Source organism: Cyprinus carpio, chromosome B7 (assembly GCF_018340385.1).
Source record: "Cyprinus carpio isolate SPL01 chromosome B7, ASM1834038v1, whole genome shotgun sequence".
NCBI lineage: Eukaryota > Metazoa > Chordata > Actinopteri > Cypriniformes > Cyprinidae > Cyprinus > Cyprinus carpio.
Genome location: NC_056603.1, coordinates 19,184,633 through 19,303,309, shown reverse-complemented (window position 1 = coordinate 19,303,309; position 118,677 = coordinate 19,184,633). Strand labels below are relative to the sequence as shown.

General features: G+C 37.2%; 2 protein-coding genes across 3 annotated transcripts; both read right to left on the bottom strand.

Moving 5' to 3' along the window:
* Positions 1 to 49,218: 49,218 nt before the first annotated feature.
* On the bottom strand, positions 49,219 to 56,848 carry LOC109092648 (membrane progestin receptor gamma-B). Of its 2 annotated transcripts, XM_042727726.1 has the most exons (8): positions 56,485 to 56,847; positions 56,063 to 56,190; positions 54,409 to 54,614; positions 52,908 to 53,034; positions 51,819 to 51,863; positions 51,450 to 51,546; positions 51,031 to 51,175; positions 49,219 to 50,727 (listed from the first exon to the last, which is right to left on the bottom strand). In XM_042727726.1, exons 1-8 carry the CDS (start codon positions 56,590 to 56,592, stop codon positions 50,468 to 50,470), a joined length of 1,116 nt encoding a protein of 371 aa, XP_042583660.1. In that variant the 5' UTR covers positions 56,593 to 56,847; the 3' UTR covers positions 49,219 to 50,467. The 2 variants fall into 2 exon arrangements, with proteins under 2 accessions (XP_042583660.1, XP_042583661.1); XM_042727727.1 differs by lacking the exon at positions 51,819 to 51,863 and having other exon boundaries at positions 56,485 to 56,848.
* Positions 56,849 to 61,079: 4,231 nt separating this feature from the next.
* Positions 61,080 to 109,983, bottom strand: LOC109093126 (D-glucuronyl C5-epimerase B-like). The gene is made up of 5 exons (XM_042727725.1): positions 109,828 to 109,983; positions 83,662 to 83,776; positions 72,368 to 72,873; positions 67,978 to 68,217; positions 61,080 to 64,913 (listed from the first exon to the last, which is right to left on the bottom strand). The coding sequence occupies exons 3-5, from the start codon at positions 72,861 to 72,863 to the stop codon at positions 63,889 to 63,891; spliced, it is 1,761 nt and encodes a 586-aa protein (XP_042583659.1). The 5' UTR covers positions 72,864 to 72,873; positions 83,662 to 83,776; positions 109,828 to 109,983; the 3' UTR covers positions 61,080 to 63,888.
* Positions 109,984 to 118,677: the final 8,694 nt, after the last annotated feature.

The window sequence follows — 118,677 nt, the reverse complement described above, 5'->3', positions numbered from 1 at the left end:
CGCACACTAGTCGAAATAAACTCCTCATTCACACCCTCCCTGCACCTCTCCCTGCGCCACTTTATGAAATGGTGGGTAATGTGTTTTTCTATTGTGGTTGCTATATTAGGTGGTGTGTAATGAAAGTGAATTGCATTATGTAGTAGAACATTGTCTGATTTTCAGACATGCATCATTCTGAAGGATCGTATTTTTGATTTTATTTTTGACTTTTTTCGCACTCACCCTCGATCTTTATTGGCTCTAGAATACCGGCATCTATCAAGGCAATCCTTTATTACACCACTAAATTGTAATCCTTCAGTTTGGGTGTCTACAGAGAGGACTAGTGAGATGTACAGTAGTCTTTCAAAAGCACTGCGAGTGAGATATATAATTAGAAATGGCATATTGTCTGAGAGGACCGAGGTAGAGCGGCAGAGTGAAAGGAAAAAAGGGCATACAATGAAGAGGAAACAAAGATAAAAAGAAAGGAATGAATAAACTGGTCAGTTCAAATAGTTTTTGACATTTGTCCATAAATCTAGTTTAAGACCTGCAGTTAAGTAACCTGATATCCTGATGTCAGTCCTATTTGATTTAGATTTAAGTAAAATAGTTCATACATGAGATGATTTGTTGTTGTTATTATTATCTATTTTATTTTATTATCCGTTTTGATCAATATTGGATATATTAGCAGATATTGTATATTTAACTGTGCATGCTCATTTCCCCATTTTGTAAACTTTTAGATTACCTGTATTATCTAATGCTCAGTTTAAATTAATCTTTAAAAACACTTAATATTTAATAACACTGTTAAATGTAAGCTTTAGTAAATATCAAAATGACTGTGCATGTAATGTTGTGATGCCTAAATCCACTTAAAATGCATTTAAAATGATTTCAGTGTTTTATTTTGAATTTATTTACAATTTATTTTAATAGCAATAGTCTTGTATGTATTTTTTGATGTAATAAAAATAATAACCATTTATCTGTGATGGATAGCATGACAATAATTATTGACCAGATCTTTAATAGTAATACTGGTGCAAACACACATGTAATTTAAAAAAATGTTTAAAATTATTATCTCATTAAAAAAATAAAATTAAAAATATTAACAAACAAAAAATGTCATCTAGTATACGGATGTTTCTAATGATTTCATGCCTGTTGCACAATGTCACAGTGTCATTTCTCTCTCACTCCCTCTGGCTCTAGGCCTTTTTACCCAGGTCGACATCACAGTAGGAATCTGTGCTGCTGCCTGGCGACCAGTCCAGTTTCTAAGGAAACGGTTGTCATGGCAGTGATTATGGTCTGGAGAAAGCCCATACTACTCTAATGAGACCATTTACCATCCCCTCTCAGTTGAGACGGAGGGCTGTTTCAGGCCTAATTTGGCAAATGAAATGTATTTTTTCAGCCAGCCTGTCATAACGCTGTGCAGACTTCTACTGCAATGATGAGCTGGAGTGAACCTTATTAGCAATAACAGGCTGATACCGGCAACAGTAGCACGTAATAGAAGCCAATATGTATGAAAACTGTTAATACGACTTTTTCCGTCACAGAGGTGTCGTCGCGGAGGCTGACGATGTTTCATACATCACAAGCGTCATTAGCTACACGGAGAGCCGGAATGACTGCACGCACAGCTGAGACCTGAACTGCCTCAATCAATGATCATGGCAGGCTGTTAATCAATGAACCTGTTTGAAAGAGACGGCCCTCAGGGACGCCCGAGCCAAAGCCGCAGAGAGACGGATGGAGCGACACCGAGAGAGAGCTATACTGGGACGGGAGTGATCGAGAGAGGGACAGACAGGAATGTTGGGGGAGAACGGGGAAAGAGAGATGGATGGCGAGGGCCGTGTTAGTGAGAGGGGGCATAGCTGAGGGCAGATGTATTTATCTGGGTAATGATAGTCATCTGGCGCTCTGCGGCCGAGCTCTGCATGCCGGTGACAGTGATGTAGAGCATTGTGTGTGTGTGTGTTAGTGAGCGGGCGAGGGAGAGAGAGAGAGAGAGAGAGAGAGAGAGAGAGAGAGAGACGTCCCCATGGTGCTCATTAAGCTGCCAACGACTGCCTGCTCCCCTCCACAGCCTCCCTGCGCTCCCCCCGCCCCGGGCCTCTAAAGTGCCGTTTATTAATTCATAAAAACACATTGCACAAGTGACAGAGTCTGATGAGCACTAGAGCAGCAAAAACAGGAGTCGAGGGTGGAGGGTGATGGGGGGAGCGCGGCACACGGCGGATCGTTCCCACCTCCCCCTCTCAACATCGCTGGCAAACTGGCCTTGAAAAAAAAGAGGCATGAAAAAAAGAAGAGGGCGCAGACACAGATGTGTTGTGAAACTTTTATAGCTGCTACTGCAGTTTCCCTCCGGCTGACAGAGGAAGGACAGCCAACACGACTGCTGCTGCTCTTGTTTTCTCTCTCTCTTTTGCTCCTTCTAGTTATACTCACTTCTTTTTCCTTTTGCTTTCTCTCACTGTCTGCCTGACATTTCATTGGTTTGCAGATTAGGCTTCGTACACTTGTCACTACTGGCTGTCTGAGAGTCTGTGATTGAATGTGTGTGTGTTGCTCTGGCGAGTGGGTGGTTGCATGGTTATTCTTATCGAGACTCGACAGGCCTGCCCCTGAAGATCAGTGGGGAGAGTGTGTGCGTGTGTGCGTGTAGAGGGGTCAGGTTGTTTATTTGCCCATTCACCTATCTCTCTCTCTCTTTCCGTCTCTCCCTTCATCTCTTTCTTCCCCCTCCAGAGAGGCTGAAAGGAACAAGGCCCTGGTATGGATTGCTGTGATTGAATTAAATACATTAGCTCCAGGGCAAAGGGATGAATCCTCATGTGGGATCCAGGGCGAGAGAGGAGAAAATGTGTTTAGCTGCAGGAGCCCTGAAAACCAAGGCTAATGGATCAGAGAACTCATAGAGTGCTGATGGAGGGGGAGCAAATAGCCTAATATTAAACACCATTACAGGCTGCTCTGTAAAGATGTGACCCATAGGGTTAAAAAAGAGCTGGTCTGAGCGAGAGAGAGAGAGAGTACAGAGAGAACAGTGGAGAATATAGTTGTTTCAGGATCATTCAGGTTCAGCTGTGATGACAAAGGCAGTTGGAACAAGCTTCACTGAGCAACCTACAAAAATGTATTTTGTGCAAATAAATTGTTTGCTTGCATGTTCTTTCATATGTTTGTCTTTGTCTTTCATTGTGTTAAAATATGCATGCATTCATTCATTCATTTTGTTCATCCATTCGTTTTTACTTATTCAAATGTTCATAGACCTGTGTTCATTCATATGTCCCTTGTTTATTTGTTTACTCACCTGTTCATTGATTCATTCATTGTGAGTTATGTACTTACATTGTTAATTTGGTTATTCAATTGGTTATTCATTCATTCAGTCAGTCAGACACTCGTACATTCATTCTTCCATTGTGTAAACATATTTATTCAATCATTCAATCAATTTTTCATGCATTGCCACATTTGCAAATTCAATTATTCATTTATTGTTTTAAAATATTCATTCAATCGTTTTTTGACTGACTAAACTAATTTAATCATTCATTCAATTTTTGGTTTTGTTCACTTGTTCATTGATTGGTCATAGCCTTATTTACTCATTCAAACGTTCATTTGTTTGCTTGTTCATTCATTGATTATTAACTTATTTTACGCATTCATTCAATAGTTCGCTTTCTTCATTCATCGATCAGCTATTAACTTATTTACTCATTCCTTCAAATCATATGTTTGCTCACTTGTTCATTCATTCACTGTGTTATTTACTTATTTATACATTCATAAATCATTCAGTCATTTAATTTGTGGCTGTATGTGTTTGTTTCTCTTTGTGTGTGCATGTATTTCCTATTTTTAATGCATGTTTATCTTTGATTGTGGTCTGGCTAGCATGGCTGCCCAAGCATTGAAAATGGAGGACAGTAGCAGCCAGACGTAATTGGACACAGATGCATGGTGTGTTATTGCTGTTTCCTAATGTTTGTCTATGATTAGAATGACTTATTATAATTACTCTATTTATCTACATAATACATTATTGAATGTACCCAGAGCAATTCCATCTATCCCCTAATTAATAAACGAGTTCAACAGTATGTAATTATACAGACACGCTCGCTAACTTTTTGTTTGAAGATTTTTAAATTCATTGTTTTTGGATATTTTAAGACTATCTTGTGTGTCTCCTCACTAACAAATAATTGCTAAATGCATGTGTAAAAAAAAAAGTCAGAGACAAACAAAGATAGTGAGAAAGGTAAAGAGAGAGGAGACGGGTGATGTGTGGGTGGCTGGCAACAGTAAACAATTTGTGTTCTGCCACCTTTTCTCTCTCTCTTTCTTTCTCTCTCTTTCTCATTAGCAGTTTTCACACATTGGCAGTGGATGGCAATCAAAGCAGCTCTGCATGTAGAAATTTATAAAATAGGCTGTTCACTGATGCTTGCTCACGTAAACACACTCTCGCACACCAACAACAAAGAGCATTGGGTACACACTGTCACACACACTGCAACTATACACACCACACTGTGACAAAAGACTTGAGACCTGCGTGTGAGAGTCTCTGTGCATGTCCTCTTTGTGCGCAAAGTGATAGTGACGGGGTCAGCGCTGGTTGTGACCTCCTGTCGGCAGGTTGGCCCGAGCGGCAGACTGAGTGACATCTGTGAGGTCATCACTGCCGAAATAACAGACGTAAGGGCATAAGAGGTCAAATCAGTCTGCTGTCCCCAAGAGACTGTTCTGGAAAGAAAGAAACACTGTTTGTGTGTAAGAGTGAGTGCCCTCTGCTGGGTACTCCAGAATATTTTCTAACAAAGTGGCTGGATTGAGGATTGCAGGAATAGTTCACTCCTAAAAAGAAGCTCAATGAAGGGAAAGACTATCAGTTCATAACAGCTTAAATTAAATTTTGGTCTGATCATCAAACAAAGTTATTGTACGATAAAGTGTGCAATTTGTGGCTGTGGATTAATGCAAGTGGATTAATGCTGGATACTTTTAAGATGAATTTATGGTCCCTTGTAAGCTTCAGTCCTCATTCATTGTAATTGCTTTGGAAAGAGTGACAAATTATTTTTTTTTTTTTAAAGTTTCCTTAGGTTCTCATTCACAGAAGGACAAAAGACATACAAGTCTTAACTACCTGAATAATAATTTTGGCCTGAACTAATATTAATATTTTCTCTAATATATTCACTGATTTGTTTAATCTTGAGCAATAAAAATGATCAAACAAACCTGGTTTCCCAGAGTCTTGGCAAGTGTTTTATGAGGTAGCCTTATTTTAAAAGTGTGATTTATAGACCTGGAAAAGTCATGTGCTAATAAATAATAATAATAATAATAATAATAACAACAATAATAATAATAATAATAATAATAATAATAATAATAATAATAAATTTAAAAATAACACTGTGTGCATTTTTATAAAGAATATACATTGCTCTAATTATTGGGCAGAAACTGTGAGTAAAAAAAAATAATAATAATTTTTTCTTAATCCTTATCAGAAATGACTGGAAAAGTAATGTAAATTCAGGGTCCTTGGAAAATATCTAGCTCTTAGGATTTCTGGAATCTTGAAATTATTTACATTTTTATTCTAATTAGTTGTGTAAGTATATTTAGTGACTTAATTTAATTTACAGAAACCGTAAATTGCCCATAGAGTGTGTCTCGGGGACATTTGGCTTCAGTGTCAGAAGGAGTCATACTGTATATACAACTTTCTGTCACCTTTCCTGAAGAGACACACAACCCTTGCCTGACTTCTCCACCACTCTTAATGTTCCCAGTATGTGTGTGTGTGTGTATGGAGTCAAAGTGTGTGTGAGCAAATAAATGCTCAGACACACACACACATAGAAAGGACAGTTGTGACAGATAGCAACTCTAGGGCATCTTGATCAGAGGGGAAGACAAACACACCCTGACACTGGCTGACATTTACTGCAGCCTTGAGTGGAGTTATGTGGGATCTCATCTTTCTCTTTCCTGGGACAAAGATTCTCTCGTCTTCTCTTTGTCATCAGCAATAATTGATGTGTCACACCTGCGTAATGAGTGGTTGTTGAGTGCTAATGATGCAGTGAGCATAACTAATGGGGACTAATGCAGGGTGGCAGGGTCGTTCGTTCTTCCTGCTGATTACAGCCAGCAGAAGATCTGCTCAGTAAGGGCATGTTCTGAGGTGAAGAATGGGCAGAAGGTCAAAAATGTGATTATCTGTGGATCGACTTGCTCATGTGTGTGTGTGTGTGTGTGTGTGTGTGTGTGTGTGTGTGTGTGTGTGTGTGTGTGTGTGTGTGTGTGTGTGTGTGTGTGTGTGTGTGTGTGTGTGTGTGTGTGTGTGTGTGTGTGTGAAAACATGTTTTAGCATTAATGTGTCTGTTTCCAACGTGTGACGTGTAAAGAATGTGTCACGTATCTAGGCAGATGTTTGATTTTTTTAAAGTGAAGTGGAGTGTTCTTACAGTTAGTGAAAGTGACAAATGTTTCTATGGAACAGGCAGTGCTGCTTTACTGGAGCAGCTGTCAACCCATACATCTTACTAGACCAATTTTGATGGGGCCCCCCAAATAAAATCTGTAATGTGCACCCTTCAGAAGTTACATTATATTTGCTGAAAGCAGCAGCTGCAGTTTGCTATTTGAGGTTATTTCCTTCTAAATTCTACCTTACCAGTCAAAGTTACATTAATAATTACCCTTAGACATGAGCTTCATTTCTCTGTTTCTCATTCATACACTCTCCATTCCATTCCAAATCACAAAATAAAGGGCATCCACATTGTAGCTAATAAAGATCTGCTGACAAACAGATAGAATTTCACTTTTTGATGCTCCAGAATCTTCCAGAAACTATCCCCTTGTGAGGGACCCTTATTCTAAAATATAAAAGCCAGTATGTTTTTCATGTATAATTTTTTTTTAATATTATATATTTAATATTTAATATTTAATAATATTTAAATTTTTTTTTTTTGCTATATTTTGCTATATCTTTTTTCCTTCCCACCATAAAAGTATAAAAATGTAAGTTTTGTTTGGCGACCATTTCTCACTATTAACTATTAGCATGTTACATGCATATTGGCTGGTTATTAGCACAAATTAATGCCTTATTCTGCATGACCATATTTTAGATCCCTTAATCCAACTCCATACCTAATCTTAACAACTACCTTACTAGCTATTAATAAGTTGCAAATTAGTAATTTAGAGCAAAAGTTAAAGTAAATAGTTAATAGTGAGAATTATTAAATTCTAAAACTTTTCTTAAACTTTTCTGAGGAGTACCCCCTTGAGACCCCCTGCTGGTAACTGGACAGGGGTTTAAAACCCTCTGTTTAAACTAGTCAGTGGGCAAAATTTAAAATGAACAAACAAAAAGAAAATCAACAGTATTATTTGGACCCACATACCCTGTGCCCTGTGCTCACAGATACTGATAGATGTTATGACAATAATTTCCAATTTTTTTTCCAATCCAATTATATTGATCATACTATCCTGAAATGATTCCATGAAAAATACTGATTATTTATTGTAGCCTTGAGCAAATGTGTACCAAAATCAAATATATGCAGGACTTGATTCCTTTGCAATCAGTGTTTTTTTTTTTTTTTATGATTTGCTGGCAGAAGTGAACCGGAAATGCAGCCAAGGAAGTTTAAGAAGAAACTGCAATGATGAATGAAAAGGATCTGTACTGGCTTTGTGGTGATTTCTGAGAGGTCATCAGGCAGTCATTGAAAACAGACAAGACTATAAACAAGATACAAGTATTTTACAACAAACAACAATTGTAACAGTTGTTTTCTCTCTCTCCCAATCTATATATTTATACATTTCTCTCTTCTCTTCATTTATAATGCGTACATTTTCCCAGTACTACTTTTGCTAATTTGAAAAGTCAAAAAGGAAAAAAGTCAGCGTTAGTGTTGTGTTTCTACTGTGGCTTCACTGCATGCATACTATTTGTTCATCTCCCCTTCATTCTTTAATCTCTCTCTCTCTCTTGTATTGGGACAAAAGAACAGGGCAGAGCAAAGTGTGAGAGGATGGAGTGATCTGGAGATAGACTGGAATTCATTAACAGTAAATGATTGCTAGACGATGACTTATTTAAATGAGCAGAAATGAGCACTTTGGGCCCGGAGTAGTGAAGCAAGAGGAGAGGGAATGTGGGAGAGATAAAGGGTAGAAGCGTTAAATCTCTGAGTCTTTTATAGTATTCTGATTTTCATCTCAATTCACCTCATTGAGCTGGTGTTAGCATTTGAACTTTGCTAAGACACGTTTGAGTGTTTTAGAATTTGTCAGCCAATCAGACCCTTTTTAAATATTTTAGAGCCCTCTGCATGTAATAATGATACTTTAGTGTCTCCATTGCCTTTTGTATAAATAATTATGCAGCAGGTCCAACTGGCAGAGTGAAATATCTCTCCTCTGGGATGTTCTTGTGGCCTCCCCTGGTTTCCTGCTCTGGAAGAAATGTTTTCTCTGTTTACTGGGATATCTGAAGATGCTCTCAGTCTCTTCCACAGGGCCCCTCTTCTCTCTCTTACTTTATGTGTTTGGCAGAAAGATTCAGGGGAGCTGGCACCAATCAGGCCAGGACCTGAGGATGCGGGAGAGAGGATGCCAGGGCGTCTGGGCCAAGCCACTCACTAGGGCATTGTTTTGCTCTGACAGAGGATTATTGTGTGTTTGTGTATGCGTGCGTTTGTACGTCAGTGTGTATCTGTGCTATCAACAGACCTCCTCCTTAACCCTAAAACACCACCGTTGTGTCTGAAAGCATCCTGACATATGGATAAAGAGATGCAGGAGGAAGGGCAATCACAAAAGGCTGACTCCCTTGCCAAACCCTAGTGTATGTGTGTGCAAATAGCTTCTTCTTATCTTTCTTTACAACTTTTTGCATCTCCAATAAGATCCTGTGTAGAAGAAACACTTCAGCTTATAAGTGTTTTTATCTTTCCTGTTTTTCACAGGATTGCTTCACAAATTTTCTTAAAACTGTTAATTGGTTAACTTTCAGATGTTTTTTTGCAAACAAAAAGTAGAATTTGTATACAGTCATGGCCAAAGTTTTGTCATTGACATAAATTTTATGTTTTGCAAAGTTTGCTGCTTAAGCTGTTGTGGTATTCATTCACATTGTTTCTAGATTGATCTAGTCAATGTTCTAGATAGAGTGACCAGATGTATTTTAAATAATTGCTAAAAACTTCATTAGCCAAAAAATGAACTTTTCCCCCACAAAAAATCAAACAAACAAATTTCACTGTTTTTGATCCTGACACAAAATGTTCAGCTAACATTTATTGACTAATTATATCAGCAGCACATGTGAATGAGTACTAGTCAGCTCAAATCACTGTAATGCTAATTAGATTGTAAGAGCAGACTGATTGCTATAAAAGGAGGGAAGAAGCGCTTCCAATCATTGTGTTCTTGTTAGCAATCGTTACCTCCAAAGATACATGTGAAGCCATCATCTGCATCAAAATGGCCTCACATGCAAGGAAATTGCTACAAAGAATATTGCACCTGAAATAAACATTTACCGGATCATCAAGAACTTCAAGGAGAGAGGTTCGACTGCAGTAAAGTCTTTAGGACGTCCCAGAGTGTCAGCTACAGAATTGTGTCACCAGCAGTGCAGAGCTTGCTCAGGAATAGCAGCAGGTTGGTGTGAGAGCATCCGCACGCACAGTGAGGCCAAGACTTTTGGACAACGGCCTGGTGTCAAGAAGGGCAGCAAAGAAGCCACTTCTCTCCAAAAAAAAACAAACAAAAAAAAACCGTCAAGGACAGACTGAAATTCTGCAGGAAGTACAAGGATTGGACAGCAGAAGACTGGTGTGAAGTTTTTTTCTCTGATGAAGCTCCCTTCCGACTGTTTGGGACATCTGGAAAATCTATTGTTTAGAGAAGAAAAGGTGAACGCTTCCATGAGTCCTGTGACGTGCCAACAGTAAAGCATCCTGAGACCATCCATGTGTGGGGCTTCTGCCCAAAAACAATGCCATGAATAAAGAATGTTATCAAGAGCGACTTCTTCCAGTGATCAATGAGCAATTTGGTGACAATTCCTGCATTGTCCAGCATGATGTATTACCATGTCACTAGGCAATAGTGATAAAGAAGTGGTTCAAAGATCATTACATTGAAATTTTGCATCCGTGGCCAGGCAACTCCCCGGATTTCAATCCCATAGGGAACCCGTGGTCAGTCCTCAAAAGGCAAGTGGACAAGCAGAAGCCCATGAATTGTGATCAACTCCGAGAACTAATAAGGCAAGATTGGATCGCCATCAGTCAGGACTTGGCACCAGAAGTTAATATCCATCATGCCAAAGCAAATCGCAGAGGTTATGAAGAACAAGGGTCAACACTGTAAATATTGACTCATTTTTTTGCAGTAAAAGCCTTTAAAACTAATGATAAGCTTTTCATTGTTTTTCCATTATACCACAGACACATGTGGAAAAATAATCTACAAATACTGAAGCAGCAAACTTTGCAAAACACAAAATTTATGTCACTGCCAAAACTTTTGGCCATGACTGTAAACACTGCCATTCAAAAGTTTGGAATAAGTAAGATTTTTAATGTTTTTGGAGAAGTTTCTTATGCTCATCAAGGCTGCAAATCAAAACTACAGGAAAAATAGCAATATTGTGAAATATAGCAATTTTTCACACTACAAGCGACAAAGCGACACAATCGGGATCCCATTCATTTCAATGGGGAGCTGGCGATTTTCCGGTGACAAGTACGACAGCGGCCGTTGGCGACGGATGGGGCATGTCCAGCGACACAACAAAGTTCAGAATCCTTCAACTTTATGCAAATGAAGAGCGACTTTCGGAAGCAGCAGCCAGTAGGAAAGAAGATGGCACAGCTCATGTAATTATTCTCCTCTCACCCGTATAGTACGCAATGGGAAAAAAAATGAGTAGAAGAAACTTCTTTAAAAAACATAAAAAATCTTACTGATCCTAAACTTTTGAACAGCAGTGTATAAACCAACAAGAGGAATGAATGTCTTACTCTTCAGATTTATAAATTGTATGTCAGCATATGTTGTCCTGTTTAGCTGAGTGGACCACAAGCATAGGTTGTGAAATAATAGAGGACATTTAGTAAAAATATGATCCTCATACAGTGATGTATGTGATGTTAGTGAGGACATGCATTAGATGGAGAGGTGTAATATAACTGAAATGTATGTTTCTGCATGTCATGTGTGGATTGTGTGCGTGTGTGGGGGTGGGGGGGGGGTGAGGTGGTGGTTTAGGTTTCTGAGCTGATGAGTGGCTGGGTGAATGAAACTGAATGAGTGGCTTTAAAAGGATCAGACACAGCATGTCTGACACTCTCTCATCAGTCGTGTGACTCTGGACTGAGATCTCTTCTCCTCTTACACACACACACTTTGATCCAGACACACTTAAGCACATTCATGCAACACAACAGTATACATTTACACATCTCGCACAACCCCTTATCTCTCTTTCTGAATTTCAAAGTACTGATTAATACATACAATATCATTATAGAGATACTGTACATTATAGATCATACATACAATATATAAAGCAGTGATATTCTAAAACAATAATAATAATATGCATGCAATTAGTTTTTATTAAGTTAAACTAAACTGAAGTGAGAAATGTTGCTTTGGCAACTAGCTGTTTTTTTGTTTTTTATATTGTATTTTATTTCAGTTGACTACTATACTTTAAGCAATGTTTTTATGTTTTTAATTTTACTATTGGTTTTAGTTAACTATAATAGCCTTGAGGCACGTATACTGAAATAAAAAAGTAATGTGCGGACAGTTGTCTACATTTAATACACACAAGAAGCAAACAAAGTGGTCTGAAGAGGTGACCCAACTAGGATTTGGCGAGGTGGTAGCCTACTAAGTGTAAATCTAGCTGGTGTTAAACTGGGCTGCAAATATGAGGTCCCCTGTTGCTAATGAGGGGGTTTAGGCTGAGAGGTCCTGGCATAGCTGGAAAGCTTTAAACTGCCCTGCTGCTAAAAGGCATTTACCAAGGCAAGGGATCTTATTTTCACACCCGAGACAAACATGACCCTCAGTGTGAGAGAGAGAGTGTGTGTGTGTGCGTGCCAGATGCTTTTTCGTGAGGGGCTAAAACGTAAGCACATTTCTGGGAACTATGATTGCCGCTGGCGGAGTCCCAGCATGCTACTGGCTGCTCTGATGGAGAGGGGAAGGACGCGGTCTCCAACACCAGTTACACACTGTGCGCTCAGGATACTAGCCAGGAGAGTGATTTTCACTATGTTTGCTTATGACTCCGTCTGCGTGTGTGTGTGTGAGAGACTGTGTGGTGGGGGTACACAGAGAACATTTGGGCAGGGTACTTACACAGGGTCATAATTAACAGTACATTAGCATTCCTCCGCTCTCATGGTAATGTGGTCATTGTCCCAAAAGGGTAACGCTATCCTGAGCGGCGTGACACTTTATTACAGAGGAGACGCTCCAACCTCATGAGATGAATTTATTTGTATGTCTAATGGAAAGTTATTGCTTTCAGCACATCATTTTAGTATTTTCATATTTAATCATGTATCTGATAATAGCCATATAAACACAAAAAAGCCCTATTCGGACAGTAATTGTTTTGTAGCATTTAGGCCAATCAGACACACAATTGTTCATTAGATTTAACAAATCAATTATTATTCATTAGATTAACAAACAATCACAGACCCCTCACCCAACACCAGACTCAGTGCCTTTATGTCTGTGAACGACCTAAGTATGTAGAGAGAATCTTCCTCCCTACTTAATTCTCTCTAAAACAGACACATACTGCTATAGGAAATTACTTCAAATTTTTAATTGAAACCTCACTACACATTAATTCCAGGGACATGATTACATACAACGTCAACAGACAACATAGTAGTATGTCATCAATGGAATTAAAAAACAACAGGCAGGACCATCTAATTTTTTAATTACTTTTCTCTTTAAACACATCGTTCTGTTGTATGTTCTTACAACATTTCAGCCAAATATTAATTATAAATGTTAATTAGATGTGTTCATTACCTGTCTAGCAATTTGTATTTATGTTGAAATATACTAAAAAAACGGTCTGTCATTTTAAATTTTCTATTGTGTGTCATTATATTTATCGAGTTGGCTCATGTGGTTTATGTTTCACGCTTCAGAAATGTGACGTTGTTTCCAGCAAGGGAGCATAGTGAGCACCGATGCTCCCTAGTTTTTGTGGTGCATTGTGGGATTTTTCAGGAAGCGAACGTTCCAGTGCACTGGAAGAATTTTGCGACTGAGACAGCCCTTAAAATGGCCGACTCCCTGATCAGTGCCCTGACTACTGAAGAAGGGAGCTGATTGAAACACACCCAAAGAATCATAAACTTTCCCTCCAAAAGTGCAAGTCACCATTGGCTCTTTGACCCCAGAGAGGTATGACCTCCATAGAACTTAAAAGGCCTCACTTCAGTGACCTGCCTCGCTTTTTTTAGTCTCTTTACTTGTCTCTCATCACCTTACCATCTTTTGGTTGCTAAGTCCCAGAGCTGGCACAGCCGCACATGGCAGACCTTGACACAGCCAGTCTGCAGTTCTGTTAGATTCAGAGAAGATGAGGATGTGAGCTAGAACTCTTCTGGAACCCTTAAGTTTGTGCCAGGCTTCGGCCTTGACTTTCCATTTAACAAAGATCCTAGGATCTCAGCTGATGTCTCTCTTAGCTCTTCTTCTCTTTCCACCTGTGAAGGAACTACCAATCACCATCGAGTCAGAACATCTTTGGAGTTCATCACTCTTCAAACCTAGAAGAATATGATCATAAGTCCAAACCTTGAAACCATCAAGACTTTCAGCCGAGACTGCATCCGGACACTCGTCAATGACCAAGGCGATGCAAATATCCTACATTTTGCTAAACAAAACAGAGGTTTAGTATAAGCTATAGACCCTGTTGTAAAACAGCGCTGAGGTTTCAATTAAAGGTTAACTGACTCCTTTTCCATAGCTGCATTTTCTTGTTTCTCTAATGGTTCATCCTCTAATCTTCATCTCACTTGCCCTTCCCCCATGTATGAGTGATTGTACAGTATGTTTGTTTGTTTAGATTAGTTATGTGTGTTAGTGCTAAGTTAATAAACTTTTGTGCACAGATTACATGAGTTTCTGATTCTGTCACTGCTTGTGAATGATGTCCCTTTACAATTCTGATCGAGCAACATGCTCTAATGCATTAATACTGTAGGAAAGATATTTTCTGTGGCCACGAAAATATCCTTTCTTATAGTTGATATGAACTTACACTGAATGTTCACTGGACGAAGAGAGTAGCTGATGGCAATTTAATTCTGCTACAGTTACTACTGGTGTCTGATATAAATAATTGTAATTAATCATAATTAATTGTAATTATTTATATACATTTCCCTTTTGAGCTAATTTGCTACAGTTTTATGTTGAGAATTGGTGTCAGAATCGGAAATGTCAGAATATCCTGGCTGAATTTCCCTATTGTTTTTTGTTTGGTTGTTTTTACAGGCAAACACCAAGATCATGCTGTAATTTAATTTCTGTCTGAAAAAAAAAAAAAAAAAAAATTGAAATAATTGCAGCAACAAGCATATAAAAATATTATAATTTATATTTTAGGGTTCAGTGTTATTTTAGTATTACATACTGTATATACTATTATATAGACTATTACTAGTATTTATATTTGTATTACTATCACCATTATTATTACGGTTTAATATTATATTGTATTTTCATTTTAGTCATAGTAAGTTTGTGTGCTTTTTGTCATTTGTATTTATTTATTTATTTATTTATTTATTTATTTATTTTCAGTACTTATTTTAAACTTTTTTGGTTTGTTTTTGTTTTTTCAAATTTCAGTTTTCAGTTTGTTTTTTTCAAATTTCAAATTTCAGTCAAATTTCAGGGCAACAATTAAAATTTTCTTTGTTTTCTCCTAATATTTACGCTTTTTTTATTTCAGTTTCATTTCAATAAACTAAAATATTTTCTGATAGTTTTAGTTGTCAATAACAACATGACTAGGGTTATATGATCATCATATTTACAATGTGTCATGTTTACAATGTGAGAAGCGCATATGTAACCTTGAGACGCAAATACATCTGAATAGTGTTAAATGCATTATACAACTGTTTTTCCAGTCTGATTTGATAGGCAGCGCAGTGTCCCAAGTGCTCTAGCAGCACAGGTACTTTTCACTGTTTGTATCATTATCATGTTGTTTCGAAATGTTGTAATCGAATGTAATTAAATCTCTTAAGCAGTTATTTAAAGTCAAACTGCAAATCTCAGATGAGCAATTCCCAGATAAGCAGTCTTTCTATAGCTTTTCTACACATAAACTCATTCAGTGCATATTCAGTGAGTGGCACTTGCCCTTCTATAACTGTTACTTGGAAGCGAGTGCAGCAGTTAATGTGGCACATTGTTTGGGCATGGCACACACATTTGACGGCTCATGTCTGTGTGAGCTAGTGGAACCAGCAGGAATAGCATGGCATTCTGGGTAGCATGGAGAAGAGGAAAGGGCGGTGGAGGACAGACAGAAAAAAGGATAGGGTAGAGAATGTGGACATTAGCGTATGGACAAACAGACAGATGGACTGACAGATGGATCAGAGGTCGGTGGTGGTATTTGTATTGCTGTGGTATATCCTCATATCTCACCGCACTCAACTGTTTCTTTCTCTTTCTGTCTGCTTATCTCTGTTTCCATCGTTCTTTCCCTCAGTCTCTGACAGCAGAGTAGCAGAAGCAGCTGAGGCCAGTGACACATGTCAGCACAGAGATAGTGTATCCTCTCTGTCTGCCTCTTCCCCCACCGCTCTCCTTCCTCCACCTCCCGCCCAGTGGATAATGAGCACAGTGGTGCTATGCCATCTAGGGACATACTCACACACAAACACACTCTCCGACACGTTCGGATTGCCTTTAACAGCATAGGTTTAGTATGCAAAGACACACCAACAACCGCAGAAGCAACTGTAATGTGACATTATGAGTATTATTGAAGCTAATAGCTTACCAGCGACATTAAATACGTGCTGATCTTACTAGGTTTCATTTAGGCTGAGTATTCCTGGCTGCTGTAGATATAGTTGAGCCAAGTGAGCATTAGAAGTGTGGAAATGGCAGTTCAGGGTCTTGACATATACAGCTGGGCCTTCCCAACTATCCAATTTAGCCTAAGTGTATTTTGAGAGAGCTGGTTGGCGCTGACACCCAATACCCTGACTGGACCAAGCTGGCCTCGGGAGACTGGGGTCAGGTGACATGCTGACTTAAAGCAATGTCAACACAATCATTCTGACAGCCTTTTATTTCAGCAGCTCCAACACCAGCAGCTCAACAAACACACACACACACCTTTATCTGAAACTGTGTTTACGGGATAATGTGTTGTGATGCTGTGGAGAGTAATAGCACAAGAGATACTCATGACCTCAACTCTTAAATTCTCTCTCAGCTATAAAACACACATGCACTTTAAAGATTTAATTTCATTTGAAATAAAACAATTAAAGGGGTCCTATTATGCTCTTTTACAAAGTCTTGATTTTGTTTTGGGGGTGTACTAGAACAGGCTCTCATACTAGGTTGTTAGAAAAACACAGTATTTTTCACATATTTAACATTATTACAACACCTCCCTCCCCGGTCTGGCATGAACAGCTCGACTAGTTCCTGTATCAAATGAAGGCCCGCCTTCTGAAATACGAAATGTGCTGTGATTGGTTAGCTGGGCCAGTGTGTGTCTAGTCCAGCTCAACCAGGTCTCGTCCCATTCATCGATATTTGTGATATCACAAATCTTGGAAAAGATGCATTGTAGTCTTTTGAATTGATCTTTGAGCTTTGTAACTTTGCAGATCTTTTTTATGCTCAAACAGCAATATTACAGACTTACTAAAGTTGAAAAAGTGAAAAAGCATAATAGCACCACTTTAAATCGCCATTTAAAATATCATGTAATGCTGTAGACAAGGCGAATGGTAGGAAAACTGTAAAAAAAATTACACCTGTTTCAACTTAAAAACTTAAGTTTAATCGCTGCCTTAAAATTTTAAGTTAAATCAACTTAAAAGTCCAAGTCATTTTAACTCACTTTATTGTATTTTTAAGTTGTTTTTTTTGTGAGGTTAATTTTTTTTTTTTTTTTTTTTTTTTAACAGAGTATGTAATTATTTTTTGGTGGATATTGCAAGATTTTAAATCATTTGAGTATATTTCAGTTATTTCATTTGAGTATATTTCAGTTATTTATTTGTTTATATAGGTTTTCCACTGCTAATGTGGCGACTATTTTTGTTTAAATTAAATATGTTTTATATAATATAATTTTATAAAATTAAATATAAAATTATTCAGTTGTATTATGAAAATATTTATTTAATATAAACACAACCACTCAAAAGTTTGGGGTAAGATTTTTTTTTTTATATATATATTTTTGAAAGAAGTATCTTATGCTCACAGAGGCTGCACTTATTTGATTAGAAATACAGTAGAAAACAGAGAGGAAAAACAGTTATATTCTGAAATTTTATTATAAATTAAAATAATTATTTTCTATAGTAATATATCTTTAAAGTGTTTTTTATCCCTGTGATGGCAAAGCTGAATTTTCAGCAGCCATTACTCCAGTCTTCAATGTCACATGATTCTTCAGAAATCATTCTAATATACAGATTTAATGCTCAAAAAACATTTCTTATTATTATTGGACATGTATGCTGATGTTTTTGAACTAGTTCAAAGGGGAAATTTGTTTGTGAATTGGGGTGTACTACTTATGCTGTATGTATTGTGCGCGGCCTGCAAGAACATCTCTATAGAGGGAAAGGATATTTTCTTGCTGTTATTTTGTGGTAAACAGCTTTTATATTGTATCAGGAACAGCAAAATGTTACAAACACTTGATTCTGAGCATACTCACAGACACAGACAGTAGCCAAGCCCCCCAGTCCAGTGGTCCAGACAGGACACATCATTCAGTGGCTCTCTGCTAATTGCCTGATCGTTAAAGTGATGCTATTCCTGGAAACAGAGGAGCTCTGGGAGCTGCGGTTTTGTTTTAATTAGTGAGCAGCACAAGCAGTCAGGCAGGTGAAATTGAGAACTGTGCTCGTTTTCCCTCTTCTCTCTGTTTGTTCATTTAACTGCCGGCAGCGCTTGTTTTTTCCCCTCCTCTGTCTCTTTATATATCTTTCCATCTCTCCTTTTTTCTTTCATTTTTTTCGCTTGGTGTTCCTTGAAAGCACTTTGCGGCTTGTTAGTGCACAGGAGGGTTGGTGCAGTGCCCTCAGGACTACAGTAGCAAGGTGACATCTATCAATTTAATGCGTTGCATGCTATAAATACACCTGTCAGCCCTCCCTGCACTCCACCCTCCTTTACTCTCCCTCTCATGCTCGCACATACGCAGAGCAGCTTGTGACAGCACAGGGAGGAAACAGCTGAGCTCAGAGGGAGGGGGGTGAGCAAGAGAGAGTTTTATGTCTTCAGTTCATGCTGTCACTTCCAGAGAGGTCTTAATTACACCGCTACAGCTGTAAGGAAAGGAACACAGACTGCCAGAATCGGCAGCCCCCCGCTATGATACAGTGCTACTGCAGGGCCGCACACATGTAGTCTTGCAACACTGAAATGCTTTGGTAACTTTTTGCAGTAAGGTTCGGTTGTTAACATTAGCTGTTGCACATGGTATCATGAAATGAATGAACAGTGCTTTAGAACATTAATTTTTCTTGAATTATAGTTTATTCATAAATACATGGAGACAGTTGTTCAAAAAGTTTAATCTGGATCGGAATGATCTGGGTTTGGAAATCTCATGTTTTGCTATCCAGGATCAGGTAACCTTTTGTGCCGGTTTTTCAAAGCAAAATTGGATTGGATCAACCTGATCCAGATACACACTTTTTCAGACTTCCAAATCTGGAATCCTTGTGCTCTATTGAGCCCCTAAAGGGATATGGTGGTAGAAAAAAATGTTTTGCATTCTACCTTTGCATTGCATTTACACAAATAACTACTTCTGACAGGTCCACCTCTGATGATTGTGCCAATGCAGTTTAAGCAGTGATATAAAAAAAAAAAAAAAAAAATTAAATAGAATATTTTTGTTTGATATTGACAGCTGTTTGGGGATATTTAACATTACAAATGTTTTATTTTTGGGGCCAGTTTTATAAAATTTTTGTTGCTGAAATCCACCCTTCTCCTTGGATCAGAATAATCCAATTTTTTTTGGATCAAAAGTACACTGAAAAAAAAAAGGATTCATTGAATTTACTAAAATTGTTTTAAGGTAAATGGTTGCAATCAATTTATTATTATATTAATATTATTATTTATTTTAGCTACATTTAAATAAACTAATTTAGTTGACTAACTTTCAAAATGTTTTTATTTTTTAAATGTAGCTAAAATAAATTGTTTGCAACCACTTACCTTAAAATGAACATTTAATGATGAAAACTAACTAAAGTTAACTAAACAGTATTATTTTATGTTATATTTCTAACTAAAGTTGCTAAATTAATTATTCTGGCATTACCAGTACTTCCTGCAAAACATTTTTGAAATACATTTTTAAACTTTGTACATCTTAAATTTAAAGAGATATATACAGTATTATGAGCTTTTAGTTGTTTTGTAAATATGAAGGAATTCATATTAATTCACCCTATATACAAGCATGTTGTTAGTCGAGTCACTCCTGCATGTTAACTTATTTTTTTTACATTGTAACATTTAATAAAAATATCATTGCTGTCTGGTCATGCATGATGTATTTCTCCAGTTGATTAATCTGCTTATACCCTGCCCCTTTCTTACAATTGGCTGCAAGCACACATTTAGCCAATATGCCTTAATTCAATCAACAATGATGGGTAATCCATTTCACTTGGATGTATATCACCTCACTTTAATATTAAAGACAATATTTAGATTTCATTTATGCTTTTGCAAGGATTCTTCGAAAGAAAAGAATAATTAATGCAACCAGTAAGGAACTGGGATTAATCAGTTCAACCAATCAATACATTTTTTAAATATAGGAAAATAGTAGATTAGAAATTTCTTTGAGATATTTCCCAATCCTATCTCTACACTATATTATTTTAATCACAAAGTAGTCACAAATACTTGAAGTACGTGTCATTCTCAAACTGGTGCCCATGACCTGGCATCCCATGCACTTTTAAGCTTGTGACTCTTAAACTAGAATGATGCCCGTTAGCATGTAGTAAATGGTTATTGGAAACCCGCAGTGCCTGATCTCACTGCAAGGTGTGAGCAGCACATTTGACCCACTCCTCTTTAATGCTTTCTGGGAGAGAAGGGCATTCTGACACGCAGGGTCTGCCGAGCTGTGACGTCAGCTGACATTCTGATGACACTCAGAGGGTATTAACAGATGTGTCTTTGTCATAGTCACTGGCATGGTAATAGCTTAGCAGCTGATTGGGTTGCAGGGCTAGTGTTACGGTTGCCCTGAGCACCTGTCTGTTTAATGAAGGGAGGGAAAGAGCTGAATGAGCTGCTTTTGGCTGCTCTCTTAGGTACTTATGCATTAATGCGCTTCTTTCATTGAGGAGATGAACTCTACAGAAGGCCATCTTAGCTGATGTTATTCAATAAAGTTCATTTCCCATCATGTCTATGTAGAATTTAGTAACAGATGCTTTTTAGTGTAATGGTTAAAGGTGGTTGTGTAAAAGGTTCCAGGTTTGATCTCTGGCACAGGAGTGTTTTCATTTGTTTGTTATTTAATCATTTAAGGGCCGTTCACATAAAATAAAACTATAAAAAAAACTATAACAATAACTAAACCTTTTAATTCACACAAGTAGAATATGTTTGTGGATCAACAACCTTTGTTGTTCCTGGAAGCATCAAAACATAGCCCTCCTAACGCTAACCTTAAAATGATTGGCTGATGGGAATGTTATTCCAGAAACATAAAGGGATGCTAATCTAGGAAAATGTTCTATTTGTGTACATCATGTTAAGTGTTCTTAACCTCAAACTGCTCCAGGTGGGCTAATCCTGCAATTAACTCCTTTTTTCTGTAAGCATGGTCCCTGGACAATGGACACACGCCTCTTATGATTCCCTCTTTATAAGAGTGTTTTGTGTTCATGTGGTTTCATGAGCTGTTGTCAAAATTGCTATCTAGTTTAAAATTGCATTGCTCATTATTCTATGTGAAGTGATGAACTGAAGCGGGCTGGAGGAGGGATTCAAAGCGCACTCCCCTCATACCTGATTCCGGACAAGCAGCTTTTTACCACAGTCATCTCTTTTCTCCCATAATTAGACGTGGTGAAATGTTTACACCATTCTTAAAGCAAAATGATGGTAATTACAAACCAGTTTTTCCTCACTCAGTGAATCATGAGATGTCATCCAAGTGTGGCTGTTCTTTGGTTTTCAAAGCAAGCATGCACCACAGATATGTAGTTTACTATATCCCTGTGCTTTAGTTTGTTTTTCATGTATATTGGTATTTTCAGAAAAAAGTATGTTATATATGTTAATATATATAGGTGGTCGTTTTAATAATTGTGCTGACTGAACACTTTGATTTTCAGTAAACAGGACAGGCAGTGTGTGTGTGTGTGTGTGTGTGTGTGTGTAACAGCAATTATTATAATATATACACTATTATGTGTCAGTTTTACTCTGCAGAACAAAGCTCTTTTGGCTCAGACTAGGAGTTGGCTCAGAGTATGCATAATAATTCAGTGAAGTGAGAGAGTAAAAGAAAAAGAGACGTGAGAGTGACTGAGAATGTTAAAATGTGGTTAGGTGCTGAGGTTTGGGGATTCCTGCCAGGAGCTGTCAGAAAAAAAACACCCAGCAGAATAGGGGGGGAAAAATCCCAGTCTTAACGTCAGAAAAGAGGAAAGCTCTATATTTATGTTCTCCTGTCTATATCCCAGGGTGTGTTGTTGTTGTTTGGTTTTAGATAACAGATCCAAACTTTACTCAGTGAAGGCATTTCTGGAAGCCCCCAGCAGTATTTGCAGAAATACTCTAAACGTTGCAGTTACCACACACTGCTCGTCTCTGGGTTGATGTTTTGCTTGTTTATTGTATTGTCATGAAAATGCAAATAGTGTCCACAGGCATGTAGTGTGGAGAGATTCTTGGAAATGGAAATATCCCCATTTAAACACTTACTGTAGACATGACTCTTTTTTTAAGCAAATAAGTAACTCATTCTTGAAAACAAGATTCTGTCTGAATAAAATGTAGTAAACACAATAAAAATCTCTGTATGGATGAACCAGTGGGGTTGGTCAAGGCTGCATTTATTTGATCTAGATAATACTGCAGAACATTATTATAATTTAAAATAGATGTTTACATTTTGAAATTAAAAACTGTTTATTGTATTTTAACATTCTTCTAATAAACAAACTCCTTAATTTCACCTCATCTAAACACAGCCAGAGGTTTAAGGGTTTACTCTTTTTGACTGCTGCTACTCATTTTCTGATTTGCTAAAAAAGCACAGTCCACTCTTCTGACTATTTTACAGTGGATGTCAATGCTACTGCCAAGACCTCCCTTTTGCATATCTTGGCACCCTTTAATGCCTGCCGAGTCGCCAGATTTTGCTCAACATCCATTGAGATGGCCACACCTGCTCGTACAGGTACAGATAAATGGTCACAGCCAATGAGAAAATAGATAAAGCAAAATGCTCTGCAGTGATTAATCACCACACATTTTATTATTGTGTTATGCAGGCAGATTTAATCTTTGTTTGTATACATTGTGTGATATAAGACAACGTAATCATTGTGAACCGTTTTTATATAAACTGGCTAGAAATGTTGGATGTTAACATTTGGTTGAGAGCTGTGGCGACTTACTGCTAGCTGAGTTTGTTAATAAGCTAGTGGTATGTGGCTTGCTGTCACTCTGCTTGTGGTGGGACAGATTGGGCAGGCCACAGTGAGGTATGATTGCTGAGGAGACCAAGCGTCACCTGGCAGATGGGCCAACTGTGTGTGTGTGTGTAATGATAGCTCTCTGCTTCAGAGCACTAAGAAACACAGCATTGTATCTCTCCTTGACAGAAATTATTTAGATAGTTTCATACTCCAATAGTGAGAGTCAAGTGAAAATTACATAACTAGCTGAGACTGTTACTGTTAACAAACTAAAAATGCTGTTTAAAAATAAGTTAATAAATTAAAGCTAAATAGAAATATATATAAAAAAACTAACAAAACTTACAAAAGAAAAGCAAAGAGACTAAAACTTAAAAACTTAAATTGAAAATTTTACATAAATAATAATTCAAAACATGAATAAATACTATAATATTTTTTTTTCAATATTCAAACATGCACCATTGGGCTTTAGTAATGTTTTATGAGTGCCACCTACTCAGCTAGTGTGCCTGGTGCCAGTATGAAGTAAACAGAGGAGTGATATTTTACCCGGGCCCCAGCTAGCAGCCTACAAAGAGACACTCAGTGTCCGAGAGCATGAAAAGACCATTAAGAAACCTAGGCAGCTGCTGCTGTGGGATATGAAAGACAACTGCTGTGAACATCACTTCATTTCCCTCTCATGCCCAAACATTTGCTGCCCTTTCCTCTCAGTCTGGTCAGCCTGTTTCTACATTGTGCACATCACTTTCTGTTGAGAAGCTTTATATCTATATGTTTGTAATCAGAGTGAGAAGCAGGTGAAAATTAAGGTGGTCCAGTAGTGCACAACACATGAAATTGCCACAAAACAATGCATAGGACTAAATTCATTGTGTTGTGCTAATTTCCCTATATTGTGGCTTGTTTCCATTGTGTTGCGATTTGTTTTCATTCTGTTGTGGCTTGTTTCCATTGTGTTTTGCTAATTTCATTGTGTTGTGGCTTGTTTTCGTTGTGTTGTGCACTACTGGGCCACTGTAGAAAACAAACTATAAAAGGAAAGAACAAATAGAAAGAACAGAAGACAAATATTGGATGTATGTAAGGGCAATGTATGATAGAGCCAGCAGAAGAATAAGTGGAAATGAAAAATAGAAAGATGGAGGCTTCATTATGTGCATATACTGTGAGTGGTTGACACAAAACATAAAAATAACTTTCATTGCTCATTTTATGCCTACATTTCTATTTAATGGAATGTATCAATATGTAGGTGTGGTGTATGTTACTTACAGTGTGAACACAAACATTTGTGTTCTAAGACTTGTTCCTTCTGCTACAAAAGTATACAGTGACCAGCTATAGCCATTCAATACACAATTTGGGGATATTATGTTTTTTTTTTTTTTTTTAACATAATTATGTAAAATGTTCTCCTGTTGTTCTGAGTAATCTGTCCAATGTTAGTATCTGCTAGACATGTAAATCATATCAATATACTAGATAATACACTAGATAATAGTCTTTTTAGTCTCAACCTGGCAATTCTGATAAGAGCTCTCTGTTATGTATCATTGTTGATGTTTTTAAATGTATTTTGCCACTGTCCTAATTCTGGATGTAACACATGTGTGCTTGAATTCTGAAACCAACAAGCTAAAATGAATACAGACATGTATTCATCATCCACACTGCCTACACACATGCACCCCCTGCCGCCATAAATAGCGTTCTTTGAATGGCAGGTAATGAAAAGTGTTGGCTGGCTAATCCGTGACGGAAGGCAGTTTCATGCTAGTTTAGCAGTGATGAGGGTCCGTGTCTTTTCTTGCTCTCCAGTCTTGTTGACAGCCATGCCTCTCGCTCTGTCTGATGAAGGAGAGAGAGACGTCCCTGATTACACGCAGAGGCCTGTAACATATGCTGGTAAAGCTGATAAGACATGTCAGCGGCCTGGTGTGTCATTAGTGAGCATTGTTGCGATGGATGACAAGCAGACCGTGGAAGTGATTTGAAGACAGGACAAGCGGTAATGATAGAGAAACATGGGTTGGAGTTTGTTGCTACGTCTTTGTTTGTCTTTGCTTAAGTTTGTTCTTCTTGTGCCTCAAAAAACTCTACATTTTGTGTACTGTACATGTACTGTTTGTGTCAGATGAGTACATTACATTTGATAGGTTGTGCACAAATAATTTCTCTGGGAAACTGTTAGAATTGTTATAATTTCACAACATTATTGCTTTTACTATGTTTGATCAAATAAATCCAGAGTTAGCAAGCAGATGAGATCCTTTCAAAAACATTTAAAAATCTTATGACCGCAAACCTTTGAATGGTATAAATCAACTATATATATATATATATATATATATATATATATATATATATATATATATATATATATATATATATATATATATATATATATATATATATATATGTATATATATATATATATAAACCTCAAGTAGCCAATCAAAAACAAAAGTTTGTGCACTTATTTTGTCCTTTGTTATAAACAGCTGTTGTATTGAGAACTTCACTTTGATGAAGTGTCAGCGCTGCTATTCTGACTTCAGTACTCACCTGTTGGAATATTTATAGCTTTATAAGACAGGCGATGTTATTGCCTTTATGGATTTTTTTATATATGAAGCCCATCACAGTCCTCATCTTTTCTCTGGGAATTTTGGAGTATATCTTGTGTGTATGGTGCTTGTTTTTCAGACTGTATTAAAGAACCGACCCGTGTGTCTTGATGGAAGCCAGCTTGCATGTAGCTTGGCAGCCCTTCCAACAGAATAAGTAATACTGAGGGAGACTTGGCTCAAAAGAGTGAGAGCACATTAGCAATTCAAACACAGAAGAGGTGTCTGGAGAGCTAAAAGACTGCAGGATGAAAGTGCTTACATTGTTTTTGCTGGGGATTTGACAGCCGATGGTCACTGCGTTATACAGCAGTGTGTTGTTAAGTCATACACACTGACATGCATTTCATCCTCTTCTCTGTCAGTTCTTTCTCTAATGCATTAGCAGCTAAATAACACAGGCTGCCCTTTAACTATTCAAGATTCAAAGGATGGAGAGCATTAGATATGTGATCACAGAGAGAGGATGTTTGTGATAAACTACAATGACAATTTCATCAAAGTGTACAAAGCTGTCATAAGCAGAAGAAATGATAGTGTAGTGATTTTTGTATGTGTGTGTGTTTGGCATTGCGGTTAAAGCTAAGGGCCAGACAGTGGAAAGTTGGATGGTTTAACATAGAATTTTACAGCAACGTTATTCAGGAATCTGATTAGGACTGTAATATGTTTAATGAAATACAGAACATGTGTACTGCATGTAAACAATTCTCTTTGTGTCTCAGTATATCTACTACACATATTACGGTAGTTTGGCAGCTTGCTGTAAATAACAGGCTCTCCATTCCAATCAGCAAGTGTCAGCACTACCCACAAAGATATTAATGAGAAACACACAGGCCGTTTCATACTCACACACTAGAAAACATTCACACTTACACTGCAGATTTTACTCACGCACACATACTGCTCCGGGGCTGGAGGAAACGGGTTTATGAACTTTTGGTTTCCAGGTGTCTATGCTTTACATCTCTGTCTGTCAGGGGGACAATACTCTGAATGTTATGATAAACGACCGAAAGACAAGCTTCAAATATCCCTATGGTCATAAAACAGAACAGTTTGTTTACTCTTTCAATTTATTATCATTTGTTTAGAATTTATTTTTTTTAAGTATAAAAGTATAAAAATATACTATAGTTTTTTTGTTTTTGTTTTGTTTTAGCTTGATTAATATTGTTGGCTTTATGTATGTTGTTCATGACAATTTTATAACTCCTTTACTTTTAAATTTTTATACTAGACTGATTTATATTAAATATAGTGTTTTTATTTATAATATTCAATTTAATTTGCATTTAATTATATACATTTTATAAATTTGTTTTGTTTGTATTTTGTTACTATCAGATATGATGATAACACTTTACAATAGGGTGTCAATTGTTAACAAATGTAGTTAACTAATGTTAACTAATGAACCTTATTGTAATGTGTAACCAAAATTATTTTAGTGTCATTAGTATTACTCTGCATGTATTATTCCTGTTTTTCTAAATCTAATTTTGAATAGTTCCCATAGTTATCATATCACTCACAATGTGATCCTGTTTTTTAACTGTGAACTTTAATTGTGTCTTTATAAAACAAAATGAGTTTCCCTTCAGATTCCAATTCATCTTTGTTTTTATTTTTTTTAAATAACTCTGTGTAATAGACTAACAGAGTGAATGCATTTCATGTAAAAATGGAGAAAGCCATCATATCAAAGGCTAGGCCTTCAGTCTTTTTTAAAGAACGATATTTTGGCAGTTAATTTCATCGGTCTGCTTCTTGTTCTCGCACTCTCTGCTTTTGCCTGGAATCCAAACAGATGCTTCACCTTCTCAGAGGACAACCATATCTGTCTCAGCTCAAGTGTTTGCAACATCACTGCAGGTGCATTATCTTAGCAAGGTTAAGAGAGCTCACGGATGAAAAGAAACAATCACGCTCACAGTCTGTGGAATGTGAGGGTTGGTGCGGGCTGCCCGTACAGTCTTTGTCAATAGGAGGTAAATGAGGCTGGCAGTCAAGACATTTTTGTGCTTACAGAGCGTCCCTAGCGTTTCTCTGATCAGAGAAGATTAGATCTGAGCAAACAGCACAAACGTTGCCAACAAACTGAGCAATCCACTTTCACATTTCTCCTTCATTCACATCATGTTTGTACTCCTCAATGCATCCGTGTAATCTTAACATTCCAAATCTGCACAGGAATGATTTTTTTGTCAACACGGTTCTCTGAAAATTACTCACTTCCTAGTAAGCGCCTCCTGTAACGTGGTATGTTTGTTGTACGAAACTTGTGGTTACCCCCATACCCCCTCGCCAGCCCAGACTGCTTTCTGATTGGCACTCAGATAAAGCTGTAGTGTTTTATCAGCCATGTCCGACCCACACAAAAGACACTCTAATTTAACCACCGTAATCAAAAAAACTCTGAAGGGAAGGAAAGGGTTGGAGATGGTTATCTCATCTTTCATGATAAAGGTCAGTCTGCTTTGGAAAGTCTCACACCCCCATGTACACAGTCTTGAAAAGGTTCACTTCAAATCAAAACTCCTGTCAGTTACCACAGAGCTGCTTTCTGACAGATTTTACGTGTGATTTACACAGGAGTTCTGAGAAAACACACACACACACAGACACATGCTGCGAACCATGTAGTCATTGACCTGTGTACCTTTGTGTAACTGTTAACTTGCCGTTTATTCTCATCGTGTGGGAGCGTTTTCTGTTGACGCTGGGCTTCCTCTCACTCATCTCAGAGTTTTAGCCCTCATAACCTTCAGCACCTGCTCCTGCTTCCTTACTGCTGTTTGTTTTTGGAGCAGCTGCAGACCTGCTAAAGAGCTAGAAGGAGCATTTGAGCCTCTCACTGGCCGAGAGGAAGTCAGTTAAAAGCACAAAGGTCATTTGGGGGTCGAGAGAGAAGAACAGGTGTGGGATGATGCAGTAATCACACATCAAAATACCTCATACCTCCACACAAAACAAACAAAGCTGTGTGTCCTAAAGCAGGAGGAACAAGCTAGAAAAGTGAGAACAATCATCTTGATTTAATAATGTTATAGTTTAAGAGCAGCTTGACAGTGGTAGTTTCAGGGTATTGAATTTTATCCTTTGTCAATCTTGTAAATGGCAACTAACACAGTGTCAAATTACGTGTATGTTTTGCTATTTATTCTCCCACCAGCTAAATTCATAGGAGCACGTTATAGGAGCCACCTATCACATTATGTCATTCAAGAGGTGTTGGAAAGACATTTGGCAACTCAGGAATTCTACGTACTGATTTAGTGGCATGTGGACTGTGCCAGACTTAATTTAGTGTGACACCAATCTAACTTGGCTGAAACAAGAAACTGTCACCCTTACCCTGTGAAACCATCCACCTTCTGAGGTTGTGTCAGCTCAGTTGTCTTGACAGACATATCCTCAGACACACTCCAGTGTTTGTGTGCTCTTATCGTATGCTCTGGAACACATGATCACCAAATTGCTGTCTCAGGTTCACCTTGAAACTTAGCAAAGAATACATCCGCTGAGGTGTCGATCTGGAGAGCAAGATGTGATCTGTGTGTGTGGGTTTGCTTAGGTATAGTTCAGGGACAAAATTGTCTACAGAAATTTGCTACATCTCAGAAATCTGTTTAAAGTTTGTCCGATCCAAGTTGGACAAAGTATGAACATTTCGAAATGTATTTGGGTGTTCCAAAGAGACATTTTTTTTATGTGTGTGTGTGTGTGTGTGTGTGTGTGTGTGTGTGTGTGTGTATGTATGTGTGTGTATATATATTTTTTTTTTTTTTTTTTTTTTTTTTTTTTGTGTTATATATATATATATATATATATATATATATATATATATATTATGTTGGGGTAATTGTTTTGTATGAGTGGATGAATGAATATAAATTAAATGAGCGTGACAGATTTAAACCTATTGAATAGATGAAATATGCCAATCATCCACACTCCCACACCCTCGTTTGAAAACACACACAAATGTTATTAATGTTTCATCGCACTACTTTTCTCTCTTTCTCTCTTCAGCCTCACACCTTTTTGTCCTTTCTGCTTGTGCAACATTCCATGAATTACATGCTGAGAGTTGCTCTTTAATTTGTAGAAAGTATGCTTCACTGCCTCTGGCTCTCTCTCACACATATACACACACACTAGTATGCTGTCATAATAAGGTCAATATATATTCGTAATAGCTTTGCAGATGCAGTAGATAGTTCTGGAATATGTAGCTCCTATAATTCCTGCAGGCTGTCAGGGAGCTTTGATTGACAGTTTGGCTGAAGGGATGTGAGGTCTGTGAGGCCTATGGTCTCATCACTAATGCGTGGTCTGGGCCAGCAGCGTGCTTTAACTAAACACACACACTCTCTCATCCTGTGTGTGGTGTCAGGCTGCCAGTGCACTACTTTGCACAGTACTTTCATTGCATGTCAGTGTTACATAATTAATGGTCACAGTGTCCATTTGGGGTTAATTTATATATATATATATATATATATATATATATATATATATATATATATATATATATATATATATATATATATATATTTATATTTATATATACATATACATACATACATGTATATATACATACATATATATACATGGACAATAATTGTTTTGTCATTTATGCCTATGTCTCATTATCCTTCATTAATGATTTTTTTTTCAAGCTTTTTTGATAAATAGACAGTTTTATAAAACAGCACTTATTTGAAATAGATTTCTATTTGTAAAAATGTAAAAAACTTTGTCACATTTTATCAATTACATGTGTTCTTTTGAAATAAAAGTATTAATTTCTTTCAAAACAAAAATATATATTACATTACAGACCCTAAACATTTGAACAGTAGTTTATATATGTGTCATCAAATGCAGACATGAAACAGAAACCTGAACCAGGTTTTATTACCCATAATGCATGTAGCAGGAAGTAACAAATTCCTCTTATAAGAAATATAAGTTCCTATACCGAATATGTTTTTTTTTCTTCCCCTTATAATTACATGAACAGGGAAATGTTTCATGTAATTATTTTCAACAATAAACTAGGTGTGACTATCCATGCAAATCCTATGTATTTGCAAACATTTTGGCGTGTACCCAAATGAGTTCTCAGGGCAAAACTGCTGCTGTTATTCCCAAAAGACACAATGGATAGATAGTTGAGCCAAAAACAAAAATTCTGCAACCATTTCCCCATTCAAAACCTGTCAAAAGTTATTTTGAGAAATATATTTCTGTTTTTTTCTCCCATACAGTGGGGGTCAATGCATGGTCACCAAAACTGTTTGAACATTCTTCAAAATATCTCTTTTTGTGTTCTGCAGAAGAAAGTAAGCCATACAGGTTTTGAACAAAATGAGGGGCAATAAATGATAACTGAATTTTCAAACAACCAGAGACCTTAAAACGACCAGGGAGGACATGGAAAATTTACAGAGCAGTTTTCTTTGGCGGTTTGTGTCTGTGGACTGAGAGTTATTAGGGGGAATGGAAATTAATTTACAATTTTCTTCCTTAAAAAGCTGTCCATGATTAATGAGGGGTAATTTCACGCTCAGAGCTTCAATTTCCCCCTCAAATTATATAAATTCCCGTATGATTCATCATCAGAACTGATCAGTGCTAGCCAACTCTTACCAAGCTGACAGGCATGTTCCCTCTCACCTGACTTTAAGCGTTACTATTAGAGCTTGGTGGCATGAAAAATGCCAGAACTGGTCAGAACGTTCCAGAAGGGAATTAAGCGAACAGGCCAGTGGAAGCTAGAGTATTATTATATGGCCTATGAAGAGATCTTCGCTAGGCCACTGATGCTGTCAACGGCATGTCAAAAATCTGGTTGGGTCTTCATTAATCAAGCAAAACCACTGACATTTTCATGACTTCCTCTGCTCACTGGAGGAGGAAATGTGGATAGCTGGTGTATAAATGCAGAGAGATCCTGAATGAGGCCAACAAAAACAGCGGCTTCTTTTAGAACTGTGCTCGCTGTTCTGAAAGGTGCCACACACACACAAACCTCATGTTTCTACTGATATCTGGGGACTGGGGATATCAAATGTAAAATAAATAAATGATAGAAAACCCTATTGAATGATCATAAAAGTGATCCATATAGCTCCTTTGCTGTGTAATTTTTTTTTTTTCTTTTGAACCAAATCAACTGATCTGACTCAAAAGAAATATTAATTTATGAATGGGACATCAGTAATTCTCATGTTGAATTTCAGTGAATAAGGCCTTCAAATATGTCCAGTACCTCACAAAACAATAGAGTACTGAGAATATAATAGTGTCATACGGACGGAACACTTTTATGATAAATTTATGATGCATTTTGTCCTCATTCACTTTTATCATATTGAAAATATTGTTCATAAAACATCTTTTGTGTTCCATGATTGCAAAAAGGGCTAACGGGTTAGCTGGATTACAGTTTAATTCTGTAGGCCTGAAGGTCAGGCTTTGCTTTCAAATTGCAACATGTTTAAAAAACAGCTTTTGTTATTTTTTTTTTAATTGCTAATTTAGTATCCGTGTCATTAATTTAAGGTTGTATGAATCCTTTTTGAGGCTACAGCGTACCACCCAGCAGTGAGAACACAGTGTGTCTGTTGTGGTGTGTTTATTTATGTGCTGTCAATTCACAGCAAGGTAAAAACTCTAGGCCATAACTCTGCTTGCTAAGCACAAATATCCTTCACATTAATATTGAAATACATAGATTCCCTCCCTCCCTCTCTTTCTCTCTCTCTCTCTATCTTTTTCTAAAAGTCTAAATTCACAACAGCTGCAGCTGAGGCTTAGATAAACATTGTCACTGAAGAGTCAGTTAACCAAAGGGTTAAACACACTGTCTGTCTTCTCTATGTTTTTTACGCCATAGACAAGAGGAGATTAACATCTCCACAAACATTTCACAACTGCTATCTTTTCTTACGGTCATCTTTTCATTACTCAGACTGGACCAAAGTCTAGTTTAGTCCAAATATATATATATATTTTTTTCTTCAGTTTCTTCACGGCTCTTGTTGTCCTTCTAATCAAACAGTTACAAAGAATAGACAATTCTTAGAATTTTAGGTTAATATAAGGATGCACAATGACATGTCCTTAGTTGTGCATTGACTTCTCCAAATATGTTTGTGTATAAATAAAACACACTTACTGCACAAAGCCAAAGACCCCAAAAGCCAGGAAGCTCTACTGAAGTTTGTCTGAACATGAGCTGGGACATGTTGACACAACAAAGATAATGGCAGGAATGTAAAGCTAACAATAACCAAAGCACACAAACGATAGTTGTGGAAAAGAGGGAATGTCTTTCTTTGTTCTTTGTCAAACAAGGAATAACATCATGAAGCAAGCAAGCAGAATATTTGAGCTCCTTCCCTTTTTTTAATACCCGTCTTTGTTGTTGTTGCTGGGTTTGCGAGGAGAGTACACTTAACACACAGTAACACACATAGCAACTCCTCTCTGTCTGTATGCGCAGCCAATATTTACTCTGCTGCCAAACACTGCCACTATTGAGTTTGGCCATTTAAAATACTATTTGATGAGCATTAGATCTACAGTGGAATAACAGCCCTGCTTGGGGCTGAACAGAACAGGAAGTGATGTCACAGTGGGCAGGTGTTGCTGTATGACGCTAGCATTTGAATCTTAACTGATTCCGAACTGATTTTGTGACATTTTGTGTTATATATCTTTATGGCTGCTATCGGAACTGCTATGTTAGTGTAATGACCCAGGAAGTCTCAGGTTATCACTTTATATTGTGAATGTCTTGAAGGGGGATGGGGAATAACCTTGTGAGTGTTTGGATATGATTTTCCACAGACTTGATAACAGTTTATGGCCTTAATGCTTAACAAGAGGAACTGTACAACCCTGTATTGTTCTTTTTGAAACTGCCATAAATTTGCACAAACACTGTAATCAGTCTTTTATCAGCTACTGGCCAGGATAGTTGGCTAGCTGAGATGTTTCTTAGTGTTAATAAAGCTATAACTGCTTTATCTAATCAGGATAAATACTGGGATTGAGACCAGTAGATGGTGGTGTGTGTGTGTGTGTGTGTGAGAGAGAGATAGAGATATAGAGAGAGAGAGAGAGAGAGAGAGAGAGACTCATCTCTGATAGACAGTACTGCCATCTCCTGGAGAGAGTGCATTTAATGGCATTTATCTTAACTGATTGTATAACAAAAATCATGATTCTTTCCATTCACCTTGTTATTTCAGAATTGTTTACATAAAAGCACATTTATTATCTGAATGAACCAATTGTGAGATACAACCAGTCAGTCATACAGGTCAAACTCTTCTTTTGCCATCCCTACAAGAGTATATGAAAAATTGAAAGAATAATATACAGTAAACCATTATGCACCAGCACTTTTCTCCAAGTCCACTACAGTAATTATCCAATTCGTCCGCAGTTGGTGGGAACAAATGGACAGTCTTCATTGTGTCCTTATTGAAAAACTCAGCATGTCTTTTCAGTGTTTCCAACAAGCTTCTGCCATTAAAATTCTAGATAAATATTAGAGTTGGCAGGATGCAGCATACGCAGATCACATCAGGTTGGCACAATAAGAGGCCTCATTGATTGGTTTATGGATTCTTGGGGGGGAGGGGATTACGGAGGGAAAAACAGAGAGCTAAAAGTGAAGTCTGCTCTCCATTAGAATCTACTAGGTGTTTTGGCAAACATGAGGAGCTCTGTGCAAACAGGGTTACTGGAGGAGTCTTCTCAGCCCGCCCTTAGATCTGCAAACCCAGCGCTGTGCAAACAACTTCAAAGAATGTGGCCACCTCCTCCTGGCCCTTTGATGTAGGTATTGATTGAGGTGAGGTAGGTAGTAGAATATGGGAGAACGGGAGAGAGAGATTCTGAGGGGTCTGGCGAGCCAGCGTGAGGGTCTTCCCTTCTCAATTTGGAAACAGCAGCTGGCTGTACTGCTGGTGATCAAACAGACCCTGAGCTCCCTCTGCCAAGTGCACCCCATCCTCAAACACACATACACACACACACACACACACACACACACACACACACACACACACACACACACACACACACACACACACACACACACACACACACACCTCATCTGTTTAGCACTATGTAGTGCATGAATTTATTACAGTATGCTGTAGAATTACGGAATTACATGTTGCTGGTAAAGTTTTTTCTAAACTAATAGTAGCGTGTTGGAAAGCTGGGAATTTCCTGAAAGCCCAAACTGTTGAAGGCAGTTCTGTAGCCACTTTTTTTAGTTTATTTTATGTGTTAAATGTAGTGCTGTAGCGCTTCGGGCATCCCGAGTTCGAGTCCCGGCTTGCGGACCTTTCCCAATCCTACCCCCCTCTCTAGATAAACGTAAAAACTGCCAAAAATAAATCTTAAAAAAAGAGATGACTTCAGTATAATAATAAATATATATATTTTCTGTTATAAGTGCTGCCGTAGAAACAAATTATTCTTACAAGAATTTGAATAGTGCATTGAAGAAATTAACACTCATCCAAAAGCTTGTAATTGCTAGGATTTTTAATGTTTTTAAAGAAGACAGTTAATCTCACCAAGACTGCAATTATTTGTTTTCTATTTTAATATATTCTAAAATGTAATTTATTCCTGTGATGGCAAAGCTGAATTTTTAGCATCATTACTCCAGTTGTTAGTATCGCATGATCCTTCAGAAATCATTTTAAAGGGGACCTATTATGCAAAAATCACTTTTGTATGGTGTTTGAACACAGCTGTGTGGCCACAGTGTGTGAAAACAACCAGCCTATAATAATAAAAATCCACCCACTCATTTTTTTTTTTTAAATGGAAATAAATCATAAACAGTTACCAGGGTTACCAGATTTCTCCCTACCTTGATGTCAAATCCCCGCCCATTTGTGACGTTCTCTGCCCTATTAGCATAAACACAGCCCTGAGTGAGAAGCAGCAGTCTGCCATTACTGTTTTAATGCTGTGACATACAATGTCAGTACCAAAGAGGCATTACATTGTGGCATTGTTATGTTTTGGGGTGCACCAATGAACATAGGATTCTCTATAGACTCGCTCCATCTGAGCCGCTGAGGACACTGTGGTTAAGTTTTATTTTCAAAGGAAATGTCATGGAAACAATTGGTAAAGTCTCCTATATGTTTGTGCCAATCATTTTATGTCGGACTGCCTCATAAAGCAGGGTCATTTCAACGCTGGATTTTCGCAAAGTTTAATTCTGAAAGAGGGATCGGTACTAATGCTTTGCACGCGAGCGTCAGCTCCAGACAAAGTAAAGTATCGCGTGTCATATTTTGTTTTCAAAAGTATCTTTCTGAAAGAGCTTATTGCCACTCTGTAAGGCTACCGTTGCTAAAGCTACCATCGTCTCTGTCTGTTTTCACTGATGCTGCCTTTACATGCTACCAGAATGACTGTGAAAGTGCTAGTTAAAAATTGCATATGAAAGCAATATGAGGTCGAGCGCTTGAGAGTTTCTGACATTTTCAGTGCGTGAGATTGTCCTGTAGTGTTTTGTTGTTGTCGGTATGCCAGAGCATGAGCTCTTGAAGCTCCGCCCTCTTCTGAAAGGGTACCAAGAGCACCATTATACATATTTTCTTGAGGATCCTTTGATGAATGGAAAGTTCAAACAAACAGCTTTTGATAATAATAATAATAATAATAATAATTGTAATGTAATGTCTTTACTCTGTCATTTTTGATAACATTCTTGTATAAGTTATTAAATAAATACACACACATGTATGCACACACACGTTAATTGAAAAAGCTAAGTTATTAAGTACAAGCTGAGGTTTATGATGAGGTTTGAATACTGTTGGTTAAACATTAATGTTTGTACAAAAATATATATATACTGTATATACTTACAGGAAATGGTTTCATCCAGTTTGGATGCTGTCTGTCTGTGATATTATTTAGAATTAACGTCACTTTTTTGTCTTGAACAGGTTTTTTTCCTCCAGTTATTTGCAAGCCTCTCTATACATTCATGAAGTAATGTAATGAGAAGAACACATTTATACATTTGTTCTGAATGTTTTTTTTAATCGCACGATAAGCCATAAACATTTATTGTATGACGAGCAATAAACATATCTTGTACAAGCTCAGTATCGGCTATTAAACTTATCATTCAGAGGAAAGTAGGCACTAAAGCTCACTTGGATTGAACTGCTATTTGTGTCATGTGCATGTTCACTCTCTCTCTTCCTCCCCGTCACACACATATTCTTATCTCACTTACACACTCAATCAGTCCAGTTGTACAGCAGCTGTAAAATTAGTCATTTAAGCTGACTTAAGTTTCTTTGTTTGCAAAAGCTTTTTATCTTCCTTTCATACCACAGCAACTACGGAAATGTGATGATTTGCTCTTTTCACAGATAAATGAGTCACCTATTCAGTTATTAAAGTCCAAACATACTCCAAACACAATCAGCAGGGGATTTCTAGGAACGCTCTAATCCACTGCACAGGCTGCTCTGTGAGCTCCCACCGCAGGCGCTTGAGCCAAACACATTCCCCAAATACTCCAAGACCGCTTGAGTTACACTGCCCAAATTTTCTGCTAGACTATAATAGTTATTTGTGAAATGCTAGAAGGGCCAATAACAGGATTTAACGAAATAAAGCCTAGCAGTGCACAACTGCAACTGCTTTGGGTAAACTATCTCTTTGAGAACCTCTCATAGGCTAGGAGAGGCCACAGCAGTTCTTGAAGCTCGGTTAGGTGCTAAACTAGAATCCAAAACAACATTCCAGAAAGGATTTTACTGTGTGTGATTTAGATGTGTGAAAGATATGGGGAGAAAAAGGAAAGAAAAATAGGGGGCAATCACTTTTATATGATGGGAATGTGAGAGAAAAAAAGAGAATGCGCTGTAATGATTATCCTTTCAACAATATGCAGTGAAAACTGCCCTTAATTTCTATTGTTTTTGGCAGATCTGCCATCCTCGACAAAAAGGAACTCACAAAAAAAAAAAAAAAAAAAAAAAATCTGCCTAAATGTTTTTTTTTCTTTCACAATTCATTACCACAATGGAGTTACCTCACTCTTTGTGTCAGGAAGTCTGACGTCATTTGTCTGAAGTGCAGGGAATTACTACAAGCCCTCAACTATAGGATTGTTTATCCACTGAAATCAGCTAAAGCTTGATGCCAGAAAAAAAAACACAATCGTTTGTTTCATGGCTGTGTGGGTATTAATGTAAGCTGAACACTCTTTGGCATAGAGCGGGGTGCACGGCGGGACAGCTTAGCAAACAAAGACAGATTAACACATTTTGAAGCTGTACATGGGCAGCGCTTTGTGCGAAAGATGGATAGCAGCTCTAATCTATTTGCTGTGAATTGTTGTGCTCTGTCTGCCACTGAAAACAGGTTAATGCGATTCCCAGGACTACCACACCAAACATCTAATGCTGGCAAAAGACAGGTAACACCACTAACGTGGATGTCTGCTTAACCAGCCAGAGTGTTATTGTCAAATCATGCACGCAAACACCTTAGCACCATTTATACACTGCCTCTAGATGCTTTGTTTTGTTTTGTTTTCCCATCCAAAATAACTCTTTTGCATGAGCTCCTTCTAATGGAAAATGAAAGTTAATTTTTGTGATGTTTATATACTGTACTTTCATCTGTGAAGAGACCATTTGAAGTTCAACTCGATGTTGTATCATAAGACACTAGCCAGCATCCAGGCCTCATGAAATTCTGAAGCGAGCTGTTTTTGATTACACACTGTTAGATGCCAGGAGATATTTTAGTAGATGTTTTCCATTTCTCCAAATTAGGAAATGTTGAACTCTGGTATGTTGAATTCTGAGGTGATATAAAAATTGCAGCGTGAGATTTCATTGTTAGTTTCATTCAGATTAATTTTTACCTTCATAAAGCACTAAATCCATTCATGAATGGCTGTGATATCTGGACTGGTTGGGTGTTTTGTTTTACTCACTGCTTTATTCTAAATGGAAAAGTTGCCAGACATTTAATTTGCAACTGGTAGTCATCAGAAAATGTTACCCAGTGCAGTTATAATTTATTAGATGTTTCATTGGTTGCTGTTTATTTTAACAGAACATTTAGCATAATGATGTTAAATTCTTGGGCTGTGTGATATTATATTAATCTGTAATGAAAGTTGCAATAATAAAAGTTATTATGGAGGCAGAGTACTGACAAACCACCAGGCAAAATACACTGAATGATATTAAAATCAGCAGAGCATTTTATTTAGTGTTGTGAAATTCAACAGGAAAACGTTTACTGGGTTTTAAATTTGTGGAATGATTCAGAAATGACTTGTGAAATCAGAAATGATTTGTGGAATGAGGTTGATATATACAGTATGAGTGTATGTATGTGCCTTACACAGATAAATGATAAAATAAATATATTCTACATAAATGTTGTCATTTTAAACAAATGGATATTCATCAAAGAATACTGGCAAGGCAAAAATAAGAAGAAATTTTACCTAAGCATCAAAAGTAAAGGGTGCAAATAGTTTATACAAACCCATGCTTAGCCTAATCTTGGTGATGTTGATTAAAACTTGTGTTAATGTTAGTGTAATGATGCATATGATATAAGATTACAAGGCCAAAAGCATGAGCCTGAGAGTGTGTTGATTCGTTTAATTTCTCCTGAGAAAACTGACGAGAGGGTGTGTTCGCTCTTCGCTAAATGAGAAGCATCTAATTGAGAGAGCTCACTGGTGTCTCAGTACCTACTGTCTTTTCTTTACAAACGCTCATATACTCACTCACACATATGCAAATACACTGGCTTTGGGAGAGATTTTGACATATTGAGATGTAAGACTGTGGGCATTGAGCGTGTGGGTAATGCACTTTCCTGCTGCATTATTTAGTGCGTGGGACCCTAATTGAGTTTTAATGTCAGCGACTGCTCTCCTGTGAGTGTTTTAGTCCACAGTGAGAGTTAAGATCCCGATAGATGATAGCTGGTCATTCGAAAGGTCAGACCTGACTGCGGGTGACCTGCTGCGAACCTCCCTGATGCACAAGAACCCACAAGCTCTCACGCAACCTCAGATATACAGCCACACTTCTGCACACAGGTCTCTACAAATGCCATACTTTTGTCATTGTTTATTTCAAGTTACAAAATGTTTCAGCTTGGTTTTAATTTTAGGATTTTATTTGTTCACAACAGCAGGATGTTGACTTCTTGAACCTGTGTCACTTCACTTCTAGTCTATTTTCATGTATAATGGTTGGATATCGTGTGCAATTTTATTAGAAACTACAGTGTCAGTTTTTCTCAAACTAAATCCAGTCCCCTCATATTGTGCAAACCATCCCATAATACTCACTCATCCACATCTTAGATAAAGCACGGCAAAATAATTCATTTTTAAAAATCCAGGCACTAGCTAATTAACATTGTGAATTCAAGCAGAAAGGTGATGTTTCGCCAGCGAGTTCAATTGTATTGCGCACACTGTAATTTAATGGCTTCAGATGAAACGTGGTTTAACTCCAATAATTGCCAGAATTTGTCTGCTACAAAAGACATGTGCTCATGTATTTAGTTCTGAGGAAACAAGTTGAGCTTTACCTGAGTTCATTTAATCACTTAATAAGCTCGAATAGCTTTTGCTCCCAAGGCTAATTATGCTGCACAGAAGGCAATTATCTTATGTGATGATTGCTTACTGTTCAAAATGTTAAAATGTCTGCATGTCCAGTTTAAGGGACCTAAATTGTGTCACACCCCAGGGGTCAGACTGGTTAGCATAGACCCTACTGCTGTAACTATACTACTATGCAAGCAAAAAGTGTCTTTTTCAATTGAAGACCATTCAAAAGTAACTGCTTATTCTGACGAAAAACATTTTTTTTTTTTTTTTTCATATGTCCATACTGGACATATGAAAAAAATGTCCAGTATGGACATCACTACACCAGGAGGTTTATTATGTGAGTGTTAAATGACGTTTAAATATGCTGTATTCATGAAGCAAAATAAATGTATGTAACCTACAGTCATGTGAGCTTGTTCTACAGATTTGTGCTCAGTGATCTGAGAAAACTTAATGAGCCAAATGAATTTTACCTGCAGTCACAAGCACACTTCAGCATGCATGGGCACATCCACACATTTAAATGAAGATCACAAGGAATAAATGCAGCTAAAGACATTCATCTAGTTAGCAAGAAAACAGACAACAGCAAGAGAGACAAAGAGGGCTTGAAAGTGTTTCATTTGGTGGCTTTTTTGATAAATATCCAATTATGAAACAATGGACGTTATTACTTAGGCTATTGAAAATGTGGCAATGGTTAAAAAAAAAGTTATGAGCGATAGAAAGATCAAATTAGTGCTTAAACTTATAGGATGTTTAAGAGAAATATCCAAACATCAGTAATTTTCCAATCTACAGCATGAGGGGACATGTCATGTCTCACACTATCTATTTAAACACTGACATTTATGTCATGTGTGAATGTGTCTATTTAAGAAATGTAATTTTAAGTTAAATATGATATGAGGGATGAAAGTTCTCTGAAGTGAGAAAGCCTTTGTTTTAATTGATTTGGCCAAATGGCTTTAAGTATTAATGTTTTCTGTAAAAATGAGTTAAATATTCACTATGAATTTGATGCTTTACATACAAAACGAGAAGAGAAACCAACAGAGATTTTCAGATTTTCTGATGACTGGCCTTCCCTTCATTCTTTCTCTCTCTGCCTCGCATCCACGTGTTTGTGAGTTTCAGTAACTGCGGTTGGTCCATGAGTCAGGTGATCTCTCTCTCTCTCTCTCTCCCACATAGTGTGTGGTCTGCTTAACTGCCAGCTCAAAACCAGTGATGTGAATAACTGGATTCTGAGAGGGACTTCACTAGAACACTACAGCCTCACTCAGAGCTTGTGAAATAGACTCATATCTGACCTACAGTTGTTTTTTTAAGAATTAATTTTTTGGTATCTGATAACTATTGTGCAGAATTCCAGATTAAAAAACACAAAGATAAAGAGTCCCATCTCAAATGTCCAACAAAGTGTTTCTTCTCTGATACGTTCTGTCCAGAGAGGAATCCATGTGTTTCTCACACTACAGCAGGTCTGACATAGATGTTAGGATGCTGTGCTGGGACATGCTTGCAGCCTGTTTGAATAGAAAACAGATGTATATTCTATAGAATACTTGAACCTGGCAGTACAACAAGGTTGTTGTGGTTTTCAATGTAAGATGTGATATCCACCTGCTTTAGGAATCGTTGTGTGTTTTGGGACACATCTGTATGATTCTTAACATGCTTTTTGAAGGAAAACAGGCCTGAATACGCTGCTGTTTCTCGTCAAATAAACTACACCTCAGGCAGAGGGGGTTTATTTTCCCTGTGGTATTAGAGGTGAGCTCCTTGATACCGAGGTAAATTCTGCTTGCCGACAAGGAAAAATAATGTATAAATATTTTGAAGGAAGCTGGCCCCTGGCTGAAAAAAATGTGTTGGCTCTCTTTTCCCCCACACCACCCTCATACATGAAGCACAGGTCCTCTGCTGCCGAACAGACCGACATGATTGTTTATTTTTCCCATGCCTACCACAAATTCCGACATTTCCCCTCTCTGAAAGGATCCATGTGTTCCTAGGCCAAGAAATAGAGAGAGAGGAGGAAGAAAACAGGGGGAGGCCGAGAGGTTGGGCAGGAAAATATCAACAAGTCGTCATTTACATCAGAACAAAAACAAATAACGCATGAAGAAAAGAGTTGCTAAGGAGTTCAGGCTTTTTTACAAACAGAATCCATCTCATGTGGTTTATGCAGCCTGCCAGAGAAATCTAATATGGATTTATATACAAAGAAAGTGCCTGGTTTAACATAATGAATATTCAATCATGCATGCACCCTATAAAACAATTTCACAGGAGTAACTGAAAGCCGACTTTGTTTATAACAAGATGGTGGGGGGGGGATAAAGAGCTAAACTGTTGACCCATTGGGGCCTGGAAATCTCACGCTGGATTAAGTGTTTATACTGCTGGCATACTCTTGGCTAAATGAGGCTGAATTCCAGCTCTGGAGCAGTGAGTTCTGTCCCCAGTGATTGTGTCACTGTGGGCTCCCACAACCCAAACTCACTCTTTCCAGCAGGACCATCCATCCTGACTCGGGCCACAGGCCCTGTGCGGGATCATTCACATCCAGAAGCACAATTTGGATTCCCCCTTTCATTCTGTATACCTAATAATATTACAATCATCTGAAAGATTCTATCAGATTTAGAGTGCATTTCATGAAACATCTGGCACATGGGTCAATGACAAATAAAAGTATACATGATATTAAAATATATATATGTATGTATGTATGTGTATATATATATATATATATATATATATATATTAAAACTCTAGTTGAAAACACGTGGCAAAATGCACTATTGTATTATTGGTTTAATATGGTTCTTAAGAAACATTTTCAATAAAAGCTTAAACAAGTCATTACTTCTTGTTCAGTGTCATGTTTTGTAATCATCAATATAACTATCAATATGATCATATGTTATAGTTTATGGAGTAGGTAGCAAGACCTACTGGTGATCGATAACAGAAAATAATAATATTGTGTCTATGATACCTTAATTAATATAGATTAGTTTTAGGGTTGAGTGATATGGGGATGTATATAACGATGATCTAAATGATCTTACCGGATTTAGCTATATTGTATTAATTACTTAATTAAATACTGATGCAACACAGCATTTATTAATCTAGGTTATGTTCATTTCTCTACAGTACTGTAAATACTAATACATTTTTAACATGCAAAGTTGCATAAATGAACAGTAATGTATTATGGATGAACATGAATTAGCAATAATTGTACTGTATGTACATGTATGAATTAACATTAACCTAAATTAATAAATGCTGTAAAAGACTGTTCACTTAGTTTAGAGTTTATATGTTTAGAAAAATGTTAAACAAACTTAGTCTTACCATGTAGTCTTTTAAAAATAAATTGAAATGAACTAAATAAAGTTTTATTAATCTCCTTATTTCGAATGGCTCATTCATCCACTTGACTGAATGTCATTTGTTTTAGATCGTTCTATTCTGACAAAATGTCTCATTACTTTAAATTTAGAATAAATATGTTAATTACTTTCCGCAAGGTTAGGTTAGCTTTCACTGCCGGATGGATTAAGACTTCATTAAGAGTTTACACTGACAGAGACTATTTTTGCTGGCTTGTTTAAAATATGAAAACAAAAAGGAGTCATATAAATAAATGTTCGCTTTCATTCTGTAACATAAAAACTATTTGTAAGGTTTATTTTGAAATTCTAGGTGACCTTAATAAATCGGCTTAGCAACAGCCTAACAGCTCCATTCACTGCAAATCTGTCTTCCACAATAGCATGCACCACTAATCAAAGATTCATTTAATATCTCTTTAATATTCTCCACAGAGAAGAGAATTCTATTTGGTTAATAGGATACTACAGTGACTACACATTAAAAATGACATAAACACACCATGTGCTCTGTTCAAGGTTTCCAGCACTGAGTTGGGCCACAAAATCCTTCTTCTGTCACTGAGGTGACTGTTAAACATTTCTACGGTGTCATCGTGATTGAGTATGTGCAGTCATGCAGTATTGTGTTTCCTGTGCTATATTAACCTCTCACGTTCATTTGTCTTAAACTGTCAAGCTAGGCAGCTCTGATATGTGCCTTATGTTTCAAACATATTTCAGGTTAATGTTTTTCATCTAATTTGCGCTTTCCTGTGAATGTCCCACAGCACTTTGCTTCTCTGTGTGGTCTGTGTCTGGTTTCTGTGTCGGTCTCAGCTCTGTCCCCATGTCACTCTGACAGTAGCATTGCTGGCTAATTGGTATATTTGGTGGTTTGTCATATTATGGTTAGCCTCAAAAACCCCAAAGTTTTCTTGTTTTTCCTTTTTCCTTTTTTTACGAGCCACTTAAAGCAAGCCCTTTCAGAGGTGGTTAAAATAAGACTTGTGGTTTGCCTCACTAGATAAATGACTATGGAAAGAAAGCGAGGCCTGGCAGATATTACCTCAAGGATATTCAATATCCAGCAATCAACACAGAGGACAGCACACAACGGCCTTTGGTCAACACATGCCAGCTAATGGAACAGCCAGCATTGGCTCACTCAACAAGAAAATAAACAGAGTGAACCAGAAGTTATAAAAGGAGAATTATCTGCTTTCGGTGGTTTCCTGCCCACTAAATAGTCACAGCTGCTTGTGATTGGGGTAAAGATATACAGTGGAGTTCAGAACAGCAAGCCAGTCGGATATCTGTAGCCCAGAGATTAAAAAGAGTTTGGGGTTTGCCTAAAATTCATTATAATATTTGGTAACACTGCCAAGGGAATATCCTCAATACAAACACACACAGCCTCTATCACTAACACAGTAATTCACGCATACTGTTCTTTGTTATATCTCACACATTTTTGTCATTCAAAATTCTTCTTACATGTAGACAGTTCTAAAAAGAGTATGCACTGACATATTATATTCATTAAATTATATTATATTAATTCATTATAATAATAATTATATTATTTTATTATAATCATTTTATTTCTGATAACCAATAGACAACAGATATTACAATTCTATACTATTTTATATAAATAATTAAAAAATACATCTAAAATCAATAATTTGCTAAAGGCATTATAATGTAGGCTACAGTATGAAAATTGATGTTCATTGTGACATTTCCTAAAGATAGCATTTAATAGTTTCTTTTGGATTTCCAAAATGCAATACCAATTAAAAAATAAAAAAAAAAATAAAAAGTAATAATCAGTATGGTACTGATATATTGTGTATTTGTGTGTTGCAATTAAAGTTTGTTTGCAAGATTATTTAAAATAAGACAAAACAAACATTACTAATTGACCCCTTTTTTCTTTGAAGAAATGGGATTAACAGGGTGAAAAATTTTGATATTATAAATGTGTGGTTTATAGACTTAGAAAGGTTAATGAGATACATAAAAAAAATGTTTAAAGCTCTACTATAACGTATTGGGTAAAAATCATGTATGACTGGAAAAGTCATGCTGCATTTGAATATTGTTGTGAACAATGGGAGTCAAAAGGTGGAGAACCACAGCTCTTCACTGAATAAGCTACATTGCTGTAATTTTCATAACTGTTGTTCCACACATACACACACCTGTTCTCTTTCTCATGCTGACCCACAGCTGTGACAGTTATCCTGACGGAGCCTGTGTGTGAATCATTGCACCAATCACTCATGGGATGTGTTCCATTTAACAGGTGAAAGCAGCCTCTGAATAAAGAGACAGGAAACAAGTCAGGCCAACAAAAGCTTCAAAACCTGCTTGTCTACTTTGAAAACATCATGCCGGCTGTACAAACACACTCTGTGTAATTAGGAGAAACAGAAAGAGGTGAGGGAAGGGATGGAGATATATTTTCTATCACTGCTGAGTCGTAGGCTTTCATATGAGTAGCGAGCTAAGGGCTAAACAAACACAGCCAAACTGAATCTATCAACATGCACAAACACAGAGCGTCAGGACCAGCAGTGCGGCATGCTGGAGCCAATCCAGTTTATAGTCTGCTGGAATGCAAATGACCTGATTGCCACCGATCAAATGGTCACTTGAAATAACTCATCTCAAATTAAACCATAGAGTAAGCGATAAAATATGCTAACTTGTCTTAAGCACTTTGCAATGGGTGAGGCAGGGCTGTAGGCATATTATTAGCCGTTTAATTACCGATGTTGTTTTGAAATTTCGTCCACCACATTATTTGTCTGCCACCTCTGAATTCAGTTCCTAAATCCCTCAGATATGTGAGAAATTAAACACCCAGCTGGCAGACACAGAAGAGTCAATCAGTCATATTTATCACAATGCTTCAGTGGATGTTTAAGTGGCCAAATGTGTGTGCTGTGTGCTAACACAAACAGGCAGCACAGAGAGATAAGAGGGCATTTAGGCAGTAATTAGCGAGTGTGAGAGTGAAATGGTGCAGCAGACAGCGGCAGCCCTGTGTGATATTTGTTGGTGCTGTGTTTAAAGGCAGCCTGAGTAAACAGTATAGGGAAGGTCAATATTATTACAAGGAGGTCTTGGAACAGTGGGACTATGGAGCAAAGGAAGAACTGACAGCTGTTTCCCTGTTCCCTGATCAAACATGACAGGATGTCAGTTCCTACCTGTCATGAAGAAGGACTTTGAAGATGAATTAGGATGTTTAGCACCTATTAAAACTAAATAAAGTACACACGCTATATATTTATCATTAATATGTCTATTGTTGATTCTCTTACATTAAAAATACTTTGATGTGCCTCATTGATATTTAGGGATGCAAGAAAATTTGCAAAAATGTTAGAACTTATTAATGATAAAGTAATTACTTCAATTCACCAAAATGATTTTTGTTGTCTGCGTATAAAACAAGAGAACATGTCCTATGCTGCCCCCTGCTGATGGTATTGTTAATTACAAAGCCCCTGAATTCAGATTGATTATGGATTCTAAAGTAAATTGGGTTTTTTTTGTTAGTTTATGAAATATCAATATTCGCTGTCAAGAAAAGTTTTAACCTACTCTAATATCGATAATAATGTCTTTTCAAATGGGAATCAACTGTGATGGATTTCCTACAATTTTACCAACAAACCATTCATTCACATCGTTTTGCGCCAGAGCAAAACAAACAGACACAAATGCTGCTATGAAAAGATCTCAAGCTCTCTTTTCATCGAGTCTCTTTGAATGTGAGAGTGTGAGAAGAGCAGTTAAATCTCCACCAACAAGGCGAACTTAGCGAGGCTCTAAAATATACTGTCAGCTCTGTGTGTATGTGTGCTTTTGTCAGCCTGTATGTTTGCTTTTCACAATTTGCTTTGACATTTTTCATCTTCTGCCAACATAACAGAGAATGGTGAGCAAACAGCATCAGTCAGAATGTGTGCACAGTAAACCATGTGATGAAAAAACGAGGGTGGGGGAGGAAGTGAGGCACAAAGGAGAGGACCACCTCACAAACCCACCAACACCTAACGGACTCTTGAAGTAGCTATATCGGTTGTGTAGATGTGCATAAAAGTGTATGGTTTTGGTAAACCGTGTATTAAATACACAGTATCTCCACAAGGTTTTTTTTTTTTTTTTTTTTTGAAGGATATGGGTTGTTGAGATTCTAAAATGCTAAGTACCATTTTTTTTCTTCAGGCTTTTTCAGGTAAATTGGGACACTGAATCTGGTAAAGTGGGACACATTTTTTTTTCAGCTCATCAAGTTTGTGCTTCCAAAATACAAAATTTCCTACAGCAGGACACTGTACAAATAATCTTTTTCAATAGAAAATCTTCGGAATTCAAAAAAATTAATTTAAAAATACATTTATAAAAATAGGCTACTAGTGGATAGTGTTTTTGATTGTGAATTCATCAACACTTATCATTTGTTGAATTAAAACATTTCACCCAAAATCATATATTTAAAGAATTATTAATGCAGTCCAACAGAAGTTCAAATATAAACAATTAAAACACCCCAACAGAAGGACAAAACATATACTTTCATATTTGTGTTTATGTTTTATGTGTGTAACATATGCTTTTATATTTGTTTTTATGTTGTATGTGTGTAAGTGTGGGTGAGAGCAGGTTTACCTGCACTTTTTACACACAAAAACGTATTCATATATTCACAAATTTCTGTTCTTTTTTCCCTTTCCCTGTCTTCTGCCTACAGTGATTTTTTTCTTCTTTTTTTTTTTCTGTAAACCAAACAATTTCTCACATAAGCAATCTTTTAATTTATAGGGTGTCCGAAATTAAGTAGAATGCTAAAAAAAACGTATACTTTTAAAAAAGAAAATAAAGAAACTTGCACATCATTTCATAAAATTAAATGATCACATGAACACGTCCTAATACACATATTTAATGTAGATTGAAACACTGTTTGTATTAGAAATCAAACCTCAACAATTTTTATAGACTTAAACTATATACAGGCACTTATCATGAACTTTCTCAGACCTTCCAGCACTTGAGTGGTCACCACGCCCATTAATTTTCATTTGACTAATCAAATTTTGATATTCAAATTAAGTACTGTTATTATAACATTTCAAGACCACCCATTATTACCAGTATTTTTTTAAGGAGCACTACACCAAAACTGATGTCCCACTTTTACTGGCTTCACCCTGTTTACAATATCAGTAAAACCTTCTCTTGGCATCATGCTGATAAAGGTAACTATAGGTCTCAATAAGAAATAAAAAAACAGGTCTAGGTTGATTAGAAATAAATATTTTATTCTAAAGAATCCTGCAAACAATAAATAGATTCATTTTGGTTACATGAACAAGGTGTGACCTGCTGTTATGAAAATATGTAATACCTCCCACACTCTTTGTTTGACACAGAAAAGAAATAAGTAGAATATACAACAGCTGTCACTGTGGACTTTGGCAGACTGTTGTTCATATGTTTATTTAACAGTGCTAGTTCATTTGTTGAGGTGTTTGTCTGTACATAAAAGAAATATGACCATGAATGAAATAGTGGAGCGCGTTTTCATTTAATTTGAAGACATTTGATCTCAATCTAGCGACATATATTAAAGAGATAAACTCCCAAAAATTTGCTGTTAATTTATTCAACTTTAGACCATCCATGATATGGGTGATTTTATTTTTCTTCAGTAGAACAGTAAACAAGGTTTTTAGCTAAAACTATGGCTCTTGGTGATTCATAAAAAGCAACGCCTACCATCACTTCAGAGTCAAAAAAATAAAAATAAAATAAATACAGGCATCACAAAATATGATATACTGAGATCTTATAAAGCAAAACAAAGTCAGCTTGTGCAAGAATGTCCTTAGGCAAAATGGGTTTGTTTCTATGAGTTTCAAATAACCGATTCACCAGTTTGTTTACAGTATTAATTTTGTGTTGCATATTCCTATTTTTCTCTCTCTCTCTCGCTTAAGTGATGGTAGCCATTTACTTGCAAATTTTCATTTTTGAGTTAAGTATCGTTTTTGAGTATTATGTCCTGAGATTATGACCAAATGTCTTAAAATTGAAATTGATATTGTAGGATAGTCAGATTCATTCTAGTGAATTGGTTTATCCTTTATAGTCCTCTCATACAGTATGTAGTGTAGGAAAGTGTGCTTTATTCAAGAGAATCAATTCGTCCCAAACGGTCTCCTCTCTCATTTGTAGCATAGAAAAGTCTGATTCATTCAACTGAATTAGTGAAATCCAAATGCATGCTCTAATATTTTGAGTAGAAAAACTGGATGGATCATGTTGGACTGATGAAATAATCACCAATTTGAGTCTATGTATTAAAGTGTGATGGGTATGTAAATATAATAATAATTTAATAAATGGGTTTCAATACACCATACAAAAAGACCACTTTGACAAACCCTCACACTGTCTTAAATTGTCCTAAATTCAGTGCCTTTTTTTTTTTAAATTGCTCTTCCCTGAGAAGCAGAATTCTTGCAGCAACGCATTCATTACTCTTTGCTTTTTCAGGTTGCATAGCTTCAGTAAACATACAACCCCACTTGGGGATTTTTTATAACGTAATATCCGGTAATAACGTCCTAGATATATTTTCATAATAACTGTGGTAACTTGTGCAAGACTGCAATTAATCTTTCAGAGACCCCCTGTCTCAAGTAGCTTTTAGTGCTTGCATTTCTTTCCTTCAGTCCTCATTGTGTGTGTTTCTGAGGAGCCGTACAGCAGAGGTAGACTATAAAGACATATGATCCCCAGACTGATGCAGACACAGACCAGAGCTGATCCAAATGTGTTATTAAATGTGATAGGAGGAGCAGTGACCAGCAGCTGTGACTGTCTCAGCACCATGTCAGCTTCGATAGCCTTCATCTGAAAGTGTGTCCCAATTATTGCACACACGTGAAACAGTTGGTGGCTGTGGCCTGTAGGGGTCAGAAGAGAGCCATTCATATGAACCAAGAAATACTTCCTGAAGAAATGCCTGTAGTCATGTAATTCTTGAGTGTGCTTTCTGAATTTTCTAGAAATGTTGGAAACTGGACTTTTTCATTTAAACACCTATTATAATTCAGATACTAACCCTCGGTAATGAACTAGTTCACACCTGTAGAGTATTCTTAGAAGAGATTGTGAAAAATACAAAAAATGCAGCCGCTAGAAACATACACTATAAAATATCTAATATTTATAATTATTTAATATCTACGTGAGCGGTCATTAATTACCTATGTAATCAAAGCATCCAGGAGCCAGTCTCTCAGGCAAGTGTGTAGCAAACAGGAAGCCGGTGAGAAAAGCAAGCAATGTATGATGAACATGAATGGAGTTTGCTTCATTATCAGTGCAGCCGTCACCTACACACAGAACCAACTAGAAAGAGGCAACAGAAAAAATAACCGGTCACGCCCTGCATTGTATTCAGTAACATGCATTTCTAGAAACTTTTTTTAACAACGCAATGAAGTGTGTATAAAATGTAGCCCCAGTGATAAACAATTACAACATGATACATAGATAAAACTGTAATTTCCAATACAAATCACAGAATTACCAGCTTCATTCTTTTGGATATCAGGTTATTTAACCGGACTGAACTTTGACAGAACAGCCTGTGTACCGTAGAGTAGCCTATGCTGAAACTTACCCTGAAGAAGAGAGGAATGTTGTCAAACAGGTAAGGGTAGGCAAAGGCAAGAATTCGCAACACTTTACTCAGCCGTGGGCTCTGTCTCTCCGAGAATCTGACAGGGAGAGAGAGAAAGACATTTTTATGTTCATTAATGATAACATCAGTTTCAGTGCCGGTGGTGAGGTTATGTAATTGTTAGGAGCAGTTAAGAGATGTTGACGGTTCATAATCCCAGAAACACATAACCACCTCATTAACAAAATTAGGTGGAAGTGTTTTGTGTTAATAATATTATAAAGCATTTTAATGGGTTAAAAGGCAGATAAAGAAAGCATATAAGTGAGTGCCAGAGGATTCTGACACATTCTGTGTTTAAACTGTTACCTTTCATCGATGTCATGGTTATAGTGAAGGAATGGTATGCCAAGCCTTAACAAAAAAGTGGAAAATGAAAATAATACTGAACTATGAAACTGCCATGTCATGTTTATATAACAAGCCTTGTATTTCACACACTTACTTTAGCACAGACTGAATTTATAACCTATAATAATGTCTTTATTTAAAATGTAGCATACAGCATTTTCTTTCTTGATGCTGGTTGCGTCAGTGTTGAGGAGTTAGTGGGAACGCTAACTTAACTACATTTTTCAGTAGCATAAGCTATTTTTTTTATAGTAGTTTACTTTTTCCAGTAACACTCATCCAATGAGCAGCAATGGAGCAAATTATATATTGTTAATATCTGATAAGATAGAATTGTGTAACACTCTCGCCTAAAAGGTCATCTGTCTCAGACTGATTTATTCTAGTAAATCAGTTCATCCCAAATGGTCCTCTCTCTTTAATATGTATGCATACTTCCCTACCTCACAGTATTTATAAACTGTAGGGAAAACATACCTGGTTGACTTATTATGAGATTCTGAAGTGTGTCTGATGGACGCTTTACTAACCCATGAGGCCAAGGGAGAGGACATGTACTGTAAATGGCAATGAAGGGATGCAACTGATGCTGGTAGGTTACATGACGAATGTAGTACATCCGGATTACATACTATACACATTCCTACTATTTAGAACATGTAAGTACTTATTCAAATGAAGTAGAGTATGCAATTTCGGATGTAGCCAGCATAAAAAAAAATAAGCATTGTAATTAATGTAGTGATCCGGACAAATTATGTAAATGAACAGATTGACAAAAATGATTCAGAATGAGTCTCTGTAATATAGCTACAGTTTTCAATGCATTTAAATGGTGTTATGTAAATAAGGGTGTTTTCGTATATTTAGCATAGATTTGCCTTTTTGACTTTGATATTTTCAGTTTTCACCCAAATTGATCTTGTTCCACATACTTGCAGACTCACACACCAGAACTACATAACCCACATTTTTGCACCCTGCATTTGTGTTATCAGTATGGTGGTGTGTTAGCAAGGAGGATTATAGAATGAGATAGAGCCTCACCTGGAGTAGCAGGCCATGCTGGTTGAGAGGATGGTGTTTAGTACAGCTGCAGGAATGTAGTATGCATGAAATGTGCTGTTCACCCATGCGTCAGGAAAAACATATGCAGAGTAGCTGATCGCTGAACCTGTATCAACATGCAATCAGTCACATGAATACAACTTAACGCTGTGTGGAGGATTTGGTAATGACATGTGGAAGCATGTCCATTTGTGGCGTACAGTAAGTGTATAAGGTTTTCTTGTTTTAAAATGGTTTAATAATACACAAACACATTGCAGGTATAGGTATCACAGGTGCAGTACATTATCAGTATTGTACTTATGTACTGTACTTGTATACACATGCTGAATTTATTCATAGCCATATTAAATTAAGATTATCTGTTAAGAATAGTTAGAGATGCACAATATATCGGTACCATACTGGTTATTATATTTTGTATGGTTATTATATTTTTGAATAAATGTAATTTATTCCTGTGAAGGCAAAGCTGAATTTTCAGCAGTCAATATTTTCAAGGTCACATGATCCTTCTGAAATCATTCTAATAGGTTGATTTGGTACTAAGTTAATATTGGTGCTCAATTATTAAAAATAGTTCTTAATATTATCAAAGTTGAAAACATTGTTTGTAAAAAAAAAAAAAAAAAACATTCCAAACTTTTGGCTACCAATGTATTTTTATATTTGGATTACCTTTACCATCTAAAGCACATTTAAAGTTATTCTTAAAATACTATAATAATTTCATAACAATGTTAAAAATATTTTTTAGCAAGTCTGAAAATAAATATCTATTTTTCCTATTCAGCATTATAACGTTGTGATGCCTAAATTCACTTGTATCATTAAAAATGGATGATTTTTAGTTTTTAGCATTTTACTTTCGATTTATTTACACAAAACATAGTTTTAATTTTAATTATAAATGTACTAGTTATTGGCCAAAATTTTAAATAATGATCAGCTTATGTGTGTTGGACAGAATTCTATTGCCATAGCATCCCTAGAAATAATATAGAGTAATGTGACATACAGTATACTGTATATTATAGTGTAATGTAATCTGTATTTGCATTAATTGTGCAAGAATTCCATTGTGTCTGTTAAATATTGCCATACAGAACTTTGAACCCTGAACTTTGTCTTTATAGGAATATTTTCTATAACAAGCCAAGGAACTGAAACACTCTTAAAAATAAAGGTGCTTAAAAGGTTCTTCATAGCGATGCCTTAGAAGAACCATTTTTGGTTCCACAAAGAACCATTCAGTCAAAGATTCTTTAAAGAACCATCTCTTTCTTTTATAATCTTTTATAATCTGAAGGATCTTCTTTCACCACAAAGAACCTTTTGTGAAACAGAAAGGCTCTTCAGATGTTAAACGTTCTTTATGGAACCATTTAGACAAAAAAAGTTTCTTCTATGGCATCGTGAAGCACCTTTATTTTTAAGAGTGTAGTGTTGGAGTAAATATGCCTGTGTGTTCCTCTCTTACCGAGGCTGTACAGGCTGAGTGCTCCATAGTCAAAGAAGTAGCAGATATGGCGAGCGCGGGTAGACATGGTGCTGAAGGTGTGGGCGCAGCTGGAGGCCAATGGATACACACAGCAGGAGAACAAGAAGACCAGCAGAGGCCATGTGTACGCATCATACCACGCATCCTCCATCAACAACACTGTTATCAACTTCCAGAGAAAATACCTGATGGAGAAAGAGAGAGGGATGAGATGATGACAGACAATGATGTTGACACAGCACTGCAATGCTGCAACTCACAACAAACTATTATTATAAAGTGAAACAATAAATCCATGAAGTTTTCTGTTACTGGAAACAACATTATATGCATGAGATTTAAAAATATAATTTTTTCATCTTATGACTGTTTCCATTCTTTTCCACAGAAATCAGAAACAAACAAACAAACAAACAAACAAACAAACAAACAAACAAACAAACAAACAAAAAAGATTAGGCAATAATAAATTTTATTCAAATGTTGAACCTGCCCAGACTTGCTCGCAGAGTTTGTTACTATAGAGATGTATCTGACAGGAGGACATAGAAACAAACAAAAGTGCATGAGCACACACACACACACACACACACACACACACACACACACACACACACACACGGATCGCACAAATCAGTCTAGGTTTCTATAGGTCTAGTTTTAATCTCTACTCTGATTTACTCTTGCTTGCTTTAGAGGGATCAGTGAGTTTAATATAACCAAACATTAACACAGAGTCAGGTTACAGATTCAAAGTTTTGTCCTATTGATTTACTGTCGGTTGGCTGTGTATTTAACCATTGTGTGGGATCAGAGGATGTGTTAGCTTTGAGATATGGTGTACTTTAAATACACCAGGAATGGAAAAATGTTTTTGCAAAGAACTGCAAATTTACATTTACATTTAATCATTTAGAAAATACAAACAGCAGTCAAAACTTGCAATAGTGACTTATGCTAGAGTATTATGCAATTTATGCAGAACACCAGAGAAAAAAGAACAGATGATGAAAGTTATTAAAAACAATAAAACAATCATCTTTTATAGTATATTATAGCTTTTCTATTATATATGTATGCATGATATATACAAGTACTGTATGAATACATTTATTATTTAAAAAGTATGTGCGTGACTTAAAACCCAGGCTTGTTGTAAAGCAGTGGTTTGTGGTTAATAAAAATAAATAAAACCCTATAATATCACAATAAAGCCAAATACAAGTTAAAGAAGTAAAGTTGACATGAGTGACTCTCCAACATGTTTACGTCTGGAGGAGGCTCTGGTGAGAATCACACTAGAAGCTCATTGGAGCATCAACTCTCCTCGGAGCGGCTCAGCTGGTGAGGGACATAACAATCCACTGTAGAGATTCTCAAATCAGACTACTGTAGGTCTCAGCACTCCATACACACACAGTCAGTCTAAATACTGTTGCAATGAAACCCAGGGCCACTGTGCTGTTAAAGTTGTGTGAGTTCGTAAACTATAGTCTGTGAGTTATAAGATAACAAAATTTATTGTAAAAGCCATACTGAGAAAGTGGCAAAAGCATGGAGATATGCATATAGAGAGCAAGCATGAGAGATAAAGAGTGAGAGAGATTGCGCAAATGAACTTGTTTCCCTGTACCAGGTTGGTAGAAAGTGAGTCCAGACATTGAGGGTCTCATTGGTGAGCTGAAAGAGACTCAACACACAGTCTGTGGCTGAACTACGAGGGTGTCGATATCCAGAGATGATGCTGTCCTCGTGAAATGCCTACCATGGAAAAAGAGTCACACAAACCCCTCATTTAATAAAGACAGCAAAGCAGTTCTCTCCACAGGCAAGCTAGCAAAATAATGCAAAGCATTAATATGGAAATGTTTGGGTACCTTCAAACTGTTTCACATCAGGTTGCATAGTTATAAGAGGGTAAAGAAAAAAATCAAGTGATTCTTGACTTCCTACAATCAATTTTACTATACCAAGAATACCTTAAACAACTACAGCTAGTTAAAATCACATCTGTTTGTTGTGGTAGTTTTGTGTTTGTTAAATGAATGAACTTACTTTGGGCACTTGGTGCACAGTGAAGACACGCTGAAGTTTGATAAGGCTGAACATGTTCCCCAGATGAACGGCCCTCAGTGCCTGACTCAGGAGAGAGAGGCTAAACATACATCAACACACCGGCAGGTACAGAGAGACAAATGCACATACAGACACTCTTCCACTCCACCTGATCAGAGACCGGCTCGGTTAGCTCTGCCCTTTTCATCACACCTACAGACATCAACGTCTATCATAAACACACACACACACACTCCTACAGTGCTTAACACACACCTGAAACAAACACACACACCCGACACACCGGCTAGGTGAGAACGCTCACAGGAGCTATTCCTGAGCACATTGTTTCAGAGGTCAGTGCGTTTCACTCTGAAAAAAAAAAAAACATATGAATGCACACAACAGATTTGTTGATACGTTTCCATATACACTGCCATTCAAAAGCCTGGGGTCAGAAACAGTTTACCTCAAAAACATTAAGCAGCACAACTGTTTTTAAGATTGATAATAATAAGAAATGTTTCTTGAGCACCAAATAAGCATATTAGAATAATTTCTGAAGGATCATGTGACACTGAAGACTGGCTGCTGAAATTCAGTTTTGGAATAAATGACATACACTGAAATAGATATTGTAATAATATTGCGGGTTTACTGCATTTTCAGCATGAAACATCTTACTGATACCAAATACTTGAAGGGTAATGTGTAATGTATGTAGCCTATGTAAAATCAATTTAAGGACAAATACAAATATTTAAGAATTATTTAAGCAAATACTGATTGATAGTATTTAGAAAGTCTTACTTCCCCTTTTTGTAACTAACAATCTCTGCAGGTTAAACAGGTTTCTCCAAAAATTTTCAACGCAAGCGCAAGTGTAACAATGTTCAACTTAAGCAGGTGTATTAGCACAGAAAAAAAAAAATTTTATATATATATATATAAAACAATATATAGTTTTATATATATATATATATATATATATATATATATATGAAACACAGGATTGCCATTATATCTATGCAGAAAACTGCTGGGACAGAACCCGCTTGCTCATTCAGGGTGGGGTGTTTAAGGCAGTTTCCGAAAGTTTAGGGGAAGTTGTATAATGAATGGAGGGTGTGAAATGACATATATTTACAATGTTAATCCATAACATGCTGAAACAGAGCCGTTACCATTCTCCTGCCTGTATTAATGCAATGACAATGCAGAAACATTATTTCTATTCAAGAACACGCATCTCAAACAAACTGTAACCATTGGTAGTGAATTTAGTACCTCTTGGCAGAAATGAGATGCATGTTGGCAGGGAAAGCTGAAAGCAACATGACTTAGAATGAAAAAAAAGATAACAATAAAAAGCAAGAGAGTAAAATGACACTTCATTAATAGTATCAGAATCTATCAATGTGTGATTTTTAGACAACAGTGATACATAATCTACTAATTATGTGTGATATTATAATGTCAACCCTTTATAGAAGATAATGAAAATGTTGTGGTATATCTCTTATGTCTGATAACGGATATAGATTTTGGTATACATATTTTGAAATGAGATTAAGAATAACTGCAAAGCAGGCATTACACAATATGTTTAAATATTACAGCAGAAGGCAGAATGTACAGTTGGTGAAGGTGTGGGTGAAGCGGTTTGGAGTGGTTATATAACAGTAATGCCAAATGTCACCCCATGATGGCAGCATTTTCTAATCTAAAATAATCCACCATGTCTCTCTGCATCCAGTGTCATGTCAAAATTCATATTCTTCCAGACGTTGTCAATTTTCATAAAAAAAAAAAAAAATTGTATGACTTTTTAAATGGTTTCTTATTTAAATATCTGGGTAAAATGTACAAAACACAAACACACACATATATATACACACATACATACATACATAACATATATATATATCATATATATATATATATATATATAGATATATATATATATATATATATATATATATATATATCTATATATATATATATATATATTATATATATATATATATATGTTTTCTCTTTCAATCCATTAGTCCCGACTTAAAGCAAAATATATATATAAATAATCTAAATCTGTTTCTATATTCACTAATGAAGGACACAGGCTGGGAGAAGGGGCAGAACCGAATGTCTACTGATATGAAATCACTAATGCTATTTCATCTCTTGCATTTTAATATGATAAGACTGTCGAGCCTAAATCAGGAGTTTGTCTTTTAAGAAGTGGGTTGCATTTGAATTATGATGTAAAAGGCTATTTAAAAAAGATATACACCATAACACTGGCACTTGTCCAGTCTTCCTAGATTAGCAGGGAAGGACATTTGTTTTATCGCTGCAGCAACTCTCTCATTACCTCTCGCTCTCTCTATTCAGCTCAAACACTCTTCATCTGCTTCATTAAGTGTGTGTTTGTGTGTGCATCGTCTGGAGGGCAAACATGAGAGGATGTGTGTGGGAGTAAGCAGGGCTATGTGTGTGTGTGTGTGTGTGGCCTTGCTTTCTGCATAATTAAGCATCAGCAGCAGCGGTGTGGAGGGCAGATGCAGACAGACAGAATCAAACAGTGCTGTGGAGGGCATGGCCCATATGACCTCCACAGACTGCTACAATATGCTAGCCTCAACTCCTGCCTCCACATCTGTCCATCTCTCTCTGCAGCACTGATATCTTTGTCGCTTCAGTCACAGTGATATTACCAAGGGTAAAATATATCAGAACATCTCAGGGTCTGCCGGATGAGAAGAGTCTGAACTCTGCATAGATGAGGTATTAGGTCATAAATGGGAAATGACACAATTGTGTGTGTGTGTCTGTGTGTGTACCTCTTAGACACAAAAGCCACATCACTCATTGTGTCCTGTTACAATGCCAAACCATGCAGACAACTGAAATGCCTGCTGCAGACATCAGGGAGCCAGACATGAGTTGAATGTAATGAAACACTCAAGAATAAACTGATATTTGACAGTTCAGTGTTAGTCTGGGAATTGTTTTGCTGTGCACTGCAGGTATGTGTGAGCGAGTCAGTCTCTGAACAAGTGAAAGACATTTCAAGGCAAGACATCACAGGTGAATAGGGTAAAAAAAATTAACTAGTAGATATCACCATACTTCCCCAGTTGATTAACCACAGAACATGAAGACAGTTGATTTGTATTACAAAATGTTGTTTGAATATGCGAAGCATTATCTGATTAAATATGGACTTATTTGCATACAATTACAGAACAGAAATCTGAACATTGTATTAAGCACATCAAATAAATGCCATTTTAACCACATCAAATAAATGAGACAAAACATATATGAACAAATCTCTCTCAGAAAATAGATAGGAATGAAACTGAAAAGTTGAGTGCAAGTGCTGTTAAAGTGGGTAAAAAAAAATAATAATAATCAGTGGTTTTGCCTGTAATGTCTTGCTTTAAAAGAATAAACTAGGGCTGAGAAAGAACACTATCTACTGATTAATCAAGATTTCCTTTTGAAAGATTTTGATTAGTAAAAGAAGAAAAATAAATAATCTGCTGCTCCTAATGAAACTAGAGCAGTTTGCATTCTAAACAGATTTTGCTAAAAAGAAATAAAAAAATACAGCATTTATGGCAAAATAAAAGCAAGACATAATTTTCTATTGAGTTGCCCTTGGGAGCAAAAACAAACATAGTGTGACCAGTGTAGTCCAAGAACAAATGACTATTTTGAGCATTTTTTGGTTAATCAAGAGCATGCGTCACATATGGATTGGCTCATCTTATGATCTTATTTGATCATCTTATCATTGTCTAATGATCTGAGAAAAGGATCAGCTCATCAGAGTTATTTGTTCATTAATGGGACCATTCCTCATAATTTGTTTTTGATCCAGTAAAAACAACCGGTTTACACTGTTATCATTGCAGCATGATCAAAAACAAATGACTCTACTTGAATCAAAAACATACAATGAAAACATAAACTAAGCTGATTCACGAACAAATGACTCACAATCCGATCCTTTCAATAAACCATGTTCACTGAAACATGCCCAAATTAATTCAAAATAAACATCTGTGAAAAAAATCCTTATCCAGCCTAAGAAAAAAATAAATAAAAAAACCTCACTGTCTACAGACAGACCACAGATCACAAGCGTCAGCTGGCTGAGTCTGGGTAAAAACAGTGATAATCTGATCAGACAGTCATTAAAAGATGAGCTCTATGGGGCGCCTTCACCCACTGTCTACCAGTGCTATGAGCTGAGCTAATGCTGGCTAAAATAACATGCAGACTATTGAGTGAGGCAGAGACAGGACAGAAGAATGAGAAGGGAGTTTAATGTGCCGGATCAGACCCCAGGCTGCAGCTAGTAATTAAACCGCACTGTCCATATGTGTGACTGAGATAGAGAGAATGTCGTGGGGATTAGAGTGAACAGGGACATTGGGGATAAATGCTAGCAGACACCTCAGGCAGTGTTCAACACAGGTCATTTCTGCTCAGCTAGTGAGGAAGTATAATTGACTTAAAAATGTAAAAAATCTAAACGAGTCTGATATGCTGTTTAGGTAAAAGAAACACACCGGACAAATGTATGTATAAAACGAAATGCCTTTATTTATACAATTTTAAAAAAGCAATTTAAAGCACAAAGACTTTAATAAACATTTTTCCTGCATAAAAATGATCGCACATTGTGCTTCCTTTGCAAAGTCTGTACAACCTCTGGGTGTGCAGCTGTTGCGATCCAGTTCAACCATTTATTGCATACACATGAAATACACCTCGCATGTCAATTTATAACCCAAGAATGAAATAAAACAGAAAAAAAAGAAGAACCTGTTCTACTCTTTTCTACGGTTTCTAAACTGCAGCAGCTTGCAGAGGAAGGCTTTGCACATAGTCCAGACTGGAAACATTGTTTAAAAAGAGAGAGAGATGAGAATAAATTAATTAAAGAAACTATAGTTGTGCTTTAACATTGCTTACTCTAAGGAGTTCTCAAATGCAAACAACGTTTGGTAAACTAAACTCGAAAAGGAGGCTGCTTTGAAACAAGGCTTTCAAAAACAGACATAGTGTTCCAAGTCTCTCTTTTCCCTTTTGAAATATGTAGCACTGAGCACTAGCTCTACATCAAGATTTGCACACATCCCCACTGATAGCAGTGATTAATAATACTCCCAGTTCCCTTCTATACCCACTCCATTTTATACAAATCTAGACTGAAGGTGAAAAAAAAAGCAGTATCAAAAGGCATTTCTTCGGAAAGAGGAGGCATGTAACTACCACCTCAAAGTGTTCCTTTAGTCACATCATCTTTCCTCTTTCATCATCAAAAAAAAAAAAAAAAAAAACTAGACAAATGCTCCATGGTCTTCCAAACAGCACAATACAAAAACTAAAGTTTAAAAAAAAAAATAACCCAAACTTTAAAGACTTTGGTACAGTATAAATGAAATGTAGCTCTATGCCTCACTCATGCTAATGTCTTTTCTCCTTTAAATATATGTCTGTCTGTTCATTAAGCAATAAGTATGAAATGTGCATAGTATTATATGTGAGATCTGTGTCGGTGAGACTACAAGCAACCTGATTTTCATGAGAAAACATGATTTTTAAACCAAAAAAGGTCAACACAAAAACTACGCCTCCGGTCTAAAGCACCCATAGTTTCTAAACTCTATCTCTGCCAAACAAATCAGAATCTTTCAGATCAAACATTCAGAAATGCCACATTTTTCTTCTCTGACATTTATTTGCTAAAAAAAAAATCTGAAGCCAAAAGCCCACACTGGAATGTGAACATCTGTTTGAAATGGTTCAGAACAGCAGGATGCCAGATAATGGGATAAAATCCCGGCATTTTAGCCGCTGTGGTTAGTTGAGATTAAGATCGACAGGATTCAGCCAGGTGGAGCTTTTACTGCTGAGGTCAAGCAGCTGACCGCTCTGAGAAACACTGAGAAGTGACACAGCCAAAACTCTTTTGAACTCTATCTGTAGTCTCAGACACTTGGCTGCACTAGTCAGAAGGCTGCTGAAATGATTTTGGGGATGTGAGGAGACGCTTTTGGATAAAAAACAAAACAAAACACCAACAACAAAAAAAACAGATGCTATAGTTTTACATGCAAATCATTTCAATATTTTAATGAGGAAGTACTGATCATTAGTATATATTTAATACATGAAACGGCATCTTTTTGCTTGGTTGAGATGCAAATTATTCAACTAAATGTGAAAGAAACATTTTCATTCTTTTGCTCCATATTACAGCAATTGATGTTACTTATAAAAATAATATATCTAAAAAAAAATAATACAGCTGTCTACAAATAAATTTTATAAAAGAATCACCTGATAAAAAAAATGGTGAGTAATTTAAGGAAATGGGTTCAGCTACAATAAACTTGCAATCAGCAAACAAAAGTGTAAAATTCCCTTAAAATGATTAATTGCCATTAAGGCATGAAAGTGAGAGAAAAAACTGGATTGATGTAAAAAATGAAGTCATAATTCATTACATGGCTGTATAAACGCATCTTCACCACACACACATGCCACACAAGTAAAGTGCATGACCCGTCTACAATTTAACTGAGGTTTGACGTCTTACAGGGATGAACACCAGCTATACAACCATTCAGACTCCCTCAGATTTCTCAAAAAGCAGCCTCTGCGTTTGTTAGTCCAGCACAGTGGTGTCTTAAAAACTACAGCTATGTTTCCTGAAATCTGTTGTAAACATGAAGCAAGTGACCTGCGACCACCTCTCTAAAGCTTTAAGTGCATTCTGGACAGGACTGAGCCGCATTAGTGACAGCTAAATCTGATTGTGGAATTATGAAATGCAGACCGAAGGCTGGACAGTGTGTTGAACAAAAGGTGAGTAAACCTTCAGTGCTCTGTGACATATAGTAATGCTACACTTGAGGACATTTTCAGCATTTTTATCCGTAGCTTATATGCAGTAATGTTCTGCTCACAGGCTATAAACTTAAATAACTATTGCAGCTAAAGTTTGTTCTCTTATTTCTCGACAATTGATGACTAATTATCTTCTGAGCTTTACTTTGGAAGAAGGTTCTGAAAGCTGCTTTTCCGCCCAAATGTGGCAAATCTCAGCAGACGCGTTTCTCACTCAGACTTGCAGATCTGGAGCTTTGAATTTTAAATACCTAAGCCCTCCCTCTTCCTTATTCAGACACATGCCGCAAGCAGCTGCATTTGTACCTAATTAAAACCTTAGCACAGACGCAAGAAGCACTGCAATTACTGTCTCAAACAGAAAAATCTGAAGTGTTCAGCCATTCTTTCTCCTCGCTAGACACAGTGGCCCTCATGGTGGCAGTCGGGAAGAGGAAGTGAGGGCCTGAAATGATCGCAGAGGTGTGCTCCGCTTTAGTTGTGCTTGGCCCTCCCTCCTTTCAGGTAGCTTTTCCAGCGCTTGACGAAGTCCCTGAAGATGGGCGAGTTGTCAATAGTACCCAGCAGCTGGAGCTGGTTGATGTGCGTCGTATGGTAGTCCCAACGGGCCAGATTGGGCGCCGTGCCCAGTATAAAGTGGCGCAGGTCATATATGGTGCCCGACCCCGTGTCATACAGGGGCAGCATAACTTTTAAGGACTCCATCCCCTTGCTGTACAGCTGACCTGCGTCCCGACCGAGCTTCTCACCGGCGGTTTGTGCCACGTCATACAGGCCTAGGAGGGAATAGATAAACCCGTTCAGAACGAAGGAGCTAGGGATTGTGGGGTACTCCTCATACCAGTCATACTTGTTCATGAACACTGCTTTGACGCCGTGCTGCTCCGATGGCAGTTTGAAAGGTCCGGTGGCACGCAGGGCGGCCTTTAGGTACGTGTCATCTTTCTTCATTAGATAGGCACGCACTAGAGTGGACATGGCCTGCCCCTGTGCCATGGCCGAATACCAACCTGGCTCCAGCGCACGGAAACCCTCCCCGAGTTTACGAGTCACCATGATCGGCCAACCACCACGCTCGTCCTGGTTGCGCACCAACCAGTCGCTGGCTGCGAAAAAAGCCGCCATGTGTGATGTTGTGGAGATTGTGATATTGTCGATCATCCCGTGGCCGTGCACCACTAACTTTACGACACGTCGTGGCATGGTCTTGGTGGCTTTGACCGCTTTGGTGTTGGAGAGGCCAATGCCTTTGCGGAGGTCAGTGAGAAGGTCACGGGTGACCGTGGTCCATGCAGTCCGAGAGCCGATCCCGTAGGTGATGTCACGGTCCTTGAAAGAAATGAGCTGGGTGGTGGTGATGTAGTGGATAACAAATGGAGGACCTTTCTCTGTGGTCTCCAAGATGACGGAGACGCTACCGTTAGATGTAAACTTCAGGTCAAAAGAGATGATGAAATCTTTAGTGTTGCCAAGAGGAAGTGAGACACCCTCTGAGTTTTCTAGAAACAAGGAATAGAAAAAAAAACAAGTTCAGCAGGAACAGAGATTTTAGCTTTGGTACAATAACAAGCTCATAGTGCAGATACTAAATTAGTGCCATAAGCAACAAATAAACAAACTTAAATGACTATTAAAATTAATCGACTATGACTATAAAAATTCATTTTATGAACAGCAGTGTAAACCATTGCAAGTATAAAAGTATAATATTAATAACACTTAAGGGTCCTTGCACACAGAGTCCAAAATTTTCTTATGCGTTTTTTCGTATTCGTCATCCTAAAAATTTGTCACACACAGAAACCTTGCATACTGAGTCCGATGCGTATTAATCCATTGTGAAAAATTTGCAAAACAGTACTAAATGGAGTCTTCAAGCAGTGAGGATGATTTTGTTGTCCTCCCGTTTCTTTAAAAGAGAAAAAGAAAGGAAACATTGAGTCCATCGAATCCTGAGATATAGAGAGGAAGGAGAGTTCTCCCTCTTTATGAAGGAGCAGTGGGATTTTCACGGGCGATTCAAAGTTTACTTCATGATGTCAGTGGCTCAGTTTGATGCTTTGCTAGCGATACTAGAGCCACATATTAAAAAGAAGGCCACAAATTTCTGTGAACTCAGTGTGCAAGGATCTTTATGGTGCTTTGTGCTGCGAGACGAAGTGGATGAACTTGACAATCGGCATTCTGGATTTTAGAGTTCGCTTGTACGGTGGCTCTGAATTGTCAAAACACCTCTTAAAAAAGCTTGCTACAGATGCGAAAAAAATGCGGATCTGATGTTTTTTATGACAGACGAAAGTTTTGGAGGTAGCGTGTAAATGTGATTGACACATTTACGTGAGGTCATATTTATTTCTCAACGTGCAAAAATTTCAGACTCAGTGTGCAATGGCAGACTTAATTTTTTTGAGCCTCTATGTATTTTTGACAATATTTTTAAATGGATTATAAAATGACATGAATAATGAATAATTGGTGACAGAATTGTTCATTTTAGTTGAAATATTCCTTTAAATAATATGTAGCTTAAAGCAGCTCAGCTAAAAAAGAAAAAATCTAATATTAGGGAAGTGTGAATTTGCTGATGAATGTCATCCTGTGTGGCAGACTGGCATGAAAGGTGGCATTTTTTGCACACTACCTTCATTTACCACTTTAGTTTTGTCTATACACGAATTCCATATTTCACTTTACATTATCGCTATTTGCTGCACATCACACCAAGTATGCTGACAAACTTTTGTCAGGTAACAAAATCTTTTAAATAAAACTCATTCCTCCTCTAGAAGAAAGTTGAACACACTGCAGTGCAATTTGCCGCAAAGCGAGCAGATCAGTTTTCCAACTCTCAATCGAAGTACTTTATCTCTCTTTTTTTCACAGAAATGCACATTCAACACTTTATCCTAAAGTCATCTCTCACTGTTAGACTCAAATCCCTCTCGCCGCCTCTGTCTGTGCTGACTTCTGACAAGGTTACGCAGAACAAAAAGGAAACCAACTCATACTCTCTACTGAGAGGAGAAAAGAAGTCATGAAAGAGCATGAGAACAAGAATGAGGTTGAGTACTTGAGCAAGAGAAAACATGCAAGACATAGTAATATGGACAACATTAAAGTAACACAGAAAAATGGACAGGAGAAGGACAAAGGACAAAGGCAAATCAAAAGCAAAAAGATACAGCAAAGGACATTTTGGCTCAAACAGCCGCTATCACTATTTAATGCACTCATAAATCCATTACTTAAGGCAATGCAGAGACTAAGTGGATTTGTACTGTCCTGCTCTGATTACCCTCCCATCAATAGCAGTGATATGGAGGACGGAGAGAGCAGGAGGGAGGCAGCGCCCTGCTGGAGCCTTGGACCCAGTGTGTCCTAGTTGGCCCCGCTCTAATCAATGCGCTGGGTGATGACACCAATCACTGCCGCCAGCACGACAGCCCTGCTAATTCTAATGGCTATTGATTAGCTTAATTCTAAGCATGGTGTCCAGAACTCCAAAAATGCTGCCTTATCATGCAGTATCCTGAGGGAGGAACAGAATGTACTGTCTACTGTGATGCCTCCATCTGTTTGATTTCTGAAGACTGCATAGATGTTTCCGCCACTATCTGTGATACCCCATAATCCTGTGTGTGCAGTTTGGTGACTGAAAGAATAAAAATGCTATCTGATTAAAGAGGTTTTTTTTTTCATCATTCTATTTTTATAGAGAAATAATCATTGTAGACATTAAACAGCCTCTTTGTTATCTATAAGTTATTTCTGTAATGGTAAAGGCAGATTTTCCTTCAGTCTTCAGTGTCACATGACCCTTCAAAAATCATCCTAATGTGCTGATTTGGTACTCAAAAAAGATATTTCTTCTTCTCAGTGTTGAAAACAGGCTTTTTTTCAGGATTCTCTGATGAATAGAAAATTCAAAAGAACAGCTTTTATTTAATATAGAAATCTGGGTAACACTTTATTTTAAGGTGTCCTTGTTACACATGTCACATGTACTTACTAATATAATAACAATTAATTATGCATAATTACATGCAAGTAACTCTAATCCTAACCCTAAATACATGTAAATAATTAATATCACCTTAAAATAAAGTGTAACTGAAATCTGTAATATTTTTTGATTGTTTTTATCAATTTAATACCTCCCTTTTGAATAAAAGCCTTAATTTCTTTAAAAAAAAAAAAGAAAACTCATACTGACCGCAAATCTTCCAGCGGTATGAGGCATTGTTAATAGAGTGTGTTTTGACGTTTTGAGGGTGTTTATGTGCATGCTCAGTGGAGCAGGACTATAAGGGGCCATGCAAAGATGCTGACAGAAAAACACAGAAGAGATAAGAAAACAGGTAGGAATGAAGCAACACTCGATTTCATCAGACTAAAGGGTTTACATGGCATTTTAAAAAGTTAAATTACTGTTTTAGTTGTGAAGCTGAAGAATATAGAATAAAAACAGAATTGAGTGTATAAAGAACAAAAGAACACCAGATACTGTAAATGAAACTAGACAAAATAAACTGAAAGCATGTAGTTCAATATCATCTTCGGTACCTGGAGCGCTGAACTGTCGTACTGATGTGGCTCTGGTCATGTCATAGACTCTGGTGAGAGAACAGCCTTTAGGGACAGTCCACGTGCTGGACCTGCTGTCTCTCTCCTCCGCTGTGTCATACACTTCCATGTGTGGTGCCCGCTCTGTCAGGTTCTTACTGTAATGACTCAGGCCATACTGAGCTATCTGGATAGCATAGAAATACCCTTGAGGGCCCCACTGGGTGGACAAAGGTACTCCTGTAGGGAGGAACCAGGTAAAGAGATATTAGACATTGGGTGTTAAACTGAAGAGAAGAGTGACATATATATATGTACACTACCATTCAGAAGTGTGGAGTCAGTATGATTGACAGTATGATGAACAAAGTCCCTAAAATCCCCCTTAAAATGCTATAAACAAACATAAACAACAACAACTATAAACATAAATGTTCAATACATAGTTGAAATGATAAAAATTGCTAAATAATTATTCCTCTGAGTAATGCAGGTTATTAGCATTTCTTTTTGGTTGCCAAGCAACATAGCAACTTGCCACATTAACACAAAATTCAAAAATCACAAGCGTTCATACACAGATGAACATACCTTGGTCATTTTTGGCTTCAAATTTGAAAAATTTTGAAAATCTTTATAGCATTTATACTGATATAGCTTTATAGCATTTTATAGCTTTTAATGTGGAGTCTTTTTTGTTTTGAACTCAAGTGTGATAATGTGAAGCAGTGGTTTCTGCATGGATGCCATCTTCATTCATTATACATAATCTTGTTTCTGGATTCATGACTTTTACACGGTTTAAATCAGATACACAATCCAGAGTACACAGCGACAAGTGAAAACATATAAACCTTCAATTAGCCAGAGATATACAAAAGACTAGTGAACACTGGGAGGACAAAGCCACTGAAGCCCTTAAGCAAATAGCCTTGGTCTATAAGTTGTGCTTTCGGCACTGACATAAATGCTGTGAGTTACAGTTCACCAGGCTTTCCTTCACCCTGTTTCTATCCTTTTTTTTTTTTTTTTTAACCACAGCTCATCTACTCTACAGCCTGGAATGACAATAATCAAGCCACAGGCAAAAAAACTGCGACTGCGCTGCTGGTTTATAGCAGGCTTGAAAGGATCTATTCACAAACATACACATAAAAAAACCACATGCCGGGTTAAACACAGACATAACAAGGCAATATAGACGACAAACACACCAATGAGACTGCCTCCCGCTTTCCAGGACGCACGCATACACATGCTGGCTCTAAGTGGGACCTGCATCAGGAGGCAGACGGGCGCTGTGGAGGCGCTCTCTGGCCTAGATACTATTCAGAGCACTCTGATCCTCTGCTGGAGGAGACGCCATCCCTCAAACTGAAGGAGGAGGAAAAAGGAGCTCTCTTTCACTGTCACCCTCCGTACTCATCTCCTTTTCATTCCTCTTTATTCTCTCTCCCTCTCTCTCTCCTTCAGCGGAGACTGATGAGTCTGTCCGCTGTCTCTGATAATAGGCTCTCTGCCGCAGGCTCATGTGGGTTATTACCTCTGCGCTCATCACACTGTTTTTGTGCCTCTGACGCTTGGGATGAAAACGAGGGGAACAGAACCTCTAATTAATCTTTGTTTTGGGTGTTTGCATGAGCAACACCTTTCAAAAAATGGCCAAATTTCTTACTACAGTGAATTAAAACTTCTGAGGCGATCAAAGGTGTTTTCTGTTGGCATAATCATTTTGACAGTTAAAAATACATGCTAATTGATTACCTCAGTGAGATCCAACACTGACGGACACCAGCAGCTCGCATGACCTTCATACCAGCACCGTAACATTCCTTGAACACTGGACTCAAGCCTGCTCTTAAAGGTTACACTTGTGTTTTGAGGTAGCAACTGCTTTCATTTTCCATGGTTACTGGAGGAGGCAATGCTTCAAAGCTCAGATGATTCCCTACAGGCTCCTTCATTCCTACATGGTCATTACTGCTACAGAGCTTCTTTGTAGTGTGCAGAACAGAGCGTCTCCATGTAAACAGACTTAAAGTAATGGACTGGCTCTTGGTAATGGAGGAGAAGAGGCTAGAAAGGAAACGGAAGTAGGGGACTGCTACGAACTTTTTTGATTTTGTCCTGCCACAGACATTGAGAATTTCATCTTAACTCACAGACAACCCAATTTTTCCACCTGCCACAGAAGATTATGGTATGAAAGTGCCTCTTTGCGGTGCTACAAAAAAGGGGGTCCTTTGAATGCACACACAAAACAAGGTCTGCATGTTTTAAAAGCTTTCACCAGAAAAGAGTCGAAAGTGGTTTAATCCTGAATACTGATCAATGACTTTGAAATGAGTGAAAGCTTTTCAGACCAGCATGTCTGGATGTGCTGAATTTCAGCATTTTAAACAGTGTACTGTAGAATGCTCTCCGTTTTTGAGCAAGTGAAGTGAGCAATGGTTGGTTTACACCAAGGTCTTACTAGGCATAGAAACTCCCAGGCAGGTGTGTTGAGGAAAGTTGGAGCTAAGCTCTGCAGGACAAGTTTGGTGATCCATGGTTTAGATGCTTGTCGTTGGTTACGCCGACATACACTCACACGTACACAGATTCGGCCTGCTTGGAATTAGAGTCATATTCATTTAATTAAAACATTCCTCCACTTTGCTTGGCATTCGTATCCTGTGAAGCACTGCGAAATGCTTCACCGTCTTCAGTGAATAGTAATGAAGTTGTGGTTTGGAAAGCATTCTTTATACTCAAGTATTGATCAGACTGACCTCATTTTCAATACTTCCTTAAGAAGTGATTACTTCATTACCCAGTCTCATTATAAAAGAATCTAGAAGAGCGAATGGCACTGAGCAACTCTCTATTCTCTTTAGAGAGCATCACAAACTTTGTGTTAATAGCTTTGATATGGTGGTGTTAGCCTGATGTAATCCCAAAACTGGAGTGAGACCGGGATCAGGGTTCTGCTCTATCAGTGTGATGGCTCGAACTGGGCACTTAACCCCCGTCTGCTGAAAGACGGTCCTTGCAAAGAGATAGAGAGGTGGAGAGAAGAGTGAGCCAGCAGGAAATGGTTGAAAGTAATCTGTCAGGGCAGTGAAACAGTGATGGATCACTGACACAGTGGAGAGAAAAATGCAGTTTCTAGACAGTAAAACGCCTCTGAAGGACACAACCGAGAAGAAACCAATAATCAGCTTTTTCCTGTCAAGGAGTGTCATCGCCCAAGTTCATTTTGAAATGCTTGTCATTTAGGTTCCTTAACAAAAAATTAAATGATTTTGCTTTAATTTGGTTTTGCTTTTCCTCATTGACATTCACCAGAAGACACATGGGAGTCTGAGTGCAAAATTATTCTCCATTACATTTAAGGTCATCAAATCAGCTCTTGTGATTCAGTTCTTGGCTGAATCAATCCCACTTTCATTTGCTTAATGTATAGTCCATTGAGGGTGCATTACTCACCAAGAACCAGACGTAGATCATTTGAGCCTGGCTTCCAGGAAACTCCTCTTGGACTGCACTAAATGACTATTAATGGCCACTAACAAGTTGTGTTAGAAATGAGGCAGGTCGCTTTGCCTCTCACTTCTCCCAGTGTGCCACAATTAAGTTCTACTTTAATGTGACATGTATTTAGGTGAATCTTGATGATTAGGGAGAAAGTAACTGTGTGTGAGACATTAGGATAGCCAGTTTTATGAGTAGTCCCAGGCAGAATCTCACATTTTCTGCTCTAATTATGAGGAAAAACAAAGCAGAATGGATTTAAACATGGTAAAATGGCCAACAGAGCTTTTACTGGTAGCTGAATACATACTGATGTCAGTGTGGACCGAAAGTACAGTCCATACAACCAAAGGCGACCTAGCCTATTGAACATCAGCTATTAACGTTCATCTCAGGTGGACCAAAATAAAGTTTCATTAACTAAACTTGGGTAAATGAACTTGGTATGCTCTTCAGTGTGTTGAGTTTTTTGATAAATTCAACCAGTCATGGCGAAGTTCTTTGGTAACAAGTTGCCTCTCGATATTTTAGCCAAACCAGTGCATCATTTATACTACTCTAGCATCATTTTTGATGAAGTGCTTTAAAACTATTGACACTTTTACCTCTTGTTGTTTATCCACATCATATGCATAACATAATGTGGAAACAGTCAAAACACTCTTTAAATGTAATAATGTGAACCAATAAATCTTTTTTGCCAAACCTTTGGTGCATCACTATTGCACTTTTGATGCATGTTTAAAGACACAAGTTAATACCAGGTGTAAACTGCAATTACTTGTGTTTGAACACCTCTGCACAGCCTTACTAAGCAACCATTATCAAAGAAGATCGATCAGAAGTGAAGAGGTGTAACCATTACCATATAACTCACCTTCCACTCCACTGATGCACTTGACTCTGTCACGCACCTCCACGTTATACCCCTCAAAAGACATGAAGACTCCGCTGGGGTGGTACGGCTCTCTCTGGGCATATACTTTGGAGTAACTGTGCGAAAACTCAAATCGATCGTAGCCGTCGTACTGTACCACCTTGCCGTACACCTCAAAGTACTTCTCCATCCAGCTGAATGGCAGGTATACCTCACTGCCTTCTCGGCGGCCCTTAATGGTGGCATCGTCATTGATCAGGCAGTCAATCTCTTCGTAGCGCACTCCGCCAACTACAGGTGGAGGTTCAGGAGGCTGGGGCTGCTGTGGATGGCTGTCTATTTTTGGGCTGGGAGGGGGCTGGGGGTGCCGGGGCAGGAAGCGCAGCTCTTTCTCGCTCGTACATTTGTTCCACAGAACGATTGTGAGCAGAGAGAGGAGAGCGCAGATCACTATCAAGGTCTTGTAGTGAACACGGGCTGCCAGACAACGCATCATCACTGCTTACCTGTAATACAAACACACAAACGTAAACTGAAACGCATACTAAGAAAGATCTATTGGCTGATCTGAAATAACAGGCAAACATGCAATTACATATTTATACTCCCCACACTACACCAGTGACATTTCAGATCTAAGCTGTCGAGCAATCAGTAATCCAGTCAGAGGAAATTGTATGCATACCTATATGGAATTAATCAGAGTTTAAAAGGTCTAATCAATATTTTTCCCTCTGCATGAATAATCAAACGCAGCATTAGAGAAATTCAATATCTGTCTGGGTGACTGCGTACACTGTTTTGCATATTGCTTATAAATTCATAGCAGCAGAGGAAAAGCAATATATATATATATATATATATATATATTATATATATATATATATATATATATATATATATATATATATATATATATATATATATATATATATATATATATATATATATATATATACACACATATTTATTGTTAGGGATATAATACGTGGCATTTGACCAAAAAAACAATCACACTGGAGCCTGTTTCTGGATTTACTAAAACTGGACTTTTTGCATGTTACTTATATTTGTTAGCATTCTTTATACTATTACAGTATTTATTTTGAATTAGCTTTTATTTTCATATTTGTAGTTTTCATTTGAATTTTAGTTTTAGTAATTTTGTTGTACTTTTGTCATTTTATTAGTTTTTAATTTTTTAATTTTCAAGTTATTTTTCAGTAATTTTTTGTTATTTTTATTTAGCTTAGACTAGGGTTGTAGCGGTATGCGATTTTCACAGTATGATAATCTATAGAATATCACTGTTTGACGGTTTCATGGTATACATTAAACAATAATTCTTATCAGTAACAATTACTCTTAAAAGAACAAGAACAAGTTATTTGAGTGAACAAATCCTTTATTACAACAAACTAGAAACCATTTTAATGAAAGTATTGAAGTCTCCCTTCTGAAAAAAAATTATAAATACATTTTATTCAAAAAAAAAAAAATTAAAAAAAAAATAAAGCCATACACCTTATGTATATCTAATCACACGTTAACATTTTAATTAATGTTTTAAAATGTTATCAAAAGAAAATTTAACAGCTTTTATTTTTGGCAAAGATCTTCACAACAGAGGTATACCAAGTTAAAACATGGACAAATATGATATTCCTTAAAAATAGTGCTTAAATAAATTAATTATTATAAAGAATATTATTGTTGTTATAAGTATCTTGAAGTACATTGTAAAATGTTAATATATTTGTCAATGTCAAGTTAAATCAAACTTATTTTTGACGGGTTGTAGCGGACCTTTGAGTTTCAGAGTGTAGATGACAATGTTTTCCTCAAATAAAACTAGGAAATGTTTATTGAGGTATTCTCTCAGAGCAGCTCTGCTGATGTTCATGTTTATGTAGATGCTGAAAACACCATTAGTGTCATGTGTACTTCAGTGTGTAGTAGATAAAATGGTGCCACTCAGAGACATGCAGAAACAAGCAGATTATTTATATAGCAGTCTCTTCGCACTTCACAGACACATATCATACCTTCTTTTGATTTATGTTAGATGTATTGCCACTTTGCATCCACATTTTTTGCAAATTGAATTCTTCCTCGAGGACAACCCCACGTTTGTTTTTTTATTTCCAAAGTATTCCCATACTGCAGATTTTAATTTCTTTTTCGGCGGGGATGGAGATGAGATGTAATCTCGGTCTCTTTCATTTTCTCCACAGTACGTGCATGTAAGCAGCCAAGTGAATGCAGAGTGAAGCATCCGAGTAGAAATAAGTTTCATATGCGCAGAGTTTTTTTTTTTTATTAATTAAAAAAAAAAAAAATTGCAAATGTTTACGGTATGATAACCATGCATGTTCAAACCGTGATAGACCGTCATACTGGTATATCGTACAACCCTACTTTAGACAAGTCAACTTAAATTCTAATTTTGTTTTAATTCTAATTTTGCAATTTTTTTTTTTTTTTTTTTTTAATTTATTTTACAATTTATTTTACAATGAAAACAACTAAAATAGTTTTAGTTAACTTAAAAACGCTGTGGGATTTAGTCAACATTTCCATTGAAGAAAAACCTTTATATCACAAAAACTTTTTGGAAATAAAAATTGATTTATGATTAATTTTCATCTTCTTGAAATGAACTATTCAGGTCACACAATTTTTTAAACTGCCCATCTAGGAACTTATTTGGTAGATGTGTTTCCATTAGTTTATGTGCATGTGTTCTTACTAAGAAAAAAAAAAAAAGTATCCACCAAAAAAAGCACAGAATTTTTTTTCTGCACTTTGGAAACTTTAGTCTCATTTTGGTTTTTCCAGTTATCACTTCTGATGCAATGGATCAAAACCTGCATAAATAATATGGATGCAAACCCTACTGGAAGTTTATGCAATCACTATGGTTCTTACAATAGTCATAAGCAAAACAGAAAAGACACATCTTTCCTCTTTTCACAAATTCATATTCTGCTGATGCGGTTTCTGTACTAGGGGGAGAATCACATTAACTTTGTAAACGTAGCTCATTACATGAAATCAGCAGCCTCTCACTCATATCATCTCTTCTCTCTTTGGCATGTTATCTTCCTCGCAAAGAAATAAAAATCAATAAGCAGAACAGCACTGCCTCTAATTACTGTGCTGGGTTTGGCATGGACAGCACGTCAATGCCATCATTAGCACTCCACACCACTGTGAATCTAAAGCTAAGTCTAAGGTCAACGGAGAACAAAAATGCATCAATCCATCAACCCAAACGAAAAGCCACATAGTGCCAAACACTCCATATTTAAAGAACTGAGCAGAAAGGACTCGGGCATGATGAATGGTAGCGGTACGTACACACCTTTAGCCTGCCCTACATATGTATTAGGTGGAAACCTGATTTCATACACTTCTGAAATATTCACTGCTACAGAAGATCAGGGCAAGTGAATCATTCTTTCTTCCAATCTTCCCGTTTAATCCTCTTTGCAGAGTTTGCACTTGTTTCACAGACCTGCGCTCCATCTCTTTCTAATCTCTCCCCCCTTTACTTCGTCTTCCCCATGTCAACTGTTCAGAGCATGCGGAAGAGAGCAGCGTCTGACTGCACCGTGAAAGATAAGCAGCTCATCTCGTTTGCAGAGGCTATAAATAATTTGATCTTTGTGGCTTTCACAGGCTGAGTTCAGATGCCGTTACTCTAAGATTCAGGGACATGCTCGGAAAGTGCCATCTGAATCCTAACATAGAGCACCTGATCAAGCCTCACTGATGGAGCATCTGCATGAAGCGGCCCACCGCAGTGCAGGGTGCATCTGTGCACAACAAGGATAATTTGCATTCAAATCCACTAATAAGCAAGAGATATGGCTGAGCTCTGTATAATCCAGAGATCAAACTAAAAACAGGAGGAACACGGATGTAATCCCTTCTCTGAACAAGTGGCACAGCGGACTTAAAGGAAGAGCACACTACGTCCTAGGAAGCATCATACCACGCTAGATTTAAGAAAATGGCTTTTCATAGTGAGGCTTATGTTTGGTAATAGGAGTCAGGGATGAATGCGGTTTAACAATGTGTTGTCCCCACAGCTACAGCTGTGGCCGATCAGCTCCTATGAGGAAAGCAGAGTTCAGCTGACTTATTAAATGCAGTGCTCTCGAAAACTGAATTCAAAACAAGCACATCCATCTCAGTAGAGCGCTCCCCATCAGAATGCGCTTAGCGTGGTCTCAGTCGCAGAGATGACCTGATGCTGGCCACGCCCCCTCTGCATCCTCATCACGTTGATTCATGAGCTGCTCTTGTATCTAATGCAGGCCGCTATCGATTCACCACATCTTCAGTTGTTTCCTGTTACCTGGATCAGGACCTCAACACCCACAGCTGCCCTGGTCAATCCAAACATAGCTGTATAACTATAATCTTGTCACTGTATATCATACCATAATTAATCAAAGTAACTGCTCGTTCAACAAAAAAAAAAAAAGAAAAGAAAAAGAAAAAGAAAAATCTCTTGCCATTAGTCTGAAATTATTGCAAAGGCAGCTTAACATGATATAACATTTGAGATACAAACAAGACTCAAAACAGATTAATAATTAATAAAACCAGATTTTAATTTAGATTTATAACATAGTTATGACTAAATTCACAATGTAATAAAAAATATATATATTCTTGTATGATTTAATTAATTTATAGTTAACACTGTTATACTACTTCTACTACTACTACTACTAATAATAAGAAGCTTAAGGTCAATCAACAAGAAAATTTCCACATTCAATTACATTCAAGTATACATCTTAGGTAGCCTACGTACATATATGCACTCATTTTTGGCAACCGGAATGAATCCAATTCTGAATCCATACTGAAAGATCTGTTTATATGAACCTTAAAAGCGGCAATGTGATTCACATATTTGTTTTCATCTGAATCAGATTTATTTTAAGCAAGACTTCAGCACATACACATGTTGTTATGTTCAGAACAGGAGAAAGCCACAGTAATAATGTCACTGGAGATACCGTGAGTATCATTTTAGCAAATATTTAGTAAATAAATATTCAGTCTTATCAAATGATCAGCTTGAAAAACGTGACGTAAATAAACATCCGCATATTTGTATGACGTAAAACGTATATAAAACATTTGCATCATGACTCTGCACATGATATCTGAATCTGATTTCTTTTTATAAAATAGGTCACATTCAGCCATTTACATGCTCACATGCTCAGATTATTACAGGTCTCCACCACCCCTTTCAATCCATTCGAAAATCCATTCAGTTCGAGACCATTCATTTCAATTGTGGTGTTTACATGAAGACTTTTCTATCCGAATGAACCATTGAGCTGTTATAAAAAAAACATTATTTGGGTGCCTGTAAACACAGCTAGCAAGTGCAACCATGAACACCCCTTCCTTAATAACAAACTCTTTCTTCTCTTGACCTCTTTGGCAGACGTCCCACTCTCTTTTTCCACAATTGATAATATCTACCTGGGTATTAAAAAAAAAAAAAACAGTGAAATCTCGACTGGTTGATACGTCTACAGTATATATACAGTCTTAGCGCCCAGCCCTAGGCCACACCTTCGTAGGCTGCTGTCCCCTGCTGGCACCTTGAGCTCAGGGAACAGTGGGAGGTATTGTTGACACATGAAAGGCTGTCAGTGAAGGGAGGACAGGGCTGGCACAGGAGAGCTGGGTGCAATGAATACCAAGCTTTCAGCTTATTTGTCATCATAACCTACACAGACCTGCTCCCGGGACTGTACACCTGTCCTCCCCTCATAATGTGTGAGTTATGGTAATCACAATCAATTCTACTAAAGAATAAAAGCTTTAAATACTGGCTTTAGAATTAAGAAAACCTTCCCAAACAAAGCGACAAATCTAACCACAGGGTATTTACTAATGTGCATGTTTAATCCACTAGGAAACTTCTGTCAAACCTGAAACGTTTTGTGACAAGGGTTTGGCAGGGAAGGAAACAGATTGGGAATCTGAGACCTTTAAGGAAACTTAATAAGGGTTAAATGGTATCCAACCACATTTTGAAATGCCACAGGGAAAAGGATTCCCTGCTCTATTACACAACATATTAATCACAGAATACCTCAAATATGAGCCTTTGTGCTGATACTCGTACCTCCCAAGCCAAACACAGGAATGAAACAAGTCTCCTGAGGTAAGATTTTGATCATATACAATATGGCTTCTGAAAAAGAAGAGCAAGACTCAGAAGGGCAGTTACGCCCATGTTGAGGTCTTTTATCACTCATTGATTGACTGGAACCATAGACGGACGTCTGCCAACTGCATGCAAACAGCTGCACAAAATTGTTAGCATAACAGAAATCACTGGCTAAATTTGTGGTCAGAACACAACCCTGGATCATGGCAATCCAACTGAGCATTCAACGGCTGACAGAAGATTATTTGACTAAGAAACTGAAAAAAAATTTGATGGTTCTCATATCAACTAAAGCTGCAATAATCTTCACTACCCCCTTCAACATTGTATTTCATTTTACCCCATTAACAGGGCCACGGTTAGCAGAAAATTTTCAATAAAGTTGCATCAGAGGTGGTTAAAGTTGCCATTTTGATAAAAAAAAAAATATGAAACCATTTCGTATTACACTCATGAATCTAGTACAATAATATTTATTGCAGTCTATAAGCATGATCAATTATCTAATTTTAGACATTTAAGTGTGCTTACACTGTAAAATGAGAAATATTGCAATATTATGCATATTATTACATTATATAACATTCTTGAGCAATTCACTACTAATGTTGCTTCATGGTGCAATGGTCAGGATCAGGTGGTGGCATGCTCTTTCTAGTCAAGGATATAGTCTGACCTGCCAACAACAGCAGAAATAGTACAAGTCCAATGCCAAGGAGAAGTGTTGCCCTCTGGGCAGCACTGAGAAGTGAGTCATGTGTTTGAGCTCAGGTGTGTCAGATCTAACTAAACTCTGAACATTTCCACTCCTCTGAACTGCTGATCAGCCTGGGGATGAATCAAGGGCAATCAGTAGCTTCAAAAGGAGCTTATTACTGACGCCAAACCTGAAAGCTAAAGGATGGGTGCAGATAAATGAAATAAGTAAACTAATGAAACAAAAACACACCAATTCCCTCTGTTCCAGTGTGAAAGAGCTACATTATTAGGCTCAATAGAGAAAAATATATCACAGGGATCCCCCTCGTGTAACATATTCAGCCCATAATAAGAACAGTTGACAGGCTAATAATAATGCACTGGATGTAATTTAGTCTAATTCTCATTAGGAAGGGAGTAGGGAAGAACTCCTGGATCAACAAAATGGCAGTTATAGATGACACGCACAGATGAACGAACACACACACAGTAACTGTGGTCAAGACTTAAAATTAGCCCCACATTTTAGTGTAATATCAGAAGAGTAAAGCCCAGTTCACACCAGGAACGATGACTATAAAGATAACGATATTAGCATCCACACCAGCAAACAATATCGGCTGTTTATTCTAAGCGCACGTGCGTCTGTCGCTTTAAATTCTCCAGCTCGTTATAGCAGGATGGATTCTGATTGGCTGTCAATGTTTGTATCGTTCATCAGCTGGAAAAAAATCTTTCTGAAAATGATTCCAACGATATCATTGCTCTGTGCCTTTATCGTTATAGCTGTAGTGTGGACTCTGCTATTCTGTAATAATGAGAACGATTTTTAGAACTATATCTTTATCGGTATCTTTATAGTGATTGTCCTTGGTGTGAACGGGCCTTAAGGCACAAACCCAACCAATCAGATGCACTGGAACTGAACCTCTTTGCAGGTTTGATCTGATATTAGACTGAGGTACAGTGCTATTTACTCTCCCACTAAGATGCAAATCCAGTTTATAGTTGGAAAGGCAAGATGATCAAAGAGCAGATGTTGCAAAGACCTCCTTCTGGCTGTGATTCATGATCTAATCAACACACCTGTTCCATCAACAGCACCATGAAGGCCCTAGGAAAAACAACTTTGGCTTCTACATGAATGCAATTAACCACAGCATATGCAGAAGTAGCACTAAAGACAGCTGGAAAGAGCGGTGTTTAATCCATGAAGACACCTGACTGATAAGAGAAAGATTTCACTAAAAAGGCTTAAAAAACATAATTTCCTTTGTTTACTCTTAGAACACAGACTACAGGTTTTCAAATTTGGGCTCACCAGAAATGTGGAAATTAATTTAATATTCAAATTAATAGATTATTCATACAATATTTATTACAGATTATTACAGATATTACCAGAATGATTTTGTATCTTTAAAGAAAAAAAAATATATATATATAGGAAACAAAATAAAAATGTGTAAAAAAAATAAAATTACTGGTCAATGGTCTATTTAAACTAGTCTGTGTGATAAACCCGTGTTTATAGTCATATCTCTTCTTGCAGTGGATGAACAGAGAAATTGCTTTGAAGGTAATGCCCCTCATCCAGTTCATCAGCAGTTAGGGGATTAGAGCTGTTATATTACCAAAAAGCTTACGATCTTACGGCCAACGGGGGGATTAAACACTTCTCGTAAAATGAAGACAGGAGAAGCAAACCATCTGACAGGGCCATTATGACCCCCCCCCCCCCCCCCCCCCCCCCCACACACACACACACAAACACACATACATAAACAGCACTAGCAACTGCAGTCACTCTTAACACTTATCCTAACCAGATGCGATGCAATGCAATGTGGTGACTACCAATGGCAATAAAGACTGGATATAGGCGGGATACAGCCAGCTTGCCTCCATCAGCGCAGAGACTGCAACCTCCAGTGATTTAATCTCTGTCAATGTGAATGGGGTTTTATGGGTGGAAAGAAGCTGATCATCAGATCAGCTAGAGTCAGATGGAGCATGTAAAACAAGACAGAATGACATTCGTAAGAGTCTTGCATGGATGATTTGACAAGATATGAGGCTTAAACTTAAATCAGACCACACTGTCCCATTTACACACACCTAATAATCTAACCGTAGTACTGACTGACTAATGAGGAGGTATAAAAGTTATTTTTTTCCACTGACCCACGGCTAAATCTACCTTTACTTCATTTGTGTAAAGTGCCTTAAGTAGCTTAGATCTGTAGTATGTAAATGAAGCTCTCAGTAAATTAGTATCTGGGATTTGTCTATATTAAAACAAAGACAGTCAAAAAAATTGTAAGAAATTAATACCTTCAGCAAGGATGCATTAAATTGATCAAAAGTGACATTTAAGACATTCATAAAGTTACAAAAGGTTTCTATTTCAAATAAATGCTGTTCTTTCTATTTAAAGAATCCTGAATCCTGTCAGCACAGCTGTTATCAACACTGATAATAAGAAATGTTTATGAGCACCAAATCAACAAAGTAGAACAATTTCATGTGACACTGAAGACTGTTGTAATGGCTCCTGTTTAGTAATGGCTCGAATTAAGCTTTGCCATGAAAGGAATAAATTACATTTTATTCAGTAGAAACAGTAGAAGTATTCAACACAGGCCCGGATTGGCTAATCGGGAGGACCAGCAGAATTCCCGGTGGGCCGGTCTGTTTTTTGGCCGCAAGGGCCGGTGTTGTCATGCCACTGGGACTGAGATATGGATGCTGTCCTAGGCTGCCTGCACTCACAGCACCCCCCCCTGCTCTTTTTTATTTATTATTTTCTTGCACTTCACTATTGTAAGTTAATACTGTTAAACAGAGAAAAAAAATAGGCTACATCAACTTCTAGCCAATTGGATAACTACAAATCCAAGGACCAGAAGTAGCCCACACTCTCCAAATTTTCATTAATTGAAAAATATGCATTTTCAATCATTCATAGGCTTATTCTGTCCCTTATTTCTTATAAAGAATCACAATTGTCCCTTATTTTCCATTTTTTAAGTTAATTGGCAACACTATTGATGACGTAATTGTCTTTTGACTCCCATGACAGAGGCACCTTGTTAAAAAAAGTCAGTTAAAGATATGCAAGCAAAAATACAATGAATTACAAGCCTGTAGGGAACAGTCCACTATTGCAGGTGTAGGCCTATATACTGATGTTTTAATTACATTATTTAAATTATTGGTCGACCGATATATCACCATGGCTGATATATCGGCCGATATCTGGCATTTTTCAAATATCGGCATCGGCTGATAAGTTTTTCTTTTTGGCCAATGTGTTCAAGGCGGGAATTTTATTTTGACGGCGCGCCAGATTTTTATTTTGATGGTGCTGAGAAAGGCAGCACCTGAGCGCACACAGCTCACATTCTCCCTCTTGTTCGTTGTCGCTGTAAACAGTTCTGTCTAATACAGATAGATGTCTGTCTAATAATCAGATAGAACGGTTAAACAAAGGAATTAATGTATACAAAAATATTATAACGATTGCTTTTATATTATTAGTAATAGAAAGGCAAACATTATAATACTTTCTAGTTTGCTGTCAGCATTAAGCAAATATGCATTTATATAATTTAAACAAATCTTTGAATGACTAATGAACATTTAATTTCACAAACCTTGTGAACGTAGTCGAATCCAGCTGTGAGATCTTGTGAAGTGTGCATTTTTATCCAGCATGATCCGTGTGTTCTCTGTGTGACGGTCGGTCTGTGTGAATCGAATGCTTTAAACTTTAAACTTGTGATTTCAAATTATGCTGCGCTTTATGTATTTGTCCTCTTGTCATATTGATGTCATTTTCTCTGTGTGCTGTATGTAAAATGAGTGTTACCCTGGCTTTATTTGAAAAAAATATGATTCCCAATGCACACAAACTTCCCAGAATACTGAGTGCCCTGTTGGTTAATTATATTTTTAAATATATTTTTATTAAATATATATTTATTTGTGAAAATTACTTTGTCATCTAAAGGATAATTATGTTTATTTTACACATTTATTTTTTAATCCATTGTCAAATGATTTGAAATTTCTTAAATATTAATTAAAATTAAATATATATATATATATATATATATATATATATATCAGCTATCGGCCCCCCTGCTTTCCAAGATCTCTGCATCTGCTGTCAAAAAAACAATATCGGTCGACCACTAATTTTAATAGACCTATAGTCAGTCGTAAACTAAAGTGTGCCGATCTAAGGCATGAAGCTCCAGGGCTGAAGAAAAAGTGCCACTCTGGCCCTGTTTCAACATAACTAAATATAGATGAAACACGTACAGTCGCTGGTTGCTAACTTCAGGTAGGTTAAGTAACAGCATTGGTCCTTGTTTCTTACCCAGCTCCAATCACCAGTGAACGTCTGACTGTGCCGTCATTGTGCTTTATGCCACAGTTTCGATCCTCTGCTCCAGTTCATTTAGAGATCTGTTTCATGAAACAGTCTGTCATACCTGAAACAGAGGAAACAGAAACAGCTGAGCTGTGTGAACATAAAAATCACACTGAAATGATTTCACACACTGAAAGAATTTTTAAATAATATTTTTTCCTAGTATTCAAAAAAAAACTTATAACCTACTCCTTGAAGGAGCTCACTAAAAATATTTTCTTCAACCTGAGGACTATCTCTTCTGAGGTGGTGGCCCAATTTCAGATATCATCTATTAAAACCAGCTAATCCTGTTTACTGGTTGCCCATTTGCGTCGTTGTTTGGCATATCCCATTACTGACAAACATCTGATTGAAAACAGCTTTAACGGCTTCCACAGGAGGACAAGTTATTCAAACCACAGGTTAAATGTACTATCAAATATCATCTGATGGTGTTGGTGGTTGAGTTGACCGATTGGTCAAACAAATGGCAAAGGCAGCATTGTTGTAGGATGTTAAGATGAGATCAACTCCAAGCTAATTAGGCAGTTATCCATAAATGAAATCTGTCGTGAGTGCAAATGAAACTGGCACAGCACATTTGGCCAAGGCATTAAGTACACTTTCACGTCAAGGAACACTGACTTACAGGCTTTAAATAGACCATAAATGATGGAGAAGAAACAAATACATATTAGTAATTGCATTCATGATGAATTTACAGGCTTGTCGACAGCCCGGTCGTTAATGTAGTGACGATCCATCAGCCGCAGTGTGTGGAGAGTGACTGCAACTCTTCACCCCACAATTAATCTCCGCCATAACAGTCTTCCAGCACCCGAGGAAAGGCTTGTTAAATTAAAAACTGCAGTACATCACACCGTAAAGAGGGTATTGATCTTTTTTTATAAAATGGGAATATTGACGAAGCACTTAAATCAGGTATTTGTTAGTTTATAACATTCTGTCGGTATACAACCCTCATTCACAAAGCTCCCATTCGTCACAATGTAACAATGTGATGGCGTATAAAAAGAACAGGTATACCAGGAATGTTTAGACAGGTACACTGATAAAAAAGATTTTGTGGTGAAGTAAATACTACATAAAAACAAATGTAATTTCTACATTAAATAATTTAGTTCAGGCAAGAATTAAAACAATAAAATAAATTCTATATTACTACTTGATTTAAGCTTGTACAAATTAAAGTTTGAAATTATCAGCATATTTTACTTGGAATTGTTTGTTACGTTTACAAAGGATTCTTTAAGTAAATATCAAAGTTATGATCCTGTTTTTCACATCATGCCCTGGGGCATGAATAATTAAAAAGGTACAAAAAAAAATCAGTTTTGGAGTTGTATATACACAGTTTTATGGTTGATTTTGTCGTTAAGTTTGGTAACTAACTGTTTTCTTATATCTGGAGTTAATTTGACTCAAAATGACCCATTTATACTCGAACACTATAAACTGATTGTTACCGTCATTGTGTGTCATGTACCAAGTATTAAGGTCTCTGTATTCATTTAGGTATTAATTATATTGAATGGACATATTATTTTTTGAAGGATAACAAGCTGTCTACTTGCTTGCTTATGTGTTTGCAAGTGAACCACATGCTTTAATAGCATGATTGTTTTCCAGTGTTATTTTGTTTGATTATTTTTTTTAAGTTTTTATTTTGTAATGTAATTGAGTATTGTATTTTTGGAGTTTTGTTTATTTAGAATATTACTTATATTTATATATTTTGAAATGTTAAATGTACCTAACTTAGTTAAGTAGATTTTACTTAATTCAATACTTAAATTTTACTTAAAATTTATGTGTGCAAAAACTTACAAAATAAAATTTAAGTAAATCTACTTTTTGTTTTTTTCAGTGTATAGATAATTTATGATAATTCAGCCAAGAAGTGCTTTAAAGGGCAACATAAGCAACACCCATTTTCATTATTCCTTTCTGTAAAATGTATTTAATGCTTTTGATTGCACGTCTATTTAATAAAAAATCAGGGAGGCTGATCTTCAGGATGCCTGTCAGAGTCACAGCAGCAAAATCTCAGTGTGTCAGTGCTAGTTAACACCTCATTTACGTGTGGCTGTCTGCAGGGCATTGTCGGCAGTTACTATTAAAAGCCTCGTCTTTTATGCCTGCTTCTCACCCAAATCACAGAAGCTCAAAGATGAAATCCCAGCAATTTAGTAATTCCTTCAGGTCATACTCTCCTCTCATGGACTAGAAAAGAAGGAGGGCTGCAGACAAAAGAAGCATGACATTAAACAGTCGTTTCAAATCACCCCAGCAGCCATCAAGTATCAATGAGAACTTGAGCAAAGCTCATTGTGCTGGTTACTTTTTCTCAAGCCACTAATGCAACGTCCAATAAGCAAACCCATCAGTCTTTTGAGCCTAATCTTTACAATAAACAAGTTCCTAAAACCAGTCTGAAAAATTAGGCTAGTTCATTAATCATCATATTCTTCTCCCGTGAACATGTCAAAGAGAGGCTAGGACAAATGTCACAGTTTTCAGTGAATAACAACTTATATTTCAGCCTGTTTCTCAGACAAAACCATCAAATGACTTTGTAAGATTTTGAAGAAAAAAAAATAATTTTAAAAAGTATATATATAGCCTAGCTTTATTATGTTTTTCTCCGCTCGCAGAAGCGCTACAGGTGCGTGATGTGATATGATATGATCATGTGAATCCTCGTGTTCTGTTGTTTGCTGCTTTTCGTGCATGTTAAATTAATCCATGGGAAACAAATTTTATTTTTGACGGGTCACAGACACTTATCCTTTCTAATTTAATTCGATTCGGATTTAAAATAATCTTTTCAGTTAACGGTTAATAATTGGTTAGGAAAAATAACCGAAATGAACATCCCTAATATACACATTTACGGGTTGAACTATTCCTTACACAACTTCCACACAGTCCACAGTATACACAAACATGTTTCTCATTTATGTTTCCCAAGTTACGGGGGGGGGGGGTGGGGGGATGGGGGGCAAAAAAAAACAGTCAAACTGAATGATGTACTTAAGTACAGGTTGTCCACCGTGCCCATGCGGTGCATCTAATGTTCTCCATACACCAAATAAGGATGTACATTATCTAAAAGCCCCAGAGGGTTAGTTATTGTTCAGAGCACATGCCATATGCTTGAGAGAGAGAGAGAGAGAGAGAGAGAGAGAGAGAGAGAGAGAGAGAGAGAGAGAGAGAGAGAGAGAGAGAGAGATGCACTCCTCTTTTAACGTGGCAGCTCCTTCAGGACCATTCTCACACTGGAATGTGCGTATGAACTGAGGTCCTTCTAAACCCATCCTTCATCACACGTCTGCATGCACACACATACACACACACTCTTATGAATGGAGGCAATTAAAAAGCTAATCGAATTAGTCTGAAACAAATCTCTAAAGAAGAGAGTGGAGTTTCAAAGAGCAAGGGGAGAGGAGGAGATTTTGAAGAAGAGTTGATATGGTGGAGGCGGGGGAAAAAGAATTTGATGTTGAAGAGTTCATTCTCAACAATACACAACAGTGAAGCGTTTTCAATTTTCCTTTTGTAGAGACAGAATAAACTTCATGCTGCAATATGTGGGTAATTCACAAACATAACATTACAGATTCAAATCAAGGCTCTCACACCCTTATCAGACATAGAGAGGGAGAAATACATTGAATATGAAAACAACGCCCACACACGTCTACTCTACAAAAGCAACTATGATGTTCTTGAGAACAAGGACATATCCAGAAGCCCTTGTCGAGTACACTCACAATGTGTGCAGAAGTGTGGAATCCATTAAGAGCGAGAGTAACGAGAGTCAGCACATGGCCACATTCACAGGAAATCATCTCACACTTCATCTCCCCAGCTCTGCGTTCGAGAGTAATGGAGGTTTCAGCTTCGTATGATAGAAAGAATGAAAGCGGGGAAGGTGGGAGAGCGGCAGAAAGAAGCCGACAGAGGAGCGATGGATAAAATATGGCCAGTTATCAGATGTGCACTTGAAAGCACCCCATTCTTAACTTACTGCGGGCTGGCAGATTCAGTGCCTGTGAGGATGGATTGGACAAGAACATCTTAATATCAGATTCGGAGGATTCTGGAAGTGCTAAGGCTTGTGTGCAAATAGAAAAACAGAACAAATGCTGTCGAAAACAGTCAGAAGCTGCACCCTCTTTGGAGACTGTGCAGAACTGCTTTATTTCATCCGGCTCCATGTATACGAAGGACAACATTAAAAACACAGAGAGAGCCAAAACAACAGCAACAAAAGCAACATCAAGTGTCTCAAAAAGGAGAAAGACCTCTTTGTTTGACCCTGTGGACACACATCCAGGGCTCCAGCACTTTTTTGTGGCCCTATAAATGGCCCGTGTGATCCTGCAGCCCCTGCCCTTACAGTGGAAATGCGACCCTCACCGTCACAGTGGATTATGGGAACAAAGAGAAGCTGGGAGTTTGAGTGTCGCAGTAGGGGAGATGTGTGGGGCCTGTCATAGTCTCTCAGGGATATGGTGCTCATCTGTAAAATTCCTATGGCTCTTGAAGAGGCTTTGCATACATTCTCCAGATATCGCTACACTGCCTCCTGGGATTCTCAGTCTCATCTCATAGTCTTACTCAGGGTCCAAAATTAACTTTTTGCCACACATGCTAAGGTGGGTAACTGGCTATGAAATGTTTCTTACCAGCCATGAAACTGTATTATGCTTTGATTTAATTAACAACATCGTTCAAAACTTTTGAGTCAGTAGGATTCTCTTTGAAAAGAAATTAATCCTTTTATTCAGCAATGACACATTAAATTGATCAAAAATGACACTAAGGACATTTATAATGTTATAAAAAAAAATACTTTTAAGTACTGTATTCATCAAAGAATCCTTAAATGCATCACAAAAATATTACAACAGTTTTCAACATTGATGGTAATGATAAGAATAAATGTTACTTGAGCAGTATAGCCTGTATTAACATGATTTCTGAAGGATCATGTGACACTGAAGACTGAAGTAATGGCTACTGAAAATTCAGCTTTGCCATTAAAAGAACAAATTACATTTACATTACACAATAAATAACAGAAATGTATTCATTTAGAAAACCTAAAAAAACTACAACATTATTTTAAATTGTAAAATTATTCTTAATAACACAGATTTTTTTAACTGTATTTTTGATCAAATAAACGCAGCCTTGGTGAACATAAAAGGCTTCAAAAACATTTTAAAAAAATCTTACTGACCCCACTTTTTTTTTTTTACCTGTACTGCATATACAGCAAGATTATTGTAGTCATTTTCAACTAAATGAAATCTATGTTCACTAGCTAACATGATCAACCAAATCAGCAAAATTTGCAACAATGGAGAATACATAATCACAGAAAAACAAATAGGCCTAATTGAAGTTCGCAAAGCATAAAATGGTAGGTACAAGATCAATAAAGTTACCTTTTCAATGGCAATGCAGCACTGGCCTGAAAGAGCAAGTACTGTTCTGTTAACTGGCCTGAAATGCTGCAACACTGGCCTCAGTCCTCTTATACCATGTAATGTTGCAGTTTTTAATAGCATTACCAGACAACTCAATCAAGTCAATTCATATTCACATTTGGCACTTGCTAAGTGTTAATTTGGGACCTTGGCCTTACTCACTCTCTTGCCATCTCTCCATATGAACAGAGACGGAAGATCCTCTCTCTGAATCGAAGACCTGAGACACCTTCGCAGCTGCTTCAGAAATGCTACCTAAAGATATCTCATGATTTCCAGCAGCTCTCTTTCTCACAACCGCTCCCTCTCTCTCATTCATCCATTCCTCTCTTTCTGCAAGGCTTTATGGTAGACGCTATAACTTAGTTTCTCATAGCTGTGCTCTCTCTTTCCTCTCATCATCTAATCTCAGAGCACTGTGACAGTTAGGAATGGTAAATTAGGAAGCTCCAAGTGAGAAAAGGTGTGGCATAGAAAGCGATAGAAATGCATTTTCCCTTTAATTATTTGACATCTTGCACTAACGTCATTCAACCAAGTTCAGCTGAAGTACAAATCAATTCGAAGGAGAAGCTATATTACAAGAGATCTTTTCAGCAGCAGCACTGTGAACTGAAGACCCGAGGCATTCTCCTGAAAGCTTTTGCCATACACACAAGTCCATCCAAATAACAGCCTTGAAGGAAGCTCTCTTGGAGTGCTCAAGTGCAGACATGGCTCTAAGGAAGCTTAAAGTATATTTACACCAAGAGCAAACCTGAATCATTGACAGCTAGGGCTGCAACTAACGATTATTTTGATAATCGATTAGTTGGCCGATAATTTTTTTTTTTTTTTTTTTTTTCGAGTAATCAATTAATCAGATATTTAAAAAAAAAGAAAATTCTTTATTTTAATTTTATTGACAAAAACACACTATTCCACATTCTGCCCAATGTCCTTCAAACAAATGTGCCAACTGAATGCTATGAAAACATACAGTGCTTAACAATTTATCAGACCACCATAATAAAACACAAATATTTTAGGAACCTGTCAAAAAAAAAAAAATGTAAATCTAAAAATGTTATTGTCATTTATTGGGTAAATAACAAACCGAAACAACTAAATAGTATTTATTCACATAATAACAAAAATGGCCTCCTTTACCTTTGATGACAACTTGCATGCTTGCTGGCATTGTTTATGTACTTTTTGTCTAATTGTGTATTTAAATAAAAATACAAAGCACTTGACTATTTTTTTCTGCCTTTTTTCATAGATAACAGCATCAATTATATTATAGCATTAGAAATAGCCTACTACTGTAACTAAAGAGCTTACGCATATTGGAGGACTAACGAATACAGAAAGCTAAAAAATGATTTTAGTAATTACCAGTGCTGTTAGTTAAGAGTAGCAGTGGCACAAACCTTACAAAACTGGTTAAAAACCTTACATAAATTTGTTTTAATAAATTTGTTAATCACTGTAGACAATATAGTTTAAATCTCTAGATCAAAAATTTAAATAATAAAGATAATTAAGGCAAATAAAATCACAGTAATGTTCTGCAGGAACACACGTCGCGTGCACTTTGATCACAGTCAGTCTCCTCTTACTGTCATTTCTTTATCCTGTAAAAGCGTCTGACATTTACATTCAGACAATTACATGCTGCTGTCCCTTCAGTTTCTAGTACTCTCATAAATTACTCGCACTACATGTTGACTTTTAAACATAAATTTAATGTTCAACAACAGATATTTCAGCACAGTGAATGTTTTTGCGCTGAATAATGTCTCCCTCTCTACTTTGTTCCGTCTGTTTAACACGCGTGCCTGCCGCGCCGGCACTCTTTTGGTTAAGATTTCAACTTGATGCAGACTGTCAGGACAGGCCTTTATGCAAAAATGGAAAGGCTTGTGGGAATTTGTGATATTTACAGATAAGGATATGACCGTAAACAAAGTTTTTTGCGCCTGGACGCACACACGTATCTGTCAAAGCAACTGACAGGGAAAGCCATTACGATAATGCATCAGCTTGAAGCTTAAAATCAAGATTTCTAGGGGTGCACGATAAATATCGGCCGATAATTAATACGCATCTCGTCAGTAAAGCCGGTTCTCTAATCAGTGGTAAATTCCATCAGGTGCGTGATTTCACAGAGCAGCTGTTACTACACAGAGCCGTTGTTAACTGACAAGCTGCGCAAATCCATGCTGATAATGAACGCGCATGGACACAGCATGGAAAACAAATAACGATTGCTAACGGTTGCCTGTTACATTACAGTACATAAAATTGCACTTACCACATAAACAGAGTAAGGAGAGATGACTGATATGATGATGGTGAATGATTTGCAGATCCTGAGCACCATTGACAAACATCTAATCTTGTAAAATGTATGGTAAGTACTGCCACTCCATAGTATAAACAGAGTATGTGTGATCACGAATCTCAAAAGTGATAGTGAAACTAAAACGTGATTGTGCATTCTCCATAGTTTTAAATGTTTGTAATAGTATAATCTCAATGGTGTAAGTGAGTTTTTCATAGTATAATTACCCAATTACATAACTGTGAGAGAAAGTATTGAAATATATATTTTCCTCCCATCTCGTATTTATTCCCTTTAGGGGTTCCGTATACATGTAATTTTCTTTACGAACACAGTATTGGGATGCGGCGGATTGCGGGGAGTATGGGGTGGGGTGGGGGGGTAATCATGATGCCAGCTCAACATCGTGATGTCTATCAGCCATCGGTGATGGACGATGGCATCGTCTATTGGCCCAACCCTAATCTGAATGTTTATTTCTGACCCATACATCTGCTAAACAACCTGCAGCAAATTCAAGATCTGTATGAACTGGACTTTAAGGACAATCCAGGAGAAATTGGTTTCATCAGAGTCACCAAAGCCCCCAAGCCCTGCAAATTAAAAAAAGAAGGTTCTTTTTAAGTCCAGACTAGATGCGCTGAATTTCTCCTGATGCATAAACAGCCTCGAATCTTACACATTAAACAGCTGCAGTGAGGCTGAGATTTCAAAGTTCTGCCTCAGGAGAATGCCTCAGCCTCCCTTCAAACCCAAGATGTGGAACCGCATGAACAAAACAAACAGACGTTTGATCAGACGGCCGTGGGCTCGTGCCTGACTACGAGGGTATGTGTGCGATTATTCACTGATGACGAGACGAGTTCAGATGGGCTAATGCTTCAGTGACGGCACCGAGCAGGCCCACTCGCAACCCACCAGCCCAAGCCGAGTGTTACTCATGGCAGCCTTCTGCTGATTACAGAGATACAAGCCTGAAAACACACAAAGGCACAGGTGCATCTCGCGACCTCTGCCCCTCATGTCAGTCCTGAGAGCGGCAGTGCGTCGCCCGGCTGTCTGCGAAGAGATAAGCACCACATGCTCTGCATCTTCTTTGCTTATGAAAGGAACTAGCATGGAATATTTATCAGTTGATGCTCGAAATCAAAAGCCTTTGAGCGAAGAGTGCTTCAAAAAGCCATATCACAGCATCTCCGAAAGGGTGATATGAGGGCAAGGACAAAGTGCAGTGCAGCAGGAAAGAGCGTCTGAGGAGCAGACAGGAAGTGGGGGAGGATTATTCATCCATATCTGATCTTTGCATAAGGGCAAGGCATTATTTGCTAATCAAAGGCTTCGTGTTCATATCAGGATTTATAATTCATATTCCATGAGAAGAGACTGTCACAGTGAAGGGGAAAAATCAAAGACAGAGAGAGCGAGACTAGGGGATGGAAGAAGCTCTTTCATAGATACAGATGATGATGATCTTCGGCGAGCATCTGGAATCAAGACTTCTCATCAGTCTCTCCTGAGGTCTCTTCAGTGCAGCAAATGGATGTTACCAAGCCTGGGGCTGACACCACACAAATCAAATGCTTGAAACAAAACCCCACAAGCACAGAAGAACTGTCTAAAATTCCTGCTCTTGTCATAGTGAAAAAGCGTCTCAGCACAGAGGCTGCAAACGACAGCTGGAAGTGTTCTTGCATGTCTGTACTGTTGCTGTGTTTCTTAATGCTGTTTCTATGCAAAAAGCAGCACACACAGAGCTGGTGAGAAAGAGGTGCAAAACAATCCACTATCTACAGTCTACCAATATTCTGGATACCAAAATGGGAAAAAAAGTCCTTAGTTAGAAAATATCAAGAGTTTCATTATTGGTCAACAATATTTATAGACAATGTCAAGTATAAACTAAGGCTGTGTTGGGTTAGCGTGACAACTTGCCAACCATGTTGGCAAAACACATTTTTGGACATATGAATGTTTTTTGACATGAATGTTAAAACAGGAGTTAAGTACAAAGTAGGGCTACACGATAAATCGCATGTGATTGTCATGCATATCTTGTCAGTAAAGCCGGTTCTGTGATTAGTAGTAAATCTCCATCCTGTGCTTTCAGATGGACTAACATAACTTTATACTTGTCGAGTATAATATTTTATAATAGTTTCACTGTAGTTTCATTAAAATGTTCTCCTTCCTTCTACAGATATATAAATCATCTTAAATCAGTCCCAGAGGTGAGATGAATGTGTCATTAAAATCATCCATAATTCTCATCTAATCTACAATGCCATTAGAAAGAGGAAAATTAAATGACAGCTCAGAGTTTCTTAACAGATGCAGAACCAGGAAGGAGTTCAGAGACAGACGTTTAGAGGACCGCCACGGCTTGATTAGCCAAGCTTATCTAACAGTGACAAGAAAAACTACTGAACAAAGAAAATCTTTTGTGATGGATAAGATGGAGCGCGTGACAGAGGGTGACATTTAGGAGTTAAATTTAATCCCAAAGCAGGGACTTGCAACACTTTTCAGATCTTTTTCCAGTGTTTTCAGAGCTTGCTCAAATAACCATTATGACAAGTCAGAACTACTCAGCGACATTAATTAGAGACGACAAACCAGCAAACAAAACAGAGTTAAACAGTGCTGACACATCAGAGAGCGAGTCTATATAAAGCCTTTGGTATGCATTCAGACAGCAGCATATGGCAAGTTCTCACAGGCCAAACATGAGTGACTGTGACAGAAAAAAAATAATAAAAAAATGACGCTAAATCTGCACCGTACTACCATGTTCTCAAACTTTTGTTCTACTGTAGTTTTTTGTCCCATCGCTTGTAATTAGTTTCTTATACTTATTTAATCGTTGTCTGTTTACTTGTCTTCAGTCTTGAGTTTTGTTTGGTTTGGGTTTTTTTTTAATTTATGATAGTATTTGTCTTTTGTGATATCGACACTGGTGACAAATTATGAAATTTCTATGGTATCAAAAATTTATATCATAAGGACTTTATTTAAAGCATAAATGACTATATTGTGATATATATTGTTACCTTGAAATAAAATGACTCATATCGTGATACAAGATTTTGGTCATATCCCCCACCGCAAAATCAAGGCATAAAAGCAAAGTAAATTAAGAACAATTTACTGGAATGGAAGTACTGTGAGCTGAGTTCCAGCTCCATCAACTAGTCTAAAATTATCACTGGGGCATCATTAAAGTTAATATAAGTCTTGATATTAACAACAGATGCTGCAAAACATTCATGAATATTAATAAAGCAGAATGCAGTTTCTTCTTCTGTTTGTCTCTGGAGCAGCGATGAGCTAAACAACAACAAAAAGTAATCTGAGGATGCAGTTTTTTTTTCTCTACCACTTGTCTTCTAAACCTAAATATAAGAAAAATACCCCCCCCCCACCCCACCACACACACACACACACACACACACACACACACACACACACACACTATTGAGCTCCCTACCTGGCATCATGGCAGTCAACAGGGAGAAAAATCTTTTTACTGAGCTTGTGAACAACTCTGTTCCCCAGTGAGAGACTCACCCTGGGCTCCCCCCCCCCCCACCCTCCAAACAGGCTGGAATATTCCACACAGGCCTGCGGGAAGAGAGACAGCTAATAAGGTGCAATGGGTTTCCAAGAGAGTGTGTGTGCCTGCAGTACAGCACCATGAGAAGCAAAGTGCAGATTTTTAGTGCGTGACTCAAATACCATGCTAAAGTGAGACGGCAGACGCTGAAATCACCGCGAGCGTCGCGCGCGCTAAACTGTGAATCTCGTTTTATGAATGGATTCCGCGATTCCCTCCGATTTTTTCTGCATAGCGGAAAACATAGGGCCAAACAATTATACCAGTACAATGTATAATACTCTCACACTTTAACTGCTTCTATCCTTGAACACTTAATGATTATCTAATCAAAATGAAAGAGCAGCGCTGAGTCTGAGAACTCACCGGTATCACACACACTCCGGACGCGTCGCGTTCAACTCGAGTGAAAATGTGCTTCAGTCCCTCTGAACCTGGAATGAACATGCATGGTGGAAAAAAAGCAAAACTCACCTTAACTTCAAATTGGAAAGAGAGTGGCAATATAACACTCTCTTAAAACAAATCGGACACAAAATTATCCCAAATCTGACAAATCTCAAATGGATTTTAATGGTACTTAACGGCAAAGCACAAACACAACAGAGCAAAGTAAACATGCACCAATATGAGTCATATCATCCTGCGTCCACAGAGCTTTTCCAGATTTCAGAGCGTTCTTTGATGTACACTGCTGGAACTGAATCTAACTTCCTGCCTTCTGTGGAAATGACATGTTTCAGTCAGAGGGCTTTCAGGGCAGTCACCATATTAACAGATATCCAAGTTGTTGCTCCTCTTCAAAGCGAGCGCAAAAATGTATTTGCAAGGTTTATGCTTTCCATACCAGTGTATATGAGTGTTTCTGTGTAAAATATCTGAAGACAGAATGCACAGCAGGGTTCATTTCAAGGCTGTCTGCTTGGAAAACACTTCCTGGTGAAAATCCTCAGTTTTCTCAACAACCTTGTTTCTTGCCAAAGAAAGAGACAACGGGCTTATTTCTGAAAGCAATCTTCAAATAGAGAAGATACTGTTTCCGCTCATTATCGCAGCTGGTGTCTTTTTTAGTGTCTTTTTTTTTAAAGAAGAGGTCATTTAGGATGTTTTCACAAAAAGTTTGAAAAGAACCAAACTCAGTTCAGTTCCTTGAAATTAACCAAGGAAGTGACAGAATGAAAAATAACTTATGGTAGTTCTTATTACACTCACTGTTTATTACCTTGAAAGTGGGCTCAAATCTGTTTTTGAGCCACTTTAACACTGTCAGAGTCTCAGTTAATTCTCCTCTCATCATTTTTTGTGAATTATGTTTTTCCTATTATTTTTTACTGTCAAAATTTTTTTTAAACAAAAATGTCAATTATCTAGATTAATGCAAATAATTTAACATCCTAAACAATGATCACCAGCACAGGTGTGTTCAGCAAAACACCCTTTAATAATCTTATAACAAAATATAATATTAGATATTGTTTTGTTTTCTAAAAGAGAAAATGAAAGCATAAAAATCAGCACCAAATTAATATCAAATGTAGTGTGCTCTGTTTAGAAGTGAACTGTAACACAGACTTACAGCAAACCAAGTTTGAATCACTTTAAAGAAGCTCAGTTTGCTTTCACTTACTTAAGTATTCATGTGTGACCAAGTAAATATGACCCTCCTTTGTCCTTTTCTCTGCAACAGACTGAATGGATGGCCAAACACATGGGCCTTATGAAACTGGACGTCACATATCCAAGGCTTTGCTTATGTTTCTGCGACAGTAGTTGAGAGTAGAGGTCGACCGATGTATCGGTTTTGCCGATTAATCGGCACCAGAGTTGATTGCTGGAACAATCGGTTATCGGCATAAATCCATGCCGATAGGTTTCCAGGTTGCGTTCGTTGCTGGAGCGGCTGAGAAGTGTCTGTTTTCATTAAACCGTGTGAGAGCGCCCTCTAGTGGTTGAAATCGCTGACAGCACGTGCTGTTTGTTTAGACACGTGACGCTACACGCTGAACAGAGCGAGACACTCAGACCCGGATTTAAATGCAGCTGACAGAAAATCCTGCCGCGCCATTCACATAGTTTTTCATTAAATTACATTATATTCGCCCCGAATCATTGTTAATGTACATAATGAATTGTACTTTCAGCATTTTCATCGAAACGTGTGTCTTTCTGTGGCTCTAATAATGTCTGTATGCTTCATTTATAGAGCTATAATATAGATCGCTCTTTCCGTTTGAAAACAGTGAACTTCAAACTTATCTATGCCTCATTGTTCATTATTGAAGTAAACTTGTGTGCGTTTGGTGATTAAATAAACTGTTTTAGACCACTGCTCGAGTTGAACGCGATGCGTCCGGAGTGTGTGATACCGCTGAGTTCTCAGACTCAGCGCTACTCTTTCATTTTGATTAGATAATCATTAAGTGTTCAAGGATAGAAGCAGTTAAAGTGTGAGAGTATACATTGTACTGGTATAATTGTAGGGCCCTATGTTTTCCGCTATGCAGAAAACGCGGAGGGAATCGCGGAATCCATTCATAAAACGAGATTCACAGTTTAGCGCGCGCGACGCTCGCGGTGATTTCAGCGTCTGCCGTCTCACTAAATGAGGACGAAAACACATGAACAACATCTCCAGAACTGCTCTGAGAGTCACCTCATGAGCATTTGATTCGAGCAAAAGCATCATATCATATGCACAGAATTGTAAAGGGATTCACGGCAACCCGTCAAAATAAAAGTCCGATTTTGAAGTCTATTGTTCAGCAGAATGTACATAGCCTACTACTACTACTACTAAAATGAAACAAACATTATTTTTTAAGGAATAATCACACAACATTTCTTCCATGTTTTAATTTTAATAGTAAGGCCCCTTTGTTTGCCAAAAAAAGTCTGCTTAATTTTCAGTAATTAAAAGATAAATGAAATTAATGTTTCATGCCTTGATTTGATAACAATAAATACAGAATTTTTGAGGGGGAAAAAATCATTAGGCTTCTTTAAGAAAAAAAAAAAAAGTTGTTTTATGCGTTCAATTAATTAGACATGCTAAAACAGAATTTGGTAACAATAAAAAATGTGAGGAAAAAAATAAAACATTTCATAGGGCCCTAAACATGTAATTTTTGTTAAACTTTTATTAAATTGATGTGAAAATTTATAAGTTTCATGATTTTAATTAATTAGATTGGCTTTATGATTAATAAACTTTAATTTTAACTATTAAGAAGGAGTGGAGAAAATAAATAATAAATAAAAATGGAATTAAGGAAAAAATTTAACAGATTTCATAGGGCCCTATCAGAGTGTGGTAATTTCAACATTTTCTATTACTATTACTGTTATTAGTATTATTAGTATTACTTTTGTTACATTTACATTTATGCATTTAGCAGATGCTTTTATCCAAGGCGACTTACAGTGCATTGAAGCTAACATTTTTTTTGGCTAACATGTGTTCCCCTGGGAATCGAACCTACAAACTTTTTTTGTGCTGCTAAGGCAATGCTTTACCACTGAGCCACAGGAACACAATTATTATGGTTCAGTACTGTTTTTTATTTTTTGTAAAAAAGCACTATTTTAGTTTTTGTTCAGTATCCATTTTAAAAACTATCAGTTAATTAATCGGTATCGGCCAGTGTGGTCCAACCTAGCTATCGGTATCGGCAAAATCCACTATCGGTCGACCTCTAGTTGAGAGACTTAAATACCCAACTTCCTATCACACACAGACCACACAACCTCGAGCTCCATTCACCTTTAATAAAAACAGCCACACTACAACTCAAGAATGCTTTCTTTTGATTAGGCAGGCTCCTTATGAGAGGGATCCATTTAAGCATAGCTTCAAATGTTGGCTAAATGTGCTTTTCAAGAACTCTCCTATAGGTTTCACTAAAGAAGGCCTGATAAATAGTAGTTCTCTTGACCTCAAAGCACTCCATCAGCCAAAGGAGCCAAAGCAGCACAAAGGACGCTTAAAAAAAAGAGCTATTATGCATGCAGAGAGATGGGCAAATAAGTGCAGACGACTGAGCTGCGCACTTTGAAGGGATTTTTCAGACAGCCCTTCTGAAGCACTGTAAAAAAAAAAAAAAAAAAAAAAAAGGAAAAAAAAAAGGGAAAAAAAAGTCTTACTTCCCCCTGTGGAAAAAGAGTGTGTTTAACAGCCAAACTTTATAAATAGAAGTTAAGAAACGAGGATGCCTGAATATACATGAAATAATTATCATAAGTCTTATTGCTAACACTAAGGGACTATTCATTTTACATGATAAATAGATATTTGAGATCAATATCTTCTGTTAAATGTGATATTATATGTGATATCTATGGTATTAATTTATGAAATAATGCTTTCAGTTGTTGTAGGCTTAATATATTTTGGTGCCCTTTTTTTAAGTTGCCAATTTACAGAATTGTTTGAGATGGTCATAGATAGTTCAATAGTCTGCCTGATAAAAAAAAGGATATGAAGAGTTTATTTATATCTGTTTATATAACAGATAACTCTGTTGTTTAAAATTCAACACTCATATTTTTTATCATCACATTTTTATTTTGTTCTATTGTGTTAGTTGCCAGTATTTTTTTAGTTCTTTTTTAACCTAATCAAAATAACCAATAAGTAAATTTTTGCAATAATCCATTTTTGCAAATGAAATATTCATGTACAAAAGGGTTAAAAAAACAACAACTATAAAATAAACTATAAAATAAACTATAAAATAAACTATAAAATAAACTATAAAATTACGAAAAGGTCAATTGTGAACTTTGAACGATTCATGTGAATGAGTATGACTCATACGGCTAACTTGAAAGTTTGAGAATCGTTTTACTGACTGATTAAATTAATTTGTTCAAGAGGCAATTGTGAGGTAAAAACAGTAGGTGAAGCTACGCCATTTACTTTCTGCATCCCTTCAACAACACTAAGTCTTCAAAGCTCTCCTCCAGTACTCTTTAACTGCTGAAGTCTGTTAATTATATGGCTGAAACTATAAAGACAAATAAGTATCAGCCAGAGGACAGGTTTCCAGTCATGGTGTTTTTCTCTTTAGATGATATAGGCAGGAAGGGAGTTTTTCTTCCTACTGTCACTGGGGGTTTAAAGCATTGATCTTTCTAAAGCTGCTTTCAGAAAACATGCATTGAGAAGAGTGCAATAACAACATTGAACTGACAATGCCCAACAGCAGCGTACGACCAGAACTGTCCTTTCAAAAATACGGTATTTTCAGTCAAAACAGGCCAACAGCAAATCCAGCACATCCAAACTGCATTACAGATTTGCAAAACTTTCTTTGTATTAGCTGAAATCAAAGGGTTCATGCTTGTCATGAGATGCCAAAGCTCTCATGTGACACAATCCTTTGATGGATTTTAAGAAGCTTCAAGATAATCAGCAGCACAGTATTTGCTGAAGATCAAGGCAAAGCTCTACAGTTGCACCTTGTCTTTCACAGAAGGTCACATTCTTATTCTCTTCACACCTGCAAACTATCGAGGGGCGACATGGCGTGAAAGTAGATCCTTGTAGGAGGTCCGAGTGCAACATGTCTCGGATGAAAATTGGAAAACTAGAGGAAAAAGTACATTGCTTTCCTTAAAGAAAAAAAAAACCTTTTAGGCTCTTCAGGAATCCTTTAAGTGATATATTTTGGCTTCAAAACAGCATATTTCGTCAAAAAGCCAGAGGCCGTGCAGGTGTGAAAGTAACTCATAGATCAACTCAACCATCATTGATGCCTCGTCTAGCTCAACCAGGCACATGCCACTGAAAACTCACTGGAGCACTAAAGAGACTGGAAAAATCAAGAGCTTGGGAAGGGTCCAGGCGCTTGTATCTGATCTCAGCTGGGTGGGGGAGCAGAGCAGGTGGGGTGTGACATGTCCAACAGTCATGTCAATAGCTTGACAGCTTATTGGACAGCAGGAAACATAGCAGGCCAACGAGAACTCCTCCATCAGAACCCAGTGTGTGTAGTCTGATCACTACCATAACTGTGAGAACGTCACAAAGCTGGCACGCACATATAAAGTCTGGTTGGTGGGTGCTTTGCCAAATAATAATTGCTAGACTGGACCCCCTGACACCCCCTCCCTTTGCTTTGTTCGTTCAGCAGCTAAAACAATAGATAAGAGAAAGAACAACACCATCTGTATTGTTTTTAAAATACTGTTTTTCTTGATGCTCGGGTAGACAGGGCCTAAGGTCTTTGTTACAGGGCTGGTGGGATTTGCACTGTTGAAGTTAGGATAGTTGGGCATTACTGAAATATGAATGGTGCGTTTGTGAACCGAACTGGGTTGGAGGTGCCCCGAGTGACACAGCAAGATAGCCCCACCCCCCATCCCCCCAGATGATCCCAATGGACCATGACACTTACTTATGTACTGTAGCACAACAGACGAGATGTCTACAGTCCCTCTGTGAGCTCAGCTCAAAACACACAAACTTTGTTATTTATCTAGGTTACAAAGCAGAAATCAAGAGAAAAACTTGCAGAACTTGTTTATTTTAAATTAAATACAAAGAAAACAATAAGAAACGGAGCAATTCCAAGAGGGTCCTCGCACCGTGGTGCTCGGGTCCTAAAAATGCCTTTTTTTAAATTCTTAACACTTGAGCGGCAATTTACTCAAGAATCTAACAACCAATTTGTGGTCTACAGAAGTGGTCGACCGATTATCGGCGTGGCCGATTATCGGCGCCGATATTAAGCATTTTTATTGTTATCGGCATCGGCCATTTTCAAAACCGATTTGCCGATAAAACCATTTTATTTTGAAATGCGCGATCTGGTACTGATCCAGCCACCTCAGTCAGAGCGCACCGCTCTGTGGCCTAGACTAAGCCCCGCCCACATCGTCCGTTTGATTTTGTTGGGAGTCACGAGCCTGGCCAATCAATACGGCTGGCGCTGCTGGAAAATGTTCCGCTCTCACACCGAAAGCACAGGAGCTGCTTCAGTGATCATCATCACACATCAATACTTATCTATCGAAGGTAAGAATGCAGTAAACGTTCCTGAAGTTGCAATAAATCACTACACTGAAGTTGCAAAACACCTAAATATAATCGATTTATGATGACAAGCGTCGTTCAGTTATTATACTGTGAATTCCGGTCAATGTCCCTCATTGCAGTGATATGCTTTAACGGATCATCACATCAGTGCTGAGATAGTGAAACTAAAACCTACTTCTCTCACCATTCGGCCAACTTAACGTTGTATTGTGAATAGATTATAAACACGAATGAATTCACTCACGTCTGCTACGGGTTTTTTTTTTTTTTGTTGTTCACATAGCTTCACTGAACAGCGTCCGTTCCGTTAGGGCTCTTAGTCAAAAAAAAATTGCGCATATTTGGATAAATATTGCTTTATTCTAACATGATTGCAAAATAATTTATCATACAGATTCAGAATTACCATTATGCAATTTTTGAAGAGCTGAAAGGGCATCAAGCGCGAGCTCTGACGCGACGCGAGCTCCCTATTCCTGATTTAGTTATCTCCGCGGCCGCGCTCTCTCATTTGACTAATAACCAGGATGGGGGGGATTTCCCCCCTTCTGGTCTATGCATCCCTGCCTCTGCTGAATAACTTTTATCCCCGGTGGGGATAAAAACATCATGCAAACCCGCTCTGACGTCCAGATCTAAATCAAATGATTCGCGATACGCGATCCGATTGGAGCGCTTCGAAACAGTGAATAATTTTGCGATGCAATGGTTTAACTGATTCGGAGTTTCAAAAAGCTCCGTTGTGTTCTTTGCTCGCTTTCTCTATGTAATTTGTTGTTTGAATAACCGTGGACATTAAATCATTACAATTAATGGGCCTAACGTAGGCTTACAATGTTTTTATTAAACTGAGATCACACTAAATACAATTTCCGTCGTATTAAAAAAATTATGTTTTTATTAAACTAAAGCATCCCCCCCCTCTGTTTATTTCACAAATCGCACCCTGCTAATAACCCTACGCTAATAACGTAAATTGTCAATAATCTCACATTGCACGTTTCTGGATGACGCTGTCCTGTATACTTCCTAGTTTGTATCGCCGTGATAAACAGTCAAACAAACATTTTACACATCAAAGATAAAAAAAAACACTATGAGACAATATGGGTTGTGTGTGATTTTAAAGCAATGCAATTCTGGGTTGCAAATAAAATGCTAAAAATATACACACACACACACACACACACACACGTGCATATATATATATATATATAGAGAGAGAGAGAGAGAGAGAGAGAGAGAGATTACATTTATTTTCCATTATTTGTTCATTTGTTGCTGTTTAAATTTGTTTATAGGATGCTGCTGATGGATGCAAGTTTTACTTAGTTTACAGAATGCTGCTGATGGATGCTTATGTTGTTGTTATTATTAATATTAATGTTGTTATTATGAACAGTTCTCAGAATTAAAGATGTGTTAAAATAATTTAAAGAGAGTCTTTGTCAGAGGCCTTTTTATTCTTAATTTTGACATTAATTTTCATTTTTTACACTAGACACATGGTTCAAAATATCGGTTATCGGTCTCCTTGATCTGTAATAATCGGTATCGGCATCGGCCCTGAAAAATGCATATCGGTCGATCCCTATTATATGTAGTGTGTATGTATAGTTGATATGTTTTAATGGGTATCGGAATCGGGACTTGAAAGTGAATAAAGAAAGACAGTGCTGCACTAAAATGGCTTCATTAAAGGCCTCTGACATGCAGAGCTTAAAAGACTTTTAAGAGCGGACCTTACACTGTAAAATGAGTGTCATTTACCAAACAGACAGAAATTATCTAGCAGTGGCTGCTAGCTATGCACAATGACTGGAGAGAAAAGGGCTGATAGGCTTTTAAGAGGGGAAAAAACAAACAGAGTCTTGTCCAGGGATGTAACGATCCGATTCGTTTCATGATTCGATTTTCTCCCCAAAACAAATAAGTAAGTTACTCAAATAAAAGAAATCTCTTCATATAAACAAACTAAGGCTTTGTTTGTGCTCTTTCCATTTAAAATTAGAGGCAACCACTGCATTTTAATCATGATCCAAACAAAGATGCAGCATACATGCAGCATGAGCAGTTTTTAATCTAAATTAGACTGTATAATATAGAAATTTGAAGCAAAAACAGAATGGTCTGACTTTAGTTTTGTGAAACTATACATAAAACATATCTGAACGAAACAGCAGATGAGCTGAATGAGATGCAAATTCACTCTCTGCCAGCAGGTCACCACCTTGGAATTATAAGGTACTACCTGTGTTCTGAGCAGTTTTTATGATTAAATAGGAAGTAAACACTGTAACCAACAGGGCACTCAGTATTCTGGGAAGTTTGTGTGCATTGGGAATCGTATTTTTCAAATAAAGCCAGGGTAACACTCATTTTACATACAGCACAGAGTAAAAATGACATGAATATGACTGTGGGCAAATGCATAAAGCGCAGCATAATTTCAAATCACAAGTTTAAAGATTAAAGCATTCAATTCTCACAGACCGACCGTCACACAGAGAACACACGGATCATGCTGGATAAAAATGCACACTTCACAAGATCTCACAGCTGGATTCGACTACGTTTACAAGGTTTGTAAAATTAAATGTTCATTAGTCATTCAAAGATTTGTTTAAATTATATAAATGCGTATTTGCTTAATATTGACGGCAAACTAGAAAGTATTATAATGTTTGCATATTACTAGTAATATAAAAGCAATTGTTATAATATTTTTTGTATACATTAATTCCTTTGTATAACCGTTCTATCTGTATTAGACAGAACGGTTAACGATGATGGCAAACAAAAAGGAGAGTGTGAGCACTGTGTGCTGCCACTGCCGCTCTCAATGCCGTCAAAATAAAAGTCCCGCCTCAAACACATCGGCCAAGCAGAAAAACCTATCGGCCGATGTGATGTATCGGTCGACCACTAGACCTCTGTAGACAGAACCCTATTTGTTTTCCAAAAAAAGTCCCAAAACGTAGACAGCTATGCTTACAAAAGAAACATCACATAATGTAAATAAGTTGTCACAGAATAGGGATATGTGATGTGAATAAATCCATTTAGACAAAAATGTCAGATAGAAATTTATAATTCCAAGGCGAAGAGGTGGCGCTTATGATGTAGTGTTTCCTGGGTTACCGCTGTAAACTAAGCAGAGCTGCGCTTATGAACACTACTTTAATTTGCATTGTTCAGAGGCAAGATGAAAAGGAAATACCACGTAAACTTTTCTAAAGACAGTTCCCCTCAGAGATCCATTCATATAAACTACTCGAATTGTATCGTGATTTGTTTGGCATCTCAACCAATCTGAATCATCACATCTTTGAATCTATTTTTAACCGGCTCGCAGTTTATTGTTACATCCCTAGACTTGTCAGGACATATTTGAAAATGGGTTATGAAACTGAAGACAAGTGAGGCCTTATAGCATTAGCATTAGAAATATATTTCAAAAACTATTTAAGTCCAACAGAAAGTCTAAACACATTGCATTTATTGGTACAAAAAATACAAAGCAATGAAAATAACTGCAGATCATATTAATAAAACACAATGTGTATCAAGCAAATGAAAAAGCTACCTAAAAAAGCTACTACAGAAATTAAATTAATCTTTAAAAAGTGTAGCCCCTTCTTCATAAAAAGACTCCACAAAAATTAGGGATATCTTTCTTCGGAAACAAGCAAAAGATCATGCACACTGCTAAAGTACAACCCACTATTCTTCAATTGAGAAAAACGTCAATTTCAAAGCCAGCAACATGGTTAGCATATCTGTTACAAGAAAGCCATAAACCTTTTCTGTCTGCTGGTTTTATTGATCTCGGGTGCCTGAAATCCATTAGTGCCCTTTACATACATAGTGTTTTCTGTCCCAGTTTGGTAGAGCAAGGTTTCGCCGAGTTTCCTTTAAACCTGGCTGTGTGGAGGGAGAGAGCGGCAGCGGTGGATTAGTGATGCTGGCAGAGGGCCTGGGCCAGCACTGCTCCTTGGCCAGCTCTCCACTCATCAAGAGTACCCGAGTGATCCAAATTACGAGTGGCCCCTGTGTCCAATGGCTCAGGAAGTGTCCAGCCAAGGGCCAAGTGGGACCGACTTCCCACAATTGACTGATATTAGTCCCCACAGGAGGCCCTGGCCATGTGTTTACAACAGTATCACAGACAACCATCCATTATAATGGACTCCATCAGCTCAAGAATGGCACACAATGCCTTTTTAAATCAACAAACTACTATTTTTATAACAGGTGAATAGTGGATTTTCATGTTAAAGCCTGAATACTACTAAAAATAGCCTGAATTATTTCTTCAGCAATAACTTTATGTAGACTCTTCCCCAAATGATAACTATGACAGAGCATTTTTTCGTTATGAATGTCTTCTTCCACCCACATAATGCAGCCACAGAAGCTGAACATCAACGCACTCTCAGCTGCCTTTTGAAAACTAGGCCAGAGTTCCTGCCAATTTACTTGCCCTCTTTTCTTACTACACTCTTTTGTGCTCCAGATTTCCCCCCTGGCCAAATTTAACCAGAATTCCCTCATGCACCTTCTAGTACAATTAGTGTGACGAAATATCATATGCTTCCTAATCAAACTGAACTATGGGGTTTGAAGAAGTCCCATTATAATAAGTTGTGATAAGAGGTTGATAAAAGACAAGTAAGGTAAGAGGTCACGTCTTTGAAGAAAATTGAAGTCTGTGTTTTCTTATCAGAGGACACCAACTTGTTACGCTTATGTTAGAAAATGGATTTAGACTGTTTTATTTCATTTCTTTGGAGTGCAAATGTGCAGTATGTGATAAAGCTGATCAGAGACAGTGGAACGTGACTGAGCCATTGAGAACTGTTTGCCTCATTTACAGGTCTAGGCAGATAGTTACCAGGCTTCAAGACACATTAGCAAAGTCAGGAACACTCTGTATCCCAATTACGGCGGCACGATAAATCGAAATAAAAAGAAACTGTGATATGGCTGCAATGATCAAATTTAGAAGGCTGTGATTTAATTACATAAATACATGTACCATGTATTTTAGAGTGAACATTTATATGCAAGCAGGTCATGGTTCGGGTTGTTTTTTTTTTGTTTTTTACATCGGTTCTGCATTTGGACCACTTGTAACATTATTCTCGAAACTCAACATGTGCCAACCAACTTCCCAAACTTGTACTAAGAAGTGTTTAAAAACCAACTGTTGTCAACAAAAGAGAACTATAAGGGATCCCTGTGGTTTTCAGACAAAATAAAATCTTGATATATTAATGTTTAAAAAAAAAAAAAAAAAAAAAAAAAAAAAAAAAAAAAGGAGAAAACAAGACAGCAAAATTATTAATTTTACAGATGTATTGTGAAATTAAAAAAAAAAATTATACTTGATTGTTTCATTTTACAGTAAAATCGGATGCTATATATAACGGTAAAAGAAATTTGTCAACCCGACAGACTATCATCTCTTTTGTGGTTATGCTCACATGACATTTCTGTGCAGAGTCGTCATAAAAGCTTGTAAATTAATTTACGTTTTAAAGCACTGCAGTTTAAAAACAAGTGATTTTAGTCACTCGAGCGGTGACTCCAGAGAGGAGATGAAGATCTCTACTTGAAGAAGAGCAGCACAAAATAACTATTTGTTTCTTTCCAGCAGAGCTGGCACAACCTACAACTAAAAAAATAGTTCCACAAATCTCACCATATACTGGACTGGACAGTTTGCCAATTCCACACAGCACAAATATGATGACTCCGCGCTGGCCTTTGAACACCTGATCCCTGAAACTATAACCAACTCATGTAGCCATTTCAGATAGCACTTAGCTAATGTAAAGCCCATACCGCAGCCAATTTGTTACTGGTCCAGGTGTCTGCCGCTCCCAAATGAGCATGCATACTCAAAATTGGGTGCTAGCTGATATTTTTGTGACAATCCAAAAGAATGAAAGAATAACTAGGCCTATTCATAACATTTCTTGATATAAAAGTCTTTCACTTCAACATCAGACTTATTTCAACTGAATGGTTTTGCACTTTATGGACCCTTTTCACATTTCCATAATTAAATGTGCAAGTCAACATAGCAGGCTAAATTTCATAAGATGTACAAGGGAGATTATAGCGAATATTATTATTCCCATTTCCTTCAATAGCCAAAGAAAAAAGCAATCCACTATTGCACTTCCTAGACTTTCCAAAAAAGGAAAAGAATAAAATTAACTAAATTTTTTAAAGTGCTATATTATTTTGCCATGTTAATTTTAGTGGAAATGCATCATCAACAGTCTGTGAAAAGCAACTAAAACTGTTAAAAATCATACTGGATCACAAAAATAAAGATAAAATAAAATAAATTAAAACTATATAAAAAATAAATATATCAATGAAAACTTTAAACAAATTAAAATGTTTTTCCCTGGAAACTGATAAATAAGTGTAAGTTCAAGGACTGATTTAATTAAATAAAACTGAAATAAAAAAAGTTAAACAGAAATATAAAAAAATTAGCACATAAAATACTAACACTAAAAATAAAATGAAAACGGAAATAATACAAATAAAGGCTAATTCAAAATATTAATAAATACTAGAATATTATAGAAATCTCAGTTTCCCGGATGAGCAAATATACAGTGGATGACAGCAAATATTAGGAAATACCTGAACTTCCACAGAGCTGTGTAATGTATAAAGTATATTATTTAATAAGTCTCTCTGTCAAATGAATAATGTAATAATATATCATGTGATGTCCCTTCATGACCAATGCATGTTCACATCACATGTAGAATAAAATAGTTTTTATTTTTTGTAAAGGAATGATATGTCTTCTCATATAATTTACATTTTATAATCTCTATAATTATATTTCTTGCTTTTTTAAAAAAATTAACAAAATATTACCAAGTGCATCTCTAGGAAACATTAACATTGTACCACCACAATTCTTTTTAAATTCAAAGAATCAGTTTTATATTCAGGTATGTGCTCATTCATCATACCTGCACTATGCCAATGGACCACTTCCGCTTATAAAAGCGACAGTAACATATCTGAACACTGCGGTCATCTCAAAGAAAAACAGATAACGTTAGTCAAACCCATCCTATCAATGTATCCATAGTATCTTGCAAACAAAACCACATGTGCCCAAAAGGAGGCAATCCTGCAAAGACTGGTTCTCAGTGAGAGTCCGATCACTGACAGCACGGCACACGCCACGTTCACGCAAGACAAACACTGGCAGAGCGTGGACAGAAAGAAGAGGTTTCTGTTGGTCTGTCAGTGTTACAGAGCTGCCATCACACTCAAGTGAGGTTTAACTGTTTATTCCTCACTAGCACTGATTAGCAAGGTGACGTTACGTTACGGGAACTTGTTTATATTCCGCGACAGTCGCAAGGACACGCTGTCAAAGGGACGAGCGCAGTGATGTTGCTATGGGAACTAGAGTTTATCTTTTATTGATTTTAAGCAGTTAAGAGTTAAACGAACTAAAATGACTGAGACTAGCTGCTAGCAGTTTTGTCGCTCAACTCAAAGACACTGCACTGTCGACATGTTAGCACTGCAACTAAATGAGCAAAAAGACTCATACTCGCCAGGACGCAGAGAAGCAGTATTTACTCACCTTTGAGACATTCAAGCACGCTGTTCCTCAGACCCTTCAAAAGTTTAAAGGCAACGTAAACAGCCTTGATATCTGAGCTTGCACTTCGCTTGAGAGAGAGACGGTGGCTCCACTGGCAGTCAAGCACCACACTCAGCCCGCTACGGCGCTGCAGCGAGACAACATATGCCACAAATATCGCGATATCACAACGCTCCTGACGGCGCTGGACTGACCAATCAAACTCAAGACGCGTCTTCCAATAAGGAAGCGGAGGATGAGACATCCTCGACAGTATTGGTCAGTTCACTGAGACTGACATTCAGCAGAGCAATTTCTAGAGCTCAGTCATGCAGTTTGTTTACAGGAGGATTGAGGAGACAGGATGGGATCTGGAGTGTGTGAATTGTCGAAGAGTTTTGGCAACCCAACTATAGGAAAACCGATATGCACACGTTTCAGAAAATATGAGCAAGTCTGCAGACATTACAGTCATGTATACCAAACCAGAGTGCACTGCTGCTTTCACTGAAAAATAAGAGGTTGTGCTCCTTGTGAAACCTGATATATGAATAATAGTCTTGAGAATCTCTCTCAGAGACCCAAACTGAGCAAAAATACGCCGTTTAGTGCAGTTGGTGTTATTTACATGGCCAAAAAGTAAGATGACACTCTGATGGTTAAGTCAAAAAGATTTTATAACAGCAAACATATATATAAAGTACATAAACATATCAGTTTTCACTGTATATCTCCAAATAATATGCCTGGTAAGATGATATCCATGAAAAAAATCAATGTTTTTTTTATTTTTATTATTAAAGCTCTGTAGCTTTAACTGGGGCCAAAATATGCAATGCAATACAATGATGATTGAGAGATGTACAATTAAAGCCTTATGTATCATATGTGATATATTTTAATGTATTTAAAAAATAAATAAATAAATAAATAAACATGTATGGGTAATTGATATGTTGCTTCGGTCCAGTAAACGTATATATTGAAATATTAAAAACAATATTAACTTTATTCTTATGTTTACTTTATAAAAATGATTAAAGATTTGACAGCAATAATCTAAAGATGGACATTACACTAAAAGGCATTTTACTTACTAAAAAACTATGAATTATCAATCAAAGGGCAGAACGCATGTATTAGATTGTGCACAGGTTTTTCAGGTAAGTTTTGACCGTACTGATAATATAAAGGCCTTAGAAATTCACTTATTTAAGAGAAAACGAATACAAAAAATAAGAGCATAAAACAGAAAGAGAAGCAAGAGAGGAATAAACAGATGAGTATAATGTGTACGTAGGCTAATGGAAGAAAAAACTTGTTGAAATCAGCTTCAGTCAATCAACTTCAAATTGAATCAACACAACCTTATATGTGACAAATTAGTTTAGCAAATTAGGTAGGGGACATATTTGAAGCTATGTGTATCTGTGTGTGTTCTGCCTGGTTAAAGCTCTTGGTACTGAAGTAGGCTATTGTGTATATACTATGACAATATTTTTTACTTTTTAGGAATATTTCAGGTTCAAGACAACATTCTACAATAATTAGCATTGTTCCCTAAATGCTGTTGACAGAGAATGGTATTAAACACTTAAAAAATAAACAAATAAGCTTTTGATAAGCACATTTAACATCTACAGGTGAATGTTACTTTCCATATTTCAAATCAGCATTTTTTTATTTATTTCATTTTTAATCTGTTTTCTCTGTGAATAGTCTGACCCAAGAGACCCATTATTAGAGACACTGACGTCTCTTTTCTAGAACATGTGCATGTGGTGCACAGATTAGCACAATGAGTCAGTTTGCAGAGAGAAGGAGCATGACAATGATCATGTACACTGCCACTGTACTGCATCACTACCCACGATCCATCTGGAAGCAATCCTAATGACCAGCCCCATGACCCTCATGAGTTCCCCAGCAAAAACATGTCAAGCTGCGCCAACAGTCACAAAATGCTTGTGATTATGCACCCACACACTGTTCCAGCACACAGTGCTGTGATGTTGAATTAACTACCCCCTTTTAAAATATGCTATAGCTAAGAAACAAAAGCCTTTAGAACAACTTTAAAAGCCTAATCTTTTATCTTGACAGCTCTCTCGGGGAAGTGTGGGAGTCTTTTTTAGTCTTTTTATATCTGTGTTCTGTTGTTTTAGTTAGATATGACATGTCATCCTAGCTACTACAAATAAATGCCCTGAGCTATTGTTCTGCTTTGTCATTTTATTGACATAAAATAATATTGAACTTTTATAATAATATGAATACTTATTTATTTACTTACTTTCTTACCAACTGTTCTATGAACTATTGAAAAAAGATTGTTTTTCTAGTCCATGGCTTCTTTACCTGTCAGACTCTAACCACAGCTTCAAATTAGAACGCATATTCTGACATAATGTCTATTTCTCTCTGTCATTTTGCTGAAAGCCAAAAAACTATTCTGAAGAAAGGGCAGTCTTGGGTCTGGAAAATGGTCCATTCAGTTCTTGAGTCACCACAGTCAGAGTATTCCTCAGGGACTGCAGTTTCTTTGCTCATCCACAGCTGCAGAAGAATTACAAGTGAGAGGAAAAAGGCAGTTTGGAAATGCTCAACACAAAGATGGCTGATGTTATCTCAATGTGTGTGTGTGTCTGTGTCTGTCTGTCTGTCTGTGTGTGTGTGTGTGTGTGTGTGTGTGTGTGTGTGTGTGTGTGTGTGTGTGTGTGTGTGTGTGTGTGTGTGTGTGTGTGTGTGTGTGTGTGTGTGTGTGTGTGTGTGTGTGTGTGTGCTGGCCTGAACCACCGAGAGGAAAAGAGGGCATTGTTCCCGAGGTATTTGTAGTTTCAGTAATTCAACAGAGAAAACTGAATGACAGAGATAAGGTAGACCCTGGATGTTTATAGTCCGCTGCAGCTTCTCATTTTCTTTCAGACAGTGATGATGCCCCTTTTGCTGCTCCAGTGTCCTTTTGTGATTATCACCTAATGGAAAACACTCAGCTTAGAAAATGAGAGAGTTATGGATAGAAATGATTGAAGCAATAAATCCAATAACATTCAAAAACATCTAGAAGAAAATATGAGACATTTCCCGAAGATTGTAGATTTAAAAACTGTAGTTCTCTCAAAGGAATAGTTGACCCAAAATGAAAATTGGGTTATTGTTTACTCACCCACACATCATTTCAAACCTGTATAATTTTCTTCCTATATTTTGATGAATGTTGGTAACCAAACAGGTTTGGTTACCATTGGCTTTTGTTGTATAAAAAAAAACACAGAGAGACGTTTCTCCAAATTTCTCAAAGTTCCACTGAAACCAAAAAAGTCATACAGGTTTTGAGCAACACGAGGGTTAATAATGATGGAATTTTCATTTTCCTTTAAATACAATTTAAATTAATTTAATTTTTGCTGAATAGAAAGAATGTTAATTTTAAACATGTACCAGCTATATCTAAATTTTATTTAGTCTATTTTTAGGAGCATACAATCATATTATAGATGTCCTCAAAACTACTAAAAGCTAACCAAACCAAATTTTGATTTAATCATATTAAACTAATTTGTGTGTGTGTGTGTGTGTGTGTGTGTGTGTGTGTGGTAAACACTTTAACACATTTTATTTCATGTACATATATTTTACTACGACGATAATCCACACAAATTTGCCAAATCCAGCTCTTACACATTATTTTGTTTTCTTTCATAATAAGATTGTGGCTTAGCACATTAGATCCATGCTTTCAGACATTCCAGATAATAGCTAGAGCTGGGTTTCCATTAGTTTGGTACATCCTGTTGGTCTGCAGAGAGAGTGAGGGGGGCTGACAGCTGATTGATTTCAGGGTTGCTGTGTGTGCTTGCTGCAATCCTTTGTTGTCTTTTATTGTCGTTGACCTCCAAGCATATAAAAGATTCATGCGGACTGCTTACTGTGTTTGTTAATGTACTTCAACGCGCTGCATCACCAAGCCAGAGAGCATCAGCACCCCCTTCATAAATATTTACTACGCCTGGCCTCTTCTTCCTTTTGCTTTCCTCTTCTCTGTATTTCTTTGGTGTCACACTGTTCTTGAGATCTTGCCACCATGAGGAGGCCAAAGTGACACTGGCTGACAACATGACAATCTGAGAGGATGTAATGATGGCAGAATGGAAAAGAATGTTTATTTTTAGTAATTGATGGGTATTTATCATAAGTAGGTCAGAGGTATATTGATTATTTGTCAATGAGAAATAAATAAGCACAGACATATATGTGCTTACACACACACAGACACACACACACACACACACACACACACACACACACACACACACACTGTTTGCAAAAATCCTAAAAGAAAAGCGAGCAGGTAAAACAGCTGTGGGTCACTGCATGAGGCATGCTTGCTGAACTTTAGGCAGTCTGTCACATCTGCTTAAACAAGACTGACAACAGCAACAACAGACCAAACTTTTATGCCAATGCTCTCTTTGTCATCAAAACCATTACCTAGTGTTACTGAAACACTTTATTAAGTGTAGCCTATGTTGAGAGACATTCAAACTTGTGCACAATATTGTTAAAAATTTTCATCTTAAATGTAAATATTTTCTACCAATAAACAACTGCCCTATACCTAAATGTATACATTTAGCATCGCATGTGCAATTTTACATGTATGAATTCCATATAATTTCCATTTTGAATGGAATGTAAGTAAAAATGAGCCACTTATTTACGATGAAAAACAGTAAAATGACTTCCCAGAAACCCCTGCATAAGGTATCTGTTTTTTGTTTTAAGTATTTTTGTTCCTTCTTATTTTTGATATTTTGTCTTACATTTTTTTATTTAGCTCATATTTTTTTGCATGATTTTAGTGTCACGTATGTTACCCTGACACTACCTTGTCTTTGTGTGTATGACCCTCGATGGCTTATCTTACCACCTGTATCTGCACATTTACGGCACATGCAAGTTTTGGAAGTTCAAGTAGACTTATATATTACATTATACTACCTAAACATAAGTTTATAAGTTGTAAAATACAGGCAAAATGGAATGCGAATGCGAATCATTTTCATTGTATTTTCATGGTGAATTCTTAGCAACCACATCTGCCAGATTTTTTATAGCCTACATTTAATAGGGTTTTTTTCTGTAAATATAAACATTTTATCATCAGAAATGCATCCAAGACTGTAGATCATTTTCTGCTGCTCACCCTATAGAGTCTCTTTCTGAATGTCAGTGTGTGTGTTTGTTTATATCTGCTGCATGTTAAGCAGAGGTGCATTCCTCTCCTGGGTGACACACAGAAAGACTGCGAGAGAAAGAGAAAAAGAAGGGTTTGGGGGTGAGGGAGCTTGTGAAGACGGTGGCAACGGGACCACTGCTCATCAAATTTCCATCTTTCTCTCATCCCTCCCCCTGCATGCACATACTCATTAAATCCTCTCCTCAGTGTCTATATGTCTGACAGCTCGGCTGTCTATCTATTCTGCTTTCTTACTCTCATCATGAGCTCCCCTCCCAAGCCTTTTCACAAATCCATCTATTATATTGCTCAGTCTGCCATCAGCTCTCTGTTACTTTCTTCTTTCTGTGTCTTAAAGATTGTCTCCTAGAGCAGGGTACGATGAGTGACAAATTCTCTGCTTATATATACACAACATGTAAATGCACTCTAGTTTGTCTCTAAAGTGTCACAGAACCTCTAAGGTGGGTGGAACAAACAGCTGTGTATGTCTCCAGCCTACAGGAAAGTATTCATTTAACATTTTATGGACAGGACAAATGTATTGATTTAAAATATTACTTGTGGAATATTAATAGAATGTTAATAAGCCAATAATCTGCCTATAGTGTCTGTTTTCAGCTTTGAAAAGAAATAATCCACAAGCTAATATGTATTTCACATGAATATGCACAATAGGCAAAGTATTCATAAAAGCTTCCTTCACAATCTGTCACTGTCACAGTTGATCACTTCTGTGGCTCATTATTTCTTTCTAAACAAGCAAAAGTGAGGTTCTGGTTCATAACATTATAATAAACATGTTGCAGATACACCACACTAATGCGATCTATCTGGTAAATAATTTCTCCTTACTTCTTGCTTATAGAACAGCATGAGGCTGACTATAACAAAATAGCATGAATTGACAAAAAATTTTTTTAATCTTTCATTATCTGAATATCTTGTTTTTTTTTTGTTGTTTTTTTTTTTCAAATGTTTGTCAATTTCTTATTTTTGCCATCAGTTATTGGGTTGTCTTATGTTGTTTAGTTCAGATATATTGCATTATTTTAGTGGGGTGTGTTGCTGTTGTATAACATTATTTTAGTGTGGTGTGATGGTGTGTTAATCTGGGCAACACTGTGCTCTTTATGTCACCAAAATACTATCCCCATATGGTAAAGATCTTGCAGCTTTATTGTAAACTTGACACTATATACACTACATATATTGTTCTAGACAAGTATCTGAAACTCAGTATACAGTAGTGACCATTTATGCTGGTGTTCTCAGCAGCACAGTGCTCAAGGACACAATGACTGTCATTGTAAGTAAATCAGTTTGCCTTATCATGAATCGTGAATCACACTTTCATGATAGTGAAGCCGCCCTATAGAGGACAAGGGAGCAATTGGAGAGAAGCCAGGTTGTAAACGTGGGAGAAAAAAAGAGTTTGAGCTCTCTGCAGGGAGAAACTACGGTATGGGATGGTTTGTACTCTTAGCGGGTGAAATCACCTTTTCCTTTGTTTTCTATGATTGTGTTCAGCCTTGGGTTCAACCCCAATAAGCTTGCGCTGGCCTATGTTTAAATGTGAACTGTTTTAAAAGGTGCTCCATCAATAAGAATCAGTCCATCAGCTTTATCACTTGATAACTGAATAGCAGGAGCCGCACTTACAATATCTCATACCGTCTGGCAGATTTCCATTTATAGAACCCAAAGTTACTGTCTGTCTGGTTCATGTCCTTCTGGCACCAGTGTGGCGTATTGCAGACAGTAAATATACAATTATGAATCCACTGCTGCACTACAATGTGATTATCTACAAGCTGGAGGATGGAGTCATACACATAATACGGATAAAGTGAGAGATATTAGAAAAGAGAATAGAGTGAGTGAGAGAGAGAGAGAGATACAAAGATGTGGACCAAAAGAGAAAAAGAAATGTAGAGACAGAAGACTGGGCGCTTTCAAAACAGAAAGATCATAAATAAAATTAGTCAAATTAAACCGTTTTGAGGTTAATTTATCTAATTTTGTGTCTCTGAAAAAAAGTCATCTATGACATTATATTATTATTATTATTTATTTGTGTTTGTGAGTGCACATGTGTCAATTTGTTAATGGGGGATTTGTGGACTTTTTTTTTTTTTAATTAAAGGGGTCATATGACGTTGCTAAAAAGAACATTATTTTGTGTATTTGGTGTAATGAAATGTGTTTATGTGGTTTAAGGTCCAAAAAACACATTATTTTCCACATACTGTACATTATTATTGTTTCTCCTCTATGCCCTGCCTTTCTGAAACGCGTCATTTTTTTTACAAAGCTCATCGTTCTGAAAAGCAAAGTGTGCTCTGATTGGCCAGCTATTCAGTGCTTTGTGATTGGCTGAATACCTCAAGCGTGTGATGGAAATGTTACGCCCCTTACTGTACTGTGATGCCGTGTGTCCCGGAGCACCGAGACAAAAAAAACTCTTGTTAACACACCCGATTCAGATAATCAGCTCGTTAGAAGTGAGCTCTGTGCATGAACTGTGTTCCCATTGATATGGTCCCTACACAGTGTTCACTGCTCCCTACACCTTGAGCAGGGGAAATCTGTTGAAGTTTACCTCACTTCGGAACATTCATTCACAGATTTGAGCTGCGCAACGTCTTCACACACTGACAAGTGTGACATCATATGCCTCTGTAAATAAATACAGTTTAAATTTACATCTCACACACTTCAATGCACTTTGAATGGAACATATACGTTCCCTTCGAATGGAATCATGGCGTAATATTCTGTGATCTCCACTTCGCAGGGCACTTACATTCGAATAGAACAAACGTCTAAAGCGATAAAAGAAACATACAAAATGTGCAGAGCAGGGGGCCGCAAAGGCTGGAAAAGAGAACCGCTGACTTATACTGTCTATTTACGGATTGCATTGCATCACGCCGGGTAAACATAAAACCACGTCTGCATTTGTGATCGGAGAAATGACAAACAACAAGCGCTACTCTACATTGCTCAAATAGCAATGAATTGTCAGCGGTAAATTCTTTAAATATGTAAACCTAGCAGACTTACAGACTTTGAGTCAGAACAGCCAGTATTGTAGTCTTCTCTCCCAGGATCAGGAAACAGTCCTCCATAAAATGCACTGCACACATCTGTATATTTGGGTTGGACTGTTCTGGAACAGTGTTGTAAATACAACTTAACCACTGATTTCTAGTCGTGTCCTCTTTTGGAAGGCCAAACAAAGTATTTTCGCTTTCGCAAGTAAACACAGCATCTCCAAAACATGGCGCCAGCGGCAACAGCGAGAATCAAAGGTTACACCTCTTTTCTTTTCGTGAACATTTGGGCGGCGTTATGCAAATCTTCCCACATAGTAATGTAGAGATGTGAGGGCATGTTAGAACAAGGCATTCTAGGAGGGTGTGGTTGACTCTTAACTTTTATAAAGAATATCTCTTTGGGTTTGAGACTTTAGTCTGTACTACTTTACAGATCTTCTTTATGCACCAAGAGCTTGTAACACTCCAAAGAGAAAGGAAAACTTGAAATCACATCATATGACCCCTTTAAGGAATAAAAATGAAGTAAAAAGATCAAATTAGACCCTTGGG

Coding starts and splice junctions, on each gene's coding strand:
- LOC109092648 (XM_042727726.1), bottom strand. CDS start 56,592: ATGTTTAGCCTCTCTCTCCTGAGTCAGGCACTGAGGGCCGTTCATCTG. Junction 54,615..56,062: donor ACTCACTTTCTACCAACCTG/GTACAGGGAAAC, acceptor TTTCTCCATCAG/GTATTTTCTCTGGAAGTTGA. Junction 51,176..51,449: donor ACATTCCTCTCTTCTTCAGG/GTAAGTTTCAGC, acceptor GCCTCTTTCTAG/TTGGTTCTGTGTGTAGGTGA.
- LOC109093126 (XM_042727725.1), bottom strand. CDS start 72,863: ATGATGCGTTGTCTGGCAGCCCGTGTTCACTACAAGACCTTGATAGTG. Junction 68,218..72,367: donor GTGCATCAGTGGAGTGGAAG/GTGAGTTATATG, acceptor TCCTCCCTACAG/GAGTACCTTTGTCCACCCAG. Junction 64,914..67,977: donor ACGACAGTTCAGCGCTCCAG/GTACCGAAGATG, acceptor CCTTGTTTCTAG/AAAACTCAGAGGGTGTCTCA.